This window comes from Ochotona curzoniae, unplaced genomic scaffold, assembly GCF_017591425.1.
Source record: "Ochotona curzoniae isolate NIBS_2020 unplaced genomic scaffold, NIBS_Ocur_1.0 contig_3255, whole genome shotgun sequence".
Classification (NCBI taxonomy): Eukaryota; Metazoa; Chordata; class Mammalia; order Lagomorpha; family Ochotonidae; genus Ochotona; species Ochotona curzoniae.
Genome location: NW_024465777.1, coordinates 4,312,474 through 4,425,694, shown reverse-complemented (window position 1 = coordinate 4,425,694; position 113,221 = coordinate 4,312,474). Strand labels below are relative to the sequence as shown.

At 49.4% G+C, this 113,221-nt stretch overlaps 3 protein-coding genes across 6 annotated transcripts; all 3 read right to left on the bottom strand.

The window, feature by feature from the left end:
* Positions 1–56,764: 56,764 nt before the first annotated feature.
* Positions 56,765–60,087, bottom strand: HMGN2 (high mobility group nucleosomal binding domain 2). Its single transcript, XM_040979628.1, has 6 exons — positions 59,889–60,087; positions 59,127–59,171; positions 58,909–58,938; positions 58,544–58,594; positions 57,953–58,048; positions 56,765–57,606 (listed from the first exon to the last, which is right to left on the bottom strand). The coding sequence occupies exons 1-6, from the start codon at positions 59,901–59,903 to the stop codon at positions 57,571–57,573; spliced, it is 273 nt and encodes a 90-aa protein (XP_040835562.1). The 5' UTR covers positions 59,904–60,087; the 3' UTR covers positions 56,765–57,570.
* A 1,036-nt stretch (positions 60,088–61,123) lies between these two features.
* DHDDS (dehydrodolichyl diphosphate synthase subunit) lies at positions 61,124–91,880 on the bottom strand. Of its 4 annotated transcripts, XM_040979623.1 has the most exons (9): positions 91,862–91,880; positions 91,359–91,426; positions 89,160–89,276; positions 86,672–86,814; positions 83,975–84,091; positions 81,869–81,970; positions 73,992–74,106; positions 72,324–72,431; positions 61,124–63,319 (listed from the first exon to the last, which is right to left on the bottom strand). In XM_040979623.1, the coding sequence occupies exons 2-9, from the start codon at positions 91,419–91,421 to the stop codon at positions 63,080–63,082; spliced, it is 1,005 nt and encodes a 334-aa protein (XP_040835557.1). In that variant the 5' UTR covers positions 91,422–91,426; positions 91,862–91,880; the 3' UTR covers positions 61,124–63,079. The 4 variants fall into 4 exon arrangements, with proteins under 4 accessions (XP_040835557.1, XP_040835559.1, XP_040835561.1 ...); XM_040979625.1 differs by lacking the exon at positions 91,862–91,880 and having other exon boundaries at positions 61,124–63,316; positions 91,359–91,736; XM_040979627.1 differs by lacking the exons at positions 83,975–84,091; positions 91,862–91,880 and having other exon boundaries at positions 61,124–63,316; positions 91,359–91,739.
* Positions 91,881–95,953: 4,073 nt separating this feature from the next.
* On the bottom strand, positions 95,954–106,983 carry LIN28A (lin-28 homolog A). The gene is made up of 4 exons (XM_040979761.1): positions 106,953–106,983; positions 106,280–106,476; positions 96,565–96,749; positions 95,954–96,170 (listed from the first exon to the last, which is right to left on the bottom strand). Exons 1-4 carry the CDS (start codon positions 106,981–106,983, stop codon positions 95,954–95,956), a joined length of 630 nt encoding a protein of 209 aa, XP_040835695.1.
* Positions 106,984–113,221: the final 6,238 nt, after the last annotated feature.

Here is a 113,221-nt window from a genome sequence, read left to right as displayed (position 1 = left end):
CAACTGCCTGAGGTGCCCATGTGCCATTACAGAGTGCCAGCTGGAGTCTGGTTACTCTCCTGATCTACCTCCCTGCTAATGCGCCTGGGCAGGCAGTGAAAGACAGTGCAAGTACTTGCTTCTGCCCTGCCTGTGGAAACCCAGGTGGAGTTCCGGCCTCCTGGCTTTGCCTCAGACCTATCTGTTTCAAGCATTTATTGAAGGGATCAGCAGATGAAAGATATTTTTCTCTCTCTTCTTCCTCTCTGTCTCACTCTCTCTTCCCTGCCTTTTACATGAAAAGAATTAACACTTTCAAAATTGAAAGGAGCCCTGGATTTTTCCTGAATGTACACGCCCCAACATGTCCTACTCTCCCAGGAGGGCCCTCAGCTGCTGACTTGAACTGTGGCTTCCAAGTGGAGAGGACTTTGGAATCCAACAAATCTGTATTTGAATCCTAGCTCCAACTCTTCCTGAGCACTGGGAAGCTTACTTTATATTTCAGTTTCCTCCTCTGTAAACGGGCATTGTAACCTTAGGCTCTGGGTGATCAGGGAGTGAGAACAAGATTTAAGATTAATAACCCTCTAGTACACACCAGGCCCTCTTCCTGGACATGTCTTATAAGCTGGGCCTTCTAGAAACCAAGTCCCTGGGGCCAGCACCGTGGCTCGACAAGCTAGTCCTCACACCCATGTGAATGCTGGTTCCAATCCTGTCTGCTCCACTTCCCATCCAGCTCCCTGCTTGTTGTCTGGGGAAGCAGTCAAAGATGGCCCAAAGCCTTGGGACCCTGCACCCACATGGGAGACCCAGGAGGAAACTCCTGGCTCCTGGCTCTGAATCGGCTCAGCTTGGGCATTGTGGCTATCTGGGGAGTGAACCAGTGGATGGAAGATCTTTCTCTATTTCTCCTACTCTAAGTCTGCCTTTCCAATAAAAATAAATACATTTAAAAACTAACTAAGAGACACAGGGTGCTCCTTGCTCTCATGGGGTTTACACTCCTTGGCGTGCCTTTACAGCTAGCTTTAACCCAGCATGCCCTATGGACGGAGCCCTGCACCTACACACGCTGTGTGCTTCTCATGATGTCCTATGCAGCAAGCGCTACGTGACATCCTGTGAATGGGCGAGGACACCAAGAGAAGTGTCTCATCTCCAAGTCCCTCCAGGACTCACAGCTACCCAGTGGCAGGGTTGGGAGCCCTCAGTTGCTGGGGCAGTTTGCTGTGCCCTGGTTCCCACTGCCCAGGGTTTGAGTGGTGATACTTTGACATCACTTAAGCAAAATAATTATTTATTCTTGCGGCTGACATTGCCACGCAACCAGTTAAACTGCTACCTGCTATGCTGGCATCCTACATGGTATATCGGTTCAAGTCTTGCTCTGTTTCCAATCCAGTTCCCTGCTGATACATCTGAGGAGGCCGGAGATGACCCAAGTACTTGTGTGGGAGACTGGGACCGAGTTTCAGGTTGTTGGTTTTGGACTGGCCCATCCCCAGTCATTCAGATAATAAAACAGCAGCTAGATGAGTCTCTCTCTGTGTGTGTATCTCTCTGTATTACCCTCTCTCTAACTGTGCCTTTCAAATAAATAAGTCTTTAGTATATGTACTGAAGCAAACACCTAAATAAGTCTTAAAGAAAATTGCCCCCTATGGGACTGGTGCAATAGCCTGGTGGCTAAATCCTAGTCTTGCATGTGCCAAGTATCCCATATGGACACCAGTTCCTATCCTGACTATTCTACTTCCCTTCTGTCTCTGCTTGTGGCCTGGGAAAGCAATGGAGGACGGCCCAGGGCCTTGGGATCCTACATCTGTGTGGGAGACGCTGAGGAGGCTCCTGGCTCATGGCTTCAGATCAGCTCAGCTCCGGCTGTTGTGACCACTTGGGGAGTGAACTGTAAGATGGGGGATCTCTCTCTCTCTCTCTCTCTCTCTCTCTCTCTCCTCTCTGTATATCTGACTTCCCATACTTGATCTTAGCCAAAAGGCCAAGAAGCGATTATATCTGAATTTCCAATAAAAGTAAATAAACCTTTAAAAAAATTGTTACCTGAAACTCAAATTTAACTGAATATCATGTATTTACAATTTAAAAATTTATTTACTGAAGAGGTAGAGAAACAGAGATCTGGAGCCACAGGCTGGTTCTCCAAATGTTCACCATGGGGGAGGCCATCAGGACTGGAGCCAAGAGCAGGGACTACCATCCAAGTCTGCCACATGGGCGGTGGGGCCCCAGCGACCTGAGCTGTCAGTGCTGTTCCAATGGCTTACACGGGCAGGAAGCTGGAACTGGGAAGACAGCCCAGGCAGCCTGATAGGGCTTGGGGCATCTTACTCCCATCTTAGCCACGATTTGTTTGCTAAATCTACACAACCCATTCATGACTGCAAGCTGGACATGTGGCACCTTGCAGCCTCATGGGACTGACACTGAGGAAGAGATGCCAACACCCAGAGAATGGTACAGTTGGATGGCAGTGGTGGGTAGAGGGTGGGTGCAGGGGGTGAGGTCTGCAAACAAGAGTGGCTCTCTCTTGAGTCTCCCCTTTCCTGAGAACCCTGACTCTCCTTCCTCTGCCTCTCCTGGACTGTGTAGTTGATGGTTTGAACTTTTGCTGGATGAATTCCCTTCCCTGTGGGAGAGGCTGGTGGGCCTGCCCAGGGCCCAAGGGGAACCTGGAGGGCACCTAAGTTCTGCCTGGGGCCTTAGGCAGGTTGAACTGCAATCTACCTTCAGAAGAGGAGCTGCAGTCCCTGAGCAGGGAACCATGAAGGCAGGCCACTGCCCGCCACATGCCTGTGCTCCTGCAGGCTGACTCACACTTTGTGTCCCTCCCTAAGCCTCGCCATACTAGCTCTCTGTCAGTCCTGCTACTGGGCTGTGTACTGGAAGCAATTTCTTTCTCTCTGGGCTCAGCTCACCCCCACAGTCACATTTCTCACCTCCTGTTCTCCACTCCCATGGCACTGGGCACTTGGCAGTTGTGCTTCTCCAAGTGGCGCTGTCACAGTGTTTGCATGGTAGCTTCTGGCTTTGTCCATGGCTGCTCAGCTGTGAGCTCTGCAGGCAGCGATGGGGCGCCTTGGCTCATTCTGGTCTCCTGGTCACCCAGCACAGTCTGCACGGGGATGATGCTCAGAGAGGATACATGGTGCATCCACCACCACCCAGCTGCCAAATGGTCAGAGTGCAACTCAGAGCCAGGCCCTCTATCCCAGCTCTGAAGGACTGCCCCCGCGGGTGAGCAGGCGCTTGCTATTAATCATAGTCACACCAGAGAGATGGGGGCAGGTTGTTCTGATTATGGTCTAGGTCTCAGCCTCAACCTGATGTGAACATGGGTGTATTCACTTGTTCCCAGGTTCCTATCTCACACTAACACAAGGTTTCTAAGTGTAGACATTTATAACTTACAACACACACAAGTAGAAGCAGTGAGAGAAAACAGAGAGCCACATGTGGGCCATCTATCATGAGTGGGCCAGTGGATTGTCCCAAGGGAGAAGGGGTGGGGAGGGAGAAAAGGTCCCTGAGCAGCACCTCTCTCCCATCTCCCACCCCTGGTTTCTTTCATGAAGTGGGGGACAGTGCCCCTACAAGCATGAAACCACCTGGGAATTTTATGATTCCTCCCCAACTTCCATATGAAGTCAAATATCATAGGTGTTTCCCCTAGGTCCCAAATGAAGCAGGTGCATCCTGGAAAAGGGAGTGTTTTGGTGGACAAGTAGGGGGTAGCATTACATTGGGGGTTTACAGAGGCTTTCAGATCTCACACAGACCTAAACCCAGCTCAGGCCAACACAGACATGTAAAGTGTGAGCAAAAGGGAATTCTAACTATTTTATTAAGATTTTTTTATTGGAAAGTGAGATACACAGACAGGAGGAGAGACAGAGAGGATCTTCTGTCCGATGATTCACTCCCCAAGCAGATGCAACAGCCAGAGCTGAGCTGATCTGAGCGAAGAGTCTGGAGTGTCTTCCGGGTCTCCCATGTGGGTGCAGGGTCCCCAGGCTTTGGGCCGTCCTTCGCTGCTTTCCCAGGCCACAGGCAGAGAGCTGGATGGGAAGCGGGGCTGCTGGGATTAGAAACAGCGTTCTATGGGATCCCAGCGTGAGCAAGATGAGAACTTTACCTGCTAGGTTACCATGCCAGGACCCTAACAATTTCTTTTAAGGTTTAATTCAAAGGAAGATTATTTCATGAGATGTGAAAATTCTATGAAATTCAGATTTCAGGACCCATAAAAATAAGGTTATGCTAGAGCCCAGCCATGCTGTTTCCATCCTTTCTTCAATGGCAGACACCATGGCTACTGCAGAGACCAGAATGTAGGCTTGCTGGCATGGAAGAAAGAAGCTATTGACCCCTGTCCTAGGACAGTGCATTCTTTCTGGGGGAGACAGACCATTAAAGAAGCAGGTAAGCTTACTTTGGGGGTGCTTCAGAGGATAAAAGGCAGCTTCTCCTCACACCCCACTTCTCTAGAGCCACCTGCCTTTGCAAGGAAAGAGTTGCACTCTGCTGAGCTGTGACAGCAGCAGGACAGCCCGAGTGGTCATTACCTCTAGGCCTACTGCCTCTAGGCCTAGGGGATCCAACATTTTCCCAGAAGGAAAAAAATTACACTTAGCGATTTTCATAGTCTACAGCCGCCAGTTGCCCTTCCAGGGTCATTGCAGCTGGTCCTCTGTGCACCTGCTCCCGGCATGTTCCTCCCCCTTTGGACAGGCTTTCCTGGATTTCCTCCTTGAGGTTCTGAGAAGACGTGGCGGCTATGTGTGACTGTCCCCTTTTCCTGTGAGATCTTGAGTCTTTGAGAATGACCTCACTCACCCAGGGCCACACAGCTTGAAATCACTTGTAAAGTCAGAGTGAGAAAAGAGCAATTGTGTTGACTTGGGAAGCAGCCTTTGGGATTGTCTTAGTCCCAGATGAGAATTGGCGGCCTGAGGTGAAGGTGAGTCAAGTGAGGGTGGTGGCCCGTCTGCCATGTGCAAGAAGAGAAAGCGGGCATTGTCTGGAGAACAAGCAAAAGCACTTGAAAATGGGTAGGTTTGCTTTTTATTCTTCTCATGCCCTGGCAGTTCTGAACAATGTTGGTGATGAGATCATCCTTCAGAGACATCCTTCTGTTGGTCCGAGTGCTAAAATTTGACTGGGGGAACTGTGAGCTGTTGAGGATATGATGTATATATACCTGTGTCAAATTAGTACATTTTTATTGTTGAACCTTTAAAAAAATAACATACCCAACACGGAAGCTCACTTGTAGAACTCTCAGTTATGCAATTGGCCTCTGGCACGTGGGCTCAGCCACACACCCCTTCAGTTAGGGGTTCCTAACTGAACCTTGCTGTCCTTGCTGTCCACCGGAGGAGCAACACCTGTGTCTATAGCCCTGTGTGTAAACAGCAAACCTGGAAGCAGCAAGCACAGTACGATGGTTATAAAATTGAAGGAGCAAGGGCCGCGTTAACAGGGAAAGCTGGCCTCCACTGAGGGTGCTGATCCAAGTACCAGCTGTTCTGCTTTCTCTCTCTGCCCCCGCCCCGCTGTCCTGTAACTCCGCCTTTCTAATAAATAATTCTTAAAAACAAAAATGGGGGGGGGGAAGGAACAAAATTAATGTTTCTTCAGTTCTGTCCTTTGCACTTCATTATTTGAACCTTGCTGAATACATAAACAAAAACTTAATCTATTGCCTTTTCCCCTTCTGAACTGGAAGATTGACATAGACAGATGGAAATGTCCACAACAAGTAGGACTGGGGACAGGTTGAAGCTAGGAGTCAGGGGCTACACCCCAGTTTCCCATGTGAGTGGCAAGAACCCAAGTACTTCAGCCCCTATCTGCTGTTTCTCTGGTGCCTTGTCAGAAAGCAGGCCAAACTCAATCCCGGGTACTCTGCCAGGCAAAGTGGGCATCCCGAGCTAAGGTTTGGCCCAAAGTACCATGATGCTGGCTCCTGAGATTTTAATTTTTTAGATATTTTTATTAGCATATATATATGTATATGTATGATTTTCAGTAAGAGAAAATGTTCATTGTATTTACTCTCTGGCTGTTAGTAATATCTGTTTGGTTTCTTGATTATTATTGAAAAATTCCTCTCATTGGAGGAGCAAAATGTGATCTGCTTTGTGTGTCAAATGCCCTAGGTACACCAGTACCTGAAGACAGAACAGGACCCACAGGCACCACAATCTGCCTGTTGCATTCTAATCACCTTTGTGTTACCAAGCACCCGCTTGATGCAAAGCACAGGTTTGAAAGGTGTCATCTCATTGTAAATTTGAAGGAAAGGAATAGGGCTCTACTTTAATATATATATATATATTTTTTTGATGTTTACATAGTTGAGAATGATGTATGCCCATGTGGACCACTGATTAGGGTGGTAAGAGTTTGAAGAATGGGGTAAAATGGATGAAACAATTATTTCCATTTTTTTTTTTTCTTTCTGTATCTGCATCTGGGGGTAAGAGGGAGAGAAGAGGAGAGGACTATTTCTAGCAGCCCAACCACATCAGTACCTTAAGATGGGGGAACTGACACTTGATATCTTCCTAGGTTTCCTGATGTAGAGCATGTTTCAAGAGTACAGCTTACGGTAAGGGCCAGCGGGTGCTAGGTGGTCCTTTGTGTGTGTTGGTGGATGTAGCATCCCAATCTGTCCCACACCAATTCCTGGGTGCACCTGCGGGTGCTGCAGCCTGAACCAGCCTGGTCTATTCCCAACCCCAGTATCCATGAGTAACAGTGAATTCCACGGTCTTGCTCAGTTTGGTTTGTCACCTCCCCCACTTTTAATTCCAACTTCCTGTAAATGCACACACTGGGAGGCAGCACATGATAGCCCAAGTGCTTGGCTCCTTGCTGCCCAAGCAGGAGGCTCAGAGAGCTTCCTGGGCTCCTGTTTTCAGCCCTGGCTGTTGCTGGCACTTAAGGATTGGGCATCAGATGGTAGATCTTTGTCCCTCTGACTTTTAAGTAGGTAAACATAAATAATGACTTTCTAAAAATGGATTTTAAAAGATTTTAAATAAAGACTGAATCACACAGGCCTGAAGCCAGTGAGGCCAAGTCAGGCAAAGATAACATTCTGTCTTTATTTACGATGTTGATAGCTATTCTTCAAGATCTTTTTTTGCAATGCTTTTGACTTTAAAAAATATTACATTAAAATCTTAATTATCTTAGTTAATGTGCTTTTTGAGGCCCCCTTGAATTTCTTACCTCAGACAAGTGCCTGACTAACTTCAGCTGAGTTCTGGTCTTGCATGTACAACCCTCACTATAATACCACACAACATGTACCAGTTACCCCCATTTTATAGGTAAAAAAGTAAGGCACAGGGCCTGGCACAATGGCTCATGGCAAAATCCTTGCCTTGCAAGCCGTGATCTGATATGAGTATGGTTTGTATCCCAGCTGCTCCACTTCCTATCCAGCTCCCTACTTGTGGCCTGGGAAAACGGACGAAGATGGCCTAAAGTCTTAGAACTGCACAACATGGAAGACCTGGAAGAGGCTCCTGGTTCCTGGCTTTGGATCAGCTCATCTCTGGCCATTGCAGCCACATGGTGGTAAGTGAACAGTGGACGAAAGATCTTTCTCTCTGCATTTCCCTCTCTCTGTAATATTTCTTTTCAATAAAAAGTAAAGCTTAAAAAAAAAGTAAGGCACAGTAAGTTTGGTCAAGAACATACAGGGAAGGGCCCAGCGAGGTGGCGTAGTGGTTAAGATCCTCACCTTGCGTACCGATTCTAATCCCAGCAGCCCCGCTTCCCATCCAGCTCCCTGCCTGTGGCCTGGGAAAGCAGTGGAGGACGGGCCCAATGCCTTGGGACCCTGCACCTGCATGGGAGACCTGGAAGAGGCTCCTAGCTTCGGATTGGCTCAGCTCCCGCCATTGCGGCCGCTTGGGGAGTGAATCATCGGACAGAGAATCTTCCTCTCTGTCTCTCCTATGTGTATATCCGCCTTTCCAATAAGATTAAAAAATAAATCTTTAAAAAAAAAAAAACATACAGGGAAGACCCAGAGGAAGCTCTTGGCTCCCAGCTTTGGACTGGCCAAGCTCTGGCACTTGCAAACATTTAGAGAGTGAACCAGTGCATAGAAGACTCTCCCTCTCTCTATTTCAGCATTTCATATAAGTAAACATATCTTTAAAAATAATAAAACAAAACACTTAGTTACTAAGTGAGGGAGCTAGTACATAAATTTCTCTGACTTTAGAACCCATTTTTCAAAGTTTTATTATTTATTATTATTAGAAAGGAAGATAAAGAAAAAGATGGTCCATCAACTGGGTCAATCCCCAAGTGGTTACAACAGCAAAGGAGGAGCCTCTAACTCCATGCAGATCTTCCATGTGGGTGGCAGGGACCCAGGTACTTGGGTCATCATCCATTGCTTTCCCAAATACATTGGCAGGCAGCTGGAACAGAAGTGGAGCAGCTGGGGTTTCAACTGGCTCACTTGGGGAGCCAGTGTTGTAAGCGACATTTTAGCTAACTGTGCCACAACGCTGGCCCCTGAAACCCATATTCTTGACCCTACATAACACTTGTTTTGTTTGGTCTACACAGTTTGTTCAGTATCTGAAATTATGTTCTGTCAATTTAAAATTAAAATACAGCTTTTCAGAGCCCAGCACGACGGCTCAGTGGCTAAATCCTTGCCTTCCATGTATTGGGATCCCATATAGGTACTGGTTTGTGTCCCAGCTCCTCTACTTTATATATACTTTATATATACAGAGAGGAGGAGAGATAGAAAGGAAGATCTTTTGTCCAATGATTGACTCCCCAAGTGACCACAATGGTCGGTGCTGCGCCGAACCGAAGCCAGAAGTCAGGAACTTCCTCGAGGTCTCCCACGTGGGTGCAGGGTCCCAAGGCTTTGAGCCGTCCTTGACTGCTTTCCCAGGCAGGGAGCTGGATGGGAAGTGGGGCTGCCAGGATTAGAACTGGTACCCATATGGGATTCCAGCGCTTTCAAGGCAAAGACTTCAGCTGCTAGGTCACCATGTCAGGCCCCCATTTCTTCTTTAAAAGCATGCCCATCGGGTCACGTGGGCTGGGTACTGAGGCCCACATGTGAGGTGGGGATTAGGTTCATGAGCCCCAGAGAGAGGGATCTTGCAGGACTTGGATCACCTGGCCCGGGTCTGGGACCTACCTGCAAGGTGGTTACCAGTTTTGTAAGCCCCCAGGGGTAGGGGATCCAGTGGGGCTTGGATCTCCTGGCCCTGGTTCTTGGACCTGCTTGCTAGTGAAAAAGGCAGAGCAGTAGACACAGACCCTGCTGCAGATGGAGAATAAGGCAGCCCATTTGGTACCATAGCAGAGGAAAGAAAACAGCAAATTGGACAACTACCCCAGCTAACGATGACAGCAAATATCTGGGTGAATGGAGACTTGAGGTGACTATGGCAGCCAATGGACATTGGAGGATTGCCTCACACTTGGATAGACGAAAATTGACAGCATTTCAGAACTATCCAAACCAGCTGGTAAGAACCGTCAGAACATGCACTATAGCAGGACCCTGGGTTGATATCAGGTGACGGCTCCCCATACCTGGGAACTGGGTATTGGGAGGCTAGGTGTGGCTTCTCCCTTTATTTCTTTCTTTGCCCTAGAGACCAGAAAAAATAGAGAATTTGGAAATAATGATTTTTCCCACTTTTCCAAAACCCTCACTCATTCCCACCCTGGTTGACCATGTAATCATCATCAAAATTAAAAGTTAAAAAAAGTAGCAAAAAGTTAACATAAAATATAAAAATAAAATATGAAAAATAAAGAATAAAAGGTATGCCGCTGTGAACCCATATTCCTGCTTTGTAGCCCAAGGAGGGGAGGGGGCACCTCTTTTAGATGAGCACCCCGGTTCCTACTACCTCCTCTTGTTTTGACTCTTCACACATTTCACATACTACTTCCAGAAGTTCACTGAAAATGGAACTTAAAAATAAAAATTTTTAGTACAAAACATTTTGAAATCTCTAATTTTTTTTTTAAATTTTTTATTCAAAAGGCAGAATTACGGAAAGAGACCTTCCATCCATTAGCTTGCTCCACAGATGACATCAGTGAGCCAGGCTGAAGCTGACAGCCTGGAACGCCAGCCAAGTCTCCCAGGTGGATCATCTTCTGTGGCTTTCTCAGGCACATCGACAGGAAGCTGGATTGGAAGTAGAGCAGCCAGGACTCAAACATGCGCCAAAAAGGATGCCAGTGTCACAGGAGGCAGCCTGACTGCGTCACACCATGAGCCTCCACAGTTCTATAACAGATCTTCCTGAATATACTTTTTATACAATTTCAAAAAATTTTTTTTGCACAAGGATGTGCTGTGAGCATTTGACAGCAACTAAAACTGGGGTTGCCCACATCCTCACCTGAGTACCTGGGTTTAAGTTCCAGGTCTGCTTCCAGTTCCAACTTCCTGCTGATGCACACCGTGGCAGAGAGCAAGGAATGAACCCTGGATTGAATTCTGGCCTCTTGGCCTTGGCCTGGCCCAGCGCTGCTATTGTAGGCATTTGGGGAGTGAACCAGCAAATGGAAAATCTTATTTATTTATTTTACTTACTTTAAAGAGTTATGGGGAAAAAAAGTTATGGAAAGAGGAGATGAGAGAGATCTATCCACTGGCTGATTCCCAAGATGGCTTCAAATGCCAAAGCTGGGGCAGGCCTAAGCCTAAGCTTCCTCTGGATCTCCTAAAAGGATGTCAGGGGCCCCTCGTCAGCTGCTTTCCCAGGCACTTTATGCTACATTAGAAATGGAACAGCCAGGGCTCAAACTAGCACCTTTACGTGATACCAATGTTGCAGGTGGTGGTAACTTTACCTGCTCTGCCACATCAGCTTCCAAGCTTACCTTTTAATTCTGTTTTACCATGAACTTTTTGAAACCCTCTCATATGTCTGTGATCTGCCTGCTCCTGTGAGCATTTGGACTCAGAATCCAAACCCCAGAGAGGAAGAGGCCTGACAATTCTGACAATTCACACAACAGCTTTGTGACCAAGCTGGGCTCCAAGCCAAGCCTTACATAGCCCCTCTGTGACAAGAGACAATTGTAAGTGACCTTGAATGTGATGGGAGCTCAAAAAGGGAGTTCCCCACTAGATCCCATTTCCTGACCAGTGGCTCGCACTGAGGTGGGTGTGTCTCTGCCACACTCTTTGTGGCCCTCCCAACGGCCCTGACGGGTCAGCACTGAAAATCACACCTCACAGGTGCCGGCCGAGACTGCTGCACCAGATCATGTGGCTTTCCCAACATCTCCTAACAAGTTTGTGACATGGCTACCTGACTTCCACTCACTTTTTTTTTTTTTTAGGATTGGGTCCTGGGCCTGCCTACAAGGTGGGTGCCAGTTTTATGAGCCCCAAGGGTTGGGGATCAAGCGGGGTTTGGGTCTCATGGCCCATGCCCTGGGACCCATCTACTAGGTGGATGTGGGGTTTGTGAGCCCCAGGGGTAGGGGATTTGGCAATGCTTGGGATGCCTGACTTGGGTCCTTGGACTCACCTGCAAGAACATGCCCTGTGTTCCGGTGGCAGAGTCGAGGGAAGACGTGCAGGAATGGCACCTCGCAATGGGAAGGACAAGAAGCAGGAACAGAGCATCAGCCTCGGGCCTCAGGAGGCTGAAGGTGAGAATGTCTTTGGGGTCTACTATATCTTTGCGTCCTTCAATGATACCTTTGTCCACGTCGCTGATCTTTCTGGCTAGGAAACCATCTGCCGCTTGACTGGTGAGATGAAGGTGAAAGCTGACTGATGAATTCTCGCCATACGCTGCCATGTTGGCTGCCAGAATGCAGCCCAGACGTGCAAAGAGCTGGGCATCACTGCCCTCTGTGTCAAACTGTGGGCCACAGGAGGAACAAGGACAAACCTCTGGACATGGAGCCCAGTCAGCTCTTAGAGTCCTTGACTGCTCAGGGATGAAAATCAGGTGAGTTGAGGATGTCACCCCCATCCACAGGAAAGGGGGTCGCTGTGGCTGCCACCTGTAAGGACTCCCCACATTATTTTCTGTTAATTAATAGTCATCATGAAAAAAAAAATCCCAATTAATGAAAAAGGTGGAGCAGTGGACACAGGCCCTGTTGTAAAAGGAGAATATGGCAGCGCATTTGGTGCTGTAGCAGAACAGAACTAACTGGACAACTGCTCTGGCCAGAAGAGCCAGTAACATGGGAGTCTGGGGATGAAGCACCAACAGACCAGTGATGATAGAAGTCTCTGCGAAGTCTCCCTTTATTGCCCCTTCACCTCTCCTTATATGCTCTTCCCCCTACATCCTCATTTAGCAGGATATTGGATACAGATGAGTCCAATTAGTCTATGTGTTTTTAGCCACAAGCCCAGTTCCTGCCCAGGCTATTGAGTACTAATCAACTCCTTAGCCCACAACAGACAACTATTTCAAACAAAGGATGACAGCAAAAAGATTTCGGTGACTGGAGCCAATGGACATTGGGAGGGTGACATCATCCTCGGACTGGTGAAATGGGCAGCATTTCAGAACTATCCAAACCACTTGGACAGAACCCTCGGGATATGTACATATGGAGACTCTGGGCTGATATGAGGTGGCGGTTCCTGGGTGCTGGGACGTGTGGAAAGCTGTGAGTGGTTCCCCCTTTGTCTCTCCCTTCCCCTAGGGGCAATAAGAAGAAATAGCAAATTTGGAAGCAATGAGTTCACCCAATTTTCCCTAAGCCTGATCCTTCCCACCCTGATCCACCATGTAATCATTATATTTTTTAAAAAATGGACATAACGGCCAGTCTGGGGCCAGTCCGAAGCCAGGAACCTGGGACTCTTCCAGCTCTCCCATGTGGGTAATAGTGTATGTGGGTCTTCCCTTGCTTTCCCAAGGGCATTAGCAAGAGGCTGGCTTAGAAACAGAGTACCCAGGACGCTAACCACTTTTCCAAGATAGGATATGGATGACCCAAGCGGAATCTTTAAGCATTTATGTTTAAGGATTTATTTATTTATTTGGAAATCAGAGCTAGAGAAAGAAAAAGAATCTTCCATCTGCTGCCCCAGATTGCTAATAGCCACAGCTGAGCCAGTCTCAAACCTGGGAGTTTTATCTGCGTCTCCCAATGGCTGCTTTCCTAGGCTATGAACAGGAAGCTGGTTTGGAAGGGGAGCAGCCAAGACACATCCCTGCATCCATATGAGACACTGGCCTTGCAGGCAGTGGCTTTATGTGCTACGCCACAGCATCAGGCCCAAGATGCCCTTTCATAGTCCTCCCAAATTTGTCTCCAAGTTCCAAGCCATTGGAACTTGTTCTAAACTCCCAACCACCCCTTTCTGCTCCTCTTTCCCAAAGTTCCAACCCCTACCTCATTCCCACCCACACCACTTTCCCTCAGGAACATTTCTAGGAATTTCCACGGTCCAGCTGCAGCAAATGCTTTGCCCTCTGCCTTCATCACAGATTCCCAAGAACCCAGGCTCGGGGGCGGGGCAGGAAGGGAATCCAGGAATATTTCCATGTAAATATTTTTTCCTGTGGCAGAGAAAAAAAAAGATGAGAAGGAAGTCCAGCAGCACATGAGGAGTAAGCAGCCAGCAGAGCACTGGATTCAGATCCAGCCGAGCCCAGTCCCTGGCTCCGGCCCTCTTCCAGCCGTGTGCCTGGGCAGGCCTGGCCGGGGAGGCCCCTCCAACCTCAGGCGGCCGATCCGCAACTTCCTCTGCGGGCTGTCCTGAGTACAGGAAGCCGTTCGCATGGTGTACAGGACAGAATCAAAGTTCTCTGTGGCTGGCAAGAATATGGTAAACTTTGTCAGTGTGTATCTTTTTGTTGTTGTTGTTTGCTTTTATTAATATCTTAGAACAAATATTTTATACTGGATACCTATTTATAATTCATAATAAAAATGCCTGGGGCAGACATTATCGCATGAACCGTTGAGCTGCCACTGGGGTGCCTGCATCATTCCATATCAGCCTGTTTCTCAGCTAGCTTGTTTTTTGTTTTTTTGGTTTTTTTTCCTCTAATGAACTCCTTAGGATTGATGGATTTATTTGAAAGGCAGAGTTACAGAGAAAGGGAGGGCGAGATAGAGAGATCTTCCATTTTCTGGTTCATCTCCCAAATGGCCACCAAACACTATAGCTGGGCCAGTGTGAAGCCAGGATCTTCCATGTAGATTTGGGGGCCCAACCCTTTGGGTCATCCCATGTTGCTTTCCCAGGTGCATTAGCGTGGAGCTGGATTGAAAGTGGAGCAGCAGGGGCCCGGCATGGTGACCTAGCAGCTAAAGTCCTTGCCTTGAATGCACCAGGATCCCATATGGGTGTAGGTTGCAATCCAGCTCCCTGCTTGTGGCCTGGGGAAGCAGTCGAGGATGGCCCAAAGCCTTGGGATCCTGCACCCTCATGGGAGAGCTGGAGGAAGTTCCTGGCTCCTGGCTTCAGATCAGTGCAGCATCGGCCATTGAGGTCACTTGGGGAGTGAATCACCGGACTGAAGATCCTCCTCTCTGTCTCTTTTCCTCTCTGTATATCTGACTATGCAATAGAAATGAAATAAATCTTAAGAAAAAAAAGAAAGTTGAGCAGCAGGACTTGAACTGTTGGTTATAGGGGATGCTGCAGCCACAGGCAGAGGTCTTACCCACTACACTGCCACAGTGCTGCTCTTCCAGTTTCCTTCTAATGCATCCTGGAAGGCAGCAGAAGATGGTCAAGTGCTTAGGTCCCTGTCACCCACATGAAACGTGCAGAGTTCAGGCCTGTTGATTTGAGCTTGGCCCAGGCCTCCCTATCTCAGACATTCAGATAGTGAATCAGAGGATAGAGGCTCTCTGTTGCTCTTTCAAAATGACATTTAGGTGGGTCCCAGGATGGGGCGTCTCATGCCTGGATCCCGGACAGCCACCATGTGCACAGCCGCCATGTGCTGAGCTGTTCCCGGGCGGCCAGTGCGCCATTTGGTGCCAGGCTCTGCCTGCTGGCCGCCCGACCGGGGAGTTCTGGAGATTTGGTTCTTTGAGTTGCTGCTTAATTAGCTCCAGGTTGAACCCATTTTGCTTCTTGGACCTGAAACAGGCAGTAACTCTTCCTTAGCAAAACTTTTAATTACTAATAATGCTGAGCACCAAATACCAGTCATGCAGAAGCTATGGCTTTGGGCTTGTCCTGCACAAGTAGCTCCAACAGCTAGCCAATGTGTCAACTGGTAATGCAACAGAGTAGATCAGGCACGATTGAGCAAACCTTAGCCCACAAGTAAAACTAGAAACCAGGAGGGAGCAGAGGTCATGCCGAGCTAGGCTCTTGTACCTGCTGGTCTGTGGGAGCCAGGGACGCTAAGCCACAGTGTCTAAGGCAGCGTTCGGGACAGGGGAGGGGCTGTGCCAAGCTGAGCCAGAGCATCCATTGGCAGGCAAGTGATCTATGGCTGGGAACAGACCCGGTTGGGGAGCAAAGGGGACAACCCTAGCTGGGCTGAGGTTCCCACCAAGAGGCGCGTGGCCTGGAAGGGGGGCTGCGTTCTGATCTGGAAACAGTTGTAGTCTCCCTTAGCACAAGTGTGGACTGGGATTGGATGCACTGAACCGGGCCGGACCCCGACTCCCCCTGGTGTTCTGGAGGACCAGGGCAGATGTGGGATGGACTAGGCAGGGTCTCAAACCCCTACTGAGCCATGTGTGAGCCACATGTGGGTATGGACAAACCATGGCTGGGCTGGAACATCCAACAGCAAGAACCAGATTGGGTGGAAGGCCAGTCAGGAAAAGCCACAGTTCCTGCTATGACAGGAGGTGGACTGAGTAGGGTTGGCTCATGGACCCATTGGTAAGCGTGAAACCTGGCATTGGGAGAGGTTCTGATGGAGGAGCCTGGGCAACTCCTCTGGCAGGACACAGACCCGGCAGGTAAACGCAAGAAACATGATAGGAAACAGCCCAGAAAAGGCCATGGAAAGCTACCCACTGGCATACAATTGGCTGACGTGGGGGCAAGACCAGGCTGAATCTGTCCACGTCATCCACTGGCAAATCCAGGCACCAGTGTGGGTCGACCCAGGGTCGGTCGCAACAAAGACTAGTGCACATTATGGAATGCCGAGGTGAGGTTGCCTGTACCGGAAGGGACCGCAGCGCCCAACCAGCCTGAGAACAAGAAAGGAAGTGGGCAGAGCCGGCAGGGGAATAAGGGAGGGTTCCTTTGCAAGACAGCTACTTCCACTGGAGAGCATGGGCTGGGATGGGGGCAGACCAGACTAGGCAGAGCTACCACACCTGTGCGCCTCATGTGGACTAGATCAGGGAAAAGCCGGGCTGGGCGGATTATTCCTACTGGTGCAAACAAAATTAAAGTGGGCGAGGGTTGTTTGGGCTTAGACGCAGCATCAGCTGGAATCTGGGAGTGGGAGAGGCCTGGGAGGGAAATAGTGGGCTCATCCCTCTTGGGTTACCACTTCCACAGGAGGACATAAAACTAAGATAGCGGCTGGGGTGGAATGGGGTGTGGGACAGACTGGATTACTGCTACACTTACTGGCAAACCAGGGTAGGGGGTGGGCCTGGTGGGGGTTATTGTGGGTCGCTCCAACCTAGGCTGCAGCTCCCGCTGGTTTATGTGAGGGCCAAGTATGTGCTGGGCAGAACCAGGCTGGACTGCAACACCCATTGGTTCCAGTGGAAGTCGGGAGTGAAAACAGAACCAACCCAGCAATTGCAACCACCAGCTGATTGGAGTGATGGACGGTGCCAGGCCCTGTACTTGTTAGCACATACAAGAAGTTTCTTTGGAGATCTTCCTAATCTAAATGCTGGACTCAGAACCCTAACGAAGAAAAGAGAGAAGACAGAACAGGTCAACCAACCATCTCAGCTATGATGGACTATGTCAATCAGTGGATTTTTCAAAGCCCTCATAGTGCTTGGAGTGGCAAGATTGACAGCGATTCATAACTGTTGCAATATCAAAACCACTTGAGCAAGAACCTCAGAGCATGCCCTACATCCGGGACCTGGGGAGGGTGGGAAATTGGGTGGGCCTTCTCCCTTAAATACCCCCCCTTTAAACATGAAGGTAACAATATGGAAAACATACTAGTATTATCCACTTTCCTGTAGCCCTTGAACCTTCTTACCCTAATTAACTATGTAAAGAATGTAAAAAAAAAATTTTTATAAAAATTAAAAAAAAAAAAAGGAAAAAAAAAAAACCAGATTGGCTCAGTTCCAGCCACTGTGGCTGCTTGGGGAGTAAATCAATGGATGGAAGATCTTCCTCTCTGCCTCTCCTCCTCTCTGTATATCCTCTTTTCCAATAAAAAAAAATTTCACATAAAAAAATGACATTTCAAAAAAAATAAAACACAGTAAAGATCATCATAAACACGGACATAAACTAAAGATTTTGGGGTGTCCACAGTCTAGGATATTATTATTTGTTAAAGCAGAAAATATTTTCAGAGGACAGAGTGGGGAAGGGAGAGGGCAGCGAGCAGAGGTGAAGCCTGCCTGGAGGGAGGGCAGGTATGACGCAAGGATGCATTCCGATAGCCTGGAGAACCATGAACCCATTCTTCAAAAATGAAGCATATCTGAGAGGTTTGCAAAAAGACTGTTTACAAACGGCTGTCACGGGGCTGGTGTTGCAATACAGAGGGCCAAGCCACTAACTTCAGCGCCCTCCCCTCCTACAGGCACTGGCTAAGCAGCAGCAGGTGACCCACGTGCTTGCCCCCCACGCCCCCACGGAAGGCCAGATGAAGCTCCTGATTCCGAGCGTGGGTCTGGCCCTGTCCCGGCCCACGAGGCCTTTCAGGGAGTAAGCCACAAGATGAAGCCCTCTCCTTCTCCCCGTCTCTCCTCTCTCTGTTGATTTGCCTTTCAAATAAATAAAGAAACCTTTAACATAAAATAAATGGCAATTAGGAAAAAAGCCACTCTGCACAGACCTCAAATTTGACACCAAAATAAACCTTCTAAGTCCATTTGCTGTCAACTTTTTGAAGAACCCTTGCGTGGTGACATAACAAACTTCACAATACAAACTGAGAGGAAATACCAAGTTGCAGAACAATATATGCAGTAGGATCTTTTTAAATGAGTATATACAAGTATTTATAAATTCTGTGAAGTATGATAACAAACACAAAAGGTTACAAAGATACCCATCACTAGGGTTATGTAAACAATGATGAAGCTTTTCATTATTTCTATTTACATTTCTATAAAGCCTTACTTTAAAAAAGATATTTATTTTATTTAAGAATTTAATCATGAGGGCCCGGCAGCATGGCCTAGCAGCTAAAGTCCTTGCCTTGAACGCGCCGGGATCCCATATGGGCACCGGTTCTAATCCCAGCAGCCCCGCTTCCCATCCAGCTCCCTGCTTGTGACCTAGGAAAGCAGTCGAGGACGGCCCAAAGCCTTGGGACCCTGCACCCTGTGTGGGATACCCAGGAGAAGTTCCTGAATCCTGACTTCGGATCGGCATAGCATAGGCTGTTGCAGCCACTTGAGGAGTGAATCATCAGACGGAAGATCTTCCTCTCTGTCTCTCCTCCTCTCTGTATATCTGACTTTCCAATTAAATAAAATAAATCTTAAAAAAAAAAAAAGAATTTGGGCTCGGCGCGGTGGCGCAAGTGGTTAAGGTCCACGCCTTGCACGCCCGGATCCCATATGGGCGCCGGTTCTAATCCCAGCAGCCCTGCTTCCCTTCCAGCTCCCTGCCTGTGGCCTGGGAAAGCAGTGGAGGACGGCCCAAAGCTTTGGGACCCTGCACCCGCGTGGGAGACACAGAAGAGGCTCCTGGCTTCGGACCAGCATAGCATCGGCCGTTGCACTCACTTGGGGAGTGAATCATCGGACAGAAGATCTTCCTCTCTGTCTCTTCCCTCTGTATATCCGCCTTCCCAATAAAAATAAAAATAAACCTTAAAAAAAAAGAATTTAATCATTTAGTTTTCTAAAATTAATTTGTTTTTATTGGGAAGGTAGATTTATAGAGAGAAGGAGACAGATCTTCCATCGCTGGTTCACTTCCCAAGGAGCTGCAACAGCCAGAGCCGAGCTGATCAAAAGCCAGGAGCCAGGAGCTTCTTCTGCGTCTCCCACGGGGTGCAGGGTCCCAAGGCTTTGGGTCATCCTCCACTGCTTTCCCAGGCCTCAAGCATGGAGCTAGATGGGAAGTGCAGCAAACAAAAAACAAACCAGTGCCAATATGGGACACTGGCATTTGCAAGGTGAGGATTTAGTGAGCCATCGCGCTGGACCGTTTCTTTTATTTGAAACTCCTCACTAGGGTATTTTTTTTTAAAGATTTATTTATTTTATTGTAAAGGCGGATATACAGAGAGGAGAGACAGAGAGGAAGATCTTCCGTCCGATGATTCACTCCCCAAGTGAGCGCAACGGCCGACGCTATGCTGATCTGAAGCCAGGAGCCTCTTCTGGGTTTCCCACGCGGGTGCAGGGTCCCAAAGCTTTGGGCCGTCCTCGACTGCTTTCCCAGGCCACAGGCAGGGAGCTGGATGGGAAGCGGGGCTGCTGGGATTAGAACCGGCGCCCATATGGGATCCCAGGCGTGCAAGGCGAGGACCTTAACCACTGCGCCACCGCGCTGGGCCCCTCACTAGGGTATTGAAGATTCTCTGCACATCCCTACTGAAACTGTTCACCTAAACAGTTGACATATGTCTTGTTAGAGTTATAGAGTTAGACTACCCGAAAAACAGTCAGGTTCAGCAAAATCATGCTTCAATGCTATAAACTGCTAAATACTAAAATTAAAATAGACGTGAGACTGCTGAATAGTAACTTATAGCCATTTTAAGGCATATAGAACCCAGTTGTATATAAACTAATAATTGAAATGTCAATGTAGAAGTCGCAGGATGTGGTCCAGTACTTGCATTCTTTTTTTTTTCTCTCTTTTAACATGTTGGTTACTCAATACCATGTCAACTAATTCCATAACCTTATAAATTGTTACTGATGTAAAAACAAAACAAAACAAAAAGGCAGTTACAGAAGGAGAAGAAAGAGCGAGAGATCTCCCATCTGCTGGTACACTCCCCAATGGCTGCAGTGGCAGAGCTGAGCCAGCTGGGCTTCTTGAGTCTCTCACATGAGTGCCAGGGCCCAAGCACCCAGGCCATCATTTGTTACATTCCTAATCTGAGTGAGCTGTGTCAGAGAACTGGTGTCCACGTGGGGATTCTGGCGTCACAGGCAGAGGCTCAACCCGCTAAGCCATGGTGTCAACAACCCCCACCCTCACGTTATTCTTAATTTACTTTTTTTTTTTTAAAGATTTATTTATCTTTATTGGAAAGGCAGATATACAGACAGGTGGAGAGACAGAGAGGAAGATCCTCCGTCTGATGGTTCACTCCCCAAGTGACCACAACGACTGGAGCTGAGCCAATCCAAATCCAGGAGCCTGGAGTTCTTCTGGGTCTCCTATGCGGGTGCAGGGTCCCAAGGCTTTGGGCCATCCTCGACTGCTTTCCCAGGCCACAAGCAGGGAGCTGGATGGGAAGCAGGGCCTCTGGAATTAGAACCAGCGACCATACGGGATTCTGGCATGTGCAAGGCAAGGACTTTAACCACTACATTATCGTGCTGGGCCCCATTCTTAAATTTTAAAAAGAGGATTCACAGGGTTGGCATTGTGGTACAGCAGTTAAGTCAATGCCTGTGATAATGGCATCCCATGGGGTGCCAGTCCCAATCCTGACCACTCCACTTCTGATCCAACTCCCTAATAGGCCTGGGAAAGCAACAGAAGATGGTCCAGAAGATTGGGGCCCCTGCTACGTATGTGGGAGACCAAGAGGGAATTCTGGTCTTCCAGCTTAGGCCTGGTCAGGTCTTGGCTGCTGCAGCCAGTGGAGGAGACACTTCTGCCTTCCTCTCAGTGTAATTCTGTCTTGTTTTAAATAAATGTCTTTAAAACAAGATGCATAAAAAACGTTATAAAACGTTAAGGGGAAAACAAGCAGGGTTTGGCAGTATACACAGACCTGTGACTAAGCAGTGGCAGGCAGAAGGTAAGGATTTGAGAGACTGGGCCCGGTGTGGTAGCCTAGCAGCTAAAGTTATCACCTTGCACACCCAGGATCCCGTATGGGTACCGGTTCATGTCCCAGTGGTATCCTGCTTGTAGCCTGAGAAAGCAGTAGAGAATGGCCCAAAGCCCTGGGGCCCTACACTCACATGGAAGATCCAGAAGAGGTTCCTGGCTTTGGATTGGCTCAGCTCTGGCCGTTGTGGCAGCTTGGAGAGTGAATCATCGGACAGAAGATCTTCCTCTCTATATATCTGACTTTCCAATAAAAAAAAAAAAACTTAAATAAATAAATCTTAAAAAAAAAAAAAAGGATTCCAGAGATTGCACCTGCCCAGCGCCTGAGCACTGGAGCTCTCATCGGCAACCAGCTTCCCGAGAAGGGCTGAACAACCTCACCCTGTCTTCTCACCTCTGGTCCTCAGCTGCCATGGGGATCCCTCTAGCATCTCCGTCAAGGAGAGGAAGGTGTGCCAGAGCCACAGATGGCCGTGGGGCTGCAAATCTTTCCACTAGAGGCTGGCAGCCTGCCAGCTTCCCTTCACCCCTCATCCTGTTGGCACTAATGAGGGAGGAAGGATTCTGAGGGACCACGGGACTTTGCCAGGGTATGAAGGATGACAAACCCAAGTCCCCAATCATTTGGGGACCACACCTGGAAGGTTCCTGGCATGTGGGGGAGACACGGGGCTAGAGAGCCCCAAGCACTTGAGCCACCTTCTGCTGCTTAATCTGTGAACATATAGGATGCTGGCATTGCAGTGAGCAGCTTAACCCACTCTGCCACATATGGCTTTCGTTTGGGCACCTAAGCACTTGAACCCAGACTGAGTTCCCAGATGGAGTCCCAGGTCTTCCTTCCTGGCTGGTTCCAAGAACACTGTCCACAGAGTGGGCACCAAAACGGGCCCAGTTCCAGCCAGTCTTGGTCCTCTGGGAGCAGTCCACTGCCGGCCGCCCACCCTCAGGCGTCCTGCGAGGCCCCCTACTTCTGCATAGTGCCCATTTCCATTACTCAACTCGCACCCAGCCACTGGACAGGTCCACCCGAGGCCCGTCCCCAGCAAGCCGTGCCCCCTGCACGTGCCTGCACCGGATGTGTTAGTCCCTGGATCCCGCACTGGGAGGGTGGGTGTGACAGTGGCCATCTCCGGGGAAGATGCAGCCATGACAGGTGGGTGGATCAGGCCCGGGTCTGGGCTCGGCGGGCTCCGTGCCGGCCTGGTGCCAAGCAAGTGGCCAGCGCGGGACTCACGGCTCACCTCAGGAGGGGTCGTGGGGGTCGTGGGGGGCGCGCGGGGCGAGATCGTGAGCCGAGGCCTGCCTGACGTGAGGCCAGGAGTCCAAGGCCTAGCGGCCTGCGTGCAGGAGAGCCTCGGGGAGCGTCCCTTTGCAGAGCAGGCGGTTTTGCGGGTCCAGTGGTGCCGTGCCCTGACCTGAAGAGCAGCACCCGGGAGGCCCTTGCGGTGCGGCGCGCCTCTTCCGTGCGTCTCCCCGGGGTGGCGCAAGCTCAGCCCCGCAGCGCCCCCGTGCGGCTGGCGGGAGAGTCCTGAGGGACCCAGCCCGGCGCGTAACCCAGGCTCGGGCTGCCTGAGGGAACTGGGGTTGCCATGGAGACGCCGAGGGTGCGCTGCCCCACGCAGGACCACGTGGAACCGGCATGTGGCTACAGCATCCAGCTCAGTCCTCACCTGTAGTTGACCGTCTTCCCACCCCAAGCAGAAAGGTTTCCAGCAGTCAGCAGCTTGTGCTAAGCCCCTGCTGTGTCATAAGGCAGCATCGCCTGAAAGAGGTATAGAAGGCATAAAGCCAGCAGAGGTGAGCCAAATGACCAGGGCTTTCTGTTTCTGCTTCCCAAATAAATACATTTTTAAGAATTAAATACATCAGTAGCCAAAACCCACTCGTGTTTGTGGCTCATGAATCTATCCGGGAACATTTTAAAATGTATTCATTTACTTGAAAGAGTTGATTGAGAAAGAGATTTTGTATCTGCTGATTCACTCCCCAAATGGCCACAGTGGCCAGAGGTGGGCAGGTGCAAAGCCAAGAGATGGGAGCTTCCCCTGGGTCTCCACATGGGAGCAGGGACTCACGCACTTGAATTATTTTCTGCTGCCTTCACAGCTGCGTTAACGGGGAGCTGCACTGGGAGCGGAGCAGCCGGGGACTCCTACTGTAGGCAGCAGGTTCGTACACAGCCACAATGCCAGCCCCGATGTAAGTACATTTAGTGAGGGCAGCATGCTTTGCCAGACATGATGCTGAATTGTCACCATAGTCCTCTTAGCAGGCTCTATTATTCCCGTCTAACAGATGGGCAAACTGAAATTTCCAAAAGGTCAAGGAACTTGGCAAAAGGTCACATAAAGTAGTTAAGGATTCAATTTTTTTAAAAAGATTTTTTTATAACATGTACATAGTTGATTGGGGTAGGAGGGGTCAAGGATTAGAGGAAAGTGGGTGAGACTATTATTTCCATATTTTCTTTTTCTTCTTCCTGTATCTGTGGGGTGAGGGGAGAAAAGGGGAGAAGCCACACCCAACCTCCCAACCGCCTCAGCATCCAGGGATGGGGAATGGCCACCTGACATCCAGGTGTGGAACGTGTTCTGAGGGTTCTGTTCTAATGGCTTCAGTAGTGCTGACATGCTGTCGATCTCACAGATCCAAGGAGGAAGAAACCTTCCCAAGGTCCACGTAGAGTTTCCATTCACTTAGAAATTAGGACTGAATTTCTTTATTTTTTTTAAGATTTTTTTTAATTGGAAAGTCAGAGGTACAGAGAGAAGGAGAGGCAGAGAGAAAGATCTTCTGTCTGCTGGCTCACTCCCCAAGTAGCCACAACAGCCAGAGCTGAGCTGATCCAAAGCCAGGAACCTGGAGCTTAGGATCAGTTCAGCTCTGGCTATTGTGGCCATTTGGGGAGTGAACCAGTGGATGGGGTCTCTCTTTGTAACTCTGACTTTGAAGTTGAAATAAATAAATATTTTAAAGAGAGAGTGAGAAAGTGAGCAAATGAACATGGTGCAGTAGCCTACTATTTAAAATATTCATGCTGTATGCGCTGGGATCCCTTATGGGTGCTGGTTCATATCCTGGCTGCTCCACTTCCCATTCAGCTCCCTGGGCCTGTGGCCTGGGAAAGTAGTCGAGAACAGCCCAAAGTCTTGGGACCCTGTACCTGTGCTGGAGACTCAAAAGAAGCTCCTGGCTCCTGGATTCAGATCGGATCAGTTCTGGTCATTGCAGCCACTTTGGGAGTGAGCCAGCAGACAGAAGATCTTTCTCTCTGTAAATCTGACTTTCCAATAAAAAATACATCTTGAGAGAAAGAGAGAGAGAGAGAAATTTGTAGCCCTAAAACTATTCCATCCATCTGGCCCCTGCCTCTTCTGCTCTTGCTCCCACCAGTGGAAAGCTGTCATCTCCTGGCTTCCACCATTTCAAAGCCCCAACTAGGAGGCCCTCACCAGAACCAGGCTAATTCCTGTGTTACGTTCTTGACTCTCCATAAGCTAAATAAATAAACCACTTGACCTTAAAAAAATAAAAGCATGTTACATGCCACCACAATCACCCAGGGAAGGAGGAAAGGATGCAGTCTGGGGTGAGCTGGCTCTCTGCATGTGAGGCCAGCCTGGAAGAAGCTGACTTCTTGGGGGTAAGCTCTTCCCGCAAAGTGGGTCCCGTGGGTGGGTCTGTGCTGCCTCAGCTACTGCATCATACGCACCTGATGTTTATCTTTTTCACCTTCCTTGTTCAGAGGCAGATGGACAGGGCCAGAGAGAGAGCTTGCATCTGCTGCTTCCCCGTATGCCTGAAACAGACCGAGTACAGATTTCACTCTGGCTCTTACACATGGGCAGCAGGGACCCAAGCAGTCGGGCCATCACTACCGTCTGCTGGAATGCCATTGGCCAGAAGCTGGAACTGGAAGAGGAACTATGTCTGAACCCAGGGATGAAGACATCTGCTCTTCTGCCCCGAACACCTGCCCTGTTCCCCATGCTTGAGCCCCCATCGTGCTGTGGCTGAAGCCTGCCCTTAGTACCAAGGAAACAGTTACCCTGAAGAGGGAAAGACCCAGTTATTTGGGCTCTAGAGCTAATGCAGTCAAAACAAAAACAGAAAATCAGATGGAATCTATTTAACTTAACAAACCAGAAAATTACTGGCCCTTCGGGTACTGTGGTCATTCAGGCTCCATGTCCCTAATCTCTTCTGGGGCCGTCCAGCCGCAGCCCTGACCACAGCCTGGTTCCTCGGCCCATTTAGGATTGCTTGTCTTCCCTGCACCCTCAGGCACTCGTGGGGGGTGCGGGGACCTGCAGCTGAGACTTTGAGGGTTTCTCAGTCCATCCCTTGATCTGGGATCTGTTGATCATCCTGCAAATCCCCCTCACCTTTCTCCTGCATGGAACACTTCCTTTTTAACTCACCACAGCATCTTGGTGGAGCACCTGCTGAAGTGGTTTATTTTTGCGGGGAAGAAAGAGGCTATAGGAAATGATACTTTCATTTTCTTTCTCCTTTTTATGATTTATTTATTTGAAAAGAAGAATTACCAAGAGTGGAACAGGCAAAAAAGAGAGCGAGATCATCCTTTCACTGACTGGTTTACTCTCCAAATGGCTAGAGCTGGGCTGCTCAGAAGCCAGGAGCCTGGCCCTTCATCCAGATCTGTCACATATGTACAAGGGCCTGAGCACTTGGGTCAACCTGTTGCTTCCCCAGGCACATTAGCAGGGATCTGGATCAGAATTAGAACAGCCAGGACTTAGAGCAGCGCCCATATGAGATGTAGGCACTGCGAGTGGTGCATTAACTGGCTGTGCCACAGTGCAGGCCCGAAGTGACAATTTGAGACCTTGTAGATATGCAGCCTCCTTCATTCTGCCTTCCTCCTTGATAACTTGGCCTGGGTATAGAATATGTGAGAAATTTGAGAAAGTCTCAGAACAGCGTCTGGTGTGCAGTTAGTGCAATTATTGTTACTGTAAACAGTTCTAGGTGGAGATTATTTTTCTTCTGTGTCCTTGCTGAGAAGTGCAAAGGCGTTCTGGCCCTGGGGCTGGGAAGGGAGTCCAGCGGCCGCTGAATCGGGAGCAGCAGGATCTTCTCTGGGCTCTGACCTTCCAGAATGGCTGCCATGCAGGGATCAGGGTTTATCTGTCATGCTGAGCACAGGGAGACACTTTTCCCATGGAAACACCTGTCCTATTCAAGGGGGCTTTCTGAAAATTGGTTTTTGTGTTTTGGGTTTTTAAAAAGATTTATTTGTTTTTATTTGAAAGGCAGCATTAAAAGAGAGAGAGAGCTCTTCCATCCACTGGTTCATTCCCAAGAGGGCCACAGTGGCTGGAGCTAAGCCAATCTAAAGCCAGGAGCTTCATCTGAGTCTTCCACGTGGGTTCAGGGACCCAAGTCCTTAGCCAATCTTCCATTGTTTTCCCAGACACAATAGCAGGGAGCTGGATCAGAAGTAGAGCAGCTTGACCTTGAAATGATTCCTGCATGGGATGTGGGGGCTACATGCAGAGGCTTAGCTTAGCACACCACAGCACCAGTCCCAATTTTAAAGAAATGTGTATTTTGGGCACAATGCGGTGGCCTAGTGGCTAAAGTCCTCACCTTCAACAGGCCGGGATCCCGTATGAGCACTGGTTCTAATCCCAGAAGCACCACTTCCCATCCAGCTCCCTGCTTGAGACCTGGGAAAGCAGTGGAGGATGACCCAAAGCCATGGGACCCTGCACCTGTGTGCATGGGACCCCCACCTGGGAGACCTGGAGGAGGTTCCTGGCTCCTGGCCTCAGATCAGCGCAGCACCGGCGGTTGAGGCTGCTTGGGGAGTGAACCAGTGGATGGAAGATCTTCCTCTCTGTCTCTCCTCCAATTAAAAAAAATGAATCTTTTTTAAAAAAAGAAATAAGAAATGTGTATTTTTAGTTCACCCATTGTATCCATGTTTATGCAGTACGATGTGGTGTTTACACTGTGCAGTGAGTAAATTGGGGTAATTAGCCTATACATCATAACACAATGTTTTTCACTTCTTTGTAGTAAGAACATTCAACATCCTCTCTTCTAGCTGTTTTGAACTATATCATACATTGTTACTTAAACTTTAAAAATTTATTTAGAAGACTAATAAAGAGAGCTTCCATTAGCTGGTTCATTCCTCAAAAACTTGCAACAGCCAGGAGAGGATCAGACCAAAGCCAGGAGCCAGAAACTTCCTCTGGGCCTCCTGGGTGGGTGTCCAGCACCCAAGTGCGCAGGCTGTCATGGGCTGTCACCCAGAGGTGTGCTGGAGGAACACAGCATCACATTGTTGGCCCTGCGTACCTTGCTTCCTGTGCGGCAGGATTTGGTCGCCTGTCCTGCTGTATGTCTATCCCACAGACCAACCTCTCCTCAAGCCTACCCTACCATTCAGCTCTGCTGACCGCTATCCACTTTCCACTTCTGTGAAACCCACTTTTTAAGGTTCCACAGAGCAGTAATATGCAGTATTTGGCTCTCTGCATCTGCTTTTAATTCACACACAATATGCTCCAGATCCATCTATGTAGCCACACATAGATTTTTTTTTTTTTTAAGATTTATTTGTTTTGGGCCCGGTGGCGTGGCCTAGCGGCTAAAGTCCTTGCCTTGAACACGCCAGGATCCCATATGGGCACCGGTTCTAAACCCAGCAGCCTCACTTCCCATCCAGCTCCCTGCTTGTGGCCTGGGAAAGCAGTTGAGGACAGCCCAAAGCCTTGGGACTCTGCACCCGTGTGGGAGACCTGGAAGAAGTCCCTGGATCCTGGCTTTGGATCAGCACAGCACTGGCCATTGCACTCACTTGGGGAGTGAATCATCGAACGAAATATCTTCCTCTGTTTCTCCTCTCTGTATATCTGACTTTCCAATAAAAAAAAGTTTTGTTTTAATTGGAAAGGCAGATTTAGAGAGAGAAGGGGAGACAGAGAGAAAGATCTTCCATATGGCTGGTTCACTTTACAAATGGCCACAACATCTGGAGCTGAGCCAATCTGAAGCCAGGAGCTTCTTCCAGGTCTCCCATGTGGGAGCAGGGTCCCAAGGCTTTGGGCCATCCCCTACTGCTTTCCCAGGCCACAAGCAGGGAGCTGGATGGGAAGTGGAGCAGCTGGGACACAAACCGGCACCCATATGGGATCCCAATGCTTGCAAGGGAAGGATTAACCAACCGGACCATTGTGCTGGGCCCAGGCGTTAATTATTTTTAAAGGCTGAAGGGTGTTGCATTGTGTCAGTGCACCACAGTCTCTTTGAAGGCCAGTGGTGGTACAGTAGCCGGCAGGGCAGAGAATTCCACAGGTTTCATCTCTTTCACATTCCTCTCCAGCAGTGGGAGAGCTGGATCATCTGGCAGATCTAGTTTTAGTGTCTCCAAGAACTCCAGAATGTTTTCCACAATGAAGTAGTAATTTACATTCCTACCAACAGTGTGGGACACCTGCTCTTTCTCCTTATCTTCACCAGCATTTGCTGCATTTTTGTCTTTTTTAAAAAAGACTCTCATATTTATTTATTTTTGTTTGTGAGGCGCAGAGAGAGAAAGATAGAGGCAGAAAGATAGAGACCCTCGATTTTCTGGGGCACTCCCCACATGCCTACACCGGCCGGGATGGGCCAGGCTGAAGCCAGGAGCCCAGTGCTGGCAGGGCGGAGCAGGATGCCGGCCAGAGGCAGACAGGGAGTCTGTGAGGAGTCTTCCAGGCCTTATCTCTTCAGGAATGTCTGGAATTGTCCCCACAGGAACCACTCTGGCTTTGTCTCAGCCCACTATGTACCCTTGTTTACCACAGTTCACACGCATGCACAAACCGGGGCGCTGCTCCCTGCTCCCATCCCCGGTCCCTAGGAGGTATAAAAGCTCAGTACTGTATGCCCTAGGTGGCCATTTCCCTCACACAGTCACTTGCCATCCCAGGGCTGTCTACCTCCAGGGAGCCATCCATCAGACGCTCTCCCCTGATTAAGAAAACCCGTTGCCTGAACTAAAAGCCTCTTTTTACTCCTGTTTCAGGCACCTCTGAATATACACCCAGCACTCATTCAGGATTCCCCAAATGGGGGACAGGGACCCAAGACTGGAACCAGCACCTTCTGCCTCCAAGGGTGTGCGCTAGCAAGAAACGGGGATTAGAAGTTGTGCAGGGCTAGAATACAGGAACCTGAATATGGAACACAGGCACTCCAAACAAGCACCTTTTCCCTTCTTCCTCCCTTCCTCCCTCCTACCTTGCTTTGGTCAGCAGAGCCAGTGGACATGGAGAAGGTCCGGGGTTGTCTGGAGATGAGGCACCGACAGGAGACCAGTGATGGTTGAAGTCTCTCTCAAGCCTCTCTATTACTCTTTATATACTCTTTCCCCCAAGCCCTTTAACAGAACAATAGGATGCCAATGAGTCTGATTAGACCAGGTGCTTTTAGCCACAAGCCCATTTCCTGTAGTGCTTAGCTTAACGAGTGCTAATCAACTCCTTAGCCCACAACACTATCTTCCCTCTCTTTCTTCCTTCCTTTCTTCTTCCCTCCCTCCCTCACTTCTTTCTCTTTCTCACTTCTTTCCTTCTCTTCCTCTCTTACTTTCTAGCTTTATTTTACTTGAAAGTCAGAATTACAGGGCCCTGCATGACAGCCTAATGGCTAAAGTCCTCACCTTGCATATGTCAAGATCCCATATGGGCACTGGTTTGTATCCTGGCTGCTCCACCTCCCTTCCAGCTCCCCGTTTGTGGCCTGGGAAGGAAATAGAGGACAGTCCAAGAACTCAGCTCCTGTGCAGGAGACCCAGAAGAAGCTCCTGGCTCCTGGCTTTGGATCAGCTCAGCTCCACTGTTGTGGCTACTTGGGAAGTGAATAAACAGATGGAAGATCTTTCTCTCTGTCTTTCCTTCTCTCTGTAAATCTGACTTTTCAATAAAAATAAATAAATTTTAAAAAGAGAAAGGAAGTCAGGGTTATATAGAGACAAAGAGATCTATCATTTGTTTATTCACTCCCCAAATAACCACCATGGCTAGAGCTGAGCTGATCTGAAGCTCGGAGCTTGGAGCTTCTTTCGGGTCTCCCACGTGGGTTCAGGGGCCCAAACACTTGGGACAGCTTCTGCTCCTCTCCTAGGCCATAAACAGGGAGCTAGATCAGAAGCTGGATCAGAAGTGGGATAGCTAGGATGTGAACTGACACCATACGGTGTACTGGTACCATATGTGATGCCAGCGCACTGGACCCATCTGCCTTCCTTCCTTCCTTTCGTTCTTTCTATTCTTTTTCTTTCTTTCTTGTTTTCTTTAGTTTTTTTTTTTTAATTGGAAAGGCAGATTGACAGAGATGAGAGACAGAGAGAAAAGACCTTCTCTCCGCCATTTCCCTCCCCAAATGGTGGCAACAGCAGAGCTGAGTTGATCCAAAGCCAGGAGCCACAGGCTTCTTCCAGGTCTCCCGCGCAGGTGCAGGGTCCCAAGGCTTTGGGCCATCCTTGATTGGTTCCCCAAACCACAGGCAGGGAGCTGGATGGAAGTGGAGCAGCCTAGAAATGAACCGGCATCAATATGGAATCTCAGTTCTTGCAAGGCGAAAAGTTAGAAATCGAGCCCTTGCACCGGGCCCTGGTTTTTGGTTTCCTTTTTTATGACAATCATTCTAACTACAAATACAGGATATCTCACTGTCATTTTGATTTGCATTTCCCTAATGTTTAGTGATATTGGGCATTTTTAAATATATACCTGTCTAAAACCTGTATGTCTTTTGAGAATGTCCATTCAGGTCTTTTGCCCATTAACAAAAAAAGGATGTTTATTTATTTGAAAGACAAAACCAAAAAATAAAGAAATAAAAATGAAATAAAATCTGCTCATGTTCTGGCTCCTCCACTTCTGATTCAGTTCTCTATAAATGGCCTGGGAAAGCAGTGCAAGTCCTTGACCACCTGTCACGCATTTGGGAGACCCAGGTGGAGCTGTGCTTGCCAGCAAGTGCAGCAGAATGGTTCGGTCTGTCCCACATCCCCTTCAGCTCTCATACATGTCAATAGGTGTTGAAGCCTAGTTCTACACAACCAGCCCCACTATCCAGCCCACACTAATGCTGGCGGGTGCCCACTCCTGTCTAACCAGGCTTACCCCAAGCCTCGGTTCTCGTGCTCACCAGTGGGAGTTGCAGCCCATCAGACAGAAGCCCAGTTTCCTTACTGGGCCCACTCCTGTCCTGGATCTTACATTCTCCAGGTAGTTCTGCAATCTAGCTGGACAAGATTTGCACTCAGTCTCAGCATTTGCCAGCTGATGTTGCAGCAAAGCCCAACCAGCCTTCATTTACTCTTGTTCATGCACGTACCAGTGGGTAAAGTCGCTTAGTTCAGCTTGGCTCTCCCCCTAACCCAGTTCACATGCAGGTCACCAGGTGTTGTAGCCCAGCATGGCCTGGTCATTTCCCAGTCCCAGTTCTCACACTCACCAGTGAGAACAGTTGCCCAGCAGGGGAGCCTGCTGCAGCCCCCCTACCAGGCTTGTACCCCCTGCCTAGGTCTCACATGTGCTGGTAGGTGCTGTGGCCCAGACTGGCATGGCCTGCCTCACGTTGGCATTTGCTGACATCTGCTGTAACCTAGTCTGCACTGGTCTGCCCCCAGTTCTAGCTCATGCTGGTGGGTGCTACAGTCTAACCCAGCACAACAAGCCCCCAGTCCAGGGCCCAATGTGAACTGGCTGGTGTTGTGGCCTGACTTGACCTGTCCTGTATCCTATCCTGGTTCTCAGATAAACCAGTGGGCGCTAAGAACTGGCCCAACCTGCCCTTCCCCCAGACTTGACCCCCACATATGCCAGCAGACACCATAGCCTAGCCTAGTTTTTGTTGCTCCTAGCTTTGGTTCTTCTATTCACCTACAGGGACTGCATTTTGATAAAGGAATTTCCCAAGCTCCTCTATCAGATCACCTCCTAGTGGCAGATCTCGCACACACTGTTGGGTCCTTTGCCCAGACTTAGTCCACCTCTTGTCCTGGCAGGAACAGTGGCCTTGCCCAAATGGCCCACACCCATTCCGGTTCTTATTGTTGGGTGCTACAGCTCAGCCATACCTGGTCCATGCTCAGACATAGCTCTCACGTGGTTCAGTGGGTGCCAAGACCTAGCCCAGCTTGTCCTATACCCTCCCTGGCTCTCACAAGCATCAGCCAGTGCTGGAGTCTAGCTCAGTCTAGCACACCCCAGACCCAGTTCACACCCATGCCAAGGGACACCGCAGTCATGTCCAGTCCAGATTGCTGCCCCCCATTATGACTCATATTCACTCCCAGGATTTGGGAACTGACTCACAGTGGGAACTACAACCCAGCTGAGATGTCTCCTTAGTTTCCCAGCCAGGCCTATTTCCAGTCACAGATCGTGTGTGTGCTGGTGGTTGCTCTGACCCAGCTCAGCATAGCCCATCCCCTATCTTGACCTTTGTCATCAGATGCTGCAGTCTGGCCTATCCCAGCAAGTACCTAACTCTTGCTGGCGGGTGCTACAGCCTAGCCATGCCCAGTCTGTTCCCATCCCTGGCTCATGCAAACTGGTAGGTGTGATAGCCTAGCTCAATATGACCCGCACTCCAGCCTGGCTGCTGCACATGCTAGAGGGCTAAGGTTGACCTGACCCTGCTTGGTCCACACCCCCTCCAGACCCATTCCATGCACTTGCTGACAGGTGGCTCTACTTTGACTGGCCTGATTCATATGCTTACCAGTGGGAGACCTTTGTCCCACCAGAGGAGTTTGCCAAGTTCCCCCACCAGGCCTGTTCTCAGACCCAGATCTCACATGTGCTGGCAGGTGCTAGGCCCTTACCCGGCATATTCTGCCCCCTCTGTTCCAGCCTTTGTAAGAACTGGTGGTCATCCCATTCCACACCCTGTTCTCGAGAGCACCTGCAGTTGCTACACCTGGACCAGCCCAGTCTATTCCCAACCCCAGTATCCATGAGTGTCAAAGGATTCCATGGTCATGCCTAGCTCAACCTGTCACTACCCCAGCTCTTTTTAAAAATAAATCATTAAAAAAAAGGATTTATTTATTTTAACTGGAAAGGCAGATTTATAGAGAAAAGAAGAGAGAAAGGAGAGAGAGAAGAAGCCCTTGCATCTGCTGGTTCACTCCCCAAGTGGCCACAATAGCCGGAGCTGAGCTGAGCTGAGCTGAAGCCAGGAGCCTCTTCTGGATCTCCCACATGGGTGCAGGATCCCAAGGCATTGGACCATCCTCTGCTGCTTTCCCAGGCCACAAGCGGGGAGCTGGATGGGAAGTGGAGTGGCCAGGATATGAACCAATGCGTATGTGGGATCTCTGTGCATACAAAGCAAGGATTTTAGCCACTAAGCTACCGCACTGGGCCTCATCCTAAGCTCTTAAACAAACCAATGGAAATCGCAGTTCCACAAGGTTTCCATATATCCACCCCCACAGAATCTGCCCTCAGTCCTGGTTCTCTCACGTGCTGGTTAGTGTCATGGCCCAATCTAACATTGCCCATCCCTTGTTCTGACTCTCACTTGTGGGTACTATGATCTACCCTGCCAGGCAGGTCCTCAGCCCTAGCTTTAGTGTGCACCAGTGAGTGGTTGGCTGTGATCCATGCTAGCTAGCCCAACTCAGGTCTCCCACATGGGCTGGTGCATCACTCTGACTCATAAAAGTCCTACAGCTTCTCCCCTCCAAACCACTAGGTCTCAGTCCCCTTGTTTACCTGCAAGTACAGGGGCCTTGTCAGTGGAAGTTTCTTAGAAGTCATTCCTCATCTACAATATACTCTTTCAGCAGTACTCCCTCCGCAACATCCCTTTGCCCTTTTCGCTTTTGACCCTTTGGCCCTCCTTGCCCCAATCCACAGTCCCTGCACCCAAGGGCCCATGGATTCCCCAGCCCGGCCTTCCAAAGCCCAGTCATCCAGTTGGGTGGTATGCTGGCTTGGAGCTCTGCCTGCCCACTAGGGTCCCAAATTCCTGGCACTTGTGCTGATCTGGGACCTTACCCCTCCACACACCCAAGATCCAGGCCCATTCAAAGTTCCCCATACCAGGCATACCAGGCCAGCATGCTAACTTAGGGCTCTTCCCTCCCCTGCACTCACCCCACCCAGGACCAAGCATGTCAGGAAATCCCCAGGCTTGCTCTGTCTGCCTGAACATGACCCAGGTCCCTGCATGTCTCCGCTGGGGCCATCCTCCAGGCTCCCTGCGAGGCTGCACTGCCAGGCCCCCATCAGCATGCCGCCCCCTCCCAGGAGCAGATCAGTGCAAAAGGCTGCGGGCTGCCCTCTGGGCGTGCCGGCACCAGCGAGTCTTGAATTAAGCAATCCAATATAGGATGTGGGTATCCCAAGTAGTTTAACCCACTGCACCATATTCTGAAAATTATGATTATTTGAATTTTTGTTACTGTGTTTTCTGGAAAAAAAGTTTTTTTGTTGTTTATCCATTTATACTAACTTGTCAGGCAGAGTGACAGGTGTCTTCTGTGCATTGGTTCACTCTCCCAATGCCCACACTAGCCAGCGATGAATGAGGCTGAAGTTGGGAGCCAGGAATTCCATAAAGGCCTCTCACTTGGATGGCAAGAACCCAAATACTTGAACTGTCATCTGCTGCCTCCTGGATGCACATTTCAGAAAGCTGTGTCAGAAGCAGTGTGGCTGAGCCATCAGGCATTCCAGTAAGGGATGTGGGCGCTTCAAACAACAGCTTAACAGACTGCACTGCAGCACCCACCACTGTTTAAAAAAAAAAAATCATTTATTCAGTTGAAAAAGAGAGATCTATCTGCTGGTTCATTCACCAAATGGCCTCAAGGGTGCCGAGGCTGAAGTGGGGAAAACTGGAACTCCATCCAGGTCTCCCTTGTGTGGGGCAGGGGGCAAGTACTTGGCCACTGCTTTCCTAGGTACATCAGCAGGGAACTCAATTGAAAAAAAGAGCAGCTGGAACTCAAACTGGGGCTCCTGTGAGGTGTTGGGGCTACACACACAGCTTAACCCATTAAGCCACAAGGCCAGCTCCAAAAGTCTTCAACTTTCAATAGATGATTTCTCTCTGTAAGGTCCATTAGTGAAATGATGCATTTCCTAGATCAGCCCCTAATTATCATTACCCCTCCTTTGTGTCATCTGGGTTCTAGTTTCTGGAAGACTTCTCCAAACTTATCTTCCAACCCTTCTGTATGTACTGAGCTGGGTCTGGGGGCTGGCCAGGTTGAGATAGGTTGTAGCAACTTGCCAGTTCACACAAAGGCCAGGCCAGGGTGGGTCGCAGTGCCTGCCCACTTAGTGCTGAGATTGGTGGCAGGACATGGCACCTGCTGGCATGAGTCAGATCTGGGGCTGGGAGTGAGCCTATTGGGGTTGTCCCATCTAGATCAAAACACCCACTGATGTGCATGAGGGCTGTGCCTGTGGTGGGCTAGGCTGGGCTGGGTCAGGCCGTAATACCCTCAGGTTCACATGAGAGATGGGCTGGAGGTGGTATGAGTTAGCTGGTGCAATTGACAGACCAAACCTGATCCTGCACTAGCTGGTGCACACAAGAGTCAAGTCTGAGGACTCCCCAGGTGAAGTTCCTTCCTTCTTTTCTTTCTTTCTTTTCCTTCTTCCTTCCTTCTCCTGTCTTTCTTTTTTCTTTTACTTTTAAATTTACTTGTTTATTGGAAAGCCAGAATTATAGAGAAAAGAATCTCTGTCTGCTTGCTCATTCCATAAGTGGCCAAAATGTCCAGGGCTGAGTTGATCCAAAGCCAGGAGCCAAGAGCTTCTTCTGGGTCTCCCACACAGGTGCAGATTTCCAAGGCTTTGGGCCATCCTTGACGGCTTTCTCAAGCCACATGCAGGGAGCTGAATGGGAAGTGGAGCAGCCGGGGCACTAACCGGAGCCCATATGAGATTTTGGCGTGTGCAAGGTGAGGAGTTTAGCCACTAGGCTATCATGCCAGGCTTCATAGGCAAAGTTTCATAGGGAACTCCCCAAGTAGGCCATTAGACTCAGACCCATCTCAAGGAAAATCACAGAATGTTTGGTCCAATCTTGGAGTGCAAGAATCAGGCCTAAGCCTCCTCAGTAGCTGATGCCCATGCAATAAAGAACATACCCAGGGCCCAGCATGATAGTATAGCAGGTAAAGTCCTCACCTTGCACGTGCTAGGATCCCGTGTGGGCACTGGTTCCAATCCTGACAACCCCACTTCTCATCCAGTTTTGCTGGGAGTTAAGGAGGAACTGGGCTTGTGGCTAAAACTCATCTGTATCCAATATCCTGCTAAATGAGGATGTGGGGGAAAGAGCATATAAGGAGAGGTGAAGGGGCAATAAAGGGAGACTTGGCAGACTTCCACCATCACTGGTCTCCTGTTGGTGCTTCATCCCCAGACTCTCTCTGTCCACGTTACTGGCTCTGCTGGTCGGAGCACAGTTCCCTGCCTGTGGCCTGGAAAAGCAGTAGAAGATGGTCCAGAGCCTTGGGACCCTGAACCCATGTGGGAGACCCAGAAGAAACTCCTGGCTCCTGGTTTTGTATTGGCTCAGCTCCAGCCGTTGCAGCCACTTGGGGAGTGAATCATTGGATGGAAGATCTTCCTCTTCCTCACTGTCTCTCCTCTTCTGTGTATATCTGCCTTTTCAATAAAAATGAATAAATCTTAAAACAAAAAAAGGAACATACCCAGATGCACATGAAAACATCTCAACTAAGCCTCCCTCATCGAATGTCGAATACCTCATCAGAAGATGGAAAGCAGAACAGGTTGGACAACTCCCCTGGTCAGGCCTTGCAGCAAATGTCTGCGTTTGTGGATGCCCTGAAGTAGAAAGTGCAGCAGACCGACAACCTCTCAGAACTATCAAGACCACTCAAGCAGCACTCTTGGAACACTATTCCTCACATCGCCGACTCTAAGCTTTTACCAAATGGCCATCGTCATGCCTGGGTGCTCTGTAGCTTCTTCTCAATCCCCCTGCTGACAAAGAAGAAAGGAAAAAAAAAAAAGAAAAGAAACACTTATCCTAATCACCTGCTTCCAAATCTTGACCCTTCTCATCCTAATCAGAGGCCAAATGGGCATGCATCCCCCTCAACTATGTAAATACTAAAAATAAAACAATTTTTTAATTGAAGATTTATTTTTATAAAATAAAGTCAGATATACACAGAGGAGGAGAAACAGAGAGGAAGATGTTCCATCTGATGATTCATTCCCCAAGTGGCCACATGGCTGGTGCTAGGCCGATCCAAAGCCAGGAGCCAGGAACCTCCTCCAGGTCTCCCACGTGGGTACAGGGTCCTAAGGCTTTGGGCTGTCCTCAACTGCTTTCCCAGGCCATAAGCAGGGAGCTGGATGGGAAGCAGAGCTGCCAGGATTAGAACCGGCACCCATATGGGATTCAGGCGTGTTCAAGGTGAGGCCTTTAACTGCTAGGCCACTGTGCCGGGCCCTATAAAAATCTTTACAAAAAAAAAAAGCTTTATTTGAAAAGCAGAGTAATAGAAGGAGAGACACACAGAGGTCTTCCATTTGTTTGTTCACTCTCCACATGGCCTCAAAGACAAGGGCTGGGCCAAGCGGATCCCAGGCACTTGGCCTTCCTCCACTGCTTTCAGGGCCCATTAGCAGGGAGCTGGGTTAGAATCTGGGATGCAGTGTCATATGGCAGCTGAATCCACTGTGCCACAATCTGGCCCCCCCCCCCCCCCCCGTGGATTTTTTTTTAATCCCAAAGTTTTTCTTTTGATGGTGTTTGCTTGTTTTTGAAAAAGAATGTTCTGTTCTTCCAAGAGAAGTTTGGTATCTCTCTGAAGATCTTAACAGCAGGTACTTTCTCTTGGCCTGGTCAGATTCCCTTTGAAATTTGTCCTGCTCTGCTGCCTAGAGAGCAGAGCAGCTTCCTGGGGGCAAAGTTGCGCAACAGCATTAGGGCCAGTTGGGAGGCAGCAAACCCTGGTCTGTGACCCATGGGCTCACCCATCCCTGATGTAGGGGCAGGGGTGTCCCTGCCTTTGGTTGTGCTGTGACCTCCACTCCTGTGACCTTCTCCCTGGAATAAACCTTGAGCCTTCTCCTGGGGTTGGGGAGGGAACCTGGGGAAGCTTGTAGTTTTGATTCCAGCCTCCGATGCCTCCGTTTGATTTCATGCTCTCACATTCCCACTTAGGAGGTGCCTGAACCACTGGGAAAGGCTGGGGGAAGGTGGACTGGATCTCCCTTCCTTCTACGTTCAGCTGAGGGATGGTTTTCCTGGGTTTCCATCAAACCCGTCCTTGTAGCCCCGTGCTCACATGGCTGCATTCTCATCTTCATGAGTCGATTTCTACTGGAGTTTCAGGAGGGAGTGAAACTCAATGTGCCTGTTCAATCTGCCATCGTTTCTATTTATAAAAAAAAAATATTTTTGTTTGAAAGGCAGATTTTATATAGAGAAAGGTCTTCCGTCCATTGGCTTACTCCCTAGCTGGCCTCAACAGCTAGAGCCAAGCTGATCTTAAGCCAGCAGCCAGGAGCTTCTTCTAGGTCTCCCACACAAGTGCAGGGTCCCGTGGCTTTGGGTCATCCTCTACTGCTTTCCCAGGCCACAAGCAGGGAGCTGGATGGGAAATGGAGCAGCCAGGACACAAACCAGCACCCTTATGGGATCCCAGTGCTAATGGGTAGAGGACTAGCTAGCTATGCCACAGTGCCAACCCCCAATCTGCCACAATTTCACAGTTTTCATTCTTACTGTAGCCAACAAGTCAACAAGTGATTACAGCCTGAGGGAGCTACAAGGCCAGCAGATGAGTACAGACCCACAGGCAGGAAGCTCAGAAAGGGATACTGCAGATTGGTGCCTGCCTTCTTTCTCTCTCTCTCTCAGGTAATTAAAGGCACAGAGTTAGAGAAGGATGGAAATATCTTCCATCCACTGGTTCACGCCCCGAATGACTGCAATGGCCAGGGCTGGGCCAGGCTAAAGCCAGAGCTTCTTCCTGGTATCCTGTGTCATTTTAGGGTCCCAAGGACTTGGGCCATTTTCTACTGTCTTCCTACACTATGAACAGGGAGCTGGACTGGAAGTGGGATAGCCTGGGCTTAAACTGGGATGTTGGCATTGTAGGCCAACTATGATTAACCTACTATGGTTAGCCTCCAGATTTGTGTCTTCTGGCACAAATGGATGGAGCAGGAATAAGCATGGAGTCTGGAGAAGTGAGGAAGGCAGCGTGGGTGATGAGGCTGGTTAGAAAAACAAGAGCTATAAAGCTGAAAGAGCCATCTGGGACGTGGAGGGACTGGGCCTCCCAAGGGGCAGCTCACGTCTGTTGTGTCCCCTCATGTGTGCTGCCTAAGCACTTGACATGCTTCCTTGCCACCATGGACTTAGTGTTAAATGTTTGTCACACACAAAAGGTGAGGAGAAGGAATGGTGTTGCAGCACAGCAAGCTAAGCCTCCATCTGCGGCACCAGCAGATTCAAGTCCTGGCTGCTCCACTACGATCCAGCTCCCTACTAATGCACCTGGGAAGGCAGCTGAGGATGGCTCAATGGGAATCAGGGAAGGCTTCCTGGAGCAGAATGGTCTCAAATGGGGAGAGCTGAGAAGGAAATGGCAAGGAGCTTAAACATTTTCAAATTTATTTCTATTTATTTGAAAGGTAGAGAGGGACAGACTTCTGCTGGCTAACTATTCAAGTGCTTCTTCCTTTTCAAAAATATTCTTTTTGATATTGTTTACATAATTGCGAGAGATGGGCCTGGCATAGTAGCTTAATGGCTAAAGTCCACACCTTGCACGCCATGATTCCATATGGGCGCCTATTCGTCTCCCAGAGGCTCCACTTCCCATCCAGCTCCCTGCTTGTGGCCTGGGAAAGCAGTTGAGGACAGCCCAAAGCCTTGGGACCCTGCACTCACATGGAAGACCCAGAGGGGGCACCTAGCTCCTGGCTAGGATCCCTGCAGCTCTGGCCATTGCGACCACTTGAGATCTTCCTCTCTGTATCTTCTCTTCTCTGTATGTCTGACTTTGCAATAAAAATAAATAAATCTTTAAAAAAATAATTAAGAGAGGGCCTGGAGCAGTGGCCTAGTGGCTAAAGTCTTCACCTTGAACACCATGATCCCATATAGGCACCAGTTCTAATCTCAGCTGTTCCACTACCCATTCAGCTCTCTGCTTGTGACCTGGGAAAGCAATGGAGGATGGCCCAAAGCTTTGGAACCCTGACCCATGTGGGAGACCTGGATGAGGTTCCTGGGCCTGGCTTCGGATCAGCGCAGCTGCGGCTGTAGCAGTCACATGGGGAGTGAATCATTGGACGGAAGATCTTCCTCTCTCTCTCCTCCACTCTGTATATCTGACTTTGCAATACAAATAAAATAAATCTTTAAAAAAGATCATTGAGATGCACGACCTTGTGGACCCTCTGATTAGTTGGAAGGTTAAGGCATGGAGGAAGGTAAATGGGAAAATGGGACAAATGTTTCGTTTTTTTTTTTTTCTCTTGTGGCCACAGAGGAGGAGGGAGATGAGGCTGCTATAAAATACAAAGCACCAGGCCTGGCACGATAGCATAATGGTTAAGGTCCTTGCCTTGAATGTGCCTGGATCCCATATGGGCACCGGTTCTATCCTGGCAGCTCCACTTCCCACCCAGCTCCCTGCTTGTGGCCTGGGAAAGCAGTCGAGGACAATCCAGAGCACTGGGACCCTGCACCCACGTGGGAGACCTGGAGGAGGAAGTTCCTGGCTCCTGGCTTTGGATTGGCCTAGCACCAGCCATGTGGCCACTTGGGGAATGAATCATCAGATAGAACATCTTCCTCTCTGTCTCTCCTCCTCTCTGTATATCTGCCTTTCCAATAAAAATAAATAAACCTTTAAAAATAAATACAAAGCACTGTGACAACTTAGAGACCCTGATATGAAGAAAAGTTCCAAGGGTGTTACTTGAGTGGTTTTGATAGTTCTGAGAAATTGATGGTTTCATTGATCCAGGGTTGAGAAAATGTTTCCAAGGTCTACTGGTTGACAAAGTTCACCTTGGCTGACAATGCCTGGCCTGGTCTGCTAGCCCATGCTTTCACACTCACCAGTGGGAACTGCAGCCCAGCAGGCAAGTCCCAGAATTCCCCTACCATCCAGCGTTGCTGGGTCAAACACTTCTGACAGAGCTGGGCCAGGCCAGGGGCAGGAGCAAGGGACTCCATCTGGGTCTCCCAGGCGGATAGCAGGGACCCATCTACCTGAGCTGTCACTGCACTAGCAGGATGCTAGGGTCTGCCTCCCCTGCTGCTCCACCTTGTGGGTACACTAATCAGCATCTAGGACTTGGGGGGTTGGGCAAGGACCTGCGAGTGGGCCCATGGTGAAAGGGTAAAACATTTGTACCAAAGGATCAACCCTCCTCAAGACCTCATGCCTGACTGGACCCAGCCTCACCACCCTGCCGTCACACCTGCCAGCCTGGCTTCCAGACCACCAAGGCAAACCTGTCTCTTGGCCCCATCTATTACCACGCTCTTGACCTTCGTGCCAGTCTCTCTCTGGAGGAAGAACCTTTTGCCCCACTTCTGCTCCTGCAGGAAGTCCTCTGGATTGCATGTGTGTGTCTGTGTATATGTGCTGGGCACTTTCACAGACCATTCATCCCTTTGCCTTTAATCATGCCCCCCCCACATTTTTTTTTAAAGATTTATTTTTACTGGAAAGTGAGATCTAGAGGGAGAAGAGACAGAGAAGATCTTCCATCTGCTCTTTCACTCCCCAAGTGGCCGCAACGGCCGGAGCTGAGTCGATCTGAAGCCAGAAGCTATGAGCTTCTTCCACGTCTACCCACATGGGAGCAGAGTCCCAAGGCTTTGGGCCATCCTTGACTTCATCTCAGGCCACAAGCACAGAGCTTGATGGGATGTGGGGCTGCTGGGACACGAACCCACACCCACATGGGATCCCAGTGCATGCAAGGTGAGGACTTTAGCCTCTAAGCTACCATATTGGGCCCAAAAGATTTATTTATAATTGAAAGGCAGAGTTACAGAAACAAGGAGAGGCAGAGAGGCAGAGAAGAGAGAGTCTTCCATTTGTTGGTTCACTTCCCAAGTGGCTGCACGGCCAGTGCTGAGCTGATCCAAAGCTAGGAGCCAGGAGCTTGTTTTGGTTCTCCCATGAAGGGGTAGAGGCCCAGGGACTTGAGCCATATCCACTGCTCTCCCAGGCCATAAGCAAGGAGAAGGATCTGAAGTGGATCATCTGGGACAAATGTGCACATGGGACGCTGGTGCAACAGAATAGAGGATTAGTGTGCTGCACCGTGTCGGCCTCTGAAACCCACATTTTATTAAGATTTATTTTTATTATTTTTTCATTGGAAAGGCGGATATACAGAGAGGAGAGACAGAGAGGAAGATCTTCCATCCGATGATTCACTCCCCAAGTGAGTGCAACGGGCCGATACTATGCCGATCCGAAGCCAGGAGCCTCTTCTGGGTCTCCCACGCGGGTGCAGGGTCCCAAAGCTTTGGGCCGTCCTCGACTGCTTTCCCAGGCCACAGGCAGGGAGCTGGAAGGGAAGCGGGGCCGCCGGGATTAGAACCGGCGCCCATATGGGATCCCGGGCGTGCAAGGCGAGGACTTAACCACTTGCGCCACCGCGCCGGGCCCGAAACCCACATTTTAAAGAGGAGGGGAAACTGAGGCTCAAAGAGGTCAAATATCTTCCCACAATCATAGGGCCAAGCAGAGGGGTTCACTCTGGGTGTGCCTCCTCACGGCTCCCCAAAGCCAAACAGTTAAGCAGACGCTGCTGAGGAGGGCAAGTCCCTGGTGCCTAGCCATCCTGGTACCTGGCACAGAGGAGCTAGTAGTTATGATGATAAAAGCATGAGACAATGAGTTAACACATAGAAGAAGGGCATTTGGCCCAGAGGTGAAGTCACTTTGGGATTCTGGCATCCTGCGTGCCTGTCCCTGCACCTGCTTCCTGCTTGTGCCTAGTATACACCGTGGGAGGCAGCAGGTGACGGCTCCGGTGCTGGGGTTCCTCTTACCATCTGTCCCTCTCAACTCTTCCTTCCTTTCTTCTTTTCATCTCTTTCTTTTTAAGATTTATTTATCTATTGTTTTCTTTATTAGAAAGGCAGATCAGATTTATGGAGAGAAGGAGAGACAAAGGTCTTTTATCTGCTGTTCACCCCAGGCGGCCGCAGTGGTCGGAGTTGAGCTAATCTGAAACCAGGAGTCAGGTGCTTCCTCCCAGTCTCCCACGCAGGTGCAGGGTTCCAAGTCTTGGCATTGAATCTACTGCCTTCCGAGACCACAAGCAGGGAACTGGATGGGAAGTGGAGCAGCTAGGACAATGAACCCGCACCCCTCTGGGATCACTGAGTCACTGCACCCCCTAACTTTGCCTTTCAAATGCATTTGAGAAAGGACACAGAGAGGAAGATTGATCCTACGTCTCCTGGTTCTTGCCCTAAATGGCTGCATGCCCCAAAGCCTGGAGCCAAAAGCCTCTTCAGGGTTTCCCATCATGGGTCCAGAGGCCCAAGCACACGTGTGGCAGGGCAGAGAACTGGCCTCTCACCGCCAGTGCTCCCAGTCTCCCTGGTCTCCAAGTTCCTTCCTTTCAGCCTTCCATACAGTTGTCTCTGAAAGCACCTGCTGATCACCCCCTGGGGCTCTTTGTGGCTTGTTGCAACGGAAGCCAGCACACAAAGCTTCTCAGCTCCTGGCTTTCCACGTGTCCTTTCTTCCCTTCTCTCTCACCATCATCTGCCAGGCTTGCGTGTCCCAAGTAAAGTATCAGCATTCTAATCCTTCCGTTAGCTGCCGTTGAGGAGCAAGGCTCCCACCAGGAGAAAGCACAACGAGGACCAAGTCACCACCAATTCTCTCGCAGCCCAGGGAGCAGCACACCTGTGACCTGGCTGCCAGCTCTGCGCTCGGGCTCAGACCCAGAATCAGAATTCTTGGAGGGAGGGCACAGCTGTCTGATTTTTAGATTTAGGAGCTAGGTGTTGTTGTATTGGGGGTTAAGCCACTGCCGGGGTACCCAATCCTGCATCAGAGTACCAGAGTCCTGGCTATGCCACACTGACTTAGCCTCCCACAAGTGCACCTGGAAGGCAGTGCGTTGTGGCTCAAGCCCTTGAGTCCCTGCCATTCACATGGGAGACCTGGAACGAGTGCCAGACTCCTGGTTTCAGCTTGGCCCAGCCCTGGCCATTGCTGGCATTTGGAGAGTGAACCACTGGATAGAAGCTGGATATTCTCTCTGCCTTTCAGATACATCTTAGAAAAGAAGAAGAACAGGGCCCGGCGTGGTGGTGCAGTGGTTAAGGTCCTCGCCTTGCACGCCCGGGATCCCATATGGGCGCCTGTTCTAATCCTGGCGGCCCCTCTTCCCTTCCAGCTCCCCGCTTGTGGCCCGGGAAAGCAGTCGAGGACGGCCCAAAGCTTTGGGACCCTGCACCCGTGCGGGAGACCCGGAAGAGGCTCCTGGCTTCGGATCGGCATAGCATTGACCGTTGCGCTCACTTGGGGAGTGAATCATCGGATGGAAGATCTTCCTCTCTGTCTCTCTTCTCTGTATATCCACCTTTCCAATAAAAATAAAAATAAATCTTAAAAAAAAAAGAACAACAAAGAAAAAAGAAGAAGGAAAAGGAGAAGGAGGAGCCCAGCGGCGAGGCCTAGCAGCTAAAGTCCTCGCTTTGAACACGCCTGGATCCCATATGAGCACTGGTTCTAATCCCAGAAGCTCCACTTCCCATCCAGCTCTCTGCTTGTGGCCTGGGAAAGCAGTCGAGGACGACCCAAAGCCTTGGGACCCTGCATCTGCATGGGAGACCTGGAAGAGGCTCAGGGCTCCTGGTTTTCTATCAGCTCAGCTCCAGTCATTGTGGCCACTTGGGGAGTGAACCAACAAATGGAAGATCTTTCTCTCTGTCTCTTCTTCTCTCTGTAAATCTCCCTGCCCCTCACCTCCCCCACTAGCCTCTTCTCGCCCCCGCCACTTCATCACCATCCTCCCCTGACTGGGGAAATCCCAGTGCCCCCTGACTCACCCCAGCACAGAGGCTCCTGCCTCTCCACCAGGCTCCTTTGAGCTCCGGCTCCTTGGAGCTCCCTGACCCGGCCTGCATCCGGGAGTTGGTGTCTTGCCGGAATGTAGGTCACTTCTCTGCAGCCTCCGGGCACTGGGGACAGAGGCTCTTCCATGACCCACCTCAGGGTCAGGTATCTGCTGGGGTTTAAACAAAATGGGGCCCCAGACAGACACAAACTTTTTAGCCCCACATGGTGGCCTAGCAGCTAAAGTCCTCGCCTTGAACATGCCTGGATCCCATATGGGCACCAGTTCTAATCCCAGAAGCTCCACTTCCCATCCAGCTCCCTGCTTGTGGCCTGGGAAGGCGGTCAAGGATGGCCCAAAGCCTTGGGACCCTGAACCTGTGTGGGATACCCGGAAGGAAGTTCCTGGTTCCCGGCTTTAGATTGGCACAGCACTGGCCATTGCAGTCACTCGGGGAGTGAATCATCGGACAGAAGATCTTCCTTTCTGTCTCTCCTCCTTTCTATGTATCTGACATTGTAATAAAAATTAAAAAATAAATCTTAAAAAAAAAGCTAATGGTACTGGTTTTGATCCAAATCTAGTGTCTAAAGGTGAGGCTTCTACAAGGCCTGTGCACCCACTGCAGAAGCTCCTGCCAGTCCCCACCATTACGGGAATAAACCAGTGAATAGAAGATCCATCTGTCTCCCTCTCTCTGAGTAACTGACTTTCAATAAACCTTTAAAAATAAGTTAATCAAGATGAGGTCTTTGGTAGTGATGCATTGGGCTAGATCGTGAGGGAGGGGCGCCCTGACTGTATTGGGGTGGCCTTTTTTTCCTTCCTGTTTCACAGACCTGGACCGCAGGCTCGCGTAGGGGGCCCAGCCACTCCTCCAGTGGCCGCTCCAGGCCAGGCCTGTGGTTTCCTCAGGCTTTCTCCCCAGGTGCAGTTAAGGGCGGTGAGAACCCGTGCTGTGCACGTGCGGCCAGCTCTGGTGAGGATGGAACAGGGGCAGCACCGCCTCCAGGTCACCCAACTGCCTCAGAAGCCCCGGGGTAGACAATGAACTTGGACCCTGTGACTGTGAGCTGGAACCCACTTTCCTTTGTAAGCAGACTCAAAGCCTTTGGCTGCAAGGAGAGGCTCATGCCATGTTGAACTTATGTTGGGTTTTCATGGTGGGATTGTTCTTTGCAGAATGAAATATGGTACCCAGTGCCTCTTGACTGGCTTGGTCACTTAGCCTACAGCACATGGCCTTGGCTTCTGCAGTACTCAATGGGACCCATCACACCTGTGCTATCCCATGTGGGTACCCCCCAAACACCTGTGGCTACCAAGCCCTTAAAATGGTACTGGTGCTACTGATGAACTCAAATTTTCATTTAATTCACTAAAATATAACAAAAGATTTTCTGTTAAATGTAACTTCATTTGTGTGCATATGGGGAGGGGGTAACCTGCATTTTACTTTATTGCATTCCTTAACAAAGTGTGTTTTGAGCAATGGGTTAAGTCATCACCTGGGATGCCAACATCCTTTTTGGGCACTGGTTCAAGTACTGGCTGTCCACTTCTGATCCAGCTCCCTGCTATTGAGCCTGGGAAGGCAGTGGAAGACGATCTAAAAGTAATTGGGTCCCTGTCCCCAAAAGAGAGAGCCAGACGGAATTCCAGGCTCATAGCTTTGGCCTGGTCAAGCCCTAGACATTGTGACCATTTGGGCAGTAAGCCGTTAGATGAAAGTGTTCCACCTCGAACTCTGCTTTTCAAAAATAATTGAATCCTTTCAAGAGAACATACTGTTTTAGAGTTCGGATATGCTGTAGTTATAAAATAAACACTAAAAATACAAACAAAACACCCAAAAGAATAAATAATAAATTATAAAGATTATGGGAGAAAAATAACGGGAAATGCACTGATATTTTCATGTTGATTTTGGGGCTGGCGCTGTGGCACCGCTGTTTAAGACACTGCCTGCACGCCAGCGTCCCGTGTGAATAACGCTGAGAGTGGCTGCTCCCAGTCTGATCTGGCTCCCTGCTAATGTGCCTGGGAAAGCAGCGGAAAAGTGCAGATGCTTTCCTGCCAGCCATGTTAGACACAGAGAGCGTTCAGGCTCCTGGCCTCAGCCTGGCCCAGTACTGGCTGTTGTGGATGGAGCATCTCTCTTCTTTTCTCTTCCTTTCAAACAAAGTGAAACAAATACATAAAAAAGATAAAAATCGGAATACTGGCTCCAGGCAAAGACTGTGTGAGATGATTGTGCGGGACGGAAACACTGGTGTCCTGTTCAGCAGGTGTTGGATGAAGTTGAGGAGAGAGTGGGAGAAAGAGAGTGCTGATGGAGGATCCCGACACCCCGAGGGCTTTGGTGGAGGGGAGAAGGAAAGGTGTGGTAGCTCACGGGAGAACAGGGCACTGGGGTCCCGCTGGGTTTGCAGGCGGGAACCCTGCAGGAGGGAGGATGGAGCTAAGTGAGACGCCCCTGTGTGGCGGTGCTCTCAGAGGGGCCCAGAGAAACGCACCTACACACCGAGTCCCAGCTTGGGCCTTAGATGGAGACGCTGCTCCCCATGGCAGGTGGGGGACAGGTGAGTGGGCACAGCACTGCGGGCTGCTAGGAGAAGAGCTGGTGGGAAGATGCCACGACTTCGTGCTGGGGACACTTGGGAAATCACAGGTGACAATGTAGACGGGGGTGGGAGGAGTAGAAGTGTGGGATGAGTTGTAGAAGACAGGGAAGGCAGTTATTTGTGGAGGATGCAACAGGAGGGTCTGCCCTTGTGAAGGGCCCCCATGGAGCCTGTGGCCATGACTGTGAGGTGAGAGTGGCTGGCGCTATGGAGTGGTATTGCGGCAGATTCAGCTGTTAGCCGGAGTGAAAACAGCAACTGCTTCCTGGACGCCAAAAACAAACATAACTACAGAAGGGGCAAGCATTGTAGTGTGTGAGTGGAGTCATCATTTGCAATGTTGGCATCCCGAGTCAAAGCGCAAGTTCAAGACCCTGCTACTCTGCTTGTGACCCAGTGCCGGGAATAGCAGCAGGGGAGAGCCCTGTACTTGGGGCTCTGCCACACACATGGAAGACGCGGGTGGAGCTGCTGACTCCTGGCTTCAGTCTGGCCTGGTCCTGGCTGTTACAGCCATTTGGGTAATGAACCCAGTAAGTGAAAAAAAAATTTTTTTATTTTTATTTATTTTTTTATTATATTTTTGACAATCTTTACATAGTTAATTAGTTCAAGGGCTATAGGGAAGTGGGTAAGACTATTATTTCCATATTGTTTCCCTCATGTATCTGAGGTAAAGGGGGATATTGAGGGAAAAGCCCCACCCAGTTTCCCACCCCCCACAAGTTCCGGATATGGGGCATGCTCTGAAATACTTGCTCAAGTGGTTTTGATAGTTCACCAGTTATGAATCACTGCCAGTTTTGCCACTCCGAGCACAATGAGGTCGTTGAAGAATCCACTGATTGACATAGTCCTTCATAGGGTCTCCATTTGCCTAGTATTTCTCTGTCAGAAACTTAGCTTAGCTTAGCTCATCCCCTCACCTGTCCCGGCCTCTGCTTTAGACACTGTGGCTTAGCGTCCCTGACTCTCACAGACCAGTAGGTGCAAGAGCCTAGTTCGGCATGACTTGTGCTCCATGCTGGTTTCTAGTTTCACTTGTAGGCTAAGGTTTGCTCAGTCCTGCCCAGTACATCCCGTTCCTTTACCAATTTACACATCGGCCAACTGTTGGAGCTACTTTGCCCAGCTTGTCCGACCCACAGGTCTGGACCACATGTTCACCAGTGAGAACTATGATTCACCAGGGGAGTTTCCCAAGTTCCTCCACTTAATCCACTCCCATACCCAGTTCTCATACATGCCAATGGGTTTTAGGCCAGTGCTCGGCGCAGTTGGTCTTCCATTTGGCCATGTATGAGCTGTTGAACGTTGCGTCCCGGCCCACCCCACACCCTATTCAGGATGCACGTTTGGGTACTACTGCCTTGACCAGTCCAGACTGTTGCAGGTTCCTTTACCTCTGATTGATGGCAAGCTCCTTCGTCACACCTAGCTTAGTCCATCACCACCCCAACTCTTGAGCTAACCAGTGGGGTTAGAATTTCCACAGGGTGTGGCCCACTCATCCCCCACAGAATCTACCCCCGGATATGGTTCTCGAGTGCTAGTTAATGTCATGGCCCTGCCTAATTTGACCTGTCTGCTGATCCATCATCATGTCAGGTAATAGGATATCCTGCTGGACAAGCCCCGACCCTTAGCTTTTGCATTAACTGGTGTTCGGTACTCAGCATTGTTAAGTGATTACAAGTTCTTCAAAGGAAGAGTTACTGTCATTGGGAATCTTTAGAATTGACTCACATCCCAGAAGCACAATGGGATCAACCAGGAGCTACCTAATTAGCGATTCAAAGAACCAAAACCCCAGAGCTCCCTGGCCAGGCAGCCAGCAGGCAGAACTTGGCACCAAATGGCAGACTGGCCGCCCGGGGACAGCTCACCACGTGCACGTAGTGGCTGGAGTAGGGATCCGAGCAAGATGCTCTGTCCTGAGACCCACCAGCAGCCAGGAGGCTGCTGGAAGTTTAAACCCTCAGGCCCAAGGTCGCACTCCCCCCAGTCCCATTCACCACCCAATAGGGTGGCGGGTGAGCCCTGGACCTACCCAGTCACAGAGACTTCCCCCCTCGAGGGGTGTACTCACCCCGAAGGGAGCAGCCCCCCTAACCCCCCTCTCCCCCTGAGCCCAGGCAGACCCAGGGACATCTCACCACGTGCATGTGGTGACTGGAGTCAGGATCTGAGCAAGACACCCATCCTGAGGCCCACCAGTAAGTGAAAAATTCTCTCTTTCTGTCTCCATCCTATTCCCCTACTCTGCCTTTCAAACAAGTCTTATAAGTCTTGGGGCCTCAAAATGATGGCTCAATAGCTAAATCCTCACCTAGTATGTGCCGGGATCCCACATGGGTACAGGTTTGCATCCTGGCTGCTCCACTTCCCATCTAGTTAGTACCTGCTGGTAGCCTGGGAAAGCAGCAGAAGATGGCCCAATGCCTTGGGATTCTGCACCTGTGTGGGAGACCTAGAAGAAACTCCTGGCTGCTGGACTTGGCTCAGTTCTGACCGAGGTGGCCATTTAGAATGAACCAATGGGTGGAAGATCTTTTTCCCTGTCTCTCCTTCTTTCCATAAATCTTATCTATCTTTCCAGGTTAAACACAGCTGTCATTAACAGCGCTGTGAAAATGAGCTCCTGTATCAAGGCAGGCGTAATAACTCAACTGGCTAATCCTCCCCTTAGAAGCACTCGCATCCCATACAGTCTCTGGTTCATGTCCCAGCTGCTCCACTTTACTTCCAGCTCCCTGATTGTAGCCAAGAAAAACAGTGTAGGATGGCCCAAGTCTTGGGACCCTGCACCCACATGGGAGACACAGAAGAAGCTTCTGGCTCCTGGATCATCTCAGCTCCGGCCATTGTGGCCATTGGGGTGTGAACCATCAGATGGAAGATCTTTGTCTCTCCTTCTCTGAGTAAATTTGTCTTTCTAATAATTTTTTTTTTTTTTACAAGTGTTTGAGCCCCTGAACCTACCTGGCCTCTGGCAGCAGCCTGGCCCACCCTGGCCACTGAGCCATCAGGGGACTGAAACAGCAGTTGGGAGATCTCCCTCTCTCTAGTTCTGACTTTCAAATGAATAAACAAATCTCTAAAAGTATAAAATTCTGAATACAAAGGTATCAGTGGTGCCTAAGATGAATTTTGCGTTCAAGGAAAACATGTGCCCTAAGTTCTGTGTAGCCAAAGGGTAAGGAAACAATGAATGATGGGTCACTGGAGTTTGTTGTACAAGACTATCCATGCCAGGCCCAGTGTGGTAGCCTAGCAGCTAAAGTCCTCGCCTTGCATGTGCCAGGATTCCATATGGGCACCGGTTCTAATCCCAGAAGCTCCACTTCCCATCCAGCTCCCTGCTTGTGGCCTGGGAAGGCGGTCAAGGACAGCCCAAAGCCTTGGGACCCTGCTCTGACATGGGAGACCCCAAGGGGGCTCTGGGCTCGTGGTTTCAGATCAGCTCAGCTCCAGTCATTGTAGCAGCTTGGGGAGTGAATTAGTAGACAGAAGATCTTCCTTTCTGAAGTTAACAAATACTACCGGAGTGGTATCAAGAGGACTTAGGAGCCAATTTGAATGAGGCCTGATTGTCCAAAAGTAAGGAGGCTTTGATCATCAGATAAGTTTAATAACTACAATGAACTGAAATCCATGAATTGCTTTAGTGATGACTAAAAACAAACAAAACTACTGGTCCCTTTGAAGGATGCTACTAAACCCAACACTGTTTTAAAAAGTCTCACCTACCTGAAAGGCACAGAGCAGGGGAGGAGAGAAAGAATGAGAGAGAATCCTCCATCACAGCTTCACTCCCCAAACGCCCACACGGCTACGGCTGAGTCACGCTGAGCCTGGAAGCCTGGGACTCCATCCGGTCCTCCAGCTGGGTGGCAATCGCCAGGTACTTGAGCCATCACCTGTTCCTTCCAAGGATGTATTAGCAGACAGGTCAATCACGAATGGAATAGCCAGGACTTGAACCAGGAATGAGGATGGGGAATAGGAAGTGGGTGTTCCACGTGGCCACTCAGTTTGTTGCTCTAAAACATCTGCCCACCAACACTTCATTTTATAAACTGGTGAACGAGATTTGGGCATTTATACTCCTTTTCCAATAAGAACTATAAATGGGAAACCAAATAACGAAAGGATTATCTGGAGGTGCATTTTATGAAAAACCTTTGCCTGGGTTTCAATTTTTTGTATCAAGATATATCTTTTGGGCCTGGTGCAGTAGCCTAGTGGCTAAAGTCCTCCCCTTACACACGCCAGGATCCCACATGGGCGCCGGTTCCTATCCTGCCTGCTCCACTTCCCATCCAACATGCTGCTTGTGGCCTGGAAAAGCAGTCAAGGATGGCCCAAGGCTTGGGACCCTGCACCCGTGTAGGAGACCCAGGAGAATTCTTTGAACCAGCTCAGCTCTGGCTGTTGTGGCCACCTGGGGAGTGAATCAGTGGATGGGAGATCTTCCTCTCTGTCTCTTCTCCTCTCTGTATATCTGACTTTCCAATAAAAATAAATCTTAAAAAAAAAAAAGATGTATCTTTTAGATTCATTTTCCACCCTTATCTCTAAAATTACAGTGTCATCACAGAGTTAGAATAATACCATTTTAGAGTTACTGATGCATTACTGGGTCAGGAGGGGCGCATTGTGACTGCTAAGTGACCAGCAGGTGCATGGGATGGTTTTCTCACCACAGGGCCCCACTACCACACCAGTTCCGAAGAGCAATTCATACAATATGTGAAGTCGGGAGAAACCCACTAAAATGATACTCCAGGATTGAGGGGGAAGAGGGGGTTCTATCTTACCACCTCACAATTTTTTCAAATTTAAACTATCCTGAAATAAAATGTTTAGAAATCTCACAGTTTCAGTTACAGAGGAGAAAATATTTTGAGATGTGTCGCCCAGGCTGATGACTCATTAACAATGATGCAGTGTATGTTTCAAAGACACGAAGACAGTCAATCTCAAATGTGTTCACCACAAAAAAAGACAAGTGTTTGGGGTGCTTCATGTTAACCTTTGAACCAATCCATTAATATCAGGCTGTCTCCCATGTATATAATCATCATTTGTCAACTTTACAACTTAAAAACAAACTCAGTAAACACATTACTTAAAAAAAAAAAAGTGAGTCATTTGAGGGTGAACCAGCAGATGGAAGATTTCTGTCACTCCCCTTTTTCTATAACCCTGCCTTTCAAAAACATTTTTTTAAAGTTCCTTTTCAATTACCATGACATATAGAATTTCTGTGCATCAGCATTAAAATTACAATTCAATTTTAAATGAGCAAAGAATTTTACTAGGAAGGCAGACTTAGAAGGAGAGACGGGTATCTACCATCCACTGGTTCACTCCCCAGATGGGCACAAGCAGAGTTGGGCAGTCTGAAGCCAGGAGCCAGCAGCTTTTTTGGGGGGTGAGTGGGGTTCCCTGCTTCTCCAGACACATTAGCAGAGCTGGATTGGAAGGACTTGAACCAGTTTTCACATGGGATGCTGGCATAACAGGTGCTGATTTAACCGGATGTTAAATTTAACCAGCCCCTGAATAAATTTTAAAAAGTATATAAAGAGCTAACAAAAAATAGGAAAAGCTGCTCACTAATATAGTGAGGAAAATGAAAAATTAAAACCACAACAAAACAGCACTTCACATCTATTAGGGACGCCCGTAGCTTGAAACAAATGTGTAAGTGTTGACAAAGGCACAAAGAAGTGGGACTCGTCACAGATTACTGGTAGGAATATAGGAGCTGATGTTGAGGTGCAGGGAGTTAAGTCACTAGGTCCCCCACCTTGTATGAGTGCTGGTTCAAGTCCTGGCTTCTGTGCTTTCAATTCAGCTTGCTGCTAATACACCTGGGAGATAAGTGATGGCTCAAGGACTTGAGTCCTTGCCAACCTTGTGCGAGACCTGGATGGAATCCTAGGCTGTTGGCTTCAGCCTGGCTCAGCCCTGGCTGCTGTGGGCATCTGGGGAACAAACCAGTGGAAGACTCATCACTCTGCTGTTGAAGTAAATCTTTAAATCCAAATACTCCATTCATTCTGCTTTAAAGACAACCAAAATAGGGCCAGTGTGATGGCTCAACTGGCTAATCCTCCATGCTCAGCCTCACCATCCCAAACGGGTGCTAGTTCACGTCCTGGATGCTATACTTCCCACCCAGCTCCTTGCCTGTGGCCTGGGAAAGTAGCAGAGGATGGCCCAGAGCCTCAGGACCCTGTACCCATGTGAGAGACTCAGAAGCAGCTCCTGGCTCCTGGCTTTGGATTGGCTCAGCTTTGGCCATTGTGGCCATCTGGGCAGTTAATCAGTGGATAGAAGATCTTTGTCTCTGTCTCTCCTTCTCTGTGTAAAGTTGCCTTTCCATGAAAAAAAAAAAAAAAAAAAAAAGGTCCAGCCATCAAGCACAATAGCCCAGCAGTTACTGCGTGACCCAGCAGCTGTATCCCTAGGTAGATGGAATGGAAAACAAGCCCACACTAAACATGCCTGTTATTCACAGCAGCAGTATTCCTAACTGCCTCAAAGTGGAACAACCTACATATCCAACAACTGATAGATCAATAAACATGGTATATCCACGTGATGGAATACTGCTTGTCAATTAAGGGCATGAAATACATGCTACAAGAGGGATGAACCTTGAAACTACGATGCTGAATCAAAGAACCTCCACAAATCCTGAGTGTTTGAGTCCGCTCAATGAAACGCCAGAAGCAGCAGATCCACATATAAAAGAAACGGCTGTTTCCTAGAGCTGGAGGCAGCAGCAGCGGCAGGTGATGGCTATGTGGCTTTTCTGGGGGGTGACTTTATTCTGGGTTGACAGTGGTGACCATGGTACAGCACTGTAAATGTATGAATTTCCAACAAATCGTGTGTCTTAAAATGTGATTTTCAGCTAAATTCCCTCACAAGCAGAGACAAAGGTGATGCTTGGCAGCAAAGTACTCTGGTCAAGCCGAGCTTGGCCTGTGAAAGCCAGGATCCGAGTGCACACGTTAAGGCTGTCCATCCGATCGCTTCCTCCCTCTCCTACACTGACCATCCTCACATGGCGAGCCCATTCACTCTACGGTTCCATCCTCTTTGCTGGGGTTGGTTTTGGAGCAGGCAGACGCAGCAAAAATTTAATGTGGACTATTTGTAAGGAAAATAAAGAACCATCCTGCTGCTGGATGTGCGAAGAGGCAGCTGGTCAACACACTGAGGGATGCAGACAGGAAGGTCCACTCTGGCCTTCGGCCCCACCCAACCTCCTCTGGATTTGTCTTTGGAGCTGAGGCCTGTTGAACCCATTAGGGTTTGTTTTTAAAACTTAAAACACAAAGCATCTTAATTCAGGTTACTTGGTATAGGGCTGAGAAGAGTCCATTTTACATTATCCACATCTAAACTTTAGCACTGGGCAAGCAGCAATGTCTGCTGGGGGCAAAGTCCTTTCCATGTTTTGAGTCATGGCATCATTTATACCTGGACACTCACAGTCTTGTTAACCACATCAGTATGTACAAGACTTTCAGAAAGTGTGTGACAGGGACCTGGTGTTGTGGTGTAACAGGTTAGGCTGCCACATCCTATATAGGAACAGGCTGCTGCATTTCTGACCCAGTTCCCTGGGAAAGCCGTGTCCATGCACCAGTATGAGATTCAGATGAAACGTCCCAGTCAGTGTGACCCAGCCCTGGTGATTACAGCCATTTGGGGAGCTAAATAGCAAATAACTCTGCCTTTCAAATAAATTAAAACTTAAAATAGATCCTGGGAAAGTAAAATTAAAAGATGAGTTGAGGGCCCGGCGCAGTGGTGGTGCAGTGGTTAAGGTCCTCGCCTTGCACGCCCGGGATCCCATATGGGTGCCGGTTCTAATCCTGGCAGCCCCGCTTCCCTTCTAGCTCCCTGCCTGTGGCCTGGGAAAGCAGTCGAGGATGGCCCAAAGCTTTGGGACCCTGCACCCGCGTGGGAGACCCTGAAGAGGCTCCTGGCTTCGGATCAGCATAGCGTCGGCCGTTGCACTCACTTGGGGAGTGAATCATCGGACGGAAGATCTTCCTCTCTGTCTCTCCTCCTTGCTGTATATCTGCCTTTCCAATGAAAAAATAATAAAAATAAATCTTTTAAAAAAAAAAAAGATGAGTTGATTCTTGCACAAAAAAAATTGAAAATTACAATTTTTTTTTGAAGACCACTTGCATTTCCTAAAGTTCAAGCTTACTGAAACTCATGCTGTTTTACTTTTTGTGGCTCACGTTCATTTCTAATCACGTGTTTGTATGACATTCCATCCTAACCAGTCACAACTCCAATCCTCTCAGCTACCATATGAATGCAATACCACGTCAGAGGACCCCAAAACAAGCTGAAGTCTATGGCTCAACAGTACTGATCAAAAACCTCAACTGCAGCCTTCCTAAGTCCCCCCAAACCAGCCCAAGTGCCAAGGAAGCAACTGGAAACTAGTAAACTAGGGGTCTGAATCCTTTGTTCATTAGAGCCAAAACCTCAAATGCCTTTACCTGTTTCCTCATCCACCCTATGGGTCTAGCACCTGTAGCATACAATTGTCTTGGGACTTCAGGAGCCTAATACATGAAAACCCTTATTCCAGAAGGCCTGGGAAGACGGGGCACTTCCTCCTAGCCTCAGGTGTTACCAGTGGGTAAAGCAGAGCCTCCCCCATCAGCTACCCACAACAGGCTGTGGAAAAAAGCTGCACCTGAGGCACACCTCCAGGACTTTAGCCCAGGAAAGGAACCACTGCTCCCAGCTTATCCTTGCAGCACTTCTAGTCCCCCCCATCTATCGCTATGCAAGTCAGGACCACGGGTTGGGGAAGGTGTGTTCACCTGTCCCCAGAGGCAGAGAAGCAGGTTCTCTTTGTGGAAAAAGAGCAGAGGAACTAATCCAAGCCAAACTGTATCCAGCTTTATTAAAGATTCTTTTCATAAACAATCATGGTATTTCAGGCAGGACACGGGCAGACAGTCGTGAACAGTATACAACCACTTTCAACTCCCTCCTCAATGGACTACCAAAATCAGAAAGCCACTATAAAACCCAATGAAATCTTCATTTGATGCTCTGAAAAGGGGAAGTTTAGAGTGAGGGTTGACATTTCACATTTAGCATGTTGTTTAACAACTTATCACTAGCCGACCCTGACTTTCAGGAAATGAAAATGGCATTATGCTCAATCTGAAGATCCACAATCTAGAAAAGGAACCGTTGCGCTTGAGGGACACCAGCTCAGTGGGGTCTCCTTCAAGTCCAGATTGCCTCTCATGCTGGTAACAAATTTTGGGGGTCAGGTCCCAACAGGTCTCTGGGTGTAAGGGAGTTAAGTCTATGCTGAAGGCAGACAGGGAGGAGGAAGAAGACATAAAACCCAATTTAGATTTTCCATGCCACAGGTTGTGTGCCCTGGTGGCTGTATGCCAAAGACAGGGAATCCCCCCTGCAAGCCAGGAGGAAGCCGTTCCAAAGTACAAGGGGAGGGTGTTTTCCCCCCACACCAACCCAGCTTCAGGCACCTTCCATTAGTGACCTATGCCCCTTCCCCCCAAACAACAATGAAGTGTTCTGTGTGCTAACAACATAGCTTAAAAAAAAAAGTAAAACAAAATTCTGCATTTTTATAAAACTTGATAAAAAATAGTATTTCAAACTGTACAGTCACCAGAAGTACACAGTTATCAAAAATGCACACACTTCACTTGGCATCTCCAGCACCTTCGGTTTTCTGTGCCTAGAAGGGAAAACAAAGTAATGCAATGTGTACATTTTAAAACAACTTCACATGCCACCTACAGCACCACTTAGCTCCCAGAACTAGACACCAAGTCTCAGGTCAGCACTTCCTTTGGGAATAGCTTACTAGCTTAACTGCTAATTTACTACCCTCCCACAAGCTTGCCAAATGGGAGCAGGCAACACCACCAAGTTCATGTTCCCTCTGGACAGAATACAGTGTCCTTTAGTGGATGATGGAGACCAAGAATCCAGGATTTAACAGGAAATCACAGTAAGCTCAGCAGCAAAACACAGAACCATTTTGGGGAACACACGTGACAGAACTCCAGCCTCAAGTGTACCTGGTCTGTTTTGGCATCTCCATTTTCTGCAGGGTTATTCCCGTCCTTGCCAGCATCAGCTTTTCCCTTTTTCCCTTTGGGTACCTTCTCTCCCTTCTAAAGGAAGGAAAGAAAAATGTTTTTCATTTTATTGTACCAGAACACAGTCTAAAAGCTCTGCACAAGGCAGTAATGTTTACTGGAAACAAAGCAGACACAAATCTTTCTCCATTTAAAAGAGGCGAACTGAGCCAAACCAGGCTAAGGGACTTGCCTTGCGGTGCAGCACATCAAGCCACCGCCTGTTGCAGCCATGTGGGGAGTCATACAGTGGATGAAGAGCTTATCTCTGTTGCTCTGCCTTCTAAATAAATAAATCCTAAAGCCAACCACCCTCGGACAAACTGCCCATGATTGTTGTGGTCTCCAGCATACACAAGCGGCATTTTATATTCAAAAGCAGAACTTCCTGTGGTGCAAGCTCCTTACTGGGAAACCAAGGACAGGTGAGCAGGGAACTCCTAACGTCCCTTCACAAGGCCACCACCAAGGACAGCCACCGTCCTGGGATTCCCAGCCCCACACGAGCCCCAGTCTCCCAGCCCCACTTACTTTTGCAGGAGCCTTTTTAGGCTTGGGTTCTGGCTTTGGAGGAGCTGGTTTCTTTTTTAAACATGGAAAGAGGAAGAGAATGTTAATACAACGGGCAAATCAAAGTACCTGACCCACAGCCACACCCCATCACCCAAGTAGAGAAGTTCTGCCGACTTCTGAGACTGCCGCTCAGGAACCCAAGTACCTCAACATGGCCCTCCCTGCAGCCACCGCCATCAGCATTTCTGCAGCAGTCAAGTTCACATGGGCCAGAGCCCAGGGTAGATCTTCCAGAACCAGCCAGTAACACCCACCCTCGGGCCACCCAGCAGCTGCTCTGTGGGGCTGCCCGGGGCCAGGGAACGCAAGGGGCACACACTTACAGCAGACAACCTGGCCGATCTTCTCTGTGGCTATTGGGGGTGGGAGAGAAAACAGGACAGGTACATGACTCAGAATAGATACGCTGGCACAAACCTGCTCTAGGTTGGAGAAGGGGAAGTGAGTTTTATATAACTTGGATCTAGGGGTAGGTAGGTTTTCACCCTTGGTTTTTCCCAGCCCGTGGTTTTGGATAGCGCCTGGAAGAGTTAAAACTTACTTCGTCCTTCACCTTGGCCTTATCTCCTTTAGCATCCCCTTCGGCCTACAGAAAAAAAAAGTGAAACAAACAAACAAAAAGCATCTTTGAGCCACTCCCGAGGCGGGCACACATGCAACTTCCCCAGGTCGTGCCCGGCGCCGGGGCCGCCGGCGCGCCAGGAAGCAGCAACAGCTGCAGATGGCGCAAGCCAAGCCCTCCGGGGGCGGGGCCGGCCGTTGCCATGGCAGCCGTCGAAGGCGGGAGAGCGGCGCGCGCGGCCGAGGACACCCGTGGGCGGCGGCGCGCGCCTCGTGCGCGAGGGGGCGGGCCGTGGGCGGGGCCTGCGGGCGGCCCCGCCCCTCGCGGCGGCGGTTTTTTGGCGGCAGCGCGTTCCCCCGCCCGCCAACCCCGAGCGCCGCCTTCCCGCCCTTTCGGGTTTGAATTGCCCGCCCGCGGGGAGGGAGAGGGAACGCGGCCTGGCGGTGGGGGGCGGGGAGGGGGCAGAGAGAACGGGGCGGGCGCGCGACGAGCCCGAGGGGAGCGGGATAAACAGCCGCCAACATGGCTCCTCCCGCCGCTCCTCCAATATGGCCTCTGGCGCCCGCGGGCAGGCGAGCCGCGCAGGGCGAAGCCGCGGCCGCCCACGCCGCCTCGGGCCCCCGCGCCGGCCGGCCGGGCGGCGTCCGCTTGGGCCCGGCGCCGACTCCCTCGCCCCGAGCCCGGGGCGGCGGTGGGCAGCGGCGGCGGAGGCCCAGCGCCCGGGGCCCTCGCGCCACGTACCTTTCTCTTGGGCATGGTGGTGGCGGCGGCGGCGGCGGGACGTGGGCGCTGGGACGCGGCGGCGCGCGGGCTTGGGTCGGTCCGGGGGTCGTCCTCGCCTCTTCTTCACACTGCTCGGGCTCCGGGGGGTTTATAAAGTTTTTATAGCGCTGGGAGCCCCGGACCGGTTAGAACCGGATTTCACCTCCCGCCGCCGCTCATTGGCCCAGCTGGGGTCACGTGGGCGGGGTTTAAACTCACCTCCTCTGGAGGGAGTGGGGGGGCTGGGAGAGGGCGCGCGGGCCGGCGGCGCGCCCAGGGGTGGGGGCGCCGCGGGGGCAGCGCGCGAGGAGGGCGCTCGGGGAGGAGGGGGCGCGGGCCCGGCTCCCGCCAAGAGCTGCCTTGTGCAAACTACCAAGTTCCTTCCACCTTATGCAACCGAGATTATGCACTCCTCGGAGCCGAGCGACATTGGGGCGCATCTCGGCGGCTTTCCTTCCTGCTCCCTCTGGGGGCCCCTGGAGAGGGCTTTGCAAAGCTTGGCGGCGGCGCCGGCCCACTCCGCGGGAAGCAGGAGGGAGCGCGCCGCCCGAGGCACGGGGCTGCAGCGGCCAGGGTCGGGGACGACGCTGAAGTGGGAAGAGAGCGGGGACGCCAGGCTGGCGCAGCCGGACGTGCGTCCTCTCGAGCTGCCACTCCGGGAAAGCTTTCGGTGCTCCTTCACCTGCGAGGCCATCCTTTCGGCGTCGGGTGGGCTTCGTAGGGGAGCCTTTTCACACCGAGGTGCCTTCCGGGTGCTGTGGGGCAGGTAGGAGCTGTCCTTTCAGCACCCGTTGCTCAGCCGCCTCCCCAGTTGCTAATGAGGCCCCCCAAGGCCTGTTGGGTGATTTCCCTAGGGCTCTGTGTTCTTGAACCCCAGGATCCCGCCAAAGAATGATGGCAGGGCCCGCCAAGGCCTCTCAGAGTCCCCTCCCCCTAAGCTCTCTACCCAGCTAAGGGCCCTCGAGCCCAGCTGCCCCCACACGACATGGCCACCAAGCCTGGGCGCTGCAAACGCAGCTGGCGAAATCCCTCCTACTGCCCAGCTGGCTTTCTTTCACTTGCGCGAGGGAACGCCAGGAGATAGGAGAGGAACGGGTGTTCTGATGGGTGCTGTGGCTGCCTCCCCTGCCCCAGCCAAACACAGGGTCCTGAGCTGGCCAAACGCACAAGAATGGCCAGGCAATGGTGGCAGCAAAACAAGTCTCACGTCTAAGAATCTTAAAACTTCTATTTAGAGGGCCAAGAGAACACAAGATAAATGTCCTCGAAAGGGGCATCGGCTTACAGGTGGGGAAATACAGTTCCCACCTGGTTTGCACAAATCATACTAATGGGGAGCAAATCCAGTACTCCACGGCCCCTAATGCTGGACAGCAGTGGTCTCAATGCTTTCCCTTCCTTCTCCCAGTGTCTCTTGGGGGGAGTCGCTCCCTACTCCACCCTGCGTACCTTTCTCCACCTACAGGGCTTCAGGCCAGAGGTAACAGTTCCAGTCATCTCTACTGTCCCCAGTCATTTTGGGGAGAGCCAGTCACAGAAAGGAGACAGGACCTGACAGCCCCGCTTGGGGGGGGGGGATCCAGCCCCTCATTCCTGCCTTAATTGTAGGGTTCTGTATTATAGTCACATAATTCATGCCTCCCTAATTAAGGCTGTCAACAGCCCCATTGTAAAGCTGGAAAATGTACAGCACCTGCTCTCCGGGAATCCAGTGCCAGGGATTGGTACTGGGGAGTGCCAGGTGTGTAGGGGGCTTGCCAAAGGATGAGTTGATTGGCTTTTCAATCGCACTGTTGCATTCATGCTTGTTTCAAGAGGCAGGACAATGACCAAGGGACCTCTAGCGTCAGGTAACCAGGCACAGAAACCGAAGGATGGAATCTGCTTTGGGAAGTTAGGGGTCTGAAAAGTCCACCCTAACATGGCTTAGGAGCCTTTGCCTCTCCCCTGGAGGAACAACATGCAGAAAGGAAAATGGCCAGACTGTGCAGTAGCATGGGGCAGGCATCCCGGGCTGGAGGCTGCAGGCTGCTTGGGGCACCTGGGGCAGCCGGCTTGCAAGGGCGCTAATCCTCTCCGCAGCAACGCCTGGCAGGGGGAGGCAAGCGAAAGGACACAGCCTCCCTTGACTCTGCCCCCTTCTTCCTGCTGGGCAGCCTTGGCCTTCACCAGCAGAGGGCCTGGAACCAGCTTGGCCATGCTGAGAATAAATCATCATGGGGCCTTCTGAGGGAGCCAGGTCAAAGAGCTGAGTGAAAGCTTGAAGATTAGACCCCGCGAGGACAGGAAACATAACCCGCGCGGGGTCCTGCTAGGCCCTGATGTGCCACCGAGAAGCAGGCCTGTGCTGGGTTAGATTCACCAGGGCCCATAGGCCCTTCTGTTAGCCTGTAGCCACGGAGGGGGCTGTTCCCACTGGGAGTGGAGCCTGGCCCTGTGCCCTGCGAGAGGAGGAGAAAAGCTTGTGTGGGCTGAGTCGACAATAGGTAATTGGATTGTAATCACCCGGCTGGCTTCCGCGCGCCATTGGGGGCGCTGAGCCTTTCAGTGAGCAATCAGTACTGCATGGGGTGGGGTAGAGATTCAATAGCAAATCCCAGGTGGAGAGCCAAGGGGGAGGAGCAGCAGATGGGCAAATTTTCTCTCAGTCGCTCCTGCCCCTTTCTTCCTTGTCCAAATAACGCTGGCTGCCTCTTAGCTATTTACCAGCAGACCCAAGGTAAAGCCAAATCTTTTGTGCACATCAGGTGGAAAGGCTGAGATGGATGGGTTAAGGGTTAGGATTGGCAGGGTGCTCTCTTCCCTCAATCCTGTTTGTTGGAGGATGTACTGGTGCCAGAGAGTGTGCCCAGGAGCACGGGGAGCAATAGCAGAGGTGGAAGGGACAGGCCGTCAATGAGTTTGGGGCACCTCGCTTGCCAAGCCTATTGGTGACCACAGCTCGGTTTACTGGCCTCGGGGGAATGACTGTCTTCAGCCCTTCCCAGGGGCTGTGATGGCAGGCAGTCCAAAGAAGTCTGTGGCCAGCTGAGCTGGCCTTGGGTGCTCCTCTCCCAGGCAGAAGGAAGACATTTCTTCCTCAGAAAGGAGGTGCCTTTCACCAAAAAAAGAAAGGGGAGTGGGGCCCTGGAGGCAGAGGGCAGGACAAAGTGGCGGGCAGCCAGCCTCACTCAGGCGGATGTAGTGCCTAGACCTGCCAGCCAGTCAGCCCGCTTGAGTTCCAAGGCCTGCAGGAAGCCTTGGACTCGCTCTTCCCGTCTGGCCGAGAGTTTGTGCAAGCATGTCCGTCGGAGCTGGGCATCCCCACTGGCCTGGAGCCCCTCTCGCAGCAGCTGCTGCGACACTGCAGCCTGGTCCCTCTCCAGCTGGTGCCTCCTCCGCTCTTCTGCGTACATGTCTCGGGCCTTCTGCTGGAGAAAAGGGAAAGACCGGGGGCGGGGAGATGACTTTTAGGCGTGGGTGGAACTGGGAAGGTGGGGGTGGGGTACAGAACAGGCCAAGTGGAGTAGAACAGTGCAGAGTCTGTAGCCAATTTGGAATGCTGGGGAGTAGGTATGCAGTGGATGGTGTCCTTGTTGGACAGGCAGGCAAGTGGCTGCTAGGAGTCCATCTTGATTTGTTTTGTGTGGTGGCATCTCTATTCCTTAAAATTCTTATCAGGCTTGTATTTGGAAAGGAACCAGGTAAATATGGGTGTGACTTCTGACTCCCCTACCAACTAGCTTTGTGGCTTTGACCAAATCTGCTCCTAACCTCATTTCTTCATTTGTAAAGTGGGGGTTGTGCCTACCTTGAAGGATGATTTTTAAGGATTAGAGATAATATATGTAAAATCCTCTCTAGCATTAGCAGGCTCTCAGACCGCAACAGCCATCTGACATGCTGTTATTGCCGACTGTCTGCTGCAAGGTCCTGTTGCTGTCTGGGGCACTGTTCCTCCATCACCCGCCTGGTCTCCCAGGCTCTGAGGGCTCCTGGCTCCCCACTCCCTACTCTACTGTCCAGGGTTTGGGTTCATTTGCCTCTGGATGGAGACCAGTCCGACTCTTGTGGCACACAAGCCTTCGGGGAACATCTGGGGAGGCAGGTTTCATTCTCTAAAGCCACTTACTTTATTCTGCCTAACAGACTAGGTGTTAGTCTCCATAGTCCCCTTTTTCTGTTAAAAAATAATCCCAGGGGCCAGCACTGTGGCATAGTGTTTAAAGCCACCACCTGCAACACCAACACCCCGTATGAGCACCAGCTGGAGTTCCAGCTTCTCCACCTCTGATCCAGCTTCCTGCTAAAGTGCCTGAAAAGGCAGCAGAAAATGGGCCAAGTCCTTGGCTCCTGCTTTAGTCTGGCCCAGCCTTGGCTACTGAAGCCATGTGATGAGCAAACCAGCAAATGGTGCCTGCCTTTCAAACAAATAAGTCTTTTTTTAAAAAATGCAAAGAAAAGAAGTTGGGAAGCACAATAGAACCTGTGGGCTCCTGGAACCGGCACTGACATCAGGTGGGGATGGCAAACCCTGGTCCCACTCTGCTCTTTCTCTCTGACACTCGGGGGAAAGGGGGAAAGGGCCCTGTACATGTGAACGTCTCAATCTGTGGCCCAAGTGGTCCTGCGGGGAGGTGCAGTAATGATGTCCCTGGCACAGGAGACGGGACAGTCTCTTTGGAATGGAACCAGGGCCTTACTAATGCTCCCTCTTCCTGCCATGGCCTCAGAGTAACTGTTTTCCCAGAGATAGCCCACTTGTGGCACTGTGTGTACAGGTCTGCCCTAATGAGCCTGTATGCACTTTGACTGCTCTGGTCTCCTTTCCAGACCACCTCACATGTGCACAGACGTTGGTCAGCTGTCTCACTTGACCTTCACAATGGAGTCATGAGAGAGATACTTTCTACTGGCTGCACCTAGACGTGCAGGCCCAGAGAAGTGGTTTGCTGAAGTCTCTCACTGCATGAGAGCAAATGAAAACTCTGGAAAACGCCCCCTCCAGGCTCCTGAGTGCTCCTAGGCATTCAAAGGTGCCTCTCGTCGCCACCGGGATGAGTAACACATGGAGCTTGAGCAGTTGCTGCTAGGGCTTCCATCTTGCCGGAAGGGCTTCTTCCTGTCCATGCTCATGGAGAACCCCACGTCCCACACTTAGCCATCCAGATGCTTACACAGCCTTGTACACAAAGGTCACGGTTCAAGATAGAATGGAAGTAAATGGAGACAACAGGAAGGGTCAGGCAGGTTCAGAGGAGATAGCAACCGTGGCTGGTTGATGTCAAGGAGGACCTCATGGATAGCTGGTCTTCAACCAGTGGGAAGGAACCAGACAGGGTACACGGAGCAAGAGTATATTTACAGTGAGAGTTAACAGGCAAGAGCACAAAACTGAGGAGCTTGCTCAGGTCAGTGTAAGCTTGCCTGGCATATGGAGATTTGAAAACTTTCTTTTCAGATGATACCCTCGGGCCTGGCACAGTAACCTAGTGACTAAAGTCTTGCTGTGCATGCTCCAGGAACCCATATGGGCTCCAGTTCATGTCCCAGCTGCTCCATTTCCCATCCAACTCCCTGCTTTTGGCCTGGGAAAGCAGTCGAGGACGGTCCAAAGCCTTGGGACCCTGCACCCACATGGAGACCCAGAAGAAGCTCCTGGCTCCTGGCTTCAGATTGGCTCAGCTCTGGGCATTGCAGACACTTGGGAGTGAATCAGCAGTTTTATCTCTTCTCTTCTCTGTATATCTGACTTTCCAGTGAAAATAAATAAATCTTTAAGGAAAAAAATATACCCTCATTTCTTTCAGGCTATTTTTTTTAATCAATATTTATTTATTTGAAAGGCAGAGTTAACAGAGAGGAGAGATAGACATCTTCTATCTGCCGCTTTACTCCCAAATGGCTGCAACAGCTAGGCCTGAGCAAGGTAGAAGCCAGAAACCAGGAGCTTCCCTTGGGTCTCCAACATAGGTTCAGGGGCCCAAGGACTTGGGTCAACCTCTGGTGCTTTCCCAGCCATTAGCAGGAGCGGGACCGGAAGTGGAGCAACTTGGACTCAAACCAGCATCTTTAATCTGCAAAATGGGGGCAGGCCTTGTGGCACAGCAAGTTAAGCTGTTGCTTGTGATGTCCGCATCCCACACCCGACATCAGAGCACCACTGTGCTCCCAGGTCATCTGCCTGGGAAGCCAGCAGAACATGGCCCACATATTTGGGCCCTTGACGCCCATTTGAGATACCACATGGGAGTTTCCAGCTCCTGGCTTTGGCCTGACCCAGACTTAGCTATTTCTGCTATTTGAGGAGTGAACCAGTGGATGTAAGATCTCTCTCCTTTCCTTTCCTCCTTCTGTTGCTTTGTCTTTCAGATAAGTAACAAATAAATAAATCTTTAATCTGCAAAATGGAATAATAGCTCCCACCTCTCTGTGTTGTCGAAGAAATGAGAGGATGAATGCCAGCCTAGTACTCAGGCATTAGCTGCTGCTAGTCTTCTACCACCACTATGTGTGGCCAGGGCTAAGTTCTGGCAAGAAAAGGATGGGGACATCTAGATATCAAGGCCCAAGGGAGGAAAGGCAGAGAGTTGGCTAAAGGCATTATGACACTGTGCCCAGACAGGGAACGAGCAGCTCACTGTCAGTCCAGGACTGCTGGGAGAGCTCCTTAAAACCTCATGCCCCAGCCTCCCTATCCTGCAGGACAGGACACTGAGGGCATCATGGGAAGGGACTTATCCGATCTCCACAACTGGCTGACACTACCTTTGCTTCTTCAGGAAGGCAGGCCCTTCAGAGGATGATGAAACTGTCTCCTGCACCCACGGAAGTACCGTGCCCTGCAGGGTGACTTGAGTCTAGATGCTTGTCCACCTGCTACGGAGCCTGGGTTCACTTTCACAATCTCAGAGATACTCTAAGTTCTTCTCATGCAGTCAACCTTGGAACATGCAAGCTACAGAAGTCCCCAAGTGCAACTTCGCTCCTCCTGATCTTGTGCCTCCTCTGCTCTCCCTGTGTAATTAATGCACAATCGAGGAGACTGAGGGCATTCCTTCCCTCCTTAGTGGCTTTTGGTGCAGTCCTTGGGCAATCTTGGTGCAAGGGCTCCGGGAAGCTCGCTTTGAGCAATGTGGCTGTCACCTGCCTCAGGGTCTCATGTCTCAGCTCTGGTCAGAATCACCGGCCCTCTAGTACTTAAATCATCAGGTCCTTCTTGGGGCTCCCTGGGAGATACTGTAGGCACCGAGATTCAGAACATCTGTTCACCAATGAGTAGTCCTTCCCAAAGCCACAGCCAATAGGCCCAGGTCAGCAGCATAGAGACTGTGGAGGGCTGCCCTAAGGCAGGCAGAGTGCCTCCTGCAGGAAACATGGTGTTCTGAAGTCCCTGGAGCTTCCTTGCCTGAGGCCCTGTACTGGGCATTGGGTGACCACTATGCTGCTTGTGCAGGATTCTCCTGAAGGTAGGAGAAGTCAGGTGAAGGCCCAGAGACACACAGATACAGGGGACAGTTTTACCACCATCCTCTGACAATGAACTTTGTTCTAGGCAAAATTCTCAGTGTTTGGCTGTGTTAGCTTACTCAGTCCTTCTCACAAACCTTTCAGGCAGGTACTTTTGTCAATTCTACAGCCGTCTTATTGTTTTGTATTGATGAGGAACATGTAGGCTTAAGCAACGATCCAGTTAGTCATACAACTAAGTAAGCAGTGACATGATTCAAAGTCAGGAAGGTCAGGTAAGATAGTAGCTGACCTATCTTGACTGTGACAGGTCCCCGCTTTGTGAAATCACCTGGGAACTTACGCATAGAGACATGTTCTACACCTCTTCATCTGTGAGTTCCCAGGAGCCCCTGCCCATGCAACCTGTCGCTGAGGACCAAAAATTCTGCACTGCTGTCCATTGCCCTGGCCTGATTGCCTATCTGTCCTTCCTCCCTACTAAAAAAACTGTCTGTGGGTCAGCTGGCAGCCTAGTGACTAAAATCCTTGCCTTGCACATGCTGGGATCCATATAGGTGCCTGCTCTACTTCCCATCCAGCTCCCTGCTTGTGGCCTGGGAAAGCAGTCGAGGTGGCCCAAAGCCTTGGGATCCGGTACCCACATCGGAGACCCAGAAGAAGCTCTGGTCTCCTGGTTTTGAATCAGCTCAGTTCCGGCCATTGAGGCTACTTGGGGAGTGAACCAACGGATGGAAGATCTTTCTCTCTGTCTGTACTCTCTGCAAATCTGACTTTCCAATTAAAAAAAAAAATCTATAAAAAAATAAAATAAAACCTGTCTTACCACAGGCAAGATCTCACATGCTAGCCTTTTCACACAGGTTGTGTGGCTACCTGGACACTGTTGTGGTCCATTCATACACCAAGGACTCAGCCCTAAAAACTGGTAACTGACCCCCAGCTTTACTTAGCATGCCCCAGCCAGTTCTAAGTCACAGCCTGGCTCCCTGTTCTCTGCTTCATTCTTTCTTTCAGATGAAAGGGTCACACTGGGCTGAAGCAATGGGATAACAGCACACACATGGAGGTGGCAAGAGGAAGGGGAAGAGAACAAGGAACTTCACAGAGGCTGATGTGGAAGGATGTGGTTAGTCAGCACTGGCCCCTCTGCGCTTCTCCAAGGCGTTAAGATGTTTAAGCACAGTTTCAAGATCCTGGGTAGAGAAAGCCAACTTGGGAAGCACAACTGGAGAAGGCTTAAGGACAGTCAGGATCTCTATTAAAACTTTTGTTTCTGGGCCAGGCACATTGGCTCAATGGCTAATTTTTTTCAAGTGCTAGGATCCCATATGAGCACTGGTTAGTGTCCTGCTTACTCCACTTCCCATCCAGCTCCCTGCTTGTGGCCTGGGAAAGCGGTAGAGAGTGGCTCAAAGCTGTGGGACCCTGTGCCCATGTGGTAGACCCGGAAGAAGCTCCTTGTTCCTGGCTTCAGCTCAACTCAGCTCTGGCCACTGCAGCCATATGGGGAGTGAGTCAGCAGATGGAAGATCTTTCTATATTTCCTTCTCTTTGTACATCTGCCTTTCCAATAAAAAACAAAAACAACAAAACTTTGGTTTCCTTGCTATAAAAATTGGGGCAACAAAAATATCTACCTTATAGCACTTTACACAATCTATGTAAGGGATGCCTGGCATGTGGTCAGAGTTCAACAGTGTTTGTTGATCAGAACACAACATGGGATGCTTAACATTTGTCCTCAGTTACGATCCACTCCCACCCAACTGCCCAGGCCACAACCTGTATGTCTTGTTTTGAGTACACAAAAATTTGTAGCTACTTGCTCTACCCTACAAGAAACGGAAGTTTCAAAATCACATTGCCAACTTTACCATTAGCAATAAGCCCCTTAAGTAATGGTGATATCCGCTTTCCAGTTTGTGTTACCCTTAGAATAGACTCCACTAAGCATGTCAGAGAATTGCATTTGGGTAGCTTGCACTGGAGGACTGTCACCTTGACATAGTTCCACTTGCTTTTGTTGTAACATGCATTTTTGTCCTCATCATCAGTCCTCCCCTCTCCCCACTGCACCCCTAACTTGAGGCCCATCCTCCTTAGCTCTGGCTGCAGCAGCAGTTTGATCTCTTGTTCCCTGAAAATTCTGAGTGAATTTTGAAGAATTCAAATGAAATCCTGTCATTGCTTAATTAAAATCCTTCCCCTTGGATCATGGATGGTAGCCTAGTGGCTAAAGTCCTCACCTTAAATGTGCCAGAATCCCATATGAGCAGCAGTTCTAATCCCCGCTTCCCATCCAGCTCCCTGCTTGTGGCCTGGGAAGACAGTGGAGAACAGACCAAAGCCTTGGAACCCAGCACCTGCGTTAGAGACTCGGAAGACATTCTGGGTTCCTGGTTTCAGATCAACTCTGCTCCGGCCATTGTGGCCACTTTGGGAGTCAATCAATGGATGAAAGATTTTCCTGTCTGTATGTCTGCCTTTCCAATAGAAATAGATAAATCTTAAAACAAAAACAAACAAACAAACAAAAAACAATCCTTCCCCCGTGACCCTGGCCTAGGACATCCTGAATGGCTGGGTCTGACTCTCCTTGCAGTCTCACAGCAGGCCCACAGCATGCCCTCTCCTTCAGACCCAGTGTCCTGTTTTTCTGTTCTTCCAAGACCCAAGCTTTATAGCTGACATCCTTTGACTCACTTTACTGCTTTCTAGCACATCACCTGTGAGTTCTTCACTATCTTACTACAATCCCAAATTATCTTACACATTTGGTTCCTGGTTTATTGTTGTCTCTTTAACTAAGAACACGAGCTCCATGAAGACAGAGATCCTGGCCAGCTGATTCTCCTGTGCCGAACACAGTGCCGTCCTCATTCCAGGAACTCAAGGAATATTTAGTGATAGAAAGCTGAGGTAATTCCTCTAACCATTAGGAATTCTGAAATGACAATAAAGTCAACTGAACAGACAAATCAGAGAGATCAGAATATCCACACATAAGAGCACAGGCACCAAGCTCATCGGGCACTCTCTGTACATGTTTTTGTTTGTTTGTTTTTGAGACCCTGGAAGGCATGAACTCCATCCAGGTCCCCACAAGAGAGACAGGGATCCAAGGCCTTGAGACATTACTGCTGCCTCCCAGGGTCAGCACGATCTTGACTCAGGAGGCACCTAGGCACTGCAGTGTAGGATACGGCCATGACACCTGCTCCCATAAACACAATTCTAACATCCTAATTAACTGGTTTCTTTACTACATAAAATACCACATACAGAAGGAAGGAGGAGGGATACTGTTAAGATTGGCCATTGCCAGCAGTAGTAGCAAGTGAAAAAAGAACAAAGAAAACTATACAAAAAATCCCAAAGCCAGAAATCTTGATACAGACCTATCTTACAAGAATATCACTGTACAAAGGTGCTTAAAGTTACCAATATCACTACTGGAATATAATTATTCTAATCATCACCATCAGAAGTGTCCGGTATATAGTTAAGTGTTGATGAATTCTGTGTAAGAAAGATCTCAGAAAGTTTTCCATCAGAAAAGGGTAAAGATGGCTTCAGTTCTCAGAGGGACCTTGGGTCATGTGACACGACCTGCTCTGCAGTCCTCCTTCAGTGGATAAAGTGAGACGGACAAGCCCTGACTTACATCCCTGTCTCCGCCTGGGCATCCACATTAACAGACCCAAGTGATGCCAGCTTTGGATTCAGCATTCTACTTCCTAGTTCTGCTTGAGACAGTGACTGAGACCCTTTGCATCTCTTTCTCCCTATCTAAAAAGTGAGCCTACCAAACCTATTGTTTATCACATCAAGTGCCATGGTGGACGTTCAGTGTTACCCCCGACTCACCTCTGCCATTATTAGGCAGCTATGGGTGACTGCCTCGTAATGAAACCTGTCCTCAAGATTTGGTGACCAAACAACAAAGTACAAGAGCAGGTATTTGGCTTGGTAATTAAGACGCCAATGGTCCACATCAGAGTGCCTGGGTTTGATTCCTGTCTGTGGCTGTGACCGCATATCCTGGCAGCAAGCAGAGATGGCTCAAATAATTGAGTTCTTGCTGCTCACGTGGGAGATACGGATGGTTTTCTTACAAGACTTGAGGAGTTTTGTCTCTCTTTCTCTCTCTGCCTCTCAAATAAATAAAGAAAAAAGATGAAAGTAAAACATCAAGTTGGTATACACAATAGAAAAGACATTTTTCATTCTTAATCCCTTTTGGAAGTAGCTTGGCTTTGGTAAAATATATATTTAATGTTCATCTACTTGAAGGAGAGTGATCTTCCATTTGCTGGTTCACTCTCCCAGACGCCAACAACAGCTGGGGTTGGGCCTGGCAAAAGCCAGGAGCCTCGAACTCCCTCCTAGGTGGCAGGGATCCAAGCAGGGGAATCATTATCTTCACTCCCTGAATGAGCATCAGCAGGAAGCTGGATCAGAAGCAGAGCAGCCTGGACTCCAAATGGCACTGATACGTGATGTAGGTATTCCAAGTGGCAGCTTAACTTGCTGTGCCATAACACGTGCTTGGCTTTCACATGGTCTCACCATTGCATCTTTTATTAGTCCCATGACTTCAAGACATAATGGCCAATCTCTTTGATAAGCCTTTTTTTGTGTCTTTAAGTCAGTAAAGATATGCATCTTGGACCCCACTTGACTTTATCCTAGTTATACACTTTAACTAAATCATTTCTCTACTATTTACTCATTCATGTAGGAAGTCGCTAATAACACTTAATTCTGCTTGGGTTCGTAAAAGCACTGAATGAGATCCTGTGTGTAAAGTGTACACAATGTGGCTAGCAAGTACCCAGTGGCTGGCAGCTACTATTGTCATCAACATGCTTATTTAGGAAGTGATGGGTATACACTAACTTCATCAATCAGTGCTAATCTTTGTTTCCATCTTATTTAGTCAGGCCAGCCCTGAACTCTTACCTGAAGCATGCTATGGTTCATTTGGAACTGTAGGATGGCTTCACAGAGGTTCCAAAATGTGTATTCTGGCCACAGAACAGGTTGGAACACCAGGCAGGAGTGGGAAGTCTGGGAAAGGTAAGGGAGAAAGTATTGTTTAGCAACACATTGCTGGGTCACAAGACTGGTCAGTCCTCCCAGAAGGAACAGACCGAGTAGGACCCAGAAACACAGAGGTTTGACAACACAGCACTATGAGCTGCAGCTGCTGCTTGGGGCCAACCCTGATTTGTTCATTAATGGGAGAAGAACTTATCTGAGGCAGTTAAATCACCAATATAGCACAGTAGTTAATGACAGGGGTGCTAGAGCCAGACTGCCTGTTTTAAATGCTGGCCCTACCACTTACTTCTGTTTGAGTGGATAAGTCATGTAACCTCTATAGGCCTGTTTCTTCAAGGGTAAAACTAGGCAATAATACCGAACTTTAAATGAGACAATACAGGATGAAGCTTCAGAATAGTCACTAGTGGAATAATTTCTAGAACATTCATGACAGCCATTGCTGGATGCTTTAAAGTGAGTGAGGAACTCAGAGCTTCACAGGGTGTACCATCACTTGTCATATGATTTACACAGCTTCCACCAAGGTCTCTGGCATTTTCTCTGGAACAAATTTCTTCTCCTAAGTAACAGTCATTCAAATATTTGAAGACTGGATTAGATCTCTTCCCCAGGTTATAATGCTGATGAAGATTTGTCTTTGCCAGCCTACTCTGAGTTTCAAGACAGCTGGAACCTTCTTTAACTTCATTCCTGCAACATTTCCTCTGAGGTGTTAACCTCTCCAGGCCACTATGCTCCAGCCAAGTCTTGGTGTTTAGGATGGCTCCTCCCATTAACTCACTATTTACCAGTGCATCCTTCTAAGGCTTGGTGCAGACGTGATGAGCAGCAGAGTGGCCCCAGGACCCTGTGGGGCCTACCATACTTCCTCTAATGGGGTCACAAACTGACAGCATCTCCAGTGGCTAACTCTTAGGTCACTTTTAAGGCCGTGGTCCATTAGCATCTCTCTGGCCCTATTATGTCAGCTCTTAGCAGCTGATTCTCTCCCCAACCTGTTCTTGAACAACTTCCCCACTGGCCAACTTGAACAGGAATAGTCATTTTCAGGCAAAAGTGCACTGAATCATATGGACTTATTGGGGACTGCCTATGCAGAGGGAAATGAGCTGAGGGCTAAGAAAAGAGTCTGCACACAGTCTACCTGGATGGACCATGCTGCGCAATCATGGACCTTCATCTGAAGGGGAGACTGCAAGGCCAGCTTGTTTGGAGGTGCTAGGGTACCTGAATGGTCCCCAAGACAGGTGTCTTGTTCCTTGAACATGGGACTCAACCTTTCCTGACAGCAAGACAGCCCTGATGTTCTCTCTGAGCTGGACATACTGCACTTCAGACATCAAGAACCGCACATGTTTACAAATAGACACAGATGAAGGGCAGCAAATGTTACCAGGCAAGGCCTGGAGGTGACTTCTTTAGATTTCAGCTCCCCTCTCTCACGGCCTGTTTCTCTGGTTCCAGGATGGCTGGGAGTGAAGATAGAACACTCCATTCCATCCTGTGGGTGCAGCTGCATTTGTCTACCCAAGAGAAGCAAGAACAGTGTTAGAAATTACCTACCTGCCAGAGCAGGAAGTCACTTAGCCGCACTTCCCCAGAAGTCCGGATCAAGATGTCAGGAGGAGGTGAGTGGCTGGTATAAAGGCACTTATCAAGAAGAGACTCTGAGACATCACTAGGTGTGCAAGATGAAACAAAGACAAGGTGAACTTCCGTATATAGCCTATCCAGTACACAGATATCCCTTAGATGCTCTGCAGATATTATGTGATACACAGAAAATCCTCAAAAAATGTAAACTAACCTAACACATTATTTTTTCTTATTTTTTTTTTCTTTATTTGAAAAGCAGAGTTAACAGAGAGAGGAAAAGAGACAATTTTACACCTGCTGGTTTATTCCCTAAATGGACACAATGACCAGGCTAGGCTGAAGCAAGGAGCCCTCAAGGATACAGGGGCCCAAGCATTTGGCCACCTTTTGTTGCTTTCCCAGGCTCATTAGCAGAGAGCTGGATTGAAATGGAGCAGCCAGCACTGAAATTTGCACCAACAGGAGATGCTGGTGTTGCAGGCAGAGGCTTAGATTATATACCCTTACAGCTGTGGTGATTTAAAAAAAATGTGTTGGAGGGCTCAGCATGGTAGCATAGTGGCTAAGGTTCTCATGTTGCATGTTCCAGTCTCCCATATGGGTGTCAGTTTGTATTCCAGTGGCCCCACTTCCCATCGAGCTTCCTGCTTGTGGCCTGGGAAATCAGCAGAGGACAGCCCAAAGCATTGGGACCATATACCTGCATGGGAGATCCAGAAGATGCTCCTGGCTCCTGGCTTCGGAACACCTCAGCTCTGGTCATTATGACCACCTGGGGAGTGTACCAGCAGACAGAACTTTCTCTCTTTAAATCCAACTTTCTAATAAAAAAAAAGTTTTTAAAAATATATTTGTTGGGCCCGGCGCGGTGGCGCAAGTGGTTAAGGTCCTCACCTTGCACGCCCGGGATCCCATATGGGCGCTGGTTCTAATCCCAGCAGCCCCGCTTCCCTTCCAGCTCCCTGCCTGTGGCCTGGGAAAGCAGTCGAGGACGGCCCAAAGCTTTGGGAACCTGCACCCGCGTGGGAGACCCAGAAGAGACTCCTGGCTTCGGATTGGCATAGCATCGGCCGTTGCGCTCACTTGGGGAGTGAATCATCGGACGGAAGATCTTCCTCTCTGTCTCTCCTCTCTGTAAATCTGCCTTTCCAATAAAAAAAATAATAAAAATAAATCTTTAAAAAATATATATATTTGTTTATTTGAAAGGCAGGGCGACCATGGAGAGGAAGAGCTAAATGGAGGGATAGAGATATATAGACAAATCTTTCATCTGTTGTCCAACACCTGCAATAACCGCCAGGCAAGATCAAAGCCAGGAGCCAGGAGCTGCTTCCGGGTCTCCAATGGGGTCCCAAGGCTTTGAATCATCCTCTACTGCCTTTCTAGGCCATAAACAGGGAGCTAGAAGGGAAGTGAAACAGCCGGGAGATAAACTGATGCCCATAAGGGATCCCAGCATTTGCAAGGTGAGGATTTAGTCACCAATCCATCGTGTTGGACCCCATACAAAATCATTTTAAGCCTTAAGTAAATTATATAATCTAAAAATCTCCAGTGCAAAAAGTCCACACTACTCAGTATCTCATGTAAACAGCAAAATAATCAGCTTTCCTCGTTTGACAAGAGCTACCTGCCCAGGTAAACATTCAGAAAGGACACAGAACTGAGAAAAACTGGCAACTGGCTGCACTGACCTGAAATAAAACATCCCCAATGCAGGAAAGGCAGCATTTACAACGTTGGTTCCTGCTGGCTCCCAGAACCCAGCCTACCTGCCCTACCAAGTGCCCATAAACAGAGTTTAGATTCTCCAACTGATAAGAGCTGACTCTTGGGAAGTGTCCAGAAGATATTTCCTGGTAGGAACGAGCTTCCGGGCTCATGGTCAAGGAAGCAGAAAATTTAGGCCATGTTCAAAACCAGATGACAAGTGTTAGCTGTGTTCCTTTGGGGAAGGCACATATATCAGAAACTTTTTTCAAATCATAGAAGGAAATATATTTTCTACATCACCACAGGAAATGGGTATTACTGATGACTGTGGGCTCTGTGGGCAGGCTTGTCCTGGCAGCATGGTTTTCTTTTGCTAAGATGCGTGAAACCCTATATAGTCCACATAATTTCTCAGTTCTCAGATGTTTGGAAAGAGTCCATTTGTCCTAACTACACTATAGGTTATCCTGAGGGACAAATCAAATGAAATAATAAATTTGATGAGTGAATATTTAATCTAGTGGCTAAGATTTGTGGTGATGGGGCTGGTATTGTGGTATATAGTAAGTTAAGCCTCCACTGGTGGTGCCAGCGTCCCATACAGGTGCCAGCTTGAATCCTGGCTGCTCTGCTGCCAATCTAACACCCTTCTGGTGTGCCTGCTTGAGCAGCAGAGGAAGGTCCAAGTGCTTGGACCCACTGACCCATTTGGGTGACCTAGAGGAATTTGCTGGCTCCTGGCTTGGTTTGGCCCAGTCGCAGCCATTGAGGTAGTAAACAAGCAGATGGAAGATCCCGGTCTCACCTCTTTACCAAAAACAGATAAATCTTTTAAACACAAACAGACACACACACACACACACACACACACACACACACACACACACACAAACATCTGGCCACCTCCAGATGCAGAGCCTGAGCATATAATTCAAACCGTAGACAAGAATGAAGTTCAAAGAATTCAGTCCCATTATTGATAAACCTGGAAACAGTCTACCTACTCAACAAACAGAAGCATGCTAAGCAAATTAAGACAAGATAAATTCTATCTGCATTAAAAAGAATCACCACAAAACGGAACATGGAACAAAGCACAATACTGGGCATAGACTGTTCACAGTGTGATTTTATCTCTTGTTTTAAAAGGATGATTCTGGGAGTGCGCATCATGGCACAGTGGGTTAAGAAGCTGACTGAGATGTCCCAAGTCATATCAGTGTGCTGAGGAGCAAGTTCCACTACCACTTGAATCCAGCCTTTTGCTAACTAGAGAGCCACAGGAGAGGCAGCAAATCATGATTCAAGCATCGGGGTCCCCAATACCCACGTGGGAAAAGAAGACAGAATTCCTGGCTCCTGGATAAGCTTTGGCCCAGTCCTGGCAGTTGCAGGCATCTGGGGACTAATCAGCAGAGGAATGCTCTCTCTCCCTCTCTCTGACTCTGCCATGCTCCCAACTATACATGATCCATTTCTGGTCAGGAGCAGTGGTGGACGTGCCTCCTCCAGGACTGTGGAAGTCACACCTTGGGTCACGGCTGTATGAATTAGACTGTAAGCTGTTGAGGGCAATCCCTCAGGAATATTCATCTGTTTTTCCTTCTCTTTCAGCACAGGACCTCAATGGCACAGAGCCTAAACACATGTTTATATAAATGAATGAATAGAATCATTGGGGCCTGGCGCAATGGCCTAGTAGCTAAAGTCCTCACCGTGAACGCACATAGATCCCATATGGGCACTGGTTCTAATCTCGGCAGCTCTACTTCCTATCCAGCTCCCTGCTTGTGGCCTGGGAAAACAGTCAAGGACGGCCCAAAGCCTTGGGACCTTGCACCCGCGTGGGAGACCCAGAGGAAGCTCCTGGCTTCACATTGGCTCAGCTCCAGCCTTTGCAGTCACTTGGGGAGTGAACCATTGGATAGAAGATCTTTCTCTCTGTCTCTCCTCCTCTCTGTGTATCTGACTTTGCAATAAAAATAAATAAATGTTTAAAAAAAAATACAAGTGGAAGAAAGAAAATGATACCAAAAAGGGGGAAAAAAGAAGAAGAAAGCAAGAAAGATCGTTCTAGCTATCAGAAGAGGACAGCTTGGGCCAGAGCAGTAGCCTAGTGGCTAAAATCCTCACCTTGCAAAGCACCGGGATACCATATGGATGCTAGTTCGTGTCCTAGCTGTTCCACTTTCCTTCCAGCTCCCTGCTTGTGGCCTGGGAAAGCAGTGGGACCTTGAACCCATGTGGGAGACCCAAAAGAAGTTCCTGGCTTTGGTTCAGCTTAGCTCTGCCTGTTGCAGCCACTTGGGAAGTGAATCAGTGGGAGGAAGATCTCTCTCTCTTTCCTTCTCTCTGTAAATTTGACTTTCCAATAAAAATAAACAAATCTAAATAAAAAAGGGGACAGCTTAATTGTAATAAACTCATTGACTATAAACGTGGTTCTTTCTACATTTGAATAATGCACAGAAACTGCCTCGAGCTGTGATCAGCTCACTCTAAGCACCAGGCTTCTGCAGCAGGTGGATTGAGACATGAGCCTTCTGAACCAGGCAGTCCTGCCAGCCCACTTCCTGTCGGCATGATTAACCCCACAGGGGCGCATTACTAAACCGAGCAGGACAGAGAGGATGGATACGGAAGAGCTTGCTGGACAGGATGCAGGAGTCACAGTGGTCTCTGCCACGCAGCGTGAGGGCTGTGCACGTGCGTCAGGGTCAGGTTCAGAAATCCAGCCCTAGGCCTAAACACATATCAAGGCTGCGTGCTCAAGAGCTTTCTTTCTAGCATGAACACACGTTCCCTTTTATGTTAATATACTATTTCATTTCACATAAATACTGAAACACATTAATTATAAAGGACCATAACATAATAAACATAAGAAGCTAAAAAGAACATTATCAATAACTTTCATTGACCTACCCTTGTGTATTTCTATTCTCTTACTGCTTGCCTTCTACCCCCACTTACTAACCAGTATGCTGTGTCTTCTTCAACAATCTACATCATTTAAAAAAATTTACTTGAGGGCCCGGCGTGGTGGCCCAGTGGCTAACATCCTCACTTTGCATGCACCAGGATCCCCTCTTCCCATGCGGCTCCCTGCTTGTGGCCTGGGAAGGCGGTTGAAGACAGCCCAGAGCCTTGGGACCCTGTGCCAACGTGGGGGAAATGGAAGAGGTTCCAGGCTCCTGGTTTCCGATAAGCCCAGCTTGGGCCGTTTGGGGAATGAACCATCAGACAGAGGATCTTCCTCTCTGTCTCTCCTCCTATCTGTGTATCTGCCTTTCCAATTAAAAAAAAAAATAAATCTTCAAAAAATTTTTACTTAAAAGGCAGAGTTCCAGAGAAAAAGGGAGAAACAGACAGAGAATCTTCAGTCCACTGGATCACTTCCCAAAGGGCACAACAGCTGGGCTGAGCCCGGCAGAAGCCAAGAAGCCACAACTCCACTCCCGTAGGGTCTCCTGCACGGCTGAAGGGGCCCAAGCATGTGGGCCATTTTCCAGTGCTCGTGTGAAATGCTGGTGTCCCAGGTAGCAGCTGAATCTCCTGCGCCACAACACTGGCCCCAACATTACCCATCTTAACTGGGCCCCTAGTGCCCACGAGGTTGAATCAGACAAAGAGTCTGGCCCCTAGCCTTGGCTTTGCCTATGCCTGGCTATGGCAGTCTTCTGAATAAACAAACAAATAAATAAATAATCTACACATTAAAAAAGTTTTTCTTCTTATTCCATTTGCAATAAAAGGAGGAGAAATAGAAACAGATCTTCCATCTACTGGTTCACTCCCCAAATGGCTACCAAGGCCAGAGCAGAGCTGATCCAAAGCCAGGAGCTTCTTCTGAGTCTCCCACGTGGATGCAGGGGCCCAAGGACTTGAGCCATCCTCTACCGCTTTCCCAGGCCTTAAACAGAGAACTGGATCAGAAGAGGAGCAGGTAGGACATGAACCAGTGTTCATGGCATGCTGGTACTTGCAGAAGGATTAGCCTATAGTTACTGCCTGAGACATTTATTTTTAATCAGCTTTTCAGGTCAACTGCATTATACTTAGGAAGGAATCAAAATTCCAAGATTCCATATAACATACGTTAAGGACAAGAACTCTGGGACCACAGAGCTCTTCTGAGTCTCAACTCTGGCATTTGATAGCAGAATAATCTTAGTCAAGTTACTTCAATTTTGAGCTCAGATTGCTCCTCTATAAAATGGACAAAGACCGTATATCTCTGATGTGAGGTTAATGACTTCATGGAACATAGAACATGACACAATGTCTGCTCTACTGCTGCTATTACTACTTCACCGTTGGCTACGACCTTTGCTGTCTAACTGGAGCTCATATGGGATCCCCATGCTCACAAGGGGAGGATTAACTAGGCCCTGATTTATCTTCATTTCAGAGAGACAGAGAGAGTACAGTGCTTCTATCCACTGCTCGGTGCCCAAATCTCTGCAAGAGGACAGACCAGGCTGGTCTGATGCTGGGAGCCAGGACCGTAATCCAGGTCTCCGCATGATTGGCAGAACCCAATTATAATGAGCTATTTCCTTTGCTTCCTAGGGAACTGTCAGCAGGAAGCCACACCTGCAGCAGACCCAAGACTTGAACCCAAGCCTTCCAGTATGGGAAGCAGAGACATCAACTAGCAATGTTAGCTGCCAAGCCAAGTTTACTCCTAAACTTAATTTTTTTTAAAAAAAATACCCTATTATTAGTTAGGTAATTTTATTACTGAATGTTCCATAACTAGTAACTTGAGAATGAGTAACTAGGTTCTAAAGTCCCTTCTATGGGGTGGCACAATGGCTTAATTGGCTAATCCTCCACAATCAAGCACCAGCATCCTAAACGGGTGTTGCCAGTTAATATCCTCGTTGTTCCATTTTCCACTCAGCTCCCTGCTTGTGGCCTGGGAAAGCAGTAGAGGACAGCCCAAAGCCTTGGGACCCTGCACCTATGTGGGAGACCCAGGAGAAGTTCCTGCTTCTGGATTGGCTCAGCTCTGGCTGTCGTGGCCATTTGGGGAATAAACCAATGGATGGAAGATCTTTCTCTCTGTAAATCTGCCTTTCCAGTGAAAATAAATAAATCTTTAAATACATTAAAAAATAAAGTCTATGCTACCCTTAATGATTAGAAGTCTACTACATTACTAAGGATTGACAAATTTCCTTGAAACTGTAATGTTGCTGGAATTTTTTCTTAAAGATTTTTAAAAAATTTTTATTGGAAAGGCGGATATACAGAAAGGAGAAACAGAGAGGAAGATCTTCCGTCTGATGATTCACTCCCCAGGCAGCTGCAACGGCTGGAGCTGAGCCAATCCGAAGCCAGGAGCCTCTTCCGGGTCTCCCATGCGGGTACAGGGTCCCAAAGCATTGGGCCATCCTCGACTGCTTTCCCAGGCCACAGGCAGGGAGCTGGATGGGAAGCGGGGATGCCGGGATTAGAACCGGCGCCCATATGGGATCCCAGGCATGCAAGGCGAGGACCTTAACCACTGCACCATCGCGCCGGGCCCTGTTGCTGGAATTGTAACAAGAGTCCTGAAACATCCCAACCTCAGCAAAACATCTTCCTGAAGAAACTGCTTATGAAAGTGCTCCAGTTTCGATGTAGCTCCCTGCTACTGGCCTGAGAAAGCAGTAGAGAATGGACCTGGGCCCCTGTACTCACTTGCAGACCCAGAAGAACTCTTGGCTCCTAGCTTCAGACTGGCCCAGCTCTGAACATTGGAGCCATTTAGGAGTGAACAAGCAGAAGATGTGTTTCTCCTAGTATGTCTGACTTCCTAGCATAAAACAAGTTTTTTGTTTTTTTTTTTTTCAATCAAAAAGAAAAAAACCACTGCCGAGCGGTCCAAAGGGCTTCATTTTTTATCGAGTGACAGAGCCTTGCTGCCTGACTTGCTGTTTCTCTGGGGTTACCTGGCATGCGGTAAACTCAAATTCTGAAGGAGCCTGCGGTTAGTCAATCCTCACCTCCGCACATGGGGAATCTTCCTACATCTTTCCACACACACCCATTCTGACCACTGGGGACAAGGCCCAGGTGGGTTGCAGGGTCTGTCCGTGCCCTTCTCCCTACCAGTTACCACGTGAAATAACTGTGAGTACCTTGGCTCCAGCAGGCCCTGCTCCACTCCCCAGGCCATCTCTCGCACAGCATTACTGATCTCGTGACGGGATGTGTATGCAAAGCACACGTTGAGGAAACACCTGAGGAGAGAAAAGCAGAATAATTTACCAATGGGGTCGGGCACTGGCACCCAGAATCGCTGCTTACAGAGCACTTCCTTCTGAAAGAATAAGCTCATAGCACCTGTCAACCACGTAGCCTCCTGAAAGGTTAAGAGTACAAGGGTTCAGTGTTTTCCATGTTTCCTTGGAGTAAACATGGCATTAGTTTTCTAAGACAATCAGTGGCCCTCAGCACCTCCACCCTCTCACCTTCTACTGCCAGTCAGTTTTCTGAGCATCTGAATCTACTGTAACATCGTCAAAAGGGAGAACAGGAAAGGAATCTAGTGTGAAATAAATCCACTGCCACATATTCCACTCCAAAGCCATAATGATGCAGCTTATTGAACTCTAGTCTCCTCTGCATCTCTAAGACCTCACATTCTATTCTAGGTCAAAGGAATAAAACAGAGAAATAATTTCTCGGGGTCAGTGGTGTGGCCATCATCTGTAGTGCCAGCATACCATATGGGCTTTCGGTGCCAGTCCTGCCCCTCCACTTCTGAAAGCAACAGAGGATGGCCCAAGTCCCTGGGCCCCTACACCATGTAGTAGACCTGGATCAAACTCCTGGTCCTGGGTTTGGACTGGTCCTGCCATGGCCATTGCAGCCAACTGGGGAGTAAATCAGCAAATGAAAGATCTTGTTCTCTCTGTTACTGTTTCTAATAAAATCATTTAAAAAAATTTAGTTAGTTTCCCCCAACTAAGTTACAGCTCCCACTGGTTTGCGTGAGGGCCGAGTACGAAATGGGTAGATCAGGCTGGACTACATTGGTTCACGTGAAAGACAGGGCTGGAAACAGAACTGACCCGGCAATTGCAATGACCAGTATGTGCATAAACTGACTAGGGTGATGGACAGTGCCGGACTCTGTCATGGCAAGCACACACAAGAATCAGGTCTGGGATCACCTCAGATGAAGTTTCTTTGGAGATCCCTCCAACTGAACTGCTGATCTCAGAACCCCAACCATGAAACGACTATGTCAGCCAGTGGATTCTGAATAGATTTCATCGCGATTAGAACGGAGAGACTGGCAGCGATTCAGAACTGTTGAACTATCAAAGCTGCTTGAGCAGGACCCTTGGGGCGTGGTTCACATTGGGGACCTGGGATGGGAAGCAAACTGGGTGGAGTTTTTTCCTTTGTTTCTCCTCTGACCCCAGATACAGGGAAAAAATGATATTAGTGTGGAAACAATGGTGTTACCCACTTTCCTGTAGCCCTTGATCCTTTGTACCCTAATCAACGAAATAAGATTATTAAAAATAATAATAATAATTTTAGAAACTGCCAAAAAATTTATTTAATTTCATTGGAAAGGCATGTTTACAGAGAGGAGAGGGAAAGATCTTCCATCTCCTGGTTTACTCCTCAATTGGTCACAACAGCTGAAGCTAAGTTGATCAAAAGCGAGGAGCCAGGAGCCTCTTGCAGGTCTCCCACACAGGTGCAGGGTCCCAAGACTTTGGGCCATCCTCATCTGCTTTCCCAGGCCACAAACAGGAGCTAGATGGGAAGCAGGACAGCCAGGACACGAACTGGCGCCCATATGGGGATGTCGGTGCTTGGAGAAAGAGGATGAACCAGCTGGGCCAGTGCACCGGCCCCACAAATGTAAAATCTTAAATAATAATAATAACAATAATAATAATTTCTTGAAGGATCTCTTTGCTGAGCGCTGCTGCATTCCCATCCCATGTCTTGTCAAGTTAAAAATATACACAGAATGAGCACATATGTGAAAGCAGGGATAGGTGCATAGAGGAGGGAGGGGATGGGAAACTAAGTACCTGGTAAGTGTACACACCCCAGACGTGGTACTGCAGAAGGTCCCTGCACGCGCAAGTGCGAGGGGGTACAAGTACCCCGAAGGACTCCCTCACTGCCCCGCACTACACAGACCAGGGACGACCAAGGAAGGATGTCACCCCAAAGCCCACGAGGTTAAAAACTGACAAGGGTCCCTTAGGGCTTACTTATTGTAGTTCTTCGTGGCCTGTATGGCTTGTGCGATGAGCTTCTGGAGATCCAAGGGCAGTAGATGCAGGTCCCCCAGAACCCGGATACACACTCCGTGCTTTTCCAGCTTCTCTCTGATGCAGAAAAGAAGGCAGTGTTGGGGAAGAGCACCTGCTGGGCTGCAGAGGCACTGACCCAGCCATGATCAACCACCAGAGTGGGTGTGCCTATCTGGGTGTCAGACACCTCCATGTGGGTTCTTTCACTGTGTCCCCTCAGCTATTCTGAACAGAGTTTACTGTGGCACCAAGTTTCGGACAGAACAGTTAGGCACCAGGTGAGGTCACATGGTCACCAAGTGCTGGCTCAGGATTGAAACCTACATTCGATCCAAGAATCTGAACTCTCAACCACACTTTACACTGCCTCATGGGGCCTACCGGCAGGGTGCTTTCTCTGTGATGCTTGCTTCATTTTGAGAAATGAGTAAACTCCCCGTAGGGATCTGTGGGCGGCTGTGTCATGTTCTGGTGAAACGTGATCCTAGTGACAGCCCACAGGAATGCTTCCTAAGCACTGGCCTGGGTCTCAGTGCTTTCCCTGCACCCACACCATGTATCCTCACATCGACCTTCGTGGTAATGGCCGTGACTACGAGGAAATAGGCAGAGGGAGGGAAGTTAAGATAATTTTTCAGTCAGCTGGCGAATGGAAAATAAGGACTTGAGCCCAGAGAGGGTGGCTCCAGAGCCTGCCCTTCCTTCAATCTCGACATTACACTGCTTTTCAACTGGACCCCAAGCTGACAGTGAGAATGTAAAGCACTAAACTGCTCTCCAACCAACTTCTTTCCCTTAGGAACACTAGGGTGAAACGGAAAACTTTGCACAGGGAAGACGGGGGTTTTGCCACAGGAAGCCTACCGTGGAATGGGGATGTCAGGGACCTTCTGGAGCACCTTGGCCCAGACCCAAAGGCCACATCCACATCCACTATCCTCTATGAATTTCAGCCACACACCTTCCAGGGTCATGACACAAGACTGAATCACCAGCAGAGAGAGTGTAGGCACCATATGGTCGAATTAAAGCAAAATTTGAAGAACATCATGATGAACTACAACTGTTCTTTTCACTACTAACCTAATAGCGTGACCCGTCACAGCTCTGATGCCACACATTTTGACTGTCTCAGAGTGCAGGACAATAAACAACAACTCATCCCTGGAGCAGGAGCAGGTGCACACCTGCCTCAGCATGTGTGACTCACCTTTGCGGCACTTCACTTCCCCTCTTTTGAAAACTGAGCTAATACTATCCTCCTCATGGGATAATGTGACTCTTAAACAAGCGTACACTTTAAAAAGGGAAGATTATGGGCTGGTGTTGTGGCAAAGCATGTAAAGCATGTGGCTGCTACTTGTGACACCAGCAGCCCACATGGGCACCAGTTCAAGTTGTTGCTTCCGATGCAGCTCTCTGCAAATGGCTTGGGAAACATAATGGAAAATGTTCCAAGTGTTTGGACTCCTGCCAGCCATGTGGGAGACCTGGATGAAGCTTCTGATTTCTGGATTCAGCCAGGCCCTGCCCCAGCCAGGCCCTGCCCCAGCTGTTGCGGCCATCTGGATGGAATATTATTCTTTTCTCTCTCCCTGATTTTCTGCAATCTTTCTAAGATAAACAATAAATCTTAGGAAAAAAAAAAAAAGAAGAAGTAGGAGTAGTTACAGTTCTAAAGAGTTGAGAATACTTGGGAACTTGGGATATGTTTCTCAAGCCTCCATCTCCAGCCCCTTAGCTGTAAACTCCTTGTCCAACAGGGGAACCAGGGAGATGTCTTTGGTCCACAGTCTCCCATCTCAACGATCCCAATATGGAGAATCTGACTAACTCCACTATTCCATCCCACACACAGCCAGAAATGACAGAACCAGCTGCCCAGCAAGTTGGGCTGGGTCCATCACCAATACAGCTCTAGAATCCTCTCTTCATAGTCCTGGCACAGGCAGGAGCTAGGCAAACAAGAGCTGTAATCAAGACTTATGGGCAGTGCTGGAAGGTGAAGCAAATAATTTCTACTGAACTTCTTTGATTCTTTCTGGTTTTCTGCCTTAAGTCAAGCCCAAACTCAGCCACAGCTAAGAGTGGCACTGACTCGCTACCCATCACCCTTTCCCTTGGGAAGACAATGCAGAGGTGTAGAGTACCTCCGAGGATCACATGCACCAACAAAATGACATCCTCACGTTGCTTTCACTCTCCTAGACCCATGGCCATGCTCACTGGTTCTGGGCAGGAATGTGACGGGAAGCGAGCCAACCAAAAGACTGAGTGCATTTGGGGCCGCTCTCTCAAGGCGGGGGAAGCTGGCTGCAGACGAGGAGAAAGCATCTAAGAGGATCTACCGAACCAATTCCAATCCCTAGTTCCAGTTGTACTTGAGGCTGACTGTACATGCTTTGAATTTTGTAGAAAATTTCAGTGTCGTCAAAAAAAGAACCCCCCCTTTGAAAGAAAGAGAAAGACAAATTAGCTTGCATTTGTGGTATCAGCCAGATAAGAGATCTAATACTGAAAATTTAGAGACCCTTAAGTAAGCCTCAGACATCAGTGTTGGGAGGATGAGGCATGTAGTAATAAGAACAGGTGTGGGATGAGTGAGAAGGCTGGAGGTGGTGTGAAGACACAGTCTCTCCTCTGATAGCATCTTACTGTTCTTCCATCAAGCGGCTGAACTTCTGCCGGGCCAGATCCATGAGCCCGTCTACCTCACTCTTGGAGCGTTTGAAGTTCTCAATGCTGAATGCGTAGACCGTCACCTCTAGGATGCCCAGGTTCAAACACCAGCGCAGAGTCTACGAGGGGAGAAGGCAAGGAGCTAGGATACAAGCAGGAGGGGGAGGATAATTCAGCATTGCTTCGGCCCTGACTCATAGACGTCTGACAGTCTGCTCCTCTCCAATCCAACCTGGGTAAGCCAGGGTAACTTCAGTGCTTATGTCAGGATAATGGACCAGATAAGTAGAAACATACCATGTAAGAAACTGAGAAATGTGATCCTACCATTATGCTGAAGCTGATTTTATTGACTGGGAAGAACACTTCACAAAGAGCCACATCCTAGTCTCTGACTTCATCCTATGTGGCCAGAGGCAAATCACTAAATCTCTCTAGGCTCTTGGCTCCTTGACTTTGAAGCAGGATCACAGTGGCTTTCTCAAGGGGCTAATGAACAACAGAAAAACACATGGAACCATCCTGATTCTGACAGACTCAGAGGCGGATGTGTTAAGAGAATAAAAGCAACAGTAGGGCAACTGTATAGCATTCATCAATCTGTAAAAGGTTTTCATGGGCGCCGGTTCTATCCCGGCAGCCCCGCTTCCCATCCAGCTCCCTGCTTGTGGCCTGGGAAAGCAGTCGAGGTCGGCCCAAAGCTTTGGGACCCTGCACCCGCGTGGGAGACCCAGAAGAGGCTCCTGGCTTCGGATCGGCATAGCATCGGCCGTTGCGCTCACTTGGGGAGTGAATCATCGGACGGAAGATCTTCCTCTCTGTCTCTCCTCTCTGTATATCCGCCTTTCCAATAAAAATAAAATAAATCTTTTTTAAAAAAAAGGTTTTCATACACATTATTTATTTGAACCTTAAAATAACCACTCCAAAATGTCATTATTTTTGTGCCTAATGCATAAAAAATAAAATAGATTCAGAGAGTTGAGGAAACACCAAAAATCTACAAAACTACTACAAAATTTCACTATATAACATTCTATAGCAGACAAAATTAATCTATTTTTACAGAAACTAAAACAGCAGTTGTCTAAAAAAAGAAAGAAGTGGTAAGTGGTAACAGTAACTGGAAAAGGGATTCAAAGGAACTTTCTCAAGAAATGGTTCTACATTGATAGGGGTCAAGATTCTTCACATGTACGGGTGATGAGAGGTGGGGAACTCTCTGCCAATAGCCATGTGGATATTTCCTTTTTTTTTTTTTTTAAAGATTTATTTATTTGTATTAGAAAGTCAGATATACAGAGAGGAGAGACAGAGAGAAAGATCTTCCATTTGCTGATTCACTCCCCAAACAGTTGCAACAGTCAGAGTTGAGCTGATCAGAAGCCAGGAGTCTGAAGCTTCTTCTGGGTCTCCCATGCGGGTGCAGAGTCCCAGGCCACAAGCAAGGAGCTAGATGGGAAATAAGGCTGCTGTGACATGAAATGGCATCCACATAAGATCTAGGCACATGCAAGGCGAGAACTTTAGCCACTAGGCTACTATGCCAGGCCCAGGCTCTTCGCTTCTGATCTATTTCTTACTGAAGTGCCTGGGAAGGTGGTGGATAATGGCTCAAGTGCTTAGGCCCCTGCCACCCACACGCTGACCAGACGGAGGTCACGGTTCAGGGCTTCACCCTGGTCCAGTCCCATGCTGAAACGCTTGGGGAGTGAGGCAGCAAACAGAAGATAAGTTTGTCCTTCTTTCTCGCTTCCTCTCCCTCTGACACTCTGCATTTCAAATAAATATCTTAATCCTTAACAGACATGCACGCAAATAACCTTAGGAAAATTCTGGTCAGAACATACCTGTGGGCACTACAGAGTGTATTCCTGATCCTCTTAGTTTCATAAAGATTGCCATCTACCACTGCAATTTAATGTATTCTGACTAAAACCCAAAAATGCTTATGACTTTCTTATAGAGTAACATCCCAAGTTACTGTATAACTGAAAGGTCTATGCCGTCAGAGATTCCTCAGCCTTGGGAAAGCAGGATGGGCAGTGAAACAGATCAGCGCAGTTCCCCGTGATTACGCGTTCAGCAGTGACAAGAACACAGCTAGAAAGGCCATATCTCAATAGAGAAATAAAATGACAAGTCAACCTAAGGTTATTTGAATACATGAATGTAATTTTATACATGCTAAAACAGAACATATTATAAGAATTGAATGCAACTTAGACTATAAACTGCTAAAATGATAAAAAGAAGTAATTATGTTATCTCTAATATTTTGTTACCTTCAAAATTTCACTGAATGATGGCTAATTTTTTGCTAAAGCTATTCTTAGATATATAACTAGCAAGCAAGTAATAAAACACAGAACATTTTCAGATCACAGCAAACTCAGGGCTCACTGTGCCAGCTGTCACACAATGTTGTGCAGATTGCTCGCCTGGGCTCTGCCACCCAACCTACCTCAGCCAGTTTGTTGAAGCCTTGTGAGTGGCCCTCCTGTCGCTCCACCTGGCATTTCTTGGCATATCGGCGGTTCCCATCCATTATGAATGCAATGTGTTTGGGCATTGGGCCTGCCTGTGGAATAAGAAAATGAAAAAAACAGATCTCATATCTTTGGTGATAGGGGGCACACTGTCCCCAAACTGACAGGTTTGGACTATATGATAAAATTCTTTGGGGCCAGTACAGTGGTGTATCAAGCTAATCCTCTGCCTATAACACCAGCATTCCATACGAGTGCTGGTTCTAGTCCTTGCTGCTGCACTTCTGGATCCAGCTCCCTGCTGATGGCCTGGGAAAGCAGTGGAAAAGTGGTTCAAGCCTTTGGACCCTGCACCCACTTAGGAGACCCAGAATTTCTGGCTCCTGGTTTTGGATCAGCTGAGCTCTGACCACTGGGGCCATCTGTGAAGTGAATCAGAGGATGGAATCTCTATTTCTCTATCTCTTTCTCTCTATAACTCTTTCAAGTTAAATAAAAAACTTTTTAAAAGGAAGGAAAATCTTAAAGAAGGGAATTGCATATTTCTTATTTTTAAAGATTTATTCCCGTTTGAAAGGCAGAGTTGCAGAGAGAAGGAAAGATGGTGGCATCCCATGAGTTTGAGTTCTAGTTATTGCATTCCAAGCTAGCTCTCTGCTAATTCACCCGGAAAAGGACAGGATGGCTGGACGCTTGCCACCATCTGGCCTGAACCAGCCCCAGCCAGTTGAGGAGTAAACTGGAGGATGGAAGGTCTCATTCATTCTCTTTCTTCTTCCCTCTCTGTAACTGTGCCTTTCAAAAAAGAAAGAAAGAAAGAAAGAAAAAAGTAATATGGCCCTTACCACCATAGTGGTTTCCTTCAACCTTAACCAGAAGGCAAAGGAAGGTGCCGCTAGGTTTTGTCAGGCAGTATGGGCATCTTCCACACAAAAGGTGCCCCTGTTCCCCAGATCTGATGACTGCTGTCATCCAAGGATCAGGGCTCAATATGCCTCAGATCTTCAGACCACCAGGATTTTCATGAAAACCCAATTATCAGGAACCGTATCAGAGCAAGCAAAACTCCCCCAGCTCAGAGCAGTGAGTAAAAGTGGACTCCTCAGCCTACCCTCCCTCCCTGGCTGCTTCCCAGCTGCTCTCCAACACCTGCTGCTGCTGTCCCCATACAAGCTTCCCAACGACAGAGAGCTGTAGTTCCGTGAACAAATTGTATTTTCTGGCTCTGTGTGTGTGTGTAGTCATGGATGTATATAAGTTGGGAAGCTGCTGAGTTTTAAATAATAAATTCACCACTATTTTTTACTTGATTGTCTGTAGCTAAAAACACAAGCAAGCTGCCTGGGTTCCAGCGGCAGGCAGGGGACGCCACATCACTAGGAGGAGGCTGAGGAAAATCAAGGAAGGTCTAAGGAACAGGGTGGTCAGTCTCCAAATGGCTGAAGGATAATTAACAAGTGTCATACACTGTGTTTATATGCAATGTTTCCATTCAATCCCAACAGCTGTAGGGCTGTAAAAGTCACATGATTCATAAATGAGACATTAGGACTTTTCTCAGGTCTGTCTGCCTGTAGGATCCACTCTCTTCCATGTTCTGCTGTACTGTCACATCAGAGGTTAGCACTCCACTTAAATGCAGAGCAGATAGGGAACCTGAGTCCCAGGCTAGGGACTCTGGGTTCCATCCCCTAGCGTGGGCTCCTAAGTCTCACTTCTTGCTAACAGACTTCACAGGCAACAGAAATGGCTCAACTAACTGGCTTCTGCTACATGGGACATCTGAACTGGGTTTCTGACTCTTGGCTTTAGCAGTCCAGTCCTGGCCATTGCAGGCACTAGGGGAGTGAAGCAGATGGAAGTGTGCTCTCTCTCTCAAATATTATGTTAAAACACTAAAAATAAATGTTTTAGAAAAAATTTTTCAGAGAACAGTAAGTAGTAGGAACAATGGATCAAAGTCCAAAGAAACAAGCTTCAATTCTGTACAGATACACCTAATGGTGAATGCTGACCAATGCTCTTGGAAAGCCCTGGGCTACCTCAAGATGTCACCAGGACAACAGCCGGTCAAAACAGTCATACGAAGTCACCCCGCAGTGCTGAGGCACTCTGAATCCTTTGCTGAATTCCACGTCACAGGTGCTACCCGAGTGATCAGGGCTATGGCTCACCTTTAGGATATTGGCACAGAACCGCTCCCAAAGCGACAGCTCTCCTTCCTTGATCCACGACATCGTTCCTGCCGGATCAGAAAGATCAGCTCAGGAACACAAGACACGCGTCAGGTAATCTGGGATAAACCAGAAGGGAGATAGATGCAGCGGTCACCATGGCTTGCCGTACTGCAGGGAAGCCACGAGCCGGACAAGCTGTTACGTAGACCCTCAGACTCCCTTTCGGGTCGCCCAGTTTCCTGAACCTCGCTCCCATTGCCTTTCTCTAAATATTTGCATTCATTGGTCCATCGGCTTCCTGCCTCCGTCTCGACTGTCCCCCGCGTCCTCCTCCATCTTCCCCAAGTTCATGTCCCACTCTGCGATCCCATTCACCCGCTAACCTCACACTTCAGCGATCTCGTCACTTTCTATTCCTCAGTCACCCCGGGAGCCTTCTAGCCTTTGCCGCCCTGCCCGGTCACCTCTCTCTCCTCTAGTTCACCCCTTCAATCCCTCACCACCTGATCCGCCGGGCTTGGCGTCCTCCAACAGCTCCAGTGAGCAGATACTTCCTCACGACGTGGCGCTCACGGAACACGTCATCGCAGCGCGCTAGGCCACGCCCCTTCTCCGGCCCATCCAATGGGCGGGGCGCAGCCCAGCTTCTGCAGATAGTGGGAGGAGCGACGTGAGCTCTGTGCGCGGAGGGGGCGTGGCAAAGCGGGGCCACGTGCTGTGGAAGGCGGGGTGGAGCTCGGCCAGGGTAACAGGGACCCTGGTACATTAAGGACATGCAGCCTCGGACGTGAGGGTGCTTCCAGGTTCCTAACGGCCTTCTGAAGAGAAATGTGTAAGGATGCGTCCTGCCAGCCTGGCACTACCGGGGAAGCCCTCAATAGAAGCCCTGGTACAAACCTTAAAACCGTATTTTCCGTGATTTAGTTTGGGAAGCACTTTGTAGCCCCCACTTAATCCTACCAGAGCAGTGAATTGCCATCCAGTTTGTACGACTTACGGGCACCCCGACTTTACGGTTTAGATTCTTGAAACCTGCCCAAATTCGGCTAGGAAGTTATGCACAAGGTAGATCGTTAAGACAACAAAAGGTCTGACCCACCTCATTTTTTTAACTTAGGGGAACTGAGTCACAGAATTGGTAGTTCAACAGGAAACAAAAGCATTTTAAAAGAACCTGATGACTAGTGTTAAACATAAAGCAACTTGGTGATCCCGTATTTGCTCTAAGCATTCCAGGCGTCCTTTTCCTCTAGTACCTTAATTGGAGAAAGCTCTAGAAGTGTAACCTACCCGGTTAGTCCTAACCTTTCCCATCCTTGTGGCTGTGCAGCTGGGGAGTTTCAGCCCAGGACATGAAATTTCCCAGGTCTGTTTCTTGAAGCCCAGAGATAGTTTCTCACTTCTTCCCTGGAGTTGATGGATGCACCTACCTACCCTTGTCCTGGTCGTGTTGCCAGGGTTGGATAATTTAATCCAGTTTCCTTGTGTCCTTGCACTTTGTGTTAATACTTGGTTTGCCTCCAATTAAGTGTTATCCGTTTTAAATCCTGCTTCCCCTAGGGGGAGATGAATGTTTAAAAACTCAGCATTCATTAGAAGGGCTAGCGAAACTTTGCCTCAAAAGAGAATGTTGTCTGAAGCCAGTGAATCTGCTCTGGCCTCAACTTCCCCAGCACCACATTCCCATTCCTTGGGGGTGCTGCAGGGGTTAATTAATTAAGATTTGTAAAAGGCTTTGAGGAGTAGGGGACTATTATTAGGGTCTCATGCCCCAAGCCATGGCCCCATCCTTTCATCCCAGCCAGTGGCACAGGCAACCCCATTCTTATGCATGCCAAGCCCCTAATCCCCTCTTGAATGTGGCAGCTTCCAAGCAAAGGACAAGAGCCTTCAGGAGAAACCAAAATCCACCATAATGAGCTACTAAGAGGACTGAACTTCCAAGATTCCTTAACAAAGTGGCTGAACAGAAAAACCTAATGGTTCCTCTCTGACTTCTGAGTCCCAATCCCAGAAGGTGGGAATCGCGAGGGCGAAGCGCCCTAAATAATTGACAAGGAGATGACAGTTTAGGTACCAATAAGTCTTGATTTATTCAATGTTATTTTCCCAGGGAAAGGAGAAGGGGTGGGGAAGTCAGTATATGTGTTACAAGGTGATTAGAAAAATTGAAAGTACAGCAAAAATCATCCAGTACAGGAAAAAAAAAAATCAACCTTCAAATACACAAACCCCAGGGATGGGGTCCCCCAAGCCCAGGAGGCTTAGTCTCCTGCAAGTTAGTAATGAGGAGATCTTAAAAGGAACAAGCTTTCTTACCCTCCCTCCCCATAAATTCAAGATTTCACACAAAGCTTTGGTTTCTAGCAGTAAACATGGAGTTACATTCGTCCGTCTCCTATCAAATAATCTTGTGGCCACTTTGACATAAGTTTCTTGCACCTGCATACAAGTTCCTGAGTGAGTTGGAAATACATTCATTCATAGTTCCCTTCCTGGTCTCCAAACCCCACTTTCTGCACAGAAGGTCCCCAGTAGCTTCTCTTCTTTAGGATACAAATGAAGTAGGCTTGATTCACCCAAAGACATCAATCAGTGTCTTACATTTTTGGCATGTGAATCACACACGAGGAAACGGCCTTGACTCAGGTGGTTGGGATCGAGGGAATTTCTTTAGGATTTTGGCATGAATCCTTTTAGGGGTGTGGAGATACACCCAAGAATTTATGCGTTAAATGTGTAGGGTTTCCTTTTGTGGGTGGAAGAATGGAGAAGAGGGAAGAGAAGGCATCAAATTTTAAGGATAGAAAATCCAAAATAGGATAGAGGTGGGGGAAACACAAAAGCAAAGATGGTTCGAGATCCCCTTGTGTTGCAGATCCTCTGGCTTGGTGCAGAACCTTCTGTCAAAGCCGCTTTGGCTACTTTTCTCTCAATACAAAAAGAAGTTTGTAAACAATACAACCCCAAAAGAACATGGAGAAAGACCAACACATTATATTTACACAAACTAGGCCACCTAGCAATCACCAACTCAGAGACTCACTGAAGTCCTACCAAGCCCAAATAACTAAAGGGGGGCAGCATGTGGGGGAACACAGGAACCCGGGATCAGACACACACAATCCAATGCACCCTATTGCATTTGTCCCGTTTCAACAGTGAGGTAGGCTTGTGGTGATCTCTCAGCATGTAAACGAAACCCCCCTTTTCTCCTTTAGTTACCAATAGTTATCACTACTGACGTAGGGCAGGACACTGGCTCCAGTTGCCACAGAGGCCCTCCCTTTTGGGTCTCCCTGGAAGCCAAGAATTTGGGAAGGTTAAGGGTTTTCAGTCCTGGCAGGACAGCATAGAATGAGAACAGGGTTTTTGGTTTTCAAATTCATCCTTACCAACTCATTCTTTTTGTTACACACATGCATGGACACATGTGCACACACTCTTGTGTGCCTGGCCTAATCTGCTCAAGGATGGATTTGGTATATAAAGCCAAGACCTGCGGTGCTAGTCTGGGATGCCCAACCATGGCTTCCGCAGTGGGCTTTCTACCTGGCTCGGCCTCTGTCTCTGCACCACCTTTTCCTGTTTAGACTAATTTCCAATCTTCCAGAAGGAGGAGATCAAGCCCCTGGGGCAACCCAATTAACATCCCAGGAAGCATTTTCAAGGTGGAGGGGCTCAAGAGGACACTATGGCAAACAAGCCAGCTCTAATTGGCAAAATGAGGTAGTTCAACAGGCTGTGCACTCCAATAGTTGCTCTCTGTGATGATAAAAAAAAACAAAAACTCTTCCTGCTGTGCAGACCCCGAGCTGCTGCCCACTTATCCCTGAGATTGCTCATGTACCTGAGAACACAGTGCAGGAAGGAGGGCCTTAGATTAAAATATACAAAAATACAAAACCAGAATATTTATATTAAGAAAAAAAAAGTTAAAATGCACAAGATACGTCGTTCGCACAGTTAGTGCAGTTGGCATCGTGGAGAAGTGGGACCCAAGCTATAGTTACCCCAGGGGAGCAAATAAATACATCACATTAGCCCAGCACAGGGTGAGGGTCTGTGGCTGTTCCCCTCATCAACACACCCCTGCTTTTTTGTTGTTTTGTTTTTGGAGGGGGGGAGGCAGGTCATCACAACCCACTACTTGGATTATGAATGAACAAGATACGGAAAAACTCTGCCTTACCCCCGAGAGGCCCCTTCATCTGATCCCACAGCCAATCTTTGCACCCTGGAAAGTATTCTTCCTCATCCTTCCTTGAGAGGAAAATAACTTCCCCATCTAGGCTGCTTCCTGAAGCTGGAGATTTTGGAGGAGGAGCTCCAGATAAAACAAGCAAGTTATAGGGTGATATCCCTCCCCAAAGCCCCTTACTTGCATTTGGATACAGCATAGTTGGAATTCCTTTGCCTCACTCCTTCCTCCCTCCAAGAGGGAAAAAGGGGTGATGCTGGGAACCCCAGCCTGAGATTCATGGCAGTGTCAGCTACCCCCAACCCACCCGGATTCCCACTTTCTCCACTCTGCAGTTGATGCCTGCTCCTTGAGACTTCCTGCTAGCAGGACAGCCCCCACCCACTGCGGCTCAATTCTGGGCCTCAGGGAGCAGGGCAGGGCTGTGCATCTCTTCCTCATCCTCCCGGAAGTAGGCTGGCTTTCCCTGGGAGCCGGGGGCCTGCTGGGCCTTCAGGGGACACGAGGCTACCATATGGCTGATGCTCTGGCAGAAGTGGCATTTCTTGGGCTGGGGTGGCAGCTTGCATTCCTTGGCATGATGGTCTAGGCCTCCACAGTTGTAGCACCTAGTATAGAGCAAGTTGAGAAAAGTGGTTAGACAATGAATGAGGCCTTCTCGGTCTCAAGTCTTCATTCATCATGCTAGTCACTGCCCTTCTCTCCGACAATGATCCTCTTTACAAAAGGAGGAGTGATTGGCTGCTCTCTGTGAAGCTATCTGCAGCCTCTACTTTTTGAAGGCCCCTAACTTCAATACACCAGTCATGTGGATAGCCAGTGAAGTAGCAAGAAACCAAGCAAATTGGCACAGCAATGTAAGATGCTAGTTTGAATGCTCACATCTCTTATAGGAAGCGCCAGTTTTTGAGTCCTGGCTATTCCACTTCCAATCCAGCTCCCTGCCTAGGAAACCAGTGGATGATCTCCCAGCACCCTCGCAGGCTACTGGCCTGTCCTCACCTGTCTCCTTTAGATCTGCGCTTCTGCAGGTTCTTCCCCTTTGGCCGCCTCTCACTCCCAATGCAGAACACTCCCCCGGGCCCAGTGACGCGGATGGATTCCAGGCCCTTGGCAGACTTCTTGAAGGTGAACTCCACTGCTTCCCCCTCTTTCAGGCTCCGGAAGCCCTCCATGTGCAGCTTACTCTGACAAAGGAACACAATACAGATTTTTACCATTAACTACCATCATTGCATCAAAATCCAGAGATGCAGGTGTCATGGCCCAGCAGGTTATGCTTGGGACACTTGCATCTCACCTTGTATTCCCAGGCATCTGGGAAGAAGCAGGTGATGGTACAAGTACTTGAGCCCCAGCTAGTTTCTGACTCCAGAATTTGGCCCATACCACACCTGGCCGCTGTGGGCATGCTTATGAATTAACCAGTAGAAGGTCTCTCTCTTTGAAATAAATAAGTAAAACCAAGAGCACATATCAATTGTTGTACACTTATTTGGAAAGGTATGATCACACTCCATTTTATGAATATGGAAACTGGAAACTATGACTCAAAAAATCACCCTTAACAAGGAGGTAAATGGAATAAGTTTATTTTAGCACACATACACAATTCAACTTCATGTACAAATCAGACTTCCAAGATGTCGAGTGAAGAGCAGGCATTTCTGCTGGTGGTTTTGGTTGTGTCCCTGCCATCACAAGACACCCAGATTCAGCTCCTAGCTCCCAGCAACCCGAAGCCAGAGCCAAGAATTTGAGTCTCCCACACATGTGGCAGGGATCAAAGGACAACCCCCCTCCCCCAGTTATTCTCTGCTGTTTTTCAAGTACTTCAGCAGGGAGTTGGATTCGAATCAGGGTCCAGATGGTGCTGACATGGGACACTGTCATAAGCAGCTCTTAGGAGCACTCCACTGCTTAGGAGGAATGCCAATTTGAGTCCCAGCTAATTCTGCTCCCGATCCAGCTTCCTGTTAATGTACCTATGAAGGCAGCAGGAAGTGAACCAATACCTAGGGCATGAACCGATGAGTAAAAGCCCTCTCTCCCCACTACTTTGTTTTGAACATTACCTGTTCACACAATACCTTAGTTTTTATACTATCCTCAAGGTACAAATTGAGGACTTTCGACCTAACAATTAAGATTCCGGCCTGTCCTATTAGAGTGATTTGGTTCAGAACCTTGCCTTTCAGCTCCTGACTCCAGACTGCTCCAAATGCATCCTTGGGAGGCCCATGGCAAAGGCTCAAGTTGCTGCCATCCATGGCTGAGACCTTGATTACCTTGATTATTTTTTCTGCATTTCCCAACTTTGGCTCAACTGGACCCAATGCAAGCCATGGCAGGCATTTGGGGAAGCGGATCAGTGGGCAGAAACTCTTTGTGTTGCAAATAATCTTTTAAAAATAAACTAAGATACAAGGGTGATTAAAAAAATTATATAGGGGTGATCTGTCTGTCACCCCACTGACTGCAGGGGTTGAGTGCTTATTTGGCTAGCTGGGTGGGCGTCTCCTCCCTCACCACTCCATGTGTACCCGAGAGGCTGAGCGATTGGGCAAAGAGAACGACCATAACCGCTGGAGAAGGATGGACTGGTCCTCTGCAGGAGAACACAGGGTAGTGCAGCTTCTAAGACTCCAGACACATCCAAATGAGGCGCTCCTGTGTTAATCTGCATTTTCTTTCTTAAGATTTATTTTATTTTTACTGGAAAGTCAGATATACAGAGAAAGAGAGACAGAGAGGAAGATCTTCTGTCTGATGATTTGCCTCCCAAGTGGCTGTAACAGCCGGAGCTGAGACAATCTAAAGCCAGAAACCAGAAGCCAGGAACTTCCTCCAGGTCTCTCACGTGGGTGCAGGATCCCAAGAATTTGGGCCATCCTTGAGTGCTTGCCCAGGCCGTAAGCAGGGAGCTGGATGGAAAGCGGGGTGCTGGGATTAGAACCGGCGCCCAGATGGGATCCTGGTGTGTGCAAGGCGAGGATTTTGGCCACTAGGCAGGCTACTGCGCCTTGCCCAGTCTGCCTTTCTTTTTTAAAAAAGAAAATAATAAATTTTAAAAAGCACCCCAAACCTAACATTGATATAACAACAAACAAATCTAAATGGAGGGACATTGTACAAACCATGCCTGGCTACATACATGTCGATTGCTAAAGTCATGAAACAGTTGATAGCAAGCTCCTGAAAGCAGACTCCTTGAGAAAATTTGCCTGTGAAAATGCAAACGTATGGAGACTAAATTCCTGGATTGTACATATGGACTAAGATTATGTGACAGAAACACAGATGGTGTTTATCATCTCCAACTGGTGGCCAAGAAAATAAAGCAATAAATATATACAGAGATAAAGGAAATGGGAAAATGCTAACTGGTGAATCTAGGCTAAAGGCTATCTGAACATCCTACTCTGTAACCTTTGGCCACATCTGATATACCAAAATAATGTCACTGGAAGTTCAAAGATAAAGACAGCACAACCCAACCAGTTCTTTCCAGTTTTGGACCCCATCTAGCTTTGGCTATTATTGCAGGCATTTGGGGAGAGAACCAGCAGATGGAAGCTCTTGCGCATGCCAACTCTGATGTTCAAGTAAAAAGGTCATTGAAAGAGCCTGCATTATACAGGGAAACCACCAGGTGAGGAGAGCAACACCACAAAGGCTGAGAAAGCAGCCATGTGGAAACAGAGCCAGATTCCTTCACTCTGTCCCCTGCACATAGAACACGCATTTCAGAGGAATTAAATATGTCACTGATACATTTAAAGTAATACACATTTAAAAAAAAAAGTCCACATTTTATATTTAGCTACATTTTGGCACCTAGAGTACATGTTTTTGGAGGAACTAATGAATAAGAGATAGATGTTTATAATTATTCCACTTGGGAAGGTAATTAAATAATATTGCTGGATTGGGAGGGAAAGGAGAAAAACTTAGAATAATCCCATTAAACTCATCAAGTTTATACCAAAAACTTTAAATGTAGCAGTAGCCCTCTGAAAAAGGCAAGGTGATCCACTCAGGTATTTAAGCGACAAGATCCATCAGAAGGACCCACAGTTCACAGCTCAGTGCAGCCAGGCACTCGCAAAGGCAACACACAGTAGTGGAAGAGAGGCAGCACCTCCCAGACCCTCCCAGAAGACCTTATTACAGCCTCATTCATTTTAGCAAAACTTCCAAAAGGCGTCAAATGCGGCGGCAAGCAGCATCCTCCCTCCCACACTGGATGTCCAGAGGGAGTTCCTGGCTCTTGGCTTCAGTCTGGTCAAGCCCTGAGGGCTGCAACCATTTGGAAAGCGAGCTAGGAGAAACTGTTTCTCTCTTTCAAATAATCTTAAAACATTACATTACAAAAGAACTGTCACTCTACATAAAAACATTTTAAATCATTGGTCCTCTTGGTAACTGGCTATGACCTGGGGTTGGTTACTCACCTATGGGTCCCAGAGAACTTCAGAGAAGAGACCCTACAGATCTTGCCGACCTCCGCATGGATAAAGACCAAGGCTTCACCTAGTGCTTCACATTATTATTATCCATAACTGCCTATCAGAGCAATACCCCAAAACAGAAAATCTGCAAATGTTATGGGACTCCTTTTCTTGGCTTTTATGCCCAAAGACACATGCAGGGATGTGAAACCCATGCCCCCCACGGCCCCAGTTGGATAGGTGAAAGAGTAAACTGAATCCTCAGCCTTGGATTGGGGAGTTAGACCCAAAACCTCGTGAGCGTGCTGCTTAGCTTTATCCTTTTGCCCAGACACTCCCAGTTCTAGGCAGAATCCAGCAGGCAAGTAGTTAAGGGTTGCATGGGAAGGCCTGTTCTCCCTTCTTCGTTCCTCTATAAAATGGAGTAAATACTAATTTTATGGTAGGTTTTTATTCATGGAAGGTAGTTAACACTTCACCTTCCACACATAAATCCTTAGTGAGCCGCAATTATCAACCTCTTCAAATTGGATGGGGGGCGGGGTAGCTGGCACCTACATGTCAAGGAGACTGGAAATTAACTCAAGTTTTATCTAAAGACAGTTGTGGTAACTCAGCCCCTCTCTGTACCAGTTGACTCTCCGGGACTCTACTGGGCTCGCGGTGATGAGAACAGACAATGCAACTGGCACAGCCAACGTGCAATGGGCTCGGGTCCTTGCAGGTCATTGCATCCTTGGAGGGCAAGGTCTGCTGAAGACACAAAGAGCAGTGCACCACTGGCAGGCCAAGATTTGAGCTGGTGGTCTCCAGGGTGGCTCCCTGCCCCCTCCCGGTCCCTTTCCTAAAACACATAGTTCGAATTCCTCTCTTATCAGATAGGTAATCAGCGTGCAGCCCCACAGAGCCAGGCTTCCAGGGCCTGCATGTGAAAGGAGCCTGAAATTCTTGTACCACCCCCAACCACACACAAAGCACGGCCCGCCCCTCTCCCTATCCTCTCCAAAAAGAAAGGGCCTTAGGGGGAGGGGCATGGCCCAAGCTCCCCCAATGGAGCCCAGCCCCAGGAGACAAAGGGTTGACACTGGTTGGTTCTGGTGGTCAAATTCCTGGAGTTCCAAGGCTGCAGAGCCCCCTGGCAGTCCTGTCCCCTCCCCCACAGTCTACAAGATCCATTCCTTCCTTCCTCTCTATGTTGAGGTTATGGTCATGGAAAGAGAAGTGGATACAGCATCTCCTGCTGGGTCACTGCTGGTGGGCTGCCAAAGACCCCTTCAGCCACCCTGGTTCCTTCAGTCTGGCCTAATCACCACCCTACATGGCCTGGAAGGAACTAAAAAGGGACCCCCTTTACAAGATGCCCTTCAGTCTTGAGAAGCCTGGATTATTTATTCTGATGAGTTATTTTAAAGGGGAAAAGGGAAGAGGCTGGTGGAGGCGTGCAACCCACACAGGCCCCCAGTCTGGGTACAGGGGTGATGGCAGGGAAGGAATGGCTCTGGTTAAAGTACATATAGGTCCCTGTCTCCACACCTCCTAACTACCTACACTCTGCCCTTCCCCCAACAAATACCCTATCCCAGCACCAGGCCTAGCTTAGACATGGAAGGAGCAAGGTCCCTTGGTAAATATGGAGGGGAAAAAGAAAGGCTTAAATGGACTCTGAGAAAGCTGGCCAGGCTCTGGTCCCTGTGTGGCATCAGGTGTCAACACTGCCCACCTGACCCAGGTCGCTCCTTCCCACAGCTTCACAGCTGGCGTCCGAGATTAATGCTGGAGCGCATGGTCACTCTGCTACCCCCAGAGCCATTCCAGTCACCTAACCCAGGCACATCTCCATCCCCCAGTGCTAGATTGTCGGCAGTGCAAATGTTTTGTCACCTAAATGCACAGCACAGCTCCACACTTTTCCACAGATCCTAACTCTTGACCTTCATGTCAGACCTGTGTGTGGCACATGTTAGGCTGACCTCCAGATTAAGGACATGGTGGGGGGCCGGGGGGAGGGGTGGTGGCAGTGGTTAATAAGCACCCTAACCAGTGCTACAGGAGCTGCAAGAACTGGGCTGATAACCAGCTAGAATCCCTACCCGATTTTCATTCCAGAGGGTAGGGTTTGCTAGAGGCCAGGAAACCAACCAATTTTCCCAGAAGCAATTTCTTTGAAGGGGTGGTGTGTGTGTGAAGGAAGGTGGAAGAAGTGATGTCCAATAGGGGCCTACAGTGATGGCCAACGGCCCGCTTCGCCTCTGCTTGGAAACCGGCGTTCCCCACCAGATGGCGCTGCTCATCAGCGCTTGGCCAGGAGGGACTCAAAATTCTGAACTAAAGTTTTGGCAATTTCATAGCTCCTTAGCGAGGGGGAGGGCGTCTACTTTCGGCTCCCACCTACTCCTCCCTGGAAGGAGTATGAATGAAGACTTAAGAATGAAAGATTTCTGGAGTTCAGCTTCTTGTTAGGTAATTCTAACCTCAAATACTGTTAACCCTGCAAGCTGGTGCAAGGAACTTTCTAGAAAGTAGTCTTCCCCATCACTCCTCTGGGCTCCCAGGCTACAGATAGAAACTCTGTCTTTCCTGAAGCAGGAAATGGTATTTTTACCTCAGGCAGTTGCTCCTAAACACAGGACTCCCACAAGGTCACTGTGTATTTGCAGCTTTGTGGAGGATGGAGGCACACCCTCTCCTGGAGGATGTGACCTGGAAGCAGTTGTTTTCAGTAAAGGACCCCAAGAGTCCACTCCCCCCACCCACGGGCCCGTACCTCTCTGCCAACTTTCTGAACAATCAAGGGCATTTGTTTTTGACCTGCAAACCTGAGACCATCAAACCTGAGTCCCTGCCTAGCACATACACAGCACAGACTCTCAAGTCACCGTGTGTTGAGCAGGTCTGTACTCTAGCCAGGCCAGAAAGAGCAGCTCCCAGTTAGCAACCTTCCCCAGGGAAGACCTTGCTGTGTAAGGGAATTCCTGACTCCAAGCTCCTCAGATTCCCCTGTTTTCCATATCCATCCATTCAGCCTACCACATACATCCTAGAAAATATGCCAGCCAGACAACAGAAAGTGGCTCTTTCCAAATAGCTTTTGCAGCTGACAGAGAAGGGTACAAGCCAACACCCCCATACTAGACACACTGTCACTTTCACCAAAACAGAAGCACCAGAGATTAGAACATGGTTTTCTTGGGTCCAGCATCGTCATGTAACGTAGCCAGTCTAGCTGCTACCTTGCAATGCTGCCATCTCACCAAGAACTCAAGTTCCAGTTGCTTTACTTCTCATCCAACACCGGTGCTGATGGCCTGAGAAAAGCAGCAGAAGATGGCCCAAATATTTCAAGCCTCTGTCCCCATGTGGGAGACCTGGATGAAGCTCTCCCACCTCCAGGCTTGGCTCAGAGCTGGCTATTGTAGGAATGAACCAGTGGGCGGGAGATGTCTGCTTCTCCTCCCTTGAAATTCTGACTTTCAAATAAAATAAATATTTAAAATCTTTTCCCCTCCTAATCCAACATGGTGCCTTGGCCAAATTGGGGCTTATTTTTCTTTTGCCTCCCTCTAAGCAAAAAGATTTCTGAGCAGCTCCAGGAAGGCAAGGCATTGTAACTTGGAAATATCTCCAGATCTCAGGGCAACTGGGGATGTGGCCAGGGGAAGGTCTCTCTAAATGGCCTCTGGGAGTATCAGACAGAGGCAGTAGAGCACTTTCCCGCATGCCTTCCAGGGGGGTGGATTTGGCAACCTCTGTTATCACACAGGAGAGCCTCCAGAACCGGGAATTCTCCCCCAACAGTCCTGAGGCAGACGAATTCCAATGTGAGGGTTTGCAATTGGCCACCATATGGATTCTTAAGATCCCTCACCTCACAGAAATTTCTAGATCTGAAGACCTGTGGCCGAGTAAATGGGGTCTTCCAGGGAGGTGGGGGCCACAAAAGAAGGCTAATAAAGAGTTCAGGGGCACACGCCCTTGTGGTTTTTAATCCCCCACTTCCTCTTTCCTGGCAGAGGGAGCCCCTGGCCCTCCATCCCTCCAAGCAGATACTCAGGACCTGACCCTCATACCATCCACACCACCAACAGTTGAAACAGGTTTCTCACTATCCTTTTCAGGTAGGCAGGGTTCTTGGGGACACTCCTGAATCTACTAAATTCCTCCACCATTAGAGTTCCTGAGAGTTGGGAGGTGGGGCCTGAGGAGCGAGCCCAAGTGGCCTCCCTATGACAAAGCCTGGGGAGCGCCACCAATTGCCCTCTTCCACTAGAGCTGGCACGTGTGTTCCTGACTCTTTATCCCAGCTCAGCAGACACCTGTAAATTCAGAAACACCCTAGGGCCTCTGCCCCGACCACCAAGCTGTCCTGCAGCCATGTGCAGCCTCCCCACCCTCAGCTGATGGCCCTTGCTTTCCTCCAACCACCCAGGACTCTTCCAACCGCTGGGGACCCTCACAGGCAGGGTGGGAACAGGCACAGCCCTCCTCCCAGAGTCTGTTGATCACCTGATGATAAAGGGCCACATTCCTCCAAGTCTCATCCCCCTGGGCAGCCTTTGGGTGGGGATCAACCCATCCTGGAATCATTCTATCCCAGTCTTCCCATATTTGGGAAGCTGTCTGGCCCAGATCTCCAGACCAGCAAAGATTTTAATCTCTTTGTGATCAGATAAATGGGAGAGAAGGGGAGCCTGGCCACCCTGCAGAGGAGGGCCATTCAAAGCTGGTTCCTGTAATAAAGTGATTTAATAGATCTAAAGAGACCAATTCCCTCCTTTCTCCCACAATTACTTCCTGTGGGTTATCATTCACATATGTAAATGAGGTAAGAAGCAGAGCAGAGCTGGTTAACTGCCTCCACCTAGCTTTCTGAGGTGGGGGGAGCAGGGGTAGCAGCCGAGGGGCCTGTGGCAGGTCCTCTGGGCCCAAGTTCCAGATGCCCCAGTGACCCCCTAGTAATGGCTGGGTTCACCCTCTCCCCCATCTTCAGTCCTCCTGGTCCCCCTACCCCACCTCCCCATGGCGGGCTGTAAGACTTCCCTGCAGCGTCTGACCAGTCCACCCAGCATCTCTCCTCCCCACCCCTCCCCCTCCAGAATGCCATCCCTCAGGCTCCAACCCTTAATCCCCACATCCTCCTTTCCCCTCCCCCACGGCTCCTACAGCCAACCTCCCTGAAGTAACCCCTCCCTGCCCGGCTTGGGTGTCAAGCCACAGGGCCTGGGATTAGCAATTTCTTCTTTTCCAGGTCCAGCCCCAAGCCTCCCAAAGTGGAAGGAGCACATAGGCCCGACTTCCTCCTGTGGTTGTTAGAGGTAGTGTAGTGGATGGCCCGGCATTCCCGCAGCGCCTCTAGGATACTCGGAAGGGGGAAGCCGGGCCGACCTGAAGTCCAGGGCTCCTCGTGCGGGGGCCAGGAATGTGAGGGAGAGCAATCAATGGCTGTCTGGGGCCATAAATGCCAAACAGGGCCAGAGGCCGGCCAGCCTCCCTCCAGGGCCAGCCCGCGACACTGAATTTCACCCCCCACCGTGCCGCCCTTCTTTAACTGAGAACTTGGGGGTTGCGACTGCCCCAACGCCGATCGGCCTGGCCTAGCAATGTAGGGTCTGGACTCCTTAGGGCTTCCTTCCTGCTTGGAAATGGACAAACTGCCTCAGCCCTGGGCTTCACGGAGCTCTCCAAGCCAAGCTATCCAGGTCTGGGTGGATCCTCAAGGAATCCGATAGATCTCGCCTGGCCCCAGAGCCCCCGAGTTTGGGGTGACCACCTGCTTTCACCAGAGGACGCGGCCGACTTAGCCTTACGCCCTTGCGTCCGGCCGCCAGTCCCTCACGCAATCCCGCCCGCCCAGCAGCTCCATTCAGTGGTTAAAAGCGCTGGGCGCACTGCCCCCTGCATGTGCTTCCCCGGCCGGCCTGCTCGCCCTCCCCCCACCGGCAGGCACAATACAACCTTAGTTTCTGCCACATGGGGTCACCTCCCTGCCCCCTGCCCTCTTCCCAGGGGAAAGAGGTAATAGACACGTGGTAAGCCGGAGGGGTTCCCGGAAGGGGGTGAAGGGGGGCGGTGCCGAGAACCAGGGTTGCCTCCCCGTGGTCCGGTAGGAGTTAAGCGGGACTCAGAACTGGAGTGTTTGGCAAAGACGGGGGCGCCGAAATGAGCGTTTGGTGCCCTTCCACCCACGGCTGAGCCGGCCCTCCCACCTTTGCCTATGCGCTCCCACGCCCTCCCCCTTCCCTTGATAAAGTTAGCAGAATCGGTCTCACCTGGTGCACAAAGACGTCCACCGGGGGGTCGAGCGCGACCCCTGCGCGGGCGGTCATGGACAGGAAGCCGAACCCCATGCGCACGTTGAACCACTTACAGATGCCGGCCCCGTGCAGCAGCTGCGGCTCGTCCGCCGCACGGGCCGCGTCCTCCGGCGCCTCCTCGGGCGCCTTCTCCGCCGCCTTGGTGCAGCCACCTGGACATGGGGAAGGCCAGGCGCTCAGCTTGGGGACTGGGGGAAAGTGAGGGGGCGCAGGGATCGAGCCGGGACGCCCATGTGTCAAGCCCGCGGCTGGACACCCAGCACAGGGTAGCTACCCAGCAGCGGGAGATTAGAAACTGTCCCAGGCGCCCCCCGCACTCCCCAGGATCACGCCAAAGCCAGCGGTGCCCCTAAAGTTTTGTTCCTCTGCCCACGATGCGCTGCCCGGGGACTCCCGGCGTGAGAGGCCCCTCCTCTCCTCCCCCGCCCCTGTGGACCGGGCGCGCACGCCCCTGGGACACCAGGGTCCCTCGCTCCCCGAGACGGCCCTGTGAAGCATGAGGCCGCAGACTTGGGGTCTCTTCGAGCAGCCGTGGGACGGGGGCAAGACACTTCCACCACCTCCCTTCGACTTGAGTCCTGGGCACCCCTGCACCTTTAGGTGGCCCCGCTAAGTCCCGAGCTCGAACCTGCAAACTGCTGGTTGGACACGGAGCCCATGATCGTCGGCAGAGCCCGCGGCCCCGGGCCCCTGGTCGGGCGGCTGCTGGCCCCAGAGAAGTCCGGAGGCAAAGGGGTGGTTCGAAGAAGAAGCAGCTACATCTTCCCCCGCACAATAGCGGTGGGAGGGCCCACGGCTTTTCAAAGGCTCCCAAATTCTAAAAGACAATGACCCAACCCCCCGCGGGCAGCCCCCTCCCCTCCCCGGCCTCTCCCTTCCCCTCCCTTCCCCTCCCGCTCCTGCTCAGGCCCTCCCCCACCGCTCCGGTCTCTGACACCTCTGGGGTGTCCCTTCTCAGAACCGGGAGGTGTGACACCCCCTGCACACACGGGCACATCTGGAGATGGGGGGGGTCGCGGACCCTGCAAGTGCTGGAGACCCAGAAATTTGGGATCCTGCACTTGAAGGACTCAGTGGGGGTCCCCAAAGCTGATACAGGTGTGGGGGACCTGGGGAGGGTACTTTTAGAACCATGTGACTGCACACACACACACACACACACACACACTCTCTCTCCCACACCACCCCCACCCCCCGCGCAGATAATTATACATTCCAGAGAGTTAGGGGAGGGAGGTGTGAGCCTGGCAGCGCTGGCCAATCAGAAACACAAACCACCTGTCAAGGGAGAAATGGATGAGCCCTCCCCCTCCCGCAGCCCCCAGCGCCCCTCCCCCCTTCCCCTCCGGCCTCCGCGCTGACCCGGCTGCTCGGCGCTGACCCGCTCTCACCCCCCACCCCCGAGTGCTTAGATAGACCTGAAGTTCTGGACACCAGGATGCCTGAGGTGGGGGTGAGGGGGGGAAGAGGCCGGAGACCCCGCAGCGCCCACCTCCCATCCCCACTTGGGCGCTGCCTCCTCATCAGTGCCAGAGTTCGCGACTCTGTTTTCGGGATCTCCCCGCCAGAGAAGAGGGAACACACTTGTAATCGATTTTGTGTAAATAGCCCTTCCTTCCAAATGTGCGGCTAGAGTTGGCCCAGGTAGAGCCGAGGACCCACGGGGGGCTGCAAGCATGTCCCCCTCTAGCCAGTGCCTTCTCGTCCTGCCCCCACCCCCACGTCACCCCGGCCGGTGCCGGACAGGGGCCGAGTGGGTGCTGGGTGGAGGGGCTGCCTCCTGGACTCCTGACTCTCAGGGGTCACTCCTCGTTTCGGCCTCCAGGCTCAAGGGCGCTCTCCTGCCTTGGTGTGGGGATGGTGTGAGCAGTAACTCTGAAGGGGGGTGGTCTCCATTTGGAGAGGGAGTTTCCCCTTCTAGGAGATAAAGAGAGTTGGCCAGGGGGGTAGCTAGTGCCCTGGTCGGAGATGGACAATGGCCCAGGGCTCAGTGCACGGCCCTGGCCCTGCCCCTTCACTTCCGGTGCTCAGTTCAAACTGGACAATGCCAGCTCCGGCCAGTTCCCCGCCCCCACTGCTACAACCCATTTAAAGGGACAGAGTCTGCTTTCGGGGGCATCCGCTTGCTGTGGATGTAGCCTTCCCCTCAAGGGTGCCGCACCTCCCAGGTTTCTTCTGTTGCAGCGCGTGGGTACACGTGAGAGAAGCAAAGATATGAGTGGGGGACAGGGAAGGAGGAGGATGGGGTGTGGGGCAGAGTCAGGGACTGGAGAGGGTATTTCCTTCTCCCCCTAGGAGCGTTTCACTCCAAAAAGCTGAAAAGTGAGTTCCAGGTTTGCGGAACAGGACCCGGGGGGCTATACAATGGACAACAGTGGCCCTTTGGTACTCAGTGTAAAAAATACATTTCATCAGCAGTGTCCCACACCCAATTAGGAAGTACTAATTAATTTCTGAAGCGTTCTCTGGAGTTCAGTCACTTACGTTTACATCAAAACACTCGCCCGCTTAAAGTCTCACTTCACGGTTAGTAACGCCCTTAAGATACAGATTCAGGAACAGGTGGCTGAAGAGTCTGGCAGAAGAAAAGCGAGGGAAAAAGGAATTGGAGGCGCCGGCTCGGCGTGGTCCGCCCTCCGGGAAGTTCGCTCCCGAGGCTGGCTCGAGCAGTTGCCCTGTCCAGGGTGCTGAGGCGCCTGCAGCTCTGTCCACGGTGCTGAATGAGGCGCACGTAGCTCAGTCCCCAGCTTTGAGACTGCCTCCCGACTTTCCAGAAAAACCTCACTCTCCTCAACCTCCCCATTCACTCACTGGAAATGAACGAACAGCTTTTCTGAACCCGGAAGAAAGCATTTTCAGGAGGATAAGACTCCGTGAGAGAGGTGTGGCTCGCTCAAAATCCCCTTCATCAGGAGGCCGTAGAAGGTGATAAACGAGGAAGATAAACTGTTTTTGTTTCAAAGAAGACCAGAAGAAACTAATTTTTGTTTTCAAATTATTTCCCTAGTTTTTCACACCTCATAAGAACACGAGGGCTGAGTTTGATGACCCATGACTGCATGTTATCTCTGCTGGTTTCAGCTCTATGACCTGACACAACGTGTCCTAGACCCAGATATGCCTCAAATTTCTCTGTGACTGGTGAGGATAAGGAGGATACTTCGCTCTCAGAGATATTCAGAGAATGAAGTTCTCTTTTTAAAGATTTATTTATTTTTATTGCAAAGTCAGATATACAGAGAGGAAGAGAGACAGAGAGGAAGATCTAACCGATGATTCACTCCCCAAGTGACCGCAATGGCCAGTCATGAGTTGATCTGAAGCCAGGAGCCAGGAGCTTCTTCCAGGACTCCCACATGGGTGCAGGGTCCCAAGGCTTTGGGTTGTCCTTGACTGCTTTCCCAGGCCACAAGCAGGGAGCTGGTTGGGAAGCAGGGCTGCTGGGATTAGAACGGCACCCATAAGGGATCCAGTTTGCAAAGTGAGGACTTTAGCTGCTATGCCACTGCGTTGGGCCCAGAGAATGAAGTTCTATTATGTAGGCAAACATTTTGAAATAACACTTGACATGTAGTTAGTTCTTAATAACATGAAATGTGATTATTATTATTATTAGCCTGTTGGGCACTTGCTTGCCTGCTCTCATTTTCTCCAAGACTATTCATATGTTTTTCATTTTGGCATATTCCCCCAACACCTTCTGCAGTAAACACGGCACCTGGCCCATCACAAGAGTTTTCTAAGTAGGTTTTATTGAAACAATGAACATTATTAAAATAGTCAACGTGCTTATTCTTTTAGGTGCCTCTTTCAAATCCGTTCCCCAAGAAACTCCAGTGGGGTTCATAGTCCCAATGAGTCACCTTTGTGGAGGCAGAGGAACACCTGTTTCCCGCTGTAATTAATTACTCAAATTCAGCGAGTTTTTTCCGTGTGCAAGGTGAGGTTACCTGACCAAACCTTTCTCTCTTGGGTCTCCATCCCAGTGGAAACTTCAGAGGTACCTACCGTGACCAAGTTTGGTGGAGAGGTTAGATAAGCAATATGCACCATATTGGTATGGTGAAAAAACAGCAGCAACAAAATAAAACAGAAATAACCAATGCCTTCCAAAAAGGTATAGCCTAGGAAAGAGAAGAAACAGTTAAGCATGGACAGTTTCTTGTGATTCTGAGAGAAATAACACCTGGGTGAGAGCTCTTTAGCTGAGACAAGTGTGTCTGTAGCCACACAAAGAACATTCCCCACTTTAGATACTTTCCTAAGTACCTTTTGTGTAGGTTCATCCCTTCACCAGAATAAAAGCTTGGAGAGGTCTCAGTGGTAATTCATGCAATAGCTAACAAATATTTATCCAGTACTTCCTTGGTGGCAGGTCTTGTTGTGAGTATTAGGAATGGGCCCAGTGTGGTGGCTTAGCAGCTAAAATTCTCACCTAGAATGCCCTGGATCCCATATGGGTGTCAGTTTCTGTCCCAGCTGCTCCACTTCCCTTCCAGCTCCCTGCCTGTGGCCTGGGAAAGCAGTTGAAGACAGCCCAAAGCCTTGGACCCTGCACCCATGTGGGAGTCCTGGAAGAAGCTCCTGGCTCCTGGCTTCGGATCGGCTCAGCTCGGCCTTTGCAGTCATTTGGGGAGTGAATCATCAGATAGAAGGTCTTCCTCTCTCTGTCTCTCCTCCTCTGTGCATATCTGACTTTGCAATGAAAATAACTAAATCTTGGGCGTAGTGTGATAACGTAGTGGTTAAGGTCCTTGCCTTTAGCGCACCGGGATCTCACATGGGCGCCAGTTCTAATCCTGGCAGCCCCACTTCCCATCCAACTCCCTGCTTGCAGCCTGGGAATGCAGTTGAGGACGGGCCAAAGCCTTGGGACCCTGCACCCATGTGGGAGACCTAGAAGTTTTTGGCTCCTGGCTTCAGATTGGCCCAGCTCCAGCCATTGCGGCTGCTTGGGGAGTGAGCCATCAGACAGAAGATCTTCCTGTCTCTCCTCCTCTCTGTATATCCATCTTTCCAATTAAAAAAATAATAATAGTAATAGATCTTAAAAAATAAAAATAAACAAGTCTTTAAAAAAGAATGAATCAATGAATGATACAAAAATATTTGCCTTTATGGCATGCACATTTTTGTTAGATAATAATAATAACAACTATTATTTACTAAAAAACACAGGATTCTGTCCCAGCACAATAGCTTAGTGGCTAAATCCTCACCTTGTTTCTGGAGAGATCCTTTATTTGTGCTGGTTCATGCCTCAGCTGCTCCACTTCCCATCCAGCTCCCTGTTTATGACCTGGAAAGCAGTAGGGACCTGCACCCACTTGGGAGACCTGGAAGAAGCTCCTAGCTCCTGGCTTTGAATTGGCTCAGCTCTGGCCATTGCAGTCACTTGGGGAGTGAACCAGTAGATGGAAGATGTTTATTTTTCCTTCTCCTAAATCTGACTTTCCAATAACAATAATAAGAAATCTTTAAAGCTATGTTTCTTGTTACAAAAGGAAAAAGAACACAGGATTCTTCTTATTTCCTTCAACCTTAAAGCCAAGTTATTAATCCCCACTTGCCAGGAAAGGAAAGCAAAGCTTAATAATCAGTAGAGCTGGCTTAGTGTTGTTCAACTGGTACACAGCGGAAGCCAATTGGAATACGCATACTTCCACCTGCCTAGTATATCATTATCACAAATGGCACTGTCCTGTCTCATCAATAAGATGAAGATATGTTTGGGCAGGGGAAAAAGGCTGTGGCGAGAAATTGTGTAATATAATTAGTACTTATAGGACCCAGGCTTGTGATTCCTAACAAATATTTATTGAGCATATATCACAACGCAGGTGACACTGTTTGAAACACTGAAGGAACCTGAGTGAACAAAGCACAAAATGCGTGCCTCCAGGGGCTGGTGTTGTGGCACAGTGAGTTAAGCCACTACTCGGAACGCTCCCATGCCGTGTCGGAATGCTTCCAAGTAAGTCCACCTTCACTCTTTTTAACATTGACTTATTTCTTTTCAAGCTTAGGTGACACAGAAAAAGAGATAAAGATGAAGAGCTTCCATCCACTGGTTCAGTCATGTGGCTACAACTTGGGCTGCACCAGGCCAAGACTGAGAGTCTGAAATTCCATTTGGGTCTCCCACGTGGATAATAGGGGCTGAAGCACTTGGGGTCATTTTCCATTGCTTTCACAGTCTTTTTATCTAGGGGCTGGATAAGAAGTAAAATAGCTGGGATTTGAACCAGCTCTCAATATGGGATGCTAGCATCACAATCAGTGATTTAGCCCACTGTGACACAACACTGGTATCCCCAACATTCACTTCTAATCCATCTTGCTGTTAATGTGCCCGGGAAATAGCAAAACATGGCCGAAGTACTTGGGCCTCTGACACGCTCTGCCATACCTCTCTGTCAGTCCTTTCAAATAAACAAATGCATGCCCTCATGGACCTTATATTCTAGATGAGAGAGATACTAAACAAATCGTTATCTTGTATATAGGATTCCAGCCTGATGGTATGCCCTGTATTTTTTTGTTAGTGGTGGTGTGTTCTGTGGCCTCAGGAAAGACTTCCAGTTTTGCCCTTGAGGGACAAAATGAAAGCATTGGATTAGTTGTTAAACAAATGTTTCCTCCAGTTCTGACATTCTCAAGTAATATGATATGTATGTGTGTGTCTCTGCGTGGGTGGGGGGAGCGAGGGAAGTGCACATTCCTAGTGATATGAAGGAACCATCTGCTTTCACACTTTGTCGTCATCCTCATCCCACCCCGGGGACAAGGGCCCCCCCATCAGGCAGCGTTGTGCACCTCTCACCTCTCAGGCCTGTTGAACTGGCAGGAGGACAAGCCCAGGGAGTCCTCCTGCTTCTTTCAGGCTGCTCCTCATGC

What these genes read in the sequence shown, in the direction of transcription:
- HMGN2 (XM_040979628.1), bottom strand. An exon ending in GATCGGCCAGGTTGTCTGCT is followed by an intron (nt 58,595 to 58,908) that starts GTAAGTGTGTGC and finishes TGTTTAAAAAAG; the next exon opens with AAACCAGCTCCTCCAAAGCC. An exon ending in CTAAAAAGGCTCCTGCAAAA is followed by an intron (nt 58,049 to 58,543) that starts GTAAGTGGGGCT and finishes TCCTTCCTTTAG; the next exon opens with AAGGGAGAGAAGGTACCCAA.
- DHDDS (XM_040979623.1), bottom strand. Translation starts at nt 91,421, where the DNA reads ATGTCGTGGATCAAGGAAGGAGAGCTGTCGCTTTGGGAGCGGTTCTGT. An exon ending in AGCCGCTTGATGGAAGAACA is followed by an intron (nt 84,092 to 86,671) that starts GTAAGATGCTAT and finishes TTTCTGCATCAG; the next exon opens with AGAGAAGCTGGAAAAGCACG. An exon ending in GCCACGAAGAACTACAATAA is followed by an intron (nt 81,971 to 83,974) that starts GTAAGCCCTAAG and finishes TTCTCTCCTCAG; the next exon opens with GTGTTTCCTCAACGTGTGCT.
- LIN28A (XM_040979761.1), bottom strand. Translation starts at nt 106,983, where the DNA reads ATGGGCTCCGTGTCCAACCAGCAGTTTGCAG. An exon ending in GTCCAACCAGCAGTTTGCAG is followed by an intron (nt 106,477 to 106,952) that starts GTTCGAGCTCGG and finishes CCCCATGTCCAG; the next exon opens with GTGGCTGCACCAAGGCGGCG. An exon ending in TGGACGTCTTTGTGCACCAG is followed by an intron (nt 96,750 to 106,279) that starts GTGAGACCGATT and finishes TTCCTTTGTCAG; the next exon opens with AGTAAGCTGCACATGGAGGG.